Here is a 144,179-nt window from a genome sequence, read left to right as displayed (position 1 = left end):
AAAGAAAGTATAAATAAGAAAATGATCAACCATGATTTCTCCACCCAGTGATAATTAGTTCATACTAGAAAGCCTTTTTGAAAAGTCCAACATGGCTTCACAGTACTGAAGAGAACCAAGAGCCAAGGAGTTGGGGCTTTGAGGAAGTGTATACTCCTGGGGGTCAGTATCGTGGTGATACAAGCTATCAACGTGGAGAAACTTCGAGAGGAAAGTGAGACTGAAGAAAACTGCTGTGGTCATCTATTCAGACATTTCTTTCTACCTGGACACTTGTCTTTAGAAGCCTTCATCTTCTCAAACCTTCAAGAACTTATTTTATGATGGACATCATTTCTTTCCATTCCTCTACCTCAAAACTAGTATCCAGGTTCCAGAGTTGGGAAGCAAGGCCCTGATGACATAAATTGTCCCAAAGCAGATACAACCAAATAGATACTCTGTTTCTCTGTTAACCTAACAGTATAACAAAGAAATACTAAAACAGACTGAGCATAATTGGCTTGCTTAAGGGTAGAGTAGGGAAAAAAAGTTTACTGAGGGAGATTGTGAAAAGCAGGCATAATAAATAGTTCAACACATGGGAATTTTAGGTCAGAAAAAAAGAAGAGGAAATCAAGCAACAGGAAACAGAAAAGCTGAATTGTACTCAGGTCAAGGAGAGACCAGGTTAAGCCTTGAAGAAATAACTGGCTGGCTAGGGAAATCTTTACCCGAGCTGGCTAAGCTTGATTTGGGGGCTACAAGCTAGAACAAGTTAAGAGCAGACATTCTCCACAGTATTCATTTAACACATACTACTATTTGCTAGGTGAATTAGATATTATTTATGCCCTGGAGGCGAGCACATGTCTAGAAGAGGGGAAAGATGAATCAATGATGACTGTATAGAAGCAAGTGCTGTGGCAGGCTTAGAACCTCATGCTTTGAGAGTACAGAGGAGGGCAGCTCAGCAGACAACTGCTGTGAGGTCTTTGTTGAAAGGGCCTTTTCACCGTTGCCTGTCTAGCATCCCTGGAGGAGGTTTGTAGAGGAAAGAGACTACAGATTGCCTAACTTGTGCTCTCCAGGGTAATTGTAAGGTCCTATTTCCTCTACCTCTACCTCCAAATCTTAACCACCTTTAATTTCCATTAGAAAGCTGTAAATCCCAAAATAAAGATAAAGCAAATTTCAAACACATTCAAATTTAAAAAGGAATTTATTGTAGCTAAAGTATTCCACAAGGATTAATAATGTCAAATCTTTTCTATTTCTGACAGAAGGGAAGAGACTTGAGGGGAATGCGAGAGGACCATTGGGTCCCCTTTCAATACTTGGTGAATGGGTTGTCAACTGGACTTGAGGCGGGACAGCAACGGGGAATTCCCAACTCCTGCAGTTTTCTATATGAACACTAGGTGGCAGAAGCTCCTCAGTATGGAATGTGGGGGCGGGGCGGGAAGGAGAGAAAGAACCACACCTGAACTTTTTGGCCTTAAAGTATTAACCTACTTTATAATTGGGCAAAGCAAATCCAGTTTTCCTTCTGTTCTGTGTCACTGTACACATTCATAGCTTGAGGATAACATACAGTGGTGACATCATTGATGAGGTCGGTTATGCTCTCTGCCAACAACACCCCAGCGCAAATAATATTTGTAAATTGACTCCTGGGTTTTTTCATCTATTTCCTCGACCCTCATAGTTTCTGGACTCCTCTCCACTTTCTTGACCTCTTCTTTTGAAAAGAGTTAGGAATTCCTGTCCCTTAAGAGCTTACAGAAATGCCAGAAGACCTGATTTAGAATTGACATTTTTCACACAAGAAAAAGATCATGGAATTGCAGACTTTCAGGTGAATCACATATGATCACATTACCACTGGATTACCTCTATTATTATCAGTTCTCAACTATTAATTTTTCGCTGTCAAGGAGAGGCAAGAGTATGGCTGCTAAACACCTAGACCCTGAGGCCAATTGCCTGGGTTCAAACTTGGACTCTGGTTGTGTGGCTTTGGGCCTATTACTTGACTCCTCCGTTCCCCAGTTTCCTAACTGTAAGATGGAGATGATAACAGAATATATCTCATAGGTTGCGGTGAGGATGTAACAATTATGTACAGAACTGAGTGCCTGGAAGATAGTAAGCATCATGAAAGTGTTATCTACCATTATTTTTTATTCCTCTTTCAATATTGTATTAAGAAATGAAATTAGTAGGTAAATAGTGCTGCTGCAGAAAATGAACTAAATTCTGTGGCAATTAAGCTCACAGAACAAATTATAGTATTAACAGAGTAAAATAATATTAAATTCATGAAATAGTTTGAAATGCAAAAACAAAGGAAAAGTACAAATGTCAGAGGAAAAAGCAAAAGTGTTGGAGGAAATAGCTTAAATTTTCCTAGATACTCAATAATAATGAAATACCACATCTTGTTCCTGCTCAAAATCATTTATCCACCAGAAACTGTCCAAAATAGCTTATCTACCCTTTGGCTCTAGAACTTTTTGAGACATAGTCCTCTATTCATTGGGAACCACCTACTCTCTTAAATTCTAGGACCCCTGCTTATTCAAACTCTAATTGGCCTCCTTAGCACAGTAGGCAGCAGCATGTTAGTCCCAAACTATTTACTCTCCTCAGGGCAAACACAAGAATATCCTTTAAAAGACTTCCTTCCGGATCAGGATGACAGAAGTGCTTGGTCCATCCTTATTTAGACCCTACCTTACTCAGTAAGGGATTTAAAGATTTTCATATACATGAAAAATAAGCTTCCTTTCTTTCATTGTATTTTAATGTTATACATAATTTGAGCCAAAAAGAACATGAGGCCAAGTGTTACCTTCTAATAAGGCCCTGAGTAGGAAAATTAATAAAAACAGCCTATGAGATACTCTTGTCTATTGTTGATGGGAATGCAAAATGCAATATCTTGGGAGAATTGAGAAATGTTATGGACTGAATATTTTTGTCTCCCCAACATTCATATACTGAAACCCTACCACCGTCCTTATGATGGTATTATCAGGTGGGGCCTTTGGGAGGTAATTAGGATTAGATGAAATCATGAAGTCATGAAGATGGAGCCCTCATGAATGGGATTAGTGTCTTTATCAAGAGTCATGAGAGAGCTGGCTTCCCCTCTCTACTCTCTGCCATGTGAGGATACAAGGAGACTATAACCCTGAAGAGGGTCTCAGTAGAACCCAACCATGCTGGGACCTGGTCTTGGACTTCTCACCTCCAGAACTGTGAGAAATAAGGTTCTGTTATTTATAAGTCACCCAGTCTATGGCATTTTTGTTATAGCAGCCTGAACTAACAAAAGCAGGTGAGATCCCGCAAAATTACATATCATCTACACTTTGGCCCAGTGATTTCACTTCTAAAAGTCTATGTCCAAAACACAAATTGGCAAATGCACAAAGATGCACAAGGCTATTTTCATTGTGACATTATTTTTAAGTGCAAAGGTCTGGAAACAACCCAAGTGCCCTTCAGCAGGAGACTACTTAAAAGATCGGTGGTATAGCCACACAGTAAGGTACTATGCAACTGTAAAAAAGATTAGGAATTACCTCCATACATTGGTATGGAATAATCTCTAGAATATATTAAGCAAAAAGGAAAAAAATTTGAAACTATGCTATTTTTTTTTTTTAAGATTTATTTGAGAGAGAGAGCATGCGCACGAGTGGGAAGAGGGGCAGAGGGAGAGAACGAATCCTGAAGCATACTCCCCGCTGAGCCTGATTGATCTCAGGACCCTGAGATCCTGACCCGAGAAAAAACCAAGAGTTGGCCACTCAACTGACTGAGCCATCCAGGCCCCCCATGCTATCTTTTTTGTAAGGAAATGGGGAAGGACGTATACTTATATTTTCAATGAAACCAACATCTAATAAAAATGATTACCTATAGCGGAATACAAATGAACAGAGTGGAAGAGATGGAAATGCAGACAAAACTTCAGTGAATGCGTCATCTCCTATAGTTCAAATTCAGGGTCCAGTACATTTTTATGTAATTAGAAAATAAAATTATATCAAAAAAGATATCCCTAAATATTAAAACTTTAAAGTAACCTAACTATACATTAATCAATCATTCCTTAACCAAATAAAAATACTATTTCATTTGACTCTAAAAACACTGCTTTTTTTTTTTTTCCTTTTTTTAAGTAAGCTCCAGGTCCAAATGGGGCTTGAACTCGTGACTCTGAGTCATGCATGGCATGACTGACAGAGCCAGCCAGGCAACTTTAAAAGCAGTGCTTTTAATATTTATCCTTGTGAAATATATTCTAAGAACAAAAGAGAACCACAAGGACTCTTAATTGCATTCATTGGTCCTATTTACATCACTGTTGTTATTTTGAAGCTATTTTAAGTATGTTTAAGATAAATCAAATAGGTAATTACGCAAATGTTCATAGAAACCGATTTTCAGGCTAAGAAAAAAGCATTAAAATCCAAGAATTTAAGTAAAATCCCTTTTCTTTTAAAATGAAAAAAAGGAAGAATTTCCTGACTTATTGAATAGCCTATAAGAAATAACAACTGAGTGCACAAAGCACCACTAGCAAAAACCTGGGATCTCTCAATACCATTTCCCAGCAAAAAAGTGCCAGGGACCCTTAGAGGAATGGCTGATTCTAGATCTGAGGAAGAAAATGTAAAAGCCAAAATACAACGATGTTTGAATTTGATACCTCAATGGTGGTTACGTAAGAGAATGAATATCCTTATTCTTAGGCTATATGTGCTTAAGTATTACGGGATAAAAGGACATAATGTACAGAAACTACTTTTGAATGGTTAAAAAAAAGAGAAAAATGATGAAACAAATGTGGCAAAATGTTAAAAAAAAAGGTGAACTTTGGAAAATGTATTTAAGAGTTCTATTATTCTTACAACTTCTCTGTAAGTTTGACATTATTTTAAATCATGTCAAAATAATTTTATTTTTTTAAAATTTTAAAAAAGATTTTATTTATTTGAGAGAGTGAGAGAGACAGAGAGAGCACAAGCAGGGGGAGCATGAGAGGGAGAGGGAGAAGCAGACTCCCTGCTGAGCAGGGAGCCTGACGTGGGACTCCATCCCAGGACCAATTATGACCTAAGCCGAAGGCAGACGCTTAACTGACTGAGCCACCCAGGCACCCTTAAGATAATTTTAGTAAAATTTTTTAAAAGCAAGGAAATTTTCAATGAAACTTAATGGAGGTATCCACTGGACTAAGATGGGACTATTAATTGAAACACACATATTGAAACAAATACATAAAAAATCATGACTTCGATGAATCACAGACCTCTACCCCTGAAACAAATAATAATTATATGTTAATAAAAAAAATCATGACTTCATGATGCTTGATCACCTTTGGAGGTTTCTAGGGCATCAATTCATTACTCTACAGATTAAGAGAATGAATCAAACATCTTCCCCAGCTTTTCCTGTATAGACCTTATCTCAGGGTAACCAAATAAGTGATAAATGTTTTCCTTTATAGAATTCCAGCTAATGCAGAAAAAGAAAAATGGCAGTTAGAAAATCACTGCTTTGGGGCACCCGGGTGGCTCAGTTGGTTGAGCGTCTGACTCTTGGTTTCGGCTCAGGTCATGATCTCCGGGTCCTGGAATCCAGCCCTGCACTGGGCTCCACAATCAGTGTGGAGTCTGCTTGAGAATCTCTCTCTCTAAAGTAAATAAATAAAATCTTACAAAAAAAGAAAAAAGAAAGAAAGAAAATCACTGCTTTGCCACTCAATATAATAAATGGATCCAGCAGTGGTCATTAATAGCTAGTAAAACCATCAAATGAGAGTTTGATGGGGAATTTGATAATGGAGGGATCAGGTTGACAAGACCCAAATGCAAACCATGATTAATACTAGTTAGCATCATTAAAAGTGGGATAACCAGACATAATGTACCCCAGATGCAATGCAAAAGGAAGAATACACAGCATCCACTACACTTGCCAAAAAAAAAAAGAAAAGAAAAGAAAAAGAAAAAAAGACCTGAATTTAATCAAGACTCTATAGCCAACTATCAGAAAATTTGAAGGACAATAAGCTAAACAATACCACAAAAATCAAGTAGCCAAATCTAGAACGTGGGACAATCTACTAGACAAATGATCTCATTTGTTCATAAGTAAATGGCATGATAAAGGAGAGGGATGCAGTGACTGGTAGAGACTGAAAGGGACTCAGAGACGTAACAGTCAAGTGCAAGGTACAAACTTTATATAGATCCTGCCTCGACCAACAATAAAGACAAAAAGTTGGGACAATCAGGGAAATTTGAATATAGATTGTGTACTAAGTATTATAGAAGTATTTATTTTATTTTATTATTTTTTTAAGATTTTATTTATTTCTTTGACAGAGAGAGAGAGCATGAGCAGGGGGAGGGGCAGGCAGAGGGAGAGGGAGAAGCAGGCTCCCCGCTGAGCAGGGACTCTGATGCGGGGCTCGATCCCAGGACCTTGGGATCATGACCCGAGCTGAAGGCAGCCACTTAACCGACTGAGCCACGCAGGCGCCCCTAAATTTTTTTTTAAAGATTTTATTTATTTATTTGGCAGAGAGAGACACAGTGATGTGTCCCCCCCCCCATGTGGGGCTCGATCCCAGGACCCTGAGATCATGACCTGAGCCGAAGGCAGACGCCCAACAACTGAGCCACCCAGGTGCCACTAGAAGTATTAAATTTTTAAGTGAGATTATTATCAACGTGGTTTATAGAATGAAAAATTTAAGTGTCCTTATCATTTAGAGATATAGTCTCAATTATTTACCATATTATTTTGCTTGTCTGGGATTCTCTCTAAAAATATTGCAGGGGAAAAAAAGGGTGAATAGATGAAGGATTAGCAAAATTGCTAATAATTAATTTTTGAAGCTGGGTGATGGGTACATGGGTACATTATTAAAAAGGAAGGGGGAAAAAAAGCCTGGAAAACGTATCAAAACCTATTTGAGCTATTCTATCTAATCACAGAACTGAATTTTATGACTAGCCTTAAGAGTTTGGACTCTTCATCAGAATAGCTTTTTGCTTTCCATTCATTATGAGTCTATTGTACAATCCACTTACCACACTGTCTTCCAAATTAAAGTTGAAACTTTCACCCTCATTACTGCACTGGCCCCAGACAGAACCATCAACTAATTTAATGAAAGAACACAAGAGGCACAGCTAGAGCTCTGCCAGGGTAGCACTCTTTCTTCTATTCTCTCTCCCTGGGGGGGAAAATTAGGTGTATTTTTTATTCCTCAAGCAGATTGTAGAATATGGCTTGTTACCCTTCTGCACCTTGCATCACATCTTACACATACTAAGCTCTTAACAACTCTCTGCTGACAGATTTTACAATGACTTCTGGGTAACATGAGAGCTATCTGTGCATGTCTTAGAAATCACAAGCATAACTTCAAATGCATCCACTCAGTCAAAAAATCTTAATTTCAATATTTTAATAGGTACTCGTAAAATGGGTATTTGCATATTTTTTCCATCTATAATATACTTCGGCATGTATCTGTTAAGTTTCTACTTAAACTCTAGGAGTTGCCCTGTTAGGAATGCAGTTCCTAACTGGGATGGCTAGCTGTATTTTAACCAGGAAATCCATACTCAAGGCAGCTACAAACACTTGTTATCCATAATTTGATCAGCATCCAATGTTTTGCTCTTTAGTATATTAAACGTCAGGGACATTATTGGGCAATAGTGGCTCACAGACTAACATGAATCAAAAAGTTGGTCTTAGTGGTGAAATTAAGAGTTTCAAGATATACAGATTGTCTAAATATATTTCCAATCCTTGCATGGACAGGTTATCTGAATCCATGCAGGCCTATAGTTTACAACATCTTTAAAGATTGCACCTGGGGCTTAATCCCTGTTTACACTCTTTCCTTTAGGAGGACTGCTGGTTATCTGATACTGGGCTTAAACATAACAGAATACTCTGGAACGCTGCCTTGTCTGCCTCAAGTAAACCCCTCTTACAAGGCAAGTTAAATCATGGGACTGCACTGAACTTACCAATTAAACTCTTTTGCGCTGGCTTTGCTGAAGAATGTTTCTTTAATAACATGTGGCAGAATTTAGCCTAACACATGTTTCATTATAACCTGGTAATGAGGATGTAAAAGACTGGCTATCCCACACCCACCTCAACATTTGCGACCACTACCTATCTACCAAAAAGCATCTAAGAGTTGAAAATGATAAAGTTAGCTTGGGTCAGTTCACAACAATTGACACACACAAGGTCATGTTTCTCAAATTTATTTTACACATTTCACATTAAATGAAATTTAACCATAGTCATTACAGAGCATCACCACAATAGTACACACAAGGAACTCTTAAAATAAAATACAAAAGAATACAACCTTCAACAAGTTAAATGCCACTTTACCATGTAAACAAAAATAAAACCCTGATGCTAAAAAGATACATATTCAGAGGTAAAATACATTTACAAAACACTTAAACATTAACATAATCCACTAGATCACATTCTTTGCAAGAGAGTACAAATATTAGTACTCTACATCTACAAAATTTCAGAATCCTGTTAAAATCAAAACCATCTCTGGTTTATGATACAGCACAATTCATAAGGCAAAAATAGAGGCATTATCATCCAGTTCTTTAATTTCACTTGTATTTTAAGGCAAACTTGGAACTTTTTGCTTAGTATTTTAAAATAAACGGGACTTACACATGATAACTTGACAAAATTAACAATAAATTATCTCTAGTTAAATATGCATAATATAAAAGACATATGGATAACAATTTTTCTCTCTACAGAGATGTAAACTGGATTTTTATTGACTCCATATTCACACCAGTAAGAAAGCTTGTAAACCTATAGTGTTTAAAACTTACTGTATTTTGCACTCTTTTAAATGGGTATCAACACTGAATCAATATACTGTAAGTGAAAACCCAATATGTATCCAGCCACAGAATAAATGTATCTAATTAAATCATGTCTAATTAAAGTGCTGTTTTACAAAGGAAAAAAGAAAGGTTAAGAAGTAGAACTGGATGTTAACTTGACATGTGACATCTTATAATTTCTTAGCTTACAGACTACAGAGGTTATAGAGGTTATCACAAGTTTATTGAACTTTTAAGCAGTATATTTATTGTAGAATCTGATTTTCCTGAAAATGAGCACTTAGGTGACAATACCAGAAATCCAACACCAAAACTGAAAATAAACACAGCATTATATGTACATATATTTCCTTCAATGTTAGCCAGAGCCTTGATAATATAGTAATTAATTTTTTAAAATTTCTATACTTTTTTCTAATAGAAAATATATTATCCAATTCCAGGAAGTTTGGAGTCCTACAAATATTAAGTTTTCTGTAATTCTTTTTCATGTCAGTGAAACCTAACTGGACACTAAAAGACACAAATGTCTACATATAAATTAGGTTTCTAATCACTTCTGATGATATTGGCTATAAGGAATTAAATTCACACTTCACCAGAAGAGTTATTTTGGGTACAGGTCTCCCTCGCCATGCTTTACTCTTTGAAAAGACTTGTATCTTATTTGTAACATTTCTAGCCCTGACAGAATCTGGCACAGTATCAAGTACACATAGTAGACCCTCCATAATTTGTCAAGCTATCAAAATAATTTTTCAAAACCTAATGCCATTTTCCTATCATTAGATACCACTTACTATAGTTTAATATTCATTCATATTTGAAACAATATTAGCAATAACCTATGGAACTTACATAAACATCCTTTGGGCTACATTAAAGATCACTTAAGTTCTAGCACTATATTTAACAAACAGTAAATAGCTAAACATTCCTACCAGATTAAGTCTTCATAATTATGGGAGGCAAGTATCTTCCAAATGATAAGATTAATTTCTATTTCCACTGTCACCCTTTTTCCAAAATATTTCTGGACAATCTTAAATAGCTTTCTCCCCCTTGCCTGAGTATATAAAATTATTTCTAGTATCTTTAACTGTGGGAATTTATAATCAAACATTTTGATGCTTTTTAACATAAGAAACATGTGACTTTAAATACACAATTTGTCAGCAAAATATTCATGATGAAACTTCTCACAAATCTGTATGAGAAGGTCTATTGTAAAGTTATCAGTTGTCAGGTTACAATACCTCTGGTTGTTAGGAGTAGTACCGTAGGTTTAGTAAACCCAAAATTATTATTTTTAAAGTTTGGTGTTTCCTCTCTTCTTTTTACAAGCTTTTGTAATTTATTCTCTGGTATATGGTTCCTACTGTTGCCCAAGATGCTTCACATTTAGTCTTTAGCAGGATAAAGTTTAGATTTTTCCAAAACAATGATCAATACATGCCTTTGGTCTAACTTACCAAGTGATTATACATGTTTTATAACAATTTGATAGTGGGGATGATGATACATGAGTAAAATATTGTTAAAATGTATAGTATAGGTCTGTTTACAATTAAAATAGATTTTTATAGTTTTTCAAATTCCTTTATCTTTGGGGGATAGAAGATTAAAAATAGTTTATTAATAGAATGCATTTAACAATTTGATATAAACAAAAAAAACTGAGTTGAGGACTTAAAATTAAGCATGTAATGAAATCTATTTTAAATTGCTTTTCTTTAAATAAAGTCTAGGCCAATCACAATAGTGCACCTTGTTTCTATTCAGTAGGTTTATTCAAATCAATTAAAAAGTTATTGCTATATATCATTGTTATTCAAACAAGCAACATAGAAAATACTCAGCCTGTCAATTTTATTAGTAGCTCCTGTTGAGTTTTTAATTGGAAGAGACTAAAAATCACTTGCAAGGTTTTATAATCTGTGCAAATATTCATAAAGCATACTACTTACATGATTAAAGACAACTACAGAGTTTTGTACTATATATTTAAAACTATATTGGCAGTTTATGGAAGAACAAGAAAAACTGCAAACTGCCAGGCTATTAATAGTTTATAACACAGATGCTAATGAACAAACCTATGTTTTATTAATTACAAATGGCTTCTTAACAATAGTTTGGAACTATTGGCACTTAAGAATGCAGTATGAATTTTTTCTTAGGAAACAAATGTACACTGGTTTTGCAGAGACTATAAAGAGATAATAGACAGGTTAAAAAAAAATCAAGGAAAAGAAAAGAAAACAACTATAGTACCAAAAATACAAGTACCGACATCCTAATAAAATGCAAAGTAATATGTTCAAGACTAACAGATATTTTCTAAACATGCTAAAACAAAATGAGCTGACCACTTATTTTAAATAAGCTGTCACTGGCTATAGCAAACAGTCTTGCTTGTTTCTTTAGTCAAAGTAGAACCAAATTTAGAACCATTACTCAAGTAAACATCGAGTTCCAGTTTTCCTCAGTAACTTTAAAATATTCAATTACCTAAAAAGTGTACAAAGTAATGCATAACTGCCTAGTGCTTTATATTTAATGCATATATTTGTTTTTATAAAGGACATATATCTAGCACAAGAAGAAGATAAAAAATGCATCTTTTTTTAAATCACTACTCAGAAACCATGAAAAGCATAACATGGGCCATTACATGAGTTTTGGATGTTAACATTAGCATAATCGCTAACATTTTTAATAGCACAAATGAACCACACCAGTAAAAATGAAAAAATACTATTAAAACATGTCATGCATATCTCATACTGAACATCCAAAAGAACATTATTATAGCCTTTTTATAGATCCTACAGTTAGCACCATTTTTATATCTGAACACTGTGAAAAAGCAACCAAAGATCTTAAAAAACTAAAATTAATATAAGGATATGTGAAAAAAATCAGTATGTACTAAGGGTGGTACTAAACATTTGTCAAATATTTACATCAACACTGGGAAGCCTGCTGTACTATGAAAAAATAAAACTGAAACTGATATGCTTAACTTTCTATCCATGCTTAGCATAGCACAGGTGGATAACTAAATTCATCCAGCATTAACCTGCCCTATAAAAAAGGCATAAACAGTAAATATCTGACTTCTTAAAATAAGCCCCCAAAATCACGATAGTAAAAGCATTTGTTTGGCAAACTTACTACATCCCCAGCCCTAAAGCCATTTAGTAGGAAGAATATGACTCACTATGGTATATAATTTACAACCCTTAAGTACCCCCCTCAAAAAAGCAGCCCTTTGTTTAAAATATGAAGCATATGAATTTATACCCAACAGACAGTATCAGCACTCTGTCTAGTCATTCAATACACTCCCAACATCTAAGCATCTCTCATCCCAGTAAATCATGGTGCATATATTAAGGAAGAAGAAGAGCTGAAAAAAAATTTTTTTTAAAGCAGCAAGATTTTCTCTGCATGTACACTTATGAAAATAAAACTATCCCAGTATTAGGGGGAAAAAAGTGCACAATTAAATTGACAAGATCTTTCCTTTTTTTTTTTTTTGATTATTGATTCACTGTGTAATCAAGAGCAACCAAAGCTACTTGTCAAAGTACCCAACAGAACTTTGAGTCTTCATGCCATTTCAAGTTACAGAGAAAGTACTGTTAGCTTTTGGATTTCAGAAAGTGGGGCATCCGTTCATGTGGCCCAAGGTTCATCACCACACGACTCCCACCAGTCCACACTTGTCAAAGTGCTGTTAATCCGAAGTTGCAGCGACAGTATATCATGCCAGCTGAATCCAGCCACGTATCTGATATAGGGTCGTATTTCTGCACGGTATTCAGATAGGAAGACCCTGAGTGACCACCAACTACATAAAGGTAGTTATCAATTACTGCAGCACCAACCCCTAGGAAAAGTGGGTAAAAATAGGGAACAAATATGTTAACCATGATGACCTCCCACTAAAAATAAATTTGTATTTTAATGTTTTCTTAAAATACATTTCAATAATCTATTGTTAACTATACAAGCAACATTGCCATATGTACTTACTGGGGAAAAAAAATCCCTTAACATGAAAGCAAGAGTTTAAGTCTTCCTTAACCTCTCTTCCCTAATCCTACTCTCCCTCTACTCCACCACAGAAAAATACAAAGAATGTACTATACATCTTTCCATATGTTTTCTTTTGTTTGTATTTACATATTTTTCAACAAATCATTCATCTTTATCAGGTTTTTAAATATGCTGAAATATTTGAAACATATCTTGAACTACACAACCTATGCTTTAAAAATTCTACTGTATATAGTGTTATACACAGTTCTAAAGGGAACAAAACTACCCAATGTTTTTTCACATTCTTATTATTTTACGACTTTCCCTCTTACGCAAGAAATATCCCTAAAGCATTTCCATCAGCAACTTAAAACCTTCCCCTTAAAATAATGTGATTTGAGTTTGGGTTCAAAGGTAATTTCTTCTATTCCTCAAAGATGTTTTTGTTTTTCTCTGGGAACCCTGAAATCCAGCCTTTCCTAGATTTCTGAACACCCTGTGTACGTGAGAACATTTGAAGTTAACATATAGACTGCTGATGTACAATAAAAAAAACAGAACAATCCAAAGATTCTGTGTGTGTGTGTTTAACATATAAAAAGATGACATTTGTTATACGGACAGAAGAGCTTCTGTAAGATACATTCTATTCCCACCATTTCTAAAATGTGTTGTCCCAACTTTAAGAAATGATAATATGCATATTGGCATATTAAAAATCACAATATAGGGCGCCTGGGTGGCTCAGATGGTTAAGCGTCTGCCTTCGGCTCAGGTCATGATCCCAGGCTCCTGGGATCGAGTCCCGCATGGGGCTCCTGGCTCAGTGGGGAGCCTGCTTCTCCCTCTCCCTCTGCCTCTTCCCCTGCTCATGCTCTCTCTCTCTGTCTCAAATGAATAAATAAAATCTTTAAAAAAAATCACAGTATAGAAATCTATGTAGTTTTGTCAAATCAGTAGTCTCTCAAGTTCAGCACAATAAAGTTTTGTTTGTTTGTTTGTTTTTTACTGGACAAGTAATACTCTTACTATTATATTCCAAGGAACTACTATTCTAAGAATATCACAATAAGACATATCATCCTCTATGTTTAGATATTAGTTAGTTATTATTACCTGTTCTGGGTTCTTTCATTGGTCTACACACAGTCCACTGATTTTGATGAGGGTCATATCTTTCAATGCTTGACAAATGTGAGACACCATTATGTCCACCCACCACAAAAATAAAGCCTAGCATGACACCCACACCAAAGTGAATCCTTTTATCTGCCATAGATGCAACCATCTCCCAGGAGTCCTTACTTGGATCATAACGCTCCACACTGCAAATATTCACAAAAGAAAGAATTAATTTGCATATTCCTTGTACCACTCTTCCTACCAAAGCAAAATTAAAACCTACCATAGTTTTAGAAGTTCCAACAGACAGATATAAAACAAGAGTAGTTTGTCCTAGATGTTTACATTTTGCTGATAAAATTGCAAGGATAAAAGCTTACCTTGTGAACTGGGAGCAAGAATACCCGTTTGCTATTCCCTTATGTCATACAAGCAGCAGGGTATATAAAGGGCATAGCGCTTCTGGACTCAGGAAATCTCGGTTCAAGTATTAATGCTGTATACTTAGAGCTGAATGAACCCTATCCCTAACGGGTATGTGTAATCCTGGATAAGCCCTTTCCTCCACCTGAAAAAATGGGGATAACCTAACCTCAAAGGATTTATGTGAGAATAAAGCCAAATGAGTATGCATGTTCTGAAAGCGCTTTGAAAATCACAAATTAAATATAAGTGTTTTCTAAGGACACTAAGGATCTTCTATACAGCTAAGGAAAAGGGAAGATGAAAAAAAGGAAAGGAGAGGAATTTTTTGCCTTATAGAAGTCGTGGTGGTTTACTGCAAAGCAAACACTGCAGATTACATAACATAAACTGGCCAATCATAATAATCTCAGAGTAATTTAGGAGAATTCAGGGGCTTAAATCAAGTCTGCATTCCAGAGAACATTTGGCATTTCCAAGCTGCATTATGGATATCCAAAGCAAATCAGAATTTAAAAAGCTTTCCTAGAAAATCCCGGAAGGACTTTAAATCTCTTATTTTGACACAAGTGAGCACAAAGGCAGGCTTGTTGAGCTTGTTCTGGTCCTAACCTAACTTCTTAAAAAAGCCTGAAGCATTTGAGAGTTAGTAGCATAATTCTCGAGTTCAGAACAGAGACTAGACTGTAGACTAGACTAGAACGTAGACTAAACTATAAATATTTCTGAAAGGACATTGGGATAAAAGCCATTAGAGCTCAATTACTGGACAAGAAGAGTTGATAAACTATAGCAAGAACTTAAACTTAAAGAGCATTAGCTCCCAAAAGAAATACTCAACCATTTATCTTATAAATTTCTGCCAGCACATTTCAAAGAATAAAAATGCATGTCTATGCCCCAAATACTTTTCCTTCAATTACAGGAGCAATAAAAAGGAGGAATATTTTAGCTTACAAAGAAATAAAAATTTATAGATAAATGCTGTTGTGCTCTTGCTTTCTCGGTTAACAAACCACAATATACTCTTCCATTAAATGCTCACAATCCAACAAAACACACACCACTCTAGTTACTATCAGAGAAAATCTTTGGAACAGCAATTCTCAACAACAATTCAGAATTATGATTAATTTTCCATATAAGCAAGTCACTTTATGCTTTTATTTTTCTCATATATTTTTCTCCTTTATTCAGAGAATACTACAAAATACAGAAATCTCAAATTCAGACTCCAGCAGAACTCAGGTACACAATGATACATGCATGATTATAGAATAAGAATCCAAAAAGGAATATTTAAATAAGGCTTTACGTTTATAATGCATAATATATAAGCATATAGGAATTACATTTTTCACTTTTTATTCTGCTAAGCAATGTGGTAACAGATCATTTATACACACACACACACACCCATATTTATATACATTCACCACCCAAAATCTAAAGTTGTCTAACTTCATTTTATACTCAGATCTCTGAATTTTAAAATCTAGTCCAATTATATTAAATGAATGAATTTAAAATTTTGTAAGAGGGATTCATTTTTAGGTTTGTATTAAATCCTCATGTAAAACAATTACACTCATAGAGCAGATTAAATTTCCCAAATGCCTAACAATATTACTTTAAAAATTAAAAAGGGAAGTTCATTCACACATACGAGTTGTGTATGAATCATTAATGAGACTTTAAAAACCCACAAGTATATACAACTTCATTAAGTTAAATACCTGTTCATGTGGGCAGGACCATACCCACCAATGGCATATATCATTCCATCCAACACGGCTGCAGCAAAACAGCTTCTTGTTGTAGTCATTGGTGCCACAGGTTGCCATTTTCTTATTTTAGGAATATACTTCTCTACAGATTGTAAATAAGATTGTCCATCATAACCACCTAAAGCATAAAGTTCTCCTGCAAGTACTACTACTCCAAGGGTACTGCGGCTCTCATTCATTCTCTCAAGAGAAGTCCAGGTATTTGTATCAGGATTCCAGCATTCTACTGAATTTTCATGTTTTCTGATAGTGATGCCAGGACGCACGTTCGTTTCAATACCACCTATAACATACACTTTTTGGTCTAAAACACATATTCCAAATTCATAGCGAGGAATGTTTAGGGGTGCCAAACCAATCCAAGAGTCATTCTGAGGAAAGTACATCTCCACACTAAAGAATAAGCAGAAAAAATTAAATTTTAAATATCAAAACGGCCCCAAAACAAATAAAAATGTTTAATCTCTTCAGTGATCAGGGATATGCCAATTAAAACCACAACAAACCATAACACACTTTCCAGACTGGCAAAAATTTAAAGTCAGATAAAAACAACTGTTGGCGAGAATGTGAGCAAGAAATGCATACTCTGTAGGTGAGAGCGTAAACTGGTACAAACTACGCTGGAAAACAATTTTGCATTATCTGGTAAAACTGAAGGTACACAAATGTTCTGACTCAGCAATTTTGTTCATGTGTATCTATAGTATTGAATGCCTGTTATAGTCAGTTTTGCATCAGGACATACATACAGAAATGTTTACAGCAGCTCAGCACAATCACCCATCAAAAGAAGAATGGGTAAGTACGATGTGGTATATCCACCCTAGACTGAGCAATTCTACGTACCCAAAAGAAATGCACACATGTGTATGTTTGATGTTCACAGCAGCATTATTTGTAACAGTCAAAAACTGGAAACAGTTCAAATGTTCATCAACCATAAAACAGATAAATAAATTGTGGCATATCAGAGAATACAGCAATGAAAATAAATTACAGCTACATGTAACAGGAATTAATCTTTTTTAAAAGATTTTATTTATTTGACAGAGAGAGACACAGCGAGAGCGGGAACACAAGCAGGGGGAGTGAGAGAGGGAGAAGCAGGCTTCCCGCAGAGCAGGGAGCCTGATGTGGGGCCCGATCCCAGGACCCCAGGATCATGACCTGAGCCGAAGGCAGACGCTCAACAACTGAGCCACCGAGGCGCCCCAATCTTTTTTTTTTCTTTTAACAGAAGTGAATCTTATACATATAATGCCAAGGGAAAGAAGCCCAAATCAAAAGAATACATTCTGTATGGTATCATTTATACCAAGTTCAAAAACATTTCTAATCTCCGGATTAGAAATGAGGATAGTGGGTTACCTCTGGGGAGGGCAGGGAGGGAACTCCAGAGTGGTTTCTGGGTGTTGGTCACATACTATTTCTTGAACTGGTTTGTAACATGCACTTTGTGATAATTCACTGACCTGTACACTTGGGATTTGTGCATTCTTCTGTATGTGTGTAACACTTTAATTAATTCTTATTAATATGTTCATTGTAAAAAGAAAATATTGTTATACCCATATACTGTAATACCATACACCAATGAAACTAAGTGAACTATTGCTTCATGCAATTTCAGAGATGAATTTCATAAACTTATTGTTCAGTAAGAAAACACATCACTGAAGAATATATGTAGAATTACTCTACTTACATAAAAATGTATAAAACCTAATGCTATATTGAGGCACATGAATATGTGGCAAAATTACAATGAAAAGCAAAGAAATAATATGCAGAAAATTCAAAATAGTGGTTACTTCTAGAGGAGGAAAGGAGATGCATCAAGGAGGGACACAAGGGAATTAAAGGTATTGTTAATAGTCTATTTCTTAAACTGGTACTTAGATTTTTTTCTTTATACCTTGCATGCAAATTACATATGGTCTCTTGCAAGTATACATATTTCATTTCAATGTCTCCAAACTCTGTGCAATAGCATAAAAATACATATTCTCGATCCAGTATGATTAAAGAACATTCATTCATTCAACAGTTATTGAGTGCCTATATAGTTTTGTTATATTGCTTGTTTTAAAAATGTGAATTTGTTCCAGTGAAAATGATACACCAGGGAATTATTTGACCTTAATGAGAGCATTTTCAGTGATGTGGTGGGGACAAATCTGGGAGCTTAAACCAGAACATGTCTGCATGTTGATGGCAATGATGTAGTACAGTGGGGGAAGGTGATGTAAAAGAGATACGGGATAAATGCAAGAGCAGAGCCCTTGTGCAGAGAAGAGGGAATGGAAGCTAGTAAGTAGAGAAATGGAGGGATTGATCTTAGATAGAAATAACTTGGTGGATTTGGAGATCAGATGAGTCAGTATTCTTCTGATTGCTTCTATCTTCTTAGTAGAGTAAGAGAAAAAGTCATCATCAGGTGAGAGTTGGAATGGTGAGGGTTGGGGGGGTTTGGATGTTTTTATGGAGAGAAGAGGTACAAAACAGTCCTCCAAGGAAGTGGAAGAATAAATCACTTAGGGAAAGTAAAGGGGTTGCTGACATTGCTAAGTGTCTTAAGTGAGACCACTTAAGATAGGTATGTGTGCTTCTCTAGCCACATATTGCTGCTCAGGTGCAGCCATGGCATAAGTGGAGAACTGAGTCTAACTCTAGATAGAGTATGATGGAAGAAGGGCAAGGGAGCCATGAGCGTATTCAAAGGAATGACAACAGTGATGTTCCTGGAATCTAAGCTGAGGACATGTAGTGATCAGTGAGCAGTAAGTTTTCTGATTATAGGACCAAAGGATTAAAAGTCTTGAAGGGAACAAAGAATGACTGCAGTACAGTACTGAAATAAATAAGCTAGTAAGAAAGGAGGTGGTAGTCAGAGAACGGAATGCATGAAACCAAGATTTTGGAAGTTTGAAGTCACTGGTAATGACGAAGTTGAAATATAATCATGAGAACAGTGCCTAAGGTAAAGGCAGAAAAGACTGTTAGAAGTGAGATCAAGGAGAGAGACAAAGTTGTTGTATAACTGTGGATCATACTATGGGGATGTTGAAATCAGCAAGAATGACTGTTTGTATAGAATGATGAGAAAGTAAGCCAGCTATAAAAATCTTCAATAAATGAAGTTACTGAAGAGATAGCAGATGTTGGCACCAAGAAGGTGTATCAAATGATACAGCCTGATGGCAAATGCTTGGAATGAGTTGAGATTTTGGAGAGAGGGGAGATGAAAAATTTGGGAAGTGGATATTAGGAACAAAGAGAACACTTACCCAACCTTTAGGACCTGTGATACATGAGGTATGGGGAAACAAAACAAAACAAAACAAAACAGGTTTGAGAGGGCTTTGGCAAAAACAGTATCCTTAAGCATCAGTCATATTTCATTAGAACAAGAAGTTGAAAATAAAGGGGATTTTTCTTATGATTGAATATGAATTCTACTGGATATGACAGACAGATTTGAGGAATCAAAAAGAAAAGGGCTGGGGCGCCTGGGTGGCTTAGTTGGTTAGGAGACTGCCTTCAGCTCAGGTCATGATCCTGGAGTCCCAGGATTGAGTCCTGCATCGGGCTCCCTGCTCAGCAGAGAGTCTGCTTCTCCCTCTGACCCTCCCCCCTCTCGTGTGTACTCTCTCTCTCTCCCATTCTCTCTCTCAAATAAATAAATAAAATCTTTTAAAAAAATAAAATAAAAAAAGAAAAGGGCTGGGTGATTAAATTAGATGATATATAGGAACATACAATAATGGTGTAATAAAAAACAATATATTTGGGTTATAGCCCAGGTTTCTAAGACAGAGCTCCTAAACTTCTTGAAATTTTCTGAGTGATAGGAATGTCTTTTGTTATTTATAATGAGCCCTTTTCAATCACACCCGAGTTTATGCTACTGAGGTGACTACAAGTAGCCACCTAGATAGCTTCAGCATGGGGGCAGGGGGAGAAGCCAAAGGTACCCACCATGTGATTTAACAGTCTGGAGGTTGAGCTCAATCAGCAATGGCCAATGATTTAATCAATCTTACCCTCATAATGAAATCTCCATAAAACTCCCTAAACAATAGGGTTTGGAGAGCTTCTAGGCTGGTGACCACTGAGATGCTAGGGGTGGGTGGCATGCCGAGAGAGGGCATGGAAGCTCTGTCCCCCTCCTCCCCATACCCTGCTCGATGTATCTCTTCCATTTGTTGCTCAGTTGTATTCTTTGTAATAAACTGGTAAGTAAAGCACTTTCCTGAGTTCTAGGAGTCATTCTGGCAAACTTGTGTGTGTGTGTGGGGGGGGTATTGTGGGAACTCCTGAACTTTCAGTCATCCAGACAGAAATGCGGGTAGCGTGGGCACCCCACTTGTCGCTAGCATCTTAAGTGGGGACAGTCTTCTGGGACTAAGCCCTTAAGCAGTGGGGTCTGAGCTAACTCCGGATAGTGTCAGAATTATTGGACATGCATTTAGTGTTGGAGAACTGGAGAACTGACTGGTATGAGAAAAAAACCTCTCAATAAGAGTTCAGCTATGATGATGGATTTTCAGAAGTGATTTAGGTAAATCGAGATACAAGATATAAAGGTTTTAGTCCTTATGGTTTTTGAGGGCAAATGGATAATTAGTTGTAATGAGAGCTTCTTTCTTGGAATCTGACTTGTAACTTAGAGCACTGAGGTGAGTGGTGTCATGAGTGGTGTGGCTCAAAGTCCATTTAACCTATTTGCACAATTATTCAAAATCACTTCTAATGTACTGCCATCCTTATGACTCCCTATGTGTAAGCAGAAACAATACTCAGAGCTTCCTGAGATTTCTTAAGCCACCTACCCAATCCCCACTTCCCTCTTTTGCAGACCTCCTTCCTTTTCTAGTTAAAGAGAAAAACTGAGGCTATTGGACAGTACCTATCTTAAACTCCTTCTCCCACCTCTCCTCACTCCAGCAAACCTATCCTCATATCCTGGTTATGGGACATAGAGTCCCTCTTCCTCATATTTAAAACCTTCTACCTTTGAGGCACCTGGGTGGCTCAGTCGGTTAAGCATCTGCCTTCAGCTCAGGTCACGATCCCAGGGTCCTGGGATCGAGTCCTGCATTGGGCTCCTTGCTCAATGGAGAGCCTACTTCTCCCTCTGCTTGCTGCTCCCCCTGCCTGTGCGCTCTGACAAATAACTAACTAAAATCTTTAAAAATAAAAACAAAAACCTTCTACCTTTGCTTTTGATACCAACCCCTTTCAATTTCCTCTAAAATCTTGCTTTATCAATGACCATTCCTCTATCCTGTGTCTTTACCTTATCCCTCTTTACTGGCATCTGATAATAAACATACTCATGTCTCTCTCTCTTCAAGAACAAAATAAACAAAAACTTCCTCTGACCTATCATTTTGCCTTGCCTCTCTCCTCATCTCAGCCAAGATTCTTAAAAGTCTTCATAGTTTATTTCCTTATTTTTTATACACATCTCAATCTGCTATAATATATCCACACCCTTCCTACAATTCTGCTGAAATTACTCCACCAAAAGTCATTAATGATCTCCACATAGCCGAGTTCAAGAGCCACTTTTCTATCTTTATCTGTCTGGAACATTCCTTAGCATTTTAAACTGTTAATCACACTTCTTCCTTCTTGACACATTTAAATTCCTTGGCTTTCATGACATTATTCTCTCTTGATTCTCCTACCTCCAAGATTGTTCTTGTGGCCTTATTAAATAGGGCAGGTTCTGCATGGAGCACTGGGTGTTATATGCAAACAATGAATCATGGAAGCCTACATCAAAAACTAATGATGTAATGTATGGTGATTAACTAACATAAAATTGTTCTTGTGGCCTTCATCTAGAATATTAATGTTCTCCAGAGTCATTTATGAACCAATCTTTTTTTCCTTTCTATATGTTCTCAGTGGGTAGAAAGAAGGGACATTTAAACTAGTCAAGAAGTCCAGAAGACTTCATGGTTTTAATTTATACCTCCAAATGATATTACATGCCAAAACCTTCAAAATACCCAGCTTTGATCTCTTCGTTGAGCTTTGCAATCATTTCTGGCTAGTGGGACATCCTTCACTTGGATATTTAATAGGCACTTCAAACTCAGTATGTCCAAAACTGAACACATTACTTTCCCCTTAAAAATGGCTCCTCTTCCTATATTCTCTCTTGTGGTATATCAGATTCATCCAATATCTAACCAAGAAATCTAACTCATCTTTGATTCTTCCCTCTCACCATCCCCCCATATCCATTCACTAAATCCTGTCAATTTTCTCTCTTTAAACATTTCTTAAATTAATGCCCCCTTCTCTATCTTTGCTACTTTCACTTTGGACCTCATAATCTCTTGCCTGTACTTTTATAATAGTCTCTTTCCTAATGACTCGGATACTAATTCTGGCCCCTCAATCTTTCTCCGTAAGGCAGCCAAGGATGATCTAATATATGAATCTGATCATTTCACTACCCTCCTTAAAATTGTTTCTTGACCCACATAAGAAAAATCCTCTTCATCATGGCACAGGATACTTTCTTTGACTTGGCCCATACTGACAACTGCCTACCCCTTACTGTTTAGATCTTTGAACTTTATTTTTATTTTTAATTTGCATTTGTTTTTTTTTCCCCTAAGATTTTATTTTAAGTAATCTCTACACCCAACGTGGGGCTCGAATTTACAACCCTGAGATCAAGAGTCGCATGCTCCACCAACTGAGCCAGCCAGGGGCCCTTGATCTTTGAATTTTATGCTCTGGAATATCAAACAGTTTTTAATCTTCTGCACATCCTATACTCTATCATTCCACTGTGTCTTTGTGTACTCCCGGTGACTTTTTGCTTGGGTCTTGCTTAGCAACTTCAACACTCAGCTTGGATGTTAACTTCTCCACAATATCTTCCTTAAATCCCCCAAATGGGATAAATGCCTTTCCTTAATACTTCCATGGTATTATCTTTATCACTGCATTAACACTACATATTATAATTAACTACTTAAATATCTGTCTCCTTAAGTAAATTATAAACTTGTTAAAGATCCATTATCCAGCATAGTGTGTCTGATGCACAGACACATTTTATTAAATAAAATAATTTTTTTAGATTGATTCACATTTTTCCAAATAGTTATAAATAATACTGCAATAAATGGCTTTGTGCAAATGACATTGAATTTTTTTTTTTTTTTCTGGGGTGCCTGGGTGGTTCAGTCGGTTAAGCATCTGACTCTTGATCCCAGCTCAGGTCTTGATATCAGGGTCTTAAGTTCAAGCCCTGCGTTGGGCTCCACGCTAGGCGTGGAGCCTACATAAAAAAAAAATTTTATTTTTTTATAACAGATGTAATATGAAAGATTACTGGCTCTAAACATATGAACAGTTCTTATAGCTTTTAATAATTTATGTATGTTATTTTTAATACTTGAGAGACCAAGAGGCAACTGGTCAAGAATTTTTACCATGTAAATTCACATTTGGAATTTTTTGTCATGATATTTTACTAGTATAGTTTACTTTATGCCAATAATTAGTGCCTTTAAAAATAAGAGTAAATAATCAATTTTTGTAGTCACCATAACTAATATTCTACCTATAGACCAGTTTCAATGATACTAGGTTAGACTATGCAATTAATTTATTTCTTTTTAATTTTTTTTTAAAGATTTTATTTATTTATTTGACAGAGAGAGACACATCGAGAGAGGGAACACAAGCAGGGGGAGTGGGAGAGGGAGAAGCAGGCTTCCCGCCGAGCAGGGAGCCCAATACGGGACTCGATCCCAGGACCCTGCGATCATGATCTGAGCCGAAGCGAAGGCAGACACTTAACGACTGAGCCACCCAGGTGCCCCCCAATTAGTTTAATTTAGACAATTAAAATGCAACTGAGACTTTCTAAAAGATACAGATATATCAGTTGACACTGCTAAAACATCAATAGTTTCCTACCATTGGAGGGGGGAAAAAGCAATTTACTAAATTTTTGAAAATGGCCAGAAAGAAATCACAGTATTAAACTTATCAAACATGAAAGTTTTCAGGAAGCATTCCCATTTAAGGGTAAAGCAAAGGTAACATCCAGCTACATTTTCTTTTTAATTTTTTTTTCAAGATTTTTTATTTGACAGAGAGAGACACAGTGAGAGAAGGAACACAAGCAGGGGGAGTGGGAGAGGGATAAGCAGGCTTCCCGCCGAGCAGGGAAACTGATGCGGGGTTCCATCCCAGGACCCCGAGGATCATGACCTGAGCCGAAGGCAGACGCTTTATGACTGAGCCACCCAGGCGCCCCTGTATTTTCAATGTATAAAAGTTACTTGTGTAATGCTCCAAATCAGGGACTGGCAAACTATGCCTAAGGGCCAAATCCAGCCCACCAGGGACTTTTGCAAATAAAGTTTTGTTGGAACACAGTCATCTCATTTGTTTATATATTGTCTATCGCTGCTCTCACACTACAGTGGCAGAGCTGAGTAGTCATAAGAGATCATATGGCCACAAAGTCTAAAATATTTACTATCTGGCTCTATACAGAAAAAGTCTGACAACTCCTACTGTAGATTATTAGAAAAGCAAGCACTCTTTACTACTGTCATTAAAAAATATTTATACTGAAGAAAATAAATATGTATGTCCATGATTTGTACTCAGCATCCTACTTTTTCTTATTTCTTTGGTGATTCTTCTACTTGATGGTATTCATTCAAAACCACTCTTATCCCCAGTCTGCCCTCATCAAAGATTCCTAGCTCTCCTCTTTAGCATCTTCTGTTATAGTTAGCAATAATAAATCCCTACTGACCTGGTCAAATGATAATGTAAACAGTTTCATAAATTAAAAGAAAAAAAAGATATAAAATGGTAGAAAAGTAACCAAAATTCATAAAGTTTGGGCATGGGGAAGCTGGGGGGAGGTTGTTAATAACTGAGTGTTGAAAGGAATGGATGACAATGTGATTAAAACAACCAGATAAGTGTTTTAGGAAGAATAAAAGAAACAAACCAAAAAAACCAAATAAAGAAAGTGAATAGTAAAATTAAATTATTTAAAAAATAGAGGAAATTAGCACACTTAAAAAGTATAAAATCTTTTAGCATCTATCCTTTAAGAAAGCCTTCTATTTACCTATCCAAACAGGCAAATAGTCCAGATTTTCCTCCTACGGCACAAAGTACTTTGGGAGCACAGCGAGGTCGTGTCATCAGGACAGTCTGATGAGACAGTCTATGTTCAGGCATAAAGTGGTACTTTAGGGCTTCATTCAAAAGATGTTTACAAGTGCGATCATCACGAATAAGATGATTTGCTTCATATAGTCTAGTGAGAAACTTAACACTCAGCAATGGTAATCTCACACTATTAAGTAGCTGTGCTAAGTATTTCTGACGTTCTTGTACATCATACTTGATCCAAGACTCAAGGGCATAAAAAACAGTCTCTTCGGTAGCTACATTCAAACAGTCATTGGAAACAATTTCATCTAAATCAGCATGTGTAAGCTCAAAAAACTCTTCAGTCTGGCAAACAGCTTCAAAATTCTGGCATATGTATTTAGTAGCTGCCAAATAAAGGTCATGACAACCGTATGTCTCTGCAAAACGAGAAATTCCAATACAATTACCAGGATCAAGCTGGCTTTCAAGAAATGCACAACATTCCTTCAGGACAAGTTTTATCTGGAGTAGGTTTGCTGCTGGAAGGAGAGATTCAACTGTGTCCTGTGAAATAAAAACAGTTCCTGTATAGGCATACTCCACAATGGCCTGGAGAGCAGTTTCATCAATGCACTGAAACTCAACCTCACTGTTCTCTTTTTCAGAAAGGTTTCCAGTGAACATAGCTTTGAAATATGGGCTGATGCTGGCAAGTACCACTTTGTGAGCATGGATCTTAACATCACCGACTCGAAGAATGATGTCACAGAGTTCGTGATGTTGACGAAGAAGATTCAAGCCCTGCAGAAGTTGTTCCGAATGTAAGTGGGTTAAGTTAGCAAGCATGTAGGTTGGGGACGTGTGGTCCATCTGCACAAAAACAAAAAGCATGAACCGTTATTTCAAAATAATCTTGCCTGTATGATTCCCTTTTCAAATACTACAAAATAAATGAAATTTGTTGTTTATTGGCCTGTTTGTTGGTTTTTAAATACTTTATACTAAATACCAGACCAAGGCTTTTAGCAATCATATAATTAATCACATAATTCAATTCCTATTATAGGTACTAGGAAACAAAGGCCCAAAGGTTATGTGATATGCCCCAAACCACAAAGGTCTCTTGACAATGGACTTTTGGACTGGAACTCTGCCAACTCTTCTGTTTCCTTTCATTAAATTCAAGCCTGAGTTACCACTGAAACAAAATGCAAATGTGGGGGAAAAAAACCGCCTAAAGGAAAATGAGTTTTGAAACAATGTTAATAATTTTTTGGCTATTTTCTCAATAATAATATCAATGCCTGCCAATCTAATCAAAAGATGCTTTACTTGGAAAGTAATTTCATGTTAACTCACACACTTAACCCAAAGACTTAGTAATTACTTTAATAAAGGGTGCCGAATTTATTTTTTAAAGATTTTATTTATTTATTTGACAGAGAGAGACACATCGAGAGAGGGAACACAAGCAGGGGGAGTGGGAGAGGGAGAAGCAGGTTTCCTGCGGAGCAGGGAGCCCGATGCGAGCCTCAATCCTAGGACCCTGTGATCATGACCTGAGCCGAAGGCAGACACTTAACGACTGAGTCACCCAGGTGCCCCAAGGGTGCCGAATTTAACAAAAGTATTACTATCAACTAATTCAATAACAAAAAATTAATGTGAACACAATCTGATGCTCTATAATGAAGGCAATTAGGCTCACTTACTCATCTAGACCTTACCTACTCAACTCTTCAACACACCTTTGATCATATTCAATCAATCTTTCTGCCACTTTGTACTTCTGGAAGATGAAAAAGAATAAAAAATAGGAGAAAAGAAAAGGGATGAGAGAAAAAAGAAGAAAAAGAAGCAACAGTTCCTACTGTGGTAGGCTGAATAATGGCTCCCCAATAAAGACATCCACATCCTAACCCCTGGAACCTTTCAGTGTTACTGTATGGCAAAAAAGACACTACAGTTATAATTAAGGATTTTGAGATGGAGACATTATCTACTGGATTATCCAGGTGGGCCCTAAATGCAACCACATGTACCTTATAAGAAGACAGTAGGAGATTTGACACGGAAAAAAGAAAAGAAGGTAATGTGACCACAGAGGCAGAGATTAGAATGATGCAGCCACCAACCAAGTTAATACTGGCAGCCACCAGAGGCTGGAAGAGGCAAGGAACAGATTCTTCCCTGAACCTCCAGAAGGAGGATAGCCCTGCCAACACCTTAATTTCAGCCCAGTGATAACTAATTTCAGACCGTGAAAGAATAAATTTCTGTTGCGATTTGTTACAGCAACCATAAGAAATTAATACATCGATACTTCAGAATGGATCTTAGCAGCTGCTGAGAAATATGAATTGTTTCCTTCCTACCTCAAACATAAGTTATTGGGGTAATAAAAAAGTAGATTTGATTCCAATTTTTAAAGTATTACCAAATAAATCAAAACATTCCAAACACTATTAAGTAATATCAATACTGGTAGGACTGAGAGAGTGTAGTACTTTATTCCTGTGCATTTTTAAGTGGAAATATCCATATATTGAAACTTTTATCTTTATCGAGAACTTCATCATTTCACACCTGTTTCAAATGAATTTTAAATCTATTAACAAATCATGTTATCATGGCCACCTAGCAGCTGATATCACCAACCTCCACTTCTGATCTCTCCAAATAATTCCACACACATCTAACAGAATAATTCTCAATCATGGTATGTACAAGTCTCAAGAAATTTCTGAAAAAAAAAAAAAATTCTGGGTCTTCCAGTAGGTTCTTTATTCCAGAACAGACAACTGTCAAGAAGACAGCAACCATAGGCATAAGTTTAAATCTGGATCTGTACTTTTACTTACTATAGTATTGATGTTTTAATCTGCTTAACTCCCTTTAGTCTCAGTTTAACGGGAAAAATATCTTGACTAAAAAGTGAAAAATGAACAACAGGAATGGAAACTAGACATAGAAAATAAATGATAAGATTAAGAAAGCAGTCCCAGCTGCTTTACCTCTAGTTAACTTCTCTCATCTTTATTTTTCTTATCTGTAAAATGAGATCATTATACCTGAGCTATATACCTCACAAGGCTTTGAGAGTCCAAATTAGATACTGCACATGAAAAAACAATAAACTGTTAAGAGTTTTAAGTATAGGGTATTACGGTGAGGCAACAGAGGTGTAACAGTATCAGGAAAGCACAGGGACCTTGGAAATATAAGATAATGAGTTTTAGTCCTAACTGGGTCACATACTGTTGTTATATGGAATTGGTACATTTCTTAATCTAAGTATTTTTTTTATTCATAAAGTAAGAATACCTCCCTCTCAGAAGGTTACATGAAAATGGTTTTTTAAAATGTAAAGTTCCACACTACTTGATGTGCTATAAATACAGCACTTAAGTGCCATTTTATTAAGTTGCCTCTTCCCATATCTTCACTTTGACTAATTCCCATCTTTCCACAATGACCTTTTACTCCAATATAGCTCATGTAATTATTATAGCTCTATACAAGTATTTTCTTACCAAATGCCAGATGTTTTTCTTAACCTTTCTCCTCTAATCTTCTTCTCATCCAATTCAAATTCTCAAAAAAGGCTGGGTCAAAATTAACTCCATCTATAAATCTGTAAACATTTAAGTACCCAACTCCTTTACATGCAATTAATTATATGTGCTGTTTTGTATAACATAAACAACTCTCTCATTGTCTGAGACTCTCAACTCTCTCAACTCTCATTTGTCTGATTTAACAAGAATATTATTCAGACTGAAAAGTGCAGAATAAACAGGAAAGGTGAATGAATACAGAAAATAAGAGAAGGGACTGAAAACGGAGCTATAGCTAATGAAACAAGAAAAGGAAATAAAAGGTAAACTGATTGGAAAGGAAGAAATAGAACTGTCTTTGTTGGCAGGTGACATGACTGTCTATGTAGAAAATCTGAAACAATCAATAGAAACCCTTCTGGAACTAATAAGCAATTATATAGTAAGGGAGAAAATACACAGCTAATATACAAAAGTCACTTTTCTATGTATCAGCAATAAACAAGTAAAATTTGAAATTAAGAACATATTACCGTTGACATTAACACCTACAAAAAATGAAACACTTAGATACAAATCTAACAAAATGTACACAAGTTAGATGAGAAAAACTATAAAATTCTAATGAAAAGAAACCAAAGAACTAAATAAATGGATATTCCATGTTCATGGGTAGGAAGATTCAATATTATCAAGATGTCAGTTCTTCAGCTTTGTTCTTCTTTTTCAATATTGACTTGGCTATTCTGCACCTTTAGCTCCCCAAATCAGCTTTAGAATCAGTTTGCCAGAGCCACAAAATAACCTGCTGGAATTTTGATAGGGATTGCATTGAATCTATAGGTCCAGTCAGGAAGAACTGACATTACCTAATTTCAAGAATTATTATAAAACTATAGTAATCAAGACAGGGTAGCACTAGTGAAAGAACAAACAGACCAATGAAACAGAATAGAGAGCCCAGATATAGAACCACATAAATATAGTCAACTGATCTTTATCAAAGCAGCAAAGTCAATACAATGGAGAAAAGATATCTTTCCAACAAACAGCACTAGAACAACTGGATGTTAAAAAATGAATCTAGGGCGCCTGGGTGGCTCAGATGGTTAAGCATCTGCCTTCGGCTCAGGTCATGATCCCAGGGTCCTGGGATCGAGTCCCACATTGGGCTCCTGGCTCAGCGAGGAGCCTGCTTCTCCCTCTGCCTCTCTCCCTGCTCATGCTTTCTCTCTCTCTCTGTCTCAAATGAATAAATAAAATCTTAAAAAAAAAAAATGAATCTAGACATGGAGCTTACATCCTTCAAGAAAAATTAACACAAATGTATCATAGACCGATGTAAAATGCAAACCTATAAAACGCCTAGAAGATAACATAGGAGAAAAATCTAGATAACATGGGTATGGCAATGACTTTTTAGATATGACACCAAAGGCTCCATTCATTAAAGAAAGAATAGATAATCTGGATGTCATTAAAATAAAAAACTTCTGCTCTGAGAAAGACAATGTCAAGAGAACAAGAAGACAAAACATACCTTGGGAGAAAGTATTTTCAAGAGACATATCTGATAAAGATGTGGCGTATATATATACAATGGAATAGTACTCAGCCATCAAAAAGAATGAAATTCTGCCCTCTGCATTGCTGTGGATGGAACTAGAGGGTATTATGCTAAGCAAAATAAGTCAGTCAGAGAAAGACAAATACCATGATTTCATTCATATGTGGAATTTAAGAAACAAAACAGATGAATATGGGGAAGGGAAGGAAAAATAAAATAAGATGAAAATAGAGAGGGAGGCAAACCATAAGAGATGCTGAACTCTAGGAAACAAACTGAGGGTTGCTGGAGGGGAGCTGGTTGAGGGGAAGGGGTAACTGGGTGATGAGCATTAAGGAGGGCACTTGATGTAATGAGCACTGGGTGTTATATGCAACTGATGAATCACTAAATTCAGCCCCTGAAACTAATAATACAGTATATGTTAACTAAATTGAATTTAAATAAAGAATTTTAAAAAAAGAACTGTCATTCAGAAAAAAGAACCCTTAAAATTCAACAATATAAAAATGAACATGATTAAAAAATGAATAAAAAACCTTAACAGACATCTAACCAGGTAAGATATACATACAGATGGCAAGAAAGCATAAGAAAAGATGTTCAAGGTCATATGTTATTAGAGAACTGCATATTAAAACAAGAATGAGATACTACTTCACACCTATTAGAACGGTCAAAATCCGTAACACTGGGGATAACCAAGTCCTGGAGAGAATACGGGGCAATAGGAACTCTCATTATGGCTTGAGGGAATGCAAAATGGTACAGCTACTATAGAAGACACTTCGATGGTTTCTTATACTAAACATACTCTTATCATATAATCCAGCAACTGCCCTCTCGTGTTTATCGAAATGAACTGAAAACTTACATCCACACAAAAACTGCACATGGGTGCTTACGGCAGCTTTATTCATAAGTGCTAACACCTGGAAGCAACCAAGATGTCCTTCATTAGGTGAATGGGTAAACTGTGGTACATCAGAACAATGGGATATTATTCAGTGCCAAAAAGAAATGCTTCATATCAAGCCATGAAAAAACATGGAGAAAACTTAAATGCATATTGCCAAGTGAAAGAAGCCAATCTGAAAAGGCTATATACTATATGATTCCAATTATAGGACATTCTGGAAAAGGCAAAACTATGGAGACAATAAAAAGATCAGTGGTTGCTAGGGATTAGAAGGAAGGGAGGGATGAACAGGTGAAGCACACAGGATTTTTTAGGGCAGTGAAATTACTCTGTATGATACTATAATGGTAGATATGTGTCATTACACACTTGTCCAAATCCATGAATGTATAATACCAAGAGTGAATTTATGGACTTTGAGTGATAATGATCTGTCAATGTAGGTAGGTAACAAATGTACCACTCTGGTGGGGATGTTGATAATGGGGGATAGTATGCATGTGCTGGGGCAGGATATATATGGGAAATCTCTGTACCTTCCTCTCAATTTTGCTGTGAACCTAAAACTGCTCTAAAAAGATAGTCTTTAAAAAACAGGACACCTAGCTACTTTATAAGCTCACATCTTCCCAGACTAAATAATAATGTTCCAAGATACTTAAAAGAATCTTCAAATAAAATCCCTGAATCACTGCCAGGGCCACAAGACCGGAGACTGTTTTCAAAAATAAGACAGTAAATTCTACAAACATTTTGGGTGAGGTTAATGTTAATTTCAAATAACATTTTAAAATAAATGTTTGATTTCTGAATACCTAGTAGAGGACATAGTGACCTCTAGGACTAGGATGGATGAGCTAATAATAATAAGACATGTCAGACTAATCTTCTCTTTTTGATATATTTAGAAGACTTAGAGGTCAAGAAAATACACCCGATGTTTGTAAAGAATTTTACAATGACTTTCATGATTTTCTTGACAGTGAAACTAAAAAATATAAGCTAGTTCAGTTAGCTAAATTAGCAACACTAGCACATACTACTTAATGGAATGAGGTCTACCTGGAGGAAGGCTTCTAGAGTATGCTATAAGGCCAAAATGAAGATACTTGGGCATGCCCTTCAGCTCTACAGACATGAAGCTTCCAAAGACAGCAAAATCATTGGTTAACAAATCAAGGATCCAAAAGACCTGATATCTAATAAGAAATTTAAGAGGGATAAATATTAAGATTCCAAAGTGGATTCCAAAACAACTACATTAAGTATAACTTAAGAGAGAAAAGACTCGTCTGTAGGATGTGTTTAAAGGGCTCAGGGGTTTTAATTTTAGTATTATTTTAGTATACTAAGCTTATGTAGGTTTAAGTTGCAATAATGTAACTATAATATGCAGAACTAGAGGAGATATTCTCACTTTGCTCTGGGAATGTCACACCACATTCTGGAGTACAGATTTTAGGTACCATCTTTTAAAAGGGAGCTGAACAAAGTATAACACATGATGAAGAAAAGAAATTCATATCACGTCTTTTGGGTAATGGAACTGAGGATGTTGAGTCTAAAGAGAAGGAAATCTGAGAAGGTTATCATGTAAAAAACCTAAAAGTTATTCAATAATAATAATACAATAACATAGGGCTGTTTGGAGGATTAAATAAATTTATACATATAAAGTGCTTAGAATAGCATTTATCACTAAGTAAGCTCTTGATAAATATTATTTTATCAATAAGTTATTTTATTACTAGTGAATTTCTCAAGTTGTTTACTTAAGAGGTATTCTGCTTTCTGTGTTGCATCATCTCTCACTGCTAGGTAAGAAATCCACCCTGTACCACCGACATCCTGTGCCCCACAAACTATTGCAGAATCGTTCATTTGTAAATCAAGTTAATGAGTTATTGATTCGATTTGTTTTTATATAAATAGGAATCATATAGTGACAGATCCTTATATTAAACTAAGTTTTGTATATTCAAGACCAATAAATTACCATTAACATATGATATGAAAGCATGATACAATACTGATTTGTAAAAATACTCACACACATATGTACACACAAAACACACACACACGTGTGTGTGTGTGTGTGTGTGTAGATCTCAAATATCCATATATGCAGAACAGTATGATTTTAAGAGACTGGGCTCAGGAATCAGGGTCCTAGGGTTACAACATTGTCTTTAGTATTTCCTAGCTATGTGACCTTGGGAAAGTGATCTTAAAGTCTCAGTTTTCTCATATGTAAAACACAGATAAAACAGTACACATAACTCAATAACTGTTAGAGGCTATTTACTATTATCATTATCATCCTTAAAAAGGCTTATTTTTTGCTAGCTAACCCATGTGACTTCCTTTCATGGTTACTAAAATACAAACGAAGCTTACTTACTATCAAGTGAACTAACATAATCAAAGCCTGGCTAATCTGACCAGAAAAGATACGAAAAGCCACTTTTAAATTTTGACAGTTTATTAGTTACAGATAGTGAAAAGAAGAGTAAACCAAAGGCTAAGCTTCCTGAATCCTTGTCTCACACACCAAAAAGGACAACACCAAAACAAAAGGGGCTAGATGATGGCAACACAAGCTGTGAAGAACCCAAACTAGACTGCAGCTAGGCAGTTTTATATTCTGCAGCTCTATTCTTTGGGGTAGGGGGGACATGAAAGCCCCACACCTCATCATAATCAGGGAATTGAAAGGGAATTGAAAGGAAGCTGTCTCATGATGACAGACTCTTGGGGTTTGTAAAGAGTGAAGTGGGAGATGGCCTTCTCTCATTTCAGAAGAATCACAAGGTGTCCAATGCTCAGATAAGCTGTGGTCCCAGGATCCAAGCTTTTGCCTACCTGGCCATATACAAGGTTATGATGAAGGTCATAATGAAGCTGTTTTCCTACACTTATATCCTCTATAGTATTTTTCCTTTATCCTACTTTCTGTCTCAGGCACGTGACCCCCTTTCGAGTCTCCAAATCCTGCAGATTCCTGTGGCATGCTCCCGTGCCACTCTTCCCGGGGGAGGAAATGGGAGGAAATTATCCCCCAAATAATAAAAATGATCAAAGCTTTAAAACCACTCAAAGGAAGGGTACTAGTAAAGATTACTTTGTAAAAGAACACCCATACATACTTCTGTACATCACTGTACAGGATACAAATGACACAATCAATGTTCATTAAGAAATACTGAGAAAAGGGAAGGAGTCCAAGATGGCGGAGGAGTAAGAGACCTCAATTTCCTCTGGTCCCAGGAAGTCAGCTAGATAGCTATCAAATCATTCTGAACACATGTGAACTCAACCAGAGATGGAAGAAAAGAATAGCTGTAACTCTATGAATAGAGAAGCAACCACTTTCTGCAAGGTAGAAGGTGTGGAGAAGTGAATTGGAGGCTGTATATGGGGAGACAGACCACGGTGGGGAGGGAACCTCCATCAGCCAGCTACCGGCAAGATGATTTAGCAGCAGAGCACAAAAACAGAACTTTTAGAAGTCTGTTCTGGTGAGGGATGTAGCTCAGGCTGCTAAGCTGGGACAAAACCCTAGCTGGGACAGTGTGGTCTCAGGATCCTCGGGGTCACAGGAAGACTGGGGGTGCCTGAGTGTGGCAGAGCTCCCAGGCATCAGAGGGGGGGAAGTTGCCTGCAATCAGTGAACCCAGGAGTGGGCTCTCAGCTCAGGGTTGCCATAAACTGTGAACTATGGCACAGAGGGGACTGCTCTCTGAGCAGGGGCCCAACAAGCAGCAGAACTGGAGAGACCCCCATTTCCTCCCCCGGGAAGAGTGGCACGGGAGCATGCCACAGGAATCTGCAGGATTTGGAGACTCGAAAGGGGGTCACGTGCCTGAGACAGAAACGCTCAGTCACAGGCTGGGTGAGCATGGAGTGCTGCCAGAGACCAGGGAGACAAGAGTGACTGACTGCTTTTCCCTGAGGGCTCACTGAAGAGTGGGGCACTCGGGCCCCATAGATTGGGAGGCCAGAGATTGGGAGGCCGCAATTTTCATTCTCATCCTTTAAAGCTGTGCTGAAAGCTTTCAGGGAACAAAAGCCACATAGAGCAAACCAGAGCATATTTCTTAGCTTGGCCCCCTGGCAAGGGTGGTGCAATTCCGCCTGGGGCAAAGACACTTGAGAATCAAGGCGACAGGCCCCTCTCCCAGAAGATCAGCAAGAACATCCAGCCAAGACCAAGTTTACTGATCAATGAGAACTACAAAACTCCACATAGCACATAGAAATCATGACTTTTTTCCCATGATTCCTTACACTTTCAACTTTAATTTTTAAAATTTTCTTTATTTTTTAAAAAATGTTTCTTCCTTCCTTTTTTCAACCGATTTTTTATTTTATCAACTCCTTTTTAAATCTTTAATTTTCACTTTTACAGTTACATTTCATCCTTTCAATGTATTTAATTTTATTTTTGCATATACAAGTTGTTCTTTCTTTACAATTTTGAGATGTAGTTTCCTCTAAAACTGACCAAAATACACTCAGGAGATAGTGTATGGCTGTTCTGTTCACTTGTCTGTTTAGATCCCTTCCTTTGTTATTGTTGTTCTTGGTTTTTTGCTTTTGTTTTTTCTTGTCTTTTAATTTCCATTTTTGTTACATTCTACCCTTTCATTGTATTTAATTTTATTTTTGTACATATATAAGCTTTTCCTTCTTTACAATTTTGGGACCTAGTTTTCTGAAAAACAGACCAAAACACACACAAATATGTATTGCTCTATTCTGCACACCTGACTGTTTATATTCTTCTCCCCCCCCCCCCCCCAGCCAGGTTTCGGATCTCTTCTGATTTGTTTCGTGTATATTTCTCTGGGGTTGTTGTTGCCATTTTACTATTTTGTTCTCTCATTCCTCTATTTTTCCCTGGACAGAATGACAAGATGGAAAAACTCACCTCAAAAAAGAGAATAAGAGGCAGTACTGACTGCCAGGAACCTAATGAATATGGACATTAGTAAGATGTTAGAACTAGAGTTCAGAATAACGATTATAAAGATAGTAGCTGGGCCTGGGACGCCTGGGTGGCTCAGTTGGTTGAGTGTCTGCCTTCCACTCAGGTCATGATCCCAGGGTCCTGGGATCAAGTCCCACATTGGGCTCCTCGAGAAGCCTACTTCTCCCTCTGCCTGCAGCTCCCCCTGCTTTTGTGCTGTCTGACAAATAAATAAATAAAATTAAAAAAAAAAAGATACTGGCTGGGTCTGAAAAAAGTATAGAAGACACTAGAGAATCCCTTTCTGGAGAAATAAAAGAACTAAAATCTAACCAAGTAGAAATCAAAAAGGACTATTAATGAGATGCAATAAAAAATGGAGGCTCTAACTGCTACGATAAATGAGGCAAAAGAGAGAATTAGTGATATAGAAGACCAATGATGGAGAATAAAGAAGCTAAGAAAAAGAGAGATAAACAACAACTGGATCACAAGAGGAAAATTCGAGAGACAAGTGATACCATAAAGTGGAACAATATTAAAATAATTGGGATCCCAGAAGAAGAGGAAAGAGAGAGAGGGGCAGAAGGTATAGTGGAGCAGATTATAGCAGAGAATTTCCCTAATCTGGAGAAGGAAACAGGCATCAAAATCCAGGAGGCACAGAGAACTCCCCTCAAAATCAATAAAAATAGGTCAACACCCCGACATGGAATAGTGAAACTTACAAATCTCAGAGACAAAGAGAAAATCCTGAAAGCAGCTGGGGATAAGAGATTGGTAACCTACAAGGGTAAAAACATTAGATTGGCAGCAGACCTATCCACCCAGCCCTGGCAGGCCAGAAAGGACTGGCATGATATATTCAGAGCACTAAATGAGAAAAATATGCAAACAGACACATGAAAAAGTGCTCAACATCACTCGGCATCAGGGAAATACAAATCAAAAGCACAATGAGATACCATCTCACACCAGTCAGAATGGCTAAAATTAACAAGTCAGGAAATGACAGATGTTGGTGAGGATGCGGAGAAAGGGGAACCCTCCTACACTGTTGGTGGGAATGCAAGCTGGTGCAGCCACTCTGGAAAACAGTATGGAGGTTCCTCAAAAAGTTGAAAATAGAGCTACCCTATGTCCCAGCAATTGCACTACTGGGTATTTACCCCGAAGATACAAATGTAGTGATCTGAACGGGTACCTGCACCCCAATGTTTACAGCAGCATTGTCCACAATAGCCAAACTATGGAAGAGCCCAGATGTTCATCGGCAGATGAATGGATAAAGATGTGGTGTACACACACACACACACACACACACACACAATGGAATATTATGCAGCCATCATAAAATGAAATCTTGCCATTTGCAATGACATGGATGGAACTAGAGGGTACTACACAAGGTGAAACAAAGCAGAGAAAGAGAATTATCATATGTTCTTATTGATATGTGGAATGTAAGAAGCAAGGCAGAGGATCATAGGGGAAGACAGGAAAAAATGAAACAAGACGAAACCAGAGAGGGAGACAAACCATAAGAGCCTCTTAATCATAGGAGAGAAGCTGAGGGTTGCTGGAGGGGAGAGGAAGTGGAGAGATGGAGTAACTGGGTGATGGACATTGGGGAGGGTATGTATTATAATGAGCACTGGGTATTATATAAGACTGATGAATTACAGACCTGTACCCCTGAAACAAATAGATTATATGTTAATTAATTGAATTTAAATAAATATAAAAAAAGAAATATTGAGAATAAAGTTTAAGTAAAGAGATAATACTTTTAATGCTTAACCAAAACAACTCAAACTAAAAACTTTAAAAGGGCAGGGTAAAAATAGGGAACTTAAAATGAATTACACCAGGGCGCCTGGGTGGCTCAGTTGGTTAAGCGACTGCCTTCGGCTCAGGTCATGATCCCAGGGTCCTGGGATCGAGTCCCACATCGGGCTCCCTGCTCGGCAGGAAGCCTGCTTCTCCCTCTCCCACTCCCCCTGCTGGTGTTCCCTCTCTCGCTGTGTCTCTCTCTGTCAAATAAATAAATAAAATCTTTAAAAAAAAAAAAAAAAAAAATGAATTACACTGGAGGTCTGTCATAACATCATTCTTAAAATTTTTAATTTGACCCCTTTCCTCTCTGAAGAAATCTGACTTAAGAGAAATTCACAAAACTTTAACTTTTTTTAGAAGTTTAAAACAATGGTTCTCAAAATATGATCCTTGTACCACCAGCATCAACATCACCTGGGATCTGCTAGCAACGCAAATTCTTGAGCCCAGCCACACATCTAAGAAATCAGAAGCTACACAGACAGGAAGGGGCAGCAATATGTTTTTTAAGCCCTCCAGGCAACTGATATGCCATGCTAATGTTTGAGAACCAGTTAAAATATTGCCAGCACAAGTGTAACTGCTAAAAAATTATCCTACGTCATACCGTTAACGCCTTCAAAATTACGAATTACAACTGTGAGTATATTTGGTTCAGCTATTTACCTTTAAATAGCTAAAAATAACTCAAAGAAGCAATAACTGGTAATTTTTAAAACCTCACTTTTGAAAGTTTACATTGACAATTTCATCTCAGTAACAGCCTTGTGCAGAAGGAAAAGTAAGTATCATGGAAAACAGGAAAGAAAAGTGAGCAAAAGTATGAATTTTAGAACCAGAGAGATTTGAGTTCAAGTCTACATTTGACTAGTTAATAGCTATATACTTTGGACAAATCATTTATCCTTGACTTGAACTTTGTCATTTTTGGAAAATTTGTTGTTGTGGATTAAACAGAATGTTTGGTTTGGAGAAACAGACCAATGGAGAAGAATTAAAATACCGAAACAGATCATTTAGCATATGCAAATTTAGCTTATGATAAAGGCAGTATCTCAAAATCAGTGAGGAAAACAGGGCTTTTAAATAAATATGTTAGAATAACTAAATAGCCTTATAAAAAATAGATAAAATTAGACCCCTTTCACAAATCTACACCAGGAAATTCTTAATGCATCAGAGGTATAAATGTAAAAAAGTGAAATCATACAACGTATTTTATTAAAATAACAGGATGAATTCCTCTGTAACCAAGATTAGAAATAATTTCTTAACTATGATACAAAACCCAGAAGCATAAGTGAAAAGACAGATCAAGTTGATTATCTTACAAAGCTTTGACTAGCTACAATACTTTGACTAAAGAAATCATAAGCAAAGGAGAAATATGAGATTGAGAAAAATATCTGCAACATATGTAAAATACATATTAGAGTATGTATAACATTTCTAAAATACCCTAGCCCTATGGGAAATATAGGCTAAAAAAATGAACAGCTAGATAAAAAATGCAAATGGTTCTTAACTATATGAAAAATCACTCAACTTCACTTATGATCAAATAGATTAAAACAAGTTAATAGTTCTTTCTTGGCAATACACTCTGTTGGTACTACTGTGAGAAACAGGCACTCTCACACATTGCTGTGTAAATATTAAACGATATAAGGAAGACGTCTGGAGGTAAATCTGGAGAGTCTAGCAAAATAACATCTGCATTTACCCTTTGACCCAACAATCTGACTTCTAAGAATATACTCAAGATACGCAATGGCAAAAAATATATAATGACAACTGCAAAAAGCTAGTAATTGCAAGTCTATTTGTAAAAGCAAAATAATAATTCATTATGCTTATTTTTATGCTTGAGAGACTAAGATGTAACTGACCAAGAATTTTAAAACAACTCTAATGTCCACCAACAAAAGAAAGGAAAAAACTATGAAAAAACTATGTATGACATACCATAAAATGGAGTGGTATGCAGCTGTGGAAAAAGAATGAGGAATCTCTGTACATACAGCTCTAGAGGGATCTCCCTGATCCAAGCAAGGAAGAGAAGTATGCGTATAGTATGTCACCATGTATCCAAGGGGAAGTTACAAGTATACGGGTTCACTTATATTAAAAAACAAAGGAAATATTAAATATTTTTTAAAAGGGTATCTACAGAAGGAGGGAGGGCACGGAGTAGAGGGGATAGATAGAAGCTAGACATCACAAATATATCCCATTTTATAGATTTGTCTGGGGAATCAGGAAAGTATTTTACATAATTATAAAACAAAATTAAATCTTAAAAACACAATCCACAAGAAACTTGAAAATAAAAGGAAGCAAAGGAACCCAATGTTTATCTAATTAGTGGCCTAACCATACCATTCCAAATAACTTTAAACAGTAATTTGATGGTCTGTTACTAGTGGGATATGCCCTAAAACAAAACAAAAAAAACCTTATGCTATTTTCAGTAATCACATTATTGGTAAAAGTCTTATTTGTATTCTGAAACTGTTATGTGTGCACTGCAAACTGTTATGTGTGCATTGCATAATTATTACTTGGCATTTCTAATATCATCATCCCTAGGGTCACTGTGATCTGTAATTCTCAGTAGGGGAGAAAAGAGATAAAGATGTAAGACTAAGATATTAAATATAAACCTTGTACTCTGATTTTGAATAAAAAGTATAAGAGGGAATAAATCTATATACAGAAACATTAATTATATGTACTAGTATATACTTTATGTATATAACAGAAAATACATATGAGATATACAAATGTATAAAAATATATGCATTATTTTAAGGAAAAAGTTAATTACATTTACTGAAAAGGGCTAGGAACTACGACCAACCCAGTAGCAAGGAGCACTTCTACCATCCAGATGTGGTCCCTAAATATCATTCCCCCTCAAGGGACCAGAACTCCTTGTACAAATGGCTGATTCAAGGCTTGGGCACAAAATATCAAGATAAATTTGGAATTTTTACAGACTAGATAGCAAGAAAGCTATGAGTGACAACTAAGGTTATAAAAAACAGGAGCCAAGTTGAATAGGCTATCACTAGTTAAAGATGGGACAAAGTGAATATCAATAACTGCAACTGATTAAGACATATCAGATATGCTTAAATCCATGAGTCCAGGGACACCTGGGTGGCTCAGTCAGTTAAGTGTCTGCCTTTGGCTCAGGGCATGATCCCAGGGTCCTGGGATGGAGTCCTGCATCAAGTTCCTTGCACAGCAGGGAGCCTGCTTTTCCCTCTGCCTGCCTGCTGCTCCCCCTGCTTGTGCTTGTGCTCTCTTTCTCCAACAAATAAATAAATAAAATCTTAAAAACAAATAAATAAATAAATCCATGAGTCCATAATGATAATACAATTATCGCAATTTAAAGAAAGTCCTAATTCATCACCACTGGAGGATGCTAATAAACCAATTTATTATTTGATACCTAGTAAATAAAGGGAAAGAATCGATCATTTATCACGTCTTTCTGATACTAACTGTGCTACTGGGGTACCAAATACATGAGGAGAAGTTTCTTTTCATAAAAGTACTCCAGTTAATAAAGAAGGGATGATAAAGTGTCACCATTTTATAATCTTAATGAATAAATGTAGGTATTGATCAAAAGTACTGATTATGAAGGGCTACTAATATCACAAAAAGAGAGACAACCAGACATCAGGACCTTTTGATAGAAGACCATAACATCAACTATGGATATTCTTGAACTCCCCAGCCCCCCCAAACACCAAAATCAAACATGCAGTCAACAATCTAGATCCAACTATTAATTTACAAGAAATACAGAGAACAGAAGCAGCATGTTAAACTGTAACAGAAGGATGCAATCAGCAAAAATATCCTGACTGTGAGAAACATTATGGAATAACCTAGATGCTTGCACAAATAAACCGAAAGAAATTAAAAGAAAGAGAATGGACATACAGATCAAAATAAAGTTGAAAGACATATCAAACAAACATAACTTGTGACTGTGTAAGTGTGTGTGCATGTGTGCGGACATATGCACACACACCCAGACACATACATTTAGGAAACAACTGGAAATTTGTAAACTAACTAGATTATTCATTATATTAACTAATCACCATTGCTGAAAAAATGATACTGTAGTTATGCTTTTAGGAGTTTTTATCTTTTACATACTAAAATATTTGTAGGTAAAATAATATGATATCAGGGGTTTGCTTAAAATAATATGGGATGAGGGGCACTTGGGTGGCTCAGTCAGTTAAGTGTCCGACTCTTGATTTCGGCTCAGGACAGGATCTCAAAGTTGTGAGATTAAGCCCCGCGTGGGGCTCCACTCTCAGTGAGGAGTCTGCTTGAGATTCTCTCTCTCTCTCTCCCTTTCCCTGTACCACCCCCAACACGCATAAGCACATTCTCTCTAAATAAATAAATAAATAAATAAATAAATAAATAAATAAATAAAATATATATATATTTTTAAAGATTTTATTTATTTATTTGACAGAGAGAGACACAGCGAGAGAGGGAACACAAGCAGGGGGAGTGGGAGAGGGAGAAGCAGGCTACCCGCAGAGCAGGGAGCCCGACGCGGGACTCGATCCCAGGACCCCGGGATCATGACCTGAGCCGAAGGCAGTCGCTCAACCGACTGAGCCACCCAGGCACCCTAAATAAAATATTTTTAAAAATAATATGGGATGAGTAAGTGGAGATGTAGATGATGTCATGAGTTGCTAACTGTTGAAGCTGGGTGACAGGTATGTGAGGGTTTATGATATTATTGTTTTTGCATGTTTTTGAAATTTTGCACAGAAAAAAAAAGAATGTATATATAGGGCACTAAACTTGGCATAAGAATTAGAGATGAAGAATCTTAAGTTCAGAGAGTTTAAATGAATTAACAAAGATCATACAAGTAGTAAGAGATGTTACTGGGAATACAATGTTTTCTTAATCTTAGAAAAATGTTCTGTATACATTACATTAAAAAAATTTCAATGCTGAACAGTACAGACCTGTAAAAAATATTTACTGAACCAATTTATAATTGTTGCCACTCCTGAGAAAATTATTCTATAAAGAGTTACTTGGAAGACCTTTGACTGACAAAATAGGCCAGTTACTGTTCTAAGCTTTGTACATGTATTAACTCCTTTCATCCTCAGAATAACACCATGAGATAGGTACTGTTGTTGTTATTATCATTCTTATTTTATAAAGTAATCTGAGGCACAGAGAAATTAGGCCCAGACAAGATTTAAACCTTGGAATGCTGTCTCCAGAGTTTTTTTTTTTTAAAGATTTTATTTATTTTTTGACAGAGAGAGAGACAGCGAGAGAGGGAACACAAGCAGGGGGAGTGGGAGAGGGAGAAGCAGGCTTCCCGCCGAGCAAGGAGCCCGATGTGGGGCTCGATCCCAGGACCCCGGGACCATGACCTGAGCCGAAGGCAGACGCTTAACGACTGAGCCACCCAGGTGCCCCCAGAGTTCTTTATGTTATAAAGCTTCACTTATAAATTCGTAATTTCTTAACCTTATTAAAGTTTTAACTCAAACAAGAATCTAAAAAATTGCAGGACAGAAACTTAAAAATAGATCACATACAAGTACACACACATATAAAATATATACACATACTATGTAGATCAGATACAAAAGTATGTTAGGGCTTGAAAATGAAATACAGAGGGATCTATGGAACAATATTCCCTTCTGTTACTTATATAATGGCAGCATTCTTGTTACATAAATATGCACAGTATAAAGACAATATTAGATAAACTCAAACTTTCCATAGTCTACAGCAGCTTCATAATTTTAGGTGCTGAAACAAAGCTAATAAAGGTCAGGCTTTGAGTTTAGTAACTACTTAACTGACACCTAAGCTACAAAAGAGTGGTGCTGAAATCAATTGGGAGGCAATTATCTGCTACAATGAGAGCAAATAAATGGTGATGAGAAATAAGAATTGTTAAAAAAAAAATCCAAACACACTTATACTTTGTTGTAAAAAGTGTGATTTATAAAACTTAGAGTATTTTATCAGATCAGTTCTTTTCTTAAATTTCTTTCCCACAGTTCAACTCTCCTCACAGAAGAATTCAATTAACGATGGCATACTATTTTATCAGTGGGCCTAAGAACAAGTTGGCATATTTTCCTGTTCTCTGAGATTGTCTTTCATTATATCTGGAGAAACAAAAGTAAAATTAGAAGCCCGCTATAATATGAATATTATTATCATGAAGTCAGAAATAATACAAAAGAAAGTCCTCAAAGCCTTTTTTACATCCAGCAAAAGCTGTAAGTTACATAATTAATCCATCCACTGAAAAACTGGTTGCAATGAGGGCGCCTGGGTGGCTCAGTTGGTTAAGCGACTGCCTTCGGCTCAGGTCATGATCCTGGAGTCCCTGGATCGAGTCCCTGGATCGAGTCCCGCATCGGGCTCCCTGCTCGGCAGGGAGTCTGCTTCTCCCTCTGACCCTCCTCCCTCTCATGCTCTCTGTATCTCATTCTCTCTGTCTCAAATAAATAAATAAAATCTTTAAAAAAAAAAAAAAAAAAAAAACTGGTTGCAATGAAAGTGAAATCCTGTGAACTTACACAGATTAGTACCAGAAATGCAACAAAAATTGGATCTTTGTTTAAAATTATAGTTTTGACTCAGAAATGCACAGTGGCTTTGAAACATAAACCTAAGTAAATGAAAATGTATCTCTGATATACATCAAGAAAACCTGTTTAATTTCACATATATAAAAACAGACTCACAATTTCTTAACCTTATTGATATTCTGGCTCAAGTAAGAAACTAAAAAATTTCAGAACAGAAACCCAAAAAGGAAGATTAAAATATAAATCATTAAATAATACCTAATAAAATAATTAAATAAATATATAATAAAATAGATGAATGATTAGTAATGGAAAAATCAAATTTTATCCTATAGTTTCAAAGCTCTTCCCCACCAAAACTGTTCCAAAGCTCTAAGTAGCTACATTGACTAATTTGTTTTACTTTCTCTGTCCAATTATTTTCCATGGAAACATCCATAACATGTGCTACAGCACAAACATAGATGTAACTTCAAAAAATTGTTGTGAAAATTCAATGAGTCAATATTCATTAAGTATTTACCACCCTGTATGACACAGCAAACAATCAATAAATGGTAGTCTTATCAAGACCTGTTAATAGCACACTTCCTTTGCATAGCATTTCTTCACAGTAAATTCTTAAACTATACAAAAGTCGTAATAGTTTACAGAATTCACACTGATTTCCAATATTCCTGGATGTCTGTAAAATCTGGCTTAAAACACAGAAAAAACTATGGTGGTTCATCTAGCCAATTAATATCTTACCTCTGACTGTGGAAATAAAAGCTGTTGTCAGGGCAATTGTGTTTGTAAGTCCAGCTCAAACAATTAATGTATCAGAAATATTCCTATAATCCATTAATATAACTAAACTTTTTAAAAAGTATTGATATTTTAATTTGTTTTACCTGAATCTGTTATTTTCAATGTATTCTTAATTACAGCTTTTCAACTTTCAAAGGTGTACTATTTTTTTTTAAGATTTTATTTATTTATTTAATTGACAGAGAGAGAGGCACAGCGAGAGAGGGAACACAAGCAGGGGGAGTGGGAGAGGGAGAAGCAGGCTTCCGGCCGAGCAGGGAGCCCGATGCGGGGCTTGATCCCAGGATCCTGGGGTTAGGACCCGAGCGCAAGGCAGTCACTTAACCAACTGAGCCATCCAGGCACCCCTCAAAGGTGTACTATTAAACACATAGTGTATTCCACTATTCTGGAATTTGATTTAAAAATTTTTATCCTATCTCTACTTATGGCTAAATATAAAAGGGTTTTCTAGTCAATATACAATTCCTATAATTCCCTGCATTACTGGAATTCAAGAATAAGTTTTTTTAAATTTGCTTTGTAAAAGAAATAAATAGAATATACATTAAATGAATGAGATATGTCTTCCACAAAATAACCTTAAAAGATAATTAGTAGGATACATGATGTTGATAAGGTCCCATTTCCTAAATAACCACATGGAGGATAATGCATCTAACAAGTCTTTATCAAAGAAATTAAATGTAACAGATACAAAATAAATCGCAATCTTTAACATAGTGATCTACGGAGCCCTGAGAAAAGGGGTCAAAATGAAGACTCATTTTGCTTTGTTCTAAGAGAAAGGTTGGCTTAAGTATCCACAACCCTTGAAAAGTATTCTCTGTGGAGAAAAGGAGTAATTCTTACGCTTCTACTGTAACTTTGATGATGATATTTCATTCAAGACTTTCCAAGTTCCTTTTCTTTGATTTCATGATTACCACACAACCTCCACTTCCCAAGTTCTTCACTACAGCAAAGAGTGCACTGGATTTTTCAACCTGAAAATTCTGATCACTCTAAAGGGTTATCTTCTATTCCAACATAAACTGGCATTCTAATATGTACATTCTAATGTGTACCTCATTCTCTTACTTTTGTTCAGTTTGAGTTGGGTTCCTGAAGCCTGAGTATATATGAGTAAAAATATAAATATGAGTTTCTTACACTGGAAATATGAGAACCAGACAGACATTCCTTTTTACTAATGACTGCTACAATAACCTCTTGGTTTTCACCCCCCGCCCTTAACACTATCCCTATAATTTTTTAAAAATGAAAAAAAAAGGGGGGGGGGTCTACCGAAATAAAGTTAAACCAAATTAGGCAGATTCATTTAAACACCAAAATGACTAATTAAAATCAAAACAACAACCTAGAACTGAAACCAAAATATAAGGATGTTTACACAAGCCTCATCTACATTTACTCTATTTCCGAAAGACAAAAAAGAAACCTATGATACTCAAATTGTGCTTTAAGACAACGAACAGAAATTACGTTTGAACTTGCATCACCCAGCAACGTTATTTATAAAGTGGTTTGGCATATGTAACTCAATTATCCTAAGACTTCACTTGCATTTAAACTGCATGAATTGGAGATTTCAAATAATAACTCTGCCTTTTCTCAGTGGGTCATTCAAAGTAATTGTGTATTCCTTCAAAAAATACCTCTTCCACACTTCAAAAAATTCAGCCTCACACCAGACACTCCAGCTCTTCAATTGTGTCCGCTTAAGTTTCATTTACAAAAAGGAGAGGACGCTCACCAATTCACACTTCGCCTAAAACAAAGAAACGTCCATTATTAGCCCTAAATATACAGGGCAGAATTCTCTTAGGTCCATGATGCCAAGAACTTCAACCGCAAGTGAAATTGTCTTTGCAATCTCAGTTTCCAGGAGACTGAAAGGCTGCAGAGACGCGCAAGGATCCTGCAGGGAGGTTGGGGTGGCAAAGGGTGAGGGAGGAGGGACGGAGTAAGTCTGAGAGGAACTGCATTAGGAGACTTTGAGAACGTATAAGGGAGAGGTGGTGAGATACAGGGAAAAACAGATTAAGTACGTTTTCAAAGATAATTTAAAGTGATGAAAGTAAGGAAAGATGAAAGAAAATCACTGGAGGGTAAGCGAAGTAGGAAAAGGGAAGGGGGGGGAGGCGGAGAGTGTAAGGGCCCCAAAGACCAGAATTTGAAAAAAAGTACGCGAGCTATGAGCTTGGCCTTGGTCCGAATCTCCAGTCAGGGTGCACGGACCGCAGGAGGAAAGGATCGCACTTACTCAGGGCTGTAGAAAGCAACGCATTTACAACGGTAACAAACGCTGCATAAGAAGATGTCGCCTCTCTCCCTGCTAGCTCCCGTTCATTTCTTTACCTCTTACTGCAGCACCAGCGTCACTCCGGCAAAACTCTGCCAAAGCCTGCGCCGCAGGAGAACAGCAAAAGGAAAATACCTGAGTCCCAGGAATCACGCCGGCAACGACAGGAGGAGGAGTCGTGGACCACTGGAGTCAGGGCAGGATCCTCACTCGGCTCCAGTCAAACCCCAATCCTTTCGGGTGGGGCGGAGATCTTCCGCTCGGAGCGGAAACGTCACTTCCGCCTAGTGCCTTCACCCTTCTTTGACTTCTCTGCTCTAGATACGTTCTCTACTTTCGTAACGTTTTCACTTCCTTTTCAAGGAACCTGCGGCCTATTCGCCACTTGACGTGGACTACATGACCCAGCATTCACCACGACAGGTTGATTTCCGGGTCAAGAGGTCCACTCTGGGTAGATCACCATGGAAGCCATCGGTTTGGTCACGTGGTGCCCCTGGTTACGCCCGGTGGCTGCTGTGGGGTCTGCGGCCCTGGCAGGGGCCATTTTGCCGAAGGCAGCCTGCCGGGGGCGACTTGGCAGCTAACTGAAGCTGTTCCTTTTCTTCCTCTGCAGCTTGGGGCTTGGAGAGGAACTGGAAGGCTGGGCTCCATCGAGTCCTTCAGAGACGATGGTTTCCTCCAGCCTCTGCCACCTGACGACCCTCCATGGCGGCTGTGCCCTCTGCGCTGCGCCTCCTGCCGCAACTTCCAGCCCTCTGTGCTTGTCGCCTCCAGAGCTGCAATCGTCCTTCCGCCCCAGAGACTGATGATAATCGAGGTGGGGGCACCATGAGAGGCGAGGAAAACTATTGCCGTGGAGCTGCCGGAGACCACAGTTCCTGCCCACCGACACCTTCGCCTCTGGCCTCGACCCTCATGATGCCCGCGGAGGCAATCACAAGTAGTTGGTCTGGGTCTGGAGGTGGTTTGTCAGGGGGAGATGAAGAGGAGACTCGGCTTCTTCAACTCCTTCGGACTGCGCCAGATCCTTCCGAGGCCTTCCAGGCTTTGCAGGCTGCTTTGCCGCGGCGGGGCTGTCGACTCGGCTTCCCCCGACGGAAGGAGGCATTGTATCGGGCCCTGGGCCGTGTGCTTGTGGAAGGAGGTAGTGATGAGAAGCGACTCTGCTTGCAACTCCTCTCCGACGTTCTCCGCGGTCAGGGGGAGGCAGGCCAGCTGGAAGAGGCCTTTAGCTTAGCACTTCTGCCTCAACTAGTTGTCTCCTTACGAGAAGAGAATCCAGCCCTACGGAAAGATGCACTACAGATCCTACATATATGTCTGAAACGTAGTTCTGGACAGGTGCTGAGAACACTTATACAACAAGGACTGGAAAGTACAGATGCTCGGCTTCGAGCTGCCACAGCAGTGCTGTTCCCTATCTTGCTTACTCCTGAGGATTTGTTGTTCAGCCTAGATCTCACCGAGGTAATAATATCCCTAGCCAGAAAGCTTGGCGATCAGGAGGTAGAAGAAGAATCTGAGACTGCTTTCTCTGCACTTCAGCAAATTGGGGAACGACTTGGCCAAGAGAGATTTCAGTCCTATATCTCTCGCTTGCCATCTGCCCTGAGGAGACACTACAATCGCCGCCTGGAGTCCCGATTTGGAAGTCAGGTTCCTTATTATTTGGAACTGGAAGCCTCTGGATTTCCTGAAGATCCTCTCCCCTGTGCAGTGACTCTTTCTAACAGCAATCTTAAATTTGGGATTATTCCTCAAGAGCTGCATTCAAGATTGTTAGATCAGGAAGACTATAAGAACCGGACTCAGGCCGTTGAGGAATTAAAACAGGTGATGGGAAGATTTAATCCTAGTTCTACCCCTCATTCCAGTCTTGTCGGTTTCATTAGCTTGCTCTATAATCTGTTAGATGATTCTAACTTCAAAGTGGTTCATGGCACACTTCAGGTCCTGCATTTACTGGTTATTCGCCTTGGAGAGCAGGCACAACAGTTCTTGGGACCAGTTATAGCAGCTTCTGTCAAAGTGTTGGCAGACAACAAATTGGTAATCAAACAAGAATACATGAAAATCTTCCTCAAGCTAATGAAGGAAGTAGGTCCTCAACAGGTGCTTTGTTTACTCCTGGAACATCTCAAGCATAAGCATTCCAGAGTGAGAGAGGAGGTAGTGAACATTTGCATCTGCTCCCTCCTGACCTATCCCAGCGAGGATTTTGACTTACCCAAACTGTCTTTTAATCTTGCCCCAGCTCTTATAGATAGCAAACGCAGGGTACGCCAAGCAGCTCTTGAAGCCTTTGCTGTGTTGGCATCGTCCATGGGCTCAGGTAAAACCAGCATCCTTTTCAAAGCTGTGGATACTGTTGAACTGCAAGATAATGGAGACGGAGTGATGAATGCTGTGCAGGCCAGATTGGCTAGAAAAACCCTCCCAAGGTTAACAGAACAGGGATTTGTGGAATATGCAATACTTATGCCATCATCTGCCCAGGGTAGGTCAAGCCATCTGGCACATGGAGCAGATACAGACTGGCTCTTGGCTGGTAACAGAACTCAGAGTGCACACTGTCACTGTGGAGACCACACAAGGGACAGCATGCAAATTTATGGATCTTACAGTCCAACTATCTGTACCCGAAGGGTATTAAGTGCAGGAAAAGGAAAAAATAAATTGCCATGGGAAAATGAGCAGCCTGGAGTCTTGGGAGAAAACCAGACCTCCAGTTCCAAGGACATAGAACAGGTATGCATCTTTTCTAATTGCCTTGAATTGAAACTAGAAAGAATTTAAAATGAAAATGGCCTGTAATGACTTAAGGGTGAGGCTGCTTTAGGATTGTTATGCTTTGTTTTTAATTTGGTTTGATTGGTGATGTGGATATCTATTATAATGGTACAGATCACGTAGGAACATTTAATAGGCTTACTGCTTGATGGATTTCATTGAATTTGAGGTACAATATGATAGTGACAATACCTGGATTTCAGTTTTGGCCTGTCAATTTGGCATATCGGTTATCTCATACATACAACAAACTCTGAATATATAGTACATGTCAGATAAAGAGCTAAGTTCTAGTAGTGAAGATGAGGCTGGTTCCATGTTTAGGGAGGTCAGACCTGTAAACGGACAGTATCAAATTTGTTAAGGGTTGAATTAGAAATATAGTCTGTGGGAATATGAAAAAAGAAAAAATAATTTCACTAGAAAAGTTTAAAAAGCCTTCTAAGAAGTGTGACATCTGAACTGATTTCCCCCCAAAGTTTTTATTTTGAAAATTGCAAATCTATAGATGACTTAAAAGAATTGTACAATGAATATCCATCTACTACTACTATATTTACCAGATGTCATCTTGCCATATATGCTTCATATTTACTGAACCATTTGAAGGCAAGTGCAGATATCTTGATATTTCCTTCCTATTTCCACATTTATCTTCTAAGAACTGCATTTTCCTTTATCACATTATTACACACCTCAGAAAATCAATAATAATTCAGTAATATCTAATATATAGTCTGTATTTAAATTTCTCCAATTGTCCCTTAAAAAATATTTTATAGTATTTGTTTTACTTTTATCATCCAGGTTCCAATCAAGGTTCATGTAGTTAATATGTCTCTTATCTAGAACAATATGCCTACTTGTTTGTTTGTTTGTTTTTTTTCATGACATTGACTTATTTGAAGAATTTGGGGTAGTTGTTTTGTAGAATTTTCTATATTTCTTAATTTATCTGATTGTTTCTTTTTGATTACATTCAAGATAAACAGTTTTAGCAAAAATCTTACATAGGACATGTTGTGAACTTCACATGACGTCACATTAGGAGACATAATATCAGGTTGTCCCGCTACTGGTGAGCTAAATTTTACCACTTGGTTAAGGTAGTGATAACCAGATCACTCTATTGTAAGGTTTATCTTCCTCTTTATAATTAGCACATGATCTTCAGGCTGATACTTTGAGACCTCATGAATAATCCAACAACCTTTCAACCACTGTCATTAGCATCCAATAATGATCCTTACCTATTCCATTTATTACATCCAGGGCTGCAAAGAAAGGGTATCTATTATTTTTATTCTTACATTCTATATTTGTTATCTGGCATTCTTTTTTGTTATGTATTAAATACATCAGTATTCCTTTGGTGCTAAAATTGGCTCAGAGTTGACCAGTGGCCGATTCTTAATGTCCTTTGAGATGACTCTTTGAACACTTCCTTACATACAGGATCCCAGGCTTACCTTGTACCTTTTTTGTGCCAGATCTGAAATCAGCCGTTTTTTCAAGAGCACTAAAACTGCTTTTTTAGTTAAGAGTAGAATTTAAAAACCAAAGTCTAGGTATAAATGTACTCATTGCTATTGTTTACCATTGTGGATTGGTCCTTTCAGCGGACGGAACCAAGGGGTACCTTTTTTTTTTTTTTTAATCATATTGATACTTCCAATTCAAATCCAGCACTACAGGGCTTTTCCTCATCTTCCTTTGGTATATATCTATCTATCTATCTATCTATATATATATATATATATAGATAGATATATATATATCTCCCTTCTCCCACAGTAAAACCCTGGTTCCCAGTGTCTGTCATATTCATGTGCTGTATCCTATAATACACACAAAAATAATTACTACACCAATAGCATAGCAACTAACTACCTACTAAAGGTCAAGATTTCTTTGCAGTTCTTTTTCTGCTTAGAATCATCCCACAGTGTTTTATTTTCAAACTCTTCTTAAATTAATTGTTTTCTGGGTGATTATGATTTAAATGGTATGATAAAAGATGAATAGGAGTTTTGCTAAGTGTGGATGGATCCTGGTGAATTTCAGATGGCGGGAATATCTTTATTCACTAGGAGGGGCACCTGGGTGGCTCAGTTGGTTAAGCGTCTGCCTTTGGCTCAGGTCATGATCCTAGTGTTCTGGGACTGAGCCCCACATTGGGCTCCCTGCTCAGCAAGGAGGGGCTCTGTTTTTCCCTCTCCTTCTGCCCGCCCCCTCCACTCATGCTCTCTCTCTCTCAAATAAATAAATAAAATCTTAAAAAAATAGAGACTGCCTTATGAAAGGACTTAGCAAATTAATAAGAAATGGTGATTTTCTGCACAGCTGAGACTGGTAGGAGGTAGCAGAAGATGATACTAGATACATAATCTAGTTATATGGTTATTCTTGTGTATTGTAAACATTACCTGGCAGTGAATGGTTTTCTGTGAGCATTGATCTTAACACTGCTTGTTCTGTGTCAAATCTAAAGTGTTAGTGTATGATGATTCTGGTGCTAGCCAAAGTACCAAGAATCTGAAATTAAGTGCGTTTTTTAAATTCCAGTGTAGACATATGTTGCTTTTAAAAGATGGAACTTAATCCCAGAAATTAAGTTCTACTTTCTTGCTCATAAATGGTTTGTAGAAGAACTACACTGAAATTTATCTTGAGGACAGGGATTAAATATTTAAATGTTTGTAAGTATGCTGTTTTTGAAGTATATATATTTTTATTTTATTTTTTTGAAAGATTTTATTATTTGAGAGAGAGAGAGAGAGTGAGCATGAGGAGGGGGAGGGGCAGAGAGAGAGAGGGAGAAGCAGACTCCCCATTGAACAGGGAGCCCAGGACCCCAGGATCACAACCTAAACCAAAGGCAGATGCTTAACCGACTGAGCCACCCAGGCTCCCCAAAGTATATATATATTTTAATAAACATTTTTTAGAGCAGTTTTAGGTTCGAAGCAAAATTGAAGAGAGAGTACAGAGATTTTCCTTATCCCTTCTGCCCCCATACATGCACAGCCTCTTGGACTGGCACCACAGTGGTACATTTATTGCTGTTGATGTACATTGACATATCATTATCACCCAAAGTCCATAATCCATTCCCAGTATTCACCGTTGTAGTATCATACGGAATAGTTTCAATGCCCTGAAAATCTGTGCTCTGCCTCTTCATCCCTCCTTCCCTCCCTCTCAGCAACCACTGATCTACTGTCTCTATAGTTTTGCTTTCTCCAGAATGTCATGGCCCCTGGTCTGATTTGTGTTGGCTCTTCCCCAAGTTCTGCTTTAACATTTCCAGTCTACTGTTAATCTGTTATTTCTTTCTTGTCCACATAAAGCATTGGTTGGTAACATTAAACAGCAAAGCTTCCAGAAAAACTCATGAATGTTTTACATTACATACTCCTGGAGCTCATTTTGAAGATAGACTAGTTTGTTTAGAAAGATGATTTTTGTAGTGTTGTGTTAGGAAATAAATTTACAAGAGGGAAGCAGAGGCTACATTGGAGACCAAAGAATTTAGCTTGTAATTTTGAGTTATTTGAGACTACAGGGTTGTGGTTTTTTTGTTTGTTTGTTTTTTGTGAGTTTTTTTCCATTTTTTTTTTTAAGCCATGTTTTAGGAAAATTCATCACAACAGCAGCAATATATAGGTTGTGTTTTGTTTTGTTTCTTTTGTTTCTTTTTTTTAGAGAAGCCAGAGACGGGAGACTTAGAAGATTAATTAGATTTACACTTACTGGACTACTTGGCGTGAGGTGTTGAGATTTATGAGGATTAGCAGGGTTTCAGGATTAGACTAGAAAGAAAATAATGGATGTAAGAGATATTTCAAAATATTTAGTGACCAAGTGTTGGAGGAGAAGGAGAGAAAGAGGGATAACAGATTTAAATGAGGTGACCAATGCACAATAGATCCATGAATACACATAGGAAGGCCTCAAACAAGGAAATTAATTTGGGGGAAATGAATTTCAGGTGGAAGAAGATAGAATATGCCAGTTGAGTTTGAAGAATACTATTCAAGAGATAAGAAAGAACTAGAGATGTAGAACTTGGAGGTCATGTACTGAGAAGTAATTGCTGAGACTGAGAATAGATAGGCCCTCCAGTAAAGGGCATCTAATAGAGCAAGAAGAGCTTGCTAACACGGTCTTGGCATACAGTCCCATTTACGGAATAGCAATAGGAGATGGAACCAAACAAGGCAAAGAGACAGGTGCCTATGTGTTGGAAGAGCACCAAGAAAAAACAAAGTGTTAGAAGTGAAGCAGAAAGTTTCAGGAAGTACATCTATCTGTACCATTAAATGCAGGAGAGGTTAAGGAGAAGGAAGACTGAAACATGACTTGTTCTTATATAGTCAGGGTGCTACTTGTAAAATAATTTTTGAAGGTACTTTTCTCCTAATTTTATCTTTCTGAATTTCCTCTTAATAATTTTTCTGATTATAAAAAGTTATAATTATTCATTATAGAAAATTTGGAAAATATAAAAAAGAACAAAGAAGAAATTTAGATTTTTCAGTAATCTCACTACTGAGAGAGGTATGCTCTGAGTGTTTTGTTACCTGATTCTTTTTTCAATACATGGAGGTCCCTCCTTTCATTTATTCACTTACTTTACCATGAACATTTTTTTCTTTAACATCAAATAATCTGAGAAGGATCTTTAATGCCTATTTAATATTGTATCATATAATATCATGGTCTATTTAGCTGCTCTCTTACTTTTGAATATTTAGACTTTTTAATTCTGTTTTTGTTTCCACCATTTAAGTGATTATTTTTGTGCCCTGACAAATCAAATCACTGATAACCAAGTTCCTGTGATATTCTAACTTTTCATCTCCTTTTTTGTTTTTATGAGTGTTTTAATGAGTCTGTTGGGTCAAGTATCAGGTTTACTAGCTGGCTGCCATATTAGCTATGTTTTTCCTAACAGATTTTTCTATAATGTAGTGAGAGTCATAGTAGTCAGTAACCTAGACTGAAAAATAAGGAGCATACTTGCTTCATGTGTATGTAGTTACTAGGTCTGTAGCTTTTTCAGGATGGAGGATTTGGTTATTGGAAGGTCGTTGGGACATGGAAAGAAGTGGTTTTAGAAGAAGGTTATAGAGACCAAATTTAAAAGTTTATGAAGTGAGTTGATAAGGAAATACAGGCAGTAAGCATTTATTCAACATCTTTTTGATCATCCACTATGTGTAAGCCAAGTACGAGCTTATAACCTACTCTTTAAAGCACTGCCTAGCATTTTTTCCTCTTTTGTTATTTAGCACACTTGAGCTGTGCCCTCTTTCTCCTCAGTGGTGGTAAGCACTGGGATGATAGGGACTGTTTCTTTTGGTTTTGGTTTTTTGCAATAGTACTCATCATAGTGTTGTATCCACAATTAGTATCAGTAAATATCTGTTAAGTGAGAAAACATCTAAGGGTTTGACAGTGAAAGAAAAGACCAAGCAAGATATAGCAGGATGAGTTATTACTGTGTTTTATTTTCAAATAGGAAACACTTGATTTGAAAGAGGCAGAAAAAGGAGCCACCTATGAATTCAACATGCCTACTCTGTGTCTTGTACTGTGATAGATGTTAGATATGCAAAATACATAAGATTTGGTCCCTGTAAGCATATTTGAGAGAGAGAGAGGCAAGGAATTAATGTTCCTAAATCAGGACTGTGAATGAGTCAAGAACACAGGTGTATATAGGGAGCTTAGCTGTGGAACAGAGGAGGAAGTCTTTTCCTCTGGAACTGAAGGAAAAACAAAAGGAAGGTGACTTAGGATACAGAAAAATTCTGAGATAGCAGGGAGGGTGTGTTTTATTTTTAAGTCAAAAGAAAGGAAGATATGAGCTTTAGAACGGTGCTTATTAAACTTTAATGTGCATATGAATTGACTTGGGATCTTGTTAAAATACAGATTCTGATTCAATTTGTCTAGAACAGGATCTGAGACTACATGTCTAATAAGCTCCTAGGTGTTGCTGATGCTCTGATTTGTGAACCACATGTTGAGAGCAGGGCTCAAATAATATTAAGCTTCCATATTCTGGTAGACTAAGAGGCAAGCTGAAAATGGAAAATAAAGGGTGGGTTAGGGATCTGAAGAATGTGGGAAAGATTTAGAATACTTAATATGACAGGGGCATCTGGGTGGCTCAGTTAAGTGTCTGACTCTTGATTTCAACTCAGGTCATGATCTCAGAGTCGTGGATCAAGCCCTGAGTTGGGCTCCATGCTCAGCGAGGAGTCTCCTTGAGATTCTCCCCGTCCACCTTGCTATAAATAAATAAATAAATAAATAAATAAATAAATAAATAAATAAATAAATAAATAAATAATTTTTAAAAAAGACTTAATATGAACAATTTTTAAGGTCACAATTACTCAGCTGCACTAATGTATTTGGTGTGAATTAATCCTGAAACTTGAGATTTTTCTTGGACATTCAATTGTTTCTAATAAGTAGTCTTTGATTTTCTTTTCAAAATATGATTGGGGGCGCCTGGGTGGCTCAGATGGTTAAGCGTCTGCCTTCGGCTCAGGTCATGATCCCAGGGTCCTGGGATCAAGTCCCACATCGGGCTCCCGGCTCAGCGGGGAGCCTGCTTCTCCCTCTGACCCTCTCCCCTCTCATGCTGTTTCTCTCTCGCTCGCTCTCTGAAAAATAAATCAATAAAATCTTTAAAAAAAAAATATGACTGGAATACCTAAAAGAGAAAAACTCTTAGTTTAAGCATGTCAAAATCATGAACAGCCCTGAAAATCATATCTAATGTCATTACAGATACTAGATTGTTTTCAATAAATAGTCATTGCTTTTCTTTTTTCTTTTTTTCCTTTTTTAATTTTTTTTAAGTAATGTCAAGTGTCACACACTCTAGTGACTGAACCAGCCAGGCACCCCTGATTTTCTTTCTTAAATTTTACTGGGGTTTTTAAAGAATTTGAAAAACTTTTAGTTTTAATACTTATCAAAATCCTGAACAACCCAAAAGCATATCTGTTCTGTGTAGTTGATCTCTTTAAAACCTTAAAAATAATTTTAAAATAAAATTTTAAAAATAAACCTTAAAAATGTATTAAATAAGACTATGTATATTTATATATACTTTTCCATCTTAAAAAAAGCTGTAACAATGCCCTTGATAAATGGACAGCGTGTATCCATTACCTTGTATACCTATTTTTATTTCCCTGTAACTTTTTTACCTAGGACCATGTCAGCTGTATATATTAAATACAACCTTACTCAAAGAAACCAACTTTCTTTCCTCATAGATGGAAAGAACTAAAAGTCATGTAACCAAGAATTATCTTTCATTCTCTCTATGAGTACATATTCATATCCTTGTACGGTGATTTAAGTGGCAATAATAAATGTGTATTTAACACTATCCAAAGGTATTTACATATCCTTTAATCTGTTTAAATGATGGTTGCTCAATAATGTATAAGCGACAAGGATAAATTAAAAATATATTTGGTGATCACTGATTTGCATTTTTATCTTAATTATAAGTTCAGGATCTAAAGATTTTTCATTAATTCAATTTTATATTAGTCTAAAATCTTTTTTTTTTTTAAAGATTTTATTTATTTATTTGACAGAGAGAATGAGAGAGAGAGCACATGAGAGGGGGGAGGGTCAGCGGGAGAAGCAGACTCCCTGCTGAGCAGGGAGCCCGATGCGGGACTCGATCCCGGGACTCCAGGATCATGACCTGAGCCGAAGGCAGTCGCTTAACCAACTGAGCCACCCAGGCGCCCCATATTAGTCTAAAATCTTAAAGTTAACTAAGGGTTTGAAAATCATAACACAAGCTAATACATTAATCATTATAGGATTTGTGGCATTATAAGAATTGATCCCTTTTAATAAAGATATCTATTATAAAATTTAATTGAACTCATGATTTTACAATTTTTATTTTGAAAAGGAGTGATATTAACATATCCAACCTGTGAAGCCAGTGGAGGAAATTTAAGAAATTTGAGTTGGTTAGGCTTTTCCTGAGAAGATACTTTCAAGTTTACACAAACAATTATATCATACTAATATTACTGGGCTTTTCCTGAGAAAATAAGTTCAAGTTTGCACAAATAATTATATCATACTAACATTATTTTATATGGTGATATCAATTTTTAAATGAGTTTTATTTGTCCAAAGTGCTATGTTTAGAAGGATTTTATATGAACTTTTCCTATACAATTATATACCAGATATTAAAACTTTAAAGTTTAAGAACACTTTTTTTTTTTTTTTGGTTAACCAAGGTCATTAATTGAACTCACAGCTAGTCTGTGTTTTCCCTTGAATATACAGCTTGTGGCAAGACCATTGTTTTCCTTAAATAAACAAAACATTGAAATCATAAGAAGTAAAGAAATCTTAGAAGTCTTGGGTTTTATTTAGTTTAATGTGATATAAGCACTTACCCTCTTAAAAGATGTTCAGTGTTTCAATTGCTTTTATTCTGATTAATACAATCTATAGATAGACATGATATATCGATCTATTTGCTCAAAAATATTTTATATTCATAAAATGGAAAAATTTTACCTTCTGAATAACTTAAAGGATCTAATTATGATAAAGCAGCAAAATTTAAGATAGAAGCAGGTGCCAGTATATTGATGTTTACCAGCTAAAGAAATAAAAACACTTAATCACCATTAGATTCATCATAGTTGACTTATGTTGGTTGTAAATGATATATCTACCATAAATTCGTTGAGATTATTTCCTTGAAGAGTTGCAATCCAGTTCCTCTCTACTTGCATGTGTCTGGAGTTTTGTTTTTTTTTTTTTTTTAAGATTTTATTTATTTATTTGTCAGAGAGAGGGAGAGAGAGAGTGCAAGAGCACAAGCAGGGAGAGCTGCAAGCAGAGGAAGAAGCAGGCTCCCTCCCGAGCAAGGAGCCCCATGCTGGACTTGATCCCAGGCCCCTGGGATCATGACCTGAGCCGAAGGCAGATGCTTAACTGACTGAGCCACCCAGGCGCCCCTGCATGTGTCTGGACTTAATGATTCAATTCTAACAAATAAAGTAGAAATAATGGTGTGTGACTTTAGAAACTAGGTCATAAAAAGGCACTGCAGCTTCCATCTTGGTTGCTGTCTTTCTTGGATCACTTGCTCTGGAGGAAGCCAGCTGCCAGATCATGAGCAGCCCTCAGGAGAGACCCAGATGGCAAGGAACTGAGGCCTCCTGCCAGTAGCCACTGAGTGAAGTTCAGTGATCCTCCACTCTCAGTCAAGCCTTCCATTGACAGCGGCCTAGCCAGTATCTTGATTGCAGCCTCCAAGATATGTGAACCATCCAGTTAAGCCACTTGTACATTCGTGATCCACAGAAAAACAGATAATAAAAACTCGTTGTTTTAAGCTACTATACTTTGGGATAATGCATTATTTAGCAGTAGATAACTAATAGACTGAGAATTGTGATTCCCAAGGATTTGGAGAGACATTATTTTTTTCCCAATGTCCATATCTTGTACAGAAATGTATTGAATTTTCTTAGTTTTTAAAAAAGCTAAACTTGCTTAAGGTTTAGAAAACTAGGGGCGCCTGGGTGGCTCAGTCGTTAAGCGTCTGCCTTCGGCTCAGGTCATGATCCCAGGGTCCTGGGATCGAGCCCCGCATCGGGCTCCCTGCTCGGCGGGAAGCCTGCTTCTCCCTCTCCCACTCCCCCTGCTTGTGTTCCCTCTCTCGCTGTGTCTCTCTCTCTCTCAAATAAATAAATAAAATCTTTAAAAAAAAAAAAAAAGAAAACTATGAAATATTGTTTTGTTTGGCTTTTGGAAATGAGCATTTCTCTGAATATGTCAAATTTATAATTAAACTTCTTTACTGTCCTTTCTTTAGCTTCAGAGTTCTAAAGTAATATTAATTTACAATTACTCAGTTATGTAGAGAAATTGAAGAAAACTGACCATTGAATGTTATAGATTTTGTTTCCTTTCATCTTTGGTATAGGAATTTTATTTTTGTAGATATTGACAGGTAGATATTGCACCCATTCTAAGTAAACATGAAAAAAACCTTAAGTTTTGGATGGTGAAAAAGAGCTCTGGTTATTAGAGTAAAGGAGCTCATATCAGTACATTTAAAAATAAACATAAACAGAACATACCCAAACGAGATTGCAGATTCCCTATTAGCTGCCACCTACCCAAGATACTGTCATCCAGCAGAAATCACATAATAGTCAGATCATAAAATCAAAACCCATTTGTACCACTGCTGCCATCTGTGTGGAAACTATTGTCCATGTGTCCAATTAAAGTCAGAACCAGAAAGAGGCTTTACCAAGAATCAGATTCACTGTGCAAGAGCCATATTCCTCAATCAGTTATATGAGGAAAGGTTAACTGAGGACTCAAGGGCCCAAGTCTCAGAAAAGGTACGCTTTCAGGCCATGTGTTTGATTCTCATTTTGGATCCAGAAAGGCAGCATATTAGTGAAATTTCCAGAAATAAACATCAAACAAGGAGTCAGAAATATTTAGTTTGTGATTTTGCGATGCGATTTGTGTTCTTACATGTAAGAGAGTCAGCTAATTGGCTAAATATTTTTCTTTTTTTTTTTAAGATTTTATTTATTTTTTTGACAGAGACACAGCGAGAGAGGGAACACAAGCAGGGGGAGTGGGAGAGGGAGAGAGAGAAGCAGGCTTCCCGCTGAGTAAGAAGCCTGATGCGGGGCTCGATCCCAGGACACTGGGATCATGACCTGAGTCGAAGGCAGACGCTTAACGACTGAGCCACCCAGGCGCCCCACTAATCGGCTAAATAAAGGAAAAACCAGAAATAGTCTTGTTTGCATATTTTGTGGGTAAACTGGTTAGCTGACAGCTACAAAAAGTTCAGTTTGGGTATTCTGCCTTTGTGTAGGAAGCCTAAGGATATCAAAGAAATCATTTTAGTTGTTTTAAAAAGATAAATTAGCTGTGTAACATGTGATAACATTTCTAAGGTCTGCCAGGCCCCTCTGTCAGCACTGCTACCTTAAACCAGCTATGCACCATTTCCCTCATTCAAATTTCTTCCTTATCATTAAAAAAATTTTTTTGGAAGCACTGAAATGTTCCATAATAGAATGGCATGTCTAGTCAGTGGAATATTATGCAGCCTTAAAAAATGTACAAGGATATGTGCATAACAATGTTCACTACAAGATTATAATAGTGAACAGTTGTGACAAAGAAAATGTCCATCAGTAGGGAACTATGAGTTCAACAATAATGTGAAATACTGGGCAACCATTAGAAAGAATAAGCAGATATGTATGGATTAACATGGAAGGATGTCTACAATATGATGAGCACTTACTGTGTGCCAGAGTATCATGTGATCTATTTTTGTTTCTTTTTTTTTTTTTTTTTTAAGATTTTATTTATTTATTTGACAGAGAGAGACACAGCGGGAGAGGGAACACGAGCAGGGGGAGTGGGAGAGGGAGAAGCTGGCTTCCTGCGGAGCAGGGAGCCCGATGCGGGGCTCAATCCCAGGACCCTGGGATCATGACCTGAGCCGAAGGCAGACGCTTAACCGGCTGAGCCACCCAGGCGCCCTCTATTTTTGTTTCTTAAGAATAGGTTATTGAGGGGTGCTGGGTGGCTCCCTCGATTAAACCTTGAGTCTTGATTTTAGCTCAGGTCATGATCTCAGGGTTGTGAGATCAAGCCCCTTGTCTGACTCCACACTGAACAGAGAGTCTGCTGGAGATTCTCTCCCTCTTCCTCTGTGTGCCCCCCACCCCATGTACGTGCACTCTCTCTCTAAAATGTATGGATAAATCTTTTTAAAAAATAGCTTTTGGAAGAGACTTGTTAACAGAGTTTATCAACAGAATTCTAATGAAAGAGGTACCAAAGAAAAATTTTGTATCTTATTTACTTCTATATTTTTTGCATTTTTTTTTTTACAATAAGCAGTTTACTACTTTTGTAATTGAAGTTTATAACACTTATAAGAGGTTTTAACAACATGGGAAATACTTTTATGATAATGTTAAGTGCAAAAGTGGGATATAAAACTTCATATCTAGTAACACAACCATGTTTTCTTCAAGTATGTATAAAAAGTGATTTGAAAAACACAAAGATGTTTCAGAAGGAGACTTTAGGTAATCAGAATAAACTTTTTTTTTTTAAGAGAATGCATGACCAAGTGAGCAAGGGGGGCAGGGGGAGGGGCAGAGGGAGAGAGAGAATCTTAAGCGGCCTCCACAGCCAGCATGGAGCCCAACACAAGGCTCAATTTCACAACCCTGAGATCATGACCTGAGCCGAAATCATGAGTCGGGCACTTATCCAACAGAGCCACCCCAATGCCCCAAATATTTTCAGATTTTTCTATAGCAAAATTTATTAATCCCTGACTGACTCCTGCATCCTTGAAAATTCCCCACTCACACATATTTTCCATCACTACTTCCGCCCCCCGTATTCCCTTAAGCAGAAATCAATGACAGAGTAAATCTAATATAAAATGTATCCCAGGGATGCCTGGGTGGCTCAGTCAGTTAAGTGTCTGACTCTTGATCTCAGCTCATATCTTGATCTCAGAGTCATGAGTTCAGGTCCTCTGTTGGACTGTCCACGCTGGGCATATGGAGCCCACCTGAAGAAAAAAAAATGTAATCCCTACTGTAGGATTATTTCTAGATTACTCACTATTTTAACTGGGTTAGTATTTCTTCTTTTAATGTTTCTAATCAAAAGTTGACTGTAATTGGTTTCATTTTTATCCCACTTAATATAAACTGCTGTATAATCAGTCATAGAAATTGTAATATTATACTTTTAGAAAGTAAAGTCAGGTATTTTTCATTGGAGGCATTTATTTTTCTTTGGAATTTTCTGGGTTAATTTTTGAAGATGTTAAGTGGTTTTTCACAAAATTTGTTGAGGAATAACAAATTATTTGAGGATTTGGTAGTTCATAGTCTGATCTTGTAATAGTCCAGTAGCTAAGAAGTTTTCAAGTAGACATATTTTTGATTTTATTGTTTTTCATTGTTACTTGATACTTGGCAAAGTTTGCAAAGAAGCATACTGAGAAAGCTTACGATTCACCACATGTCTAGATTTGATTGTGTCTGTAAGCTCCAAATAAATATATAGCCAGTAAGTATAATTTCTGTTCACTCAACTTATTTTTTTTTAAGTTTTTAAGTTGACTTATTTATTTATTTATTTTTAAATAATTTCTATACCCAACATGGGGCTCGAACTCACAACCCTGAGATCACGAGTCGCATGCTCTTCTGACTCAGCCAGGCAGGCACCACTGTTCACTCAATTTTTAAATATGCTATGGCCATATTGAATGTGAGGTGATCCAGAACAATTGAGGTCATCATTGGTGAAGAATTCTGAGCACTTGAATCATGCTCTCATTTAGTTCTTTAACTATGATTGTTCTTTAACTTCAGAATTCTATCCTGGCACTTTTGTACCTTAAGGATCAAAAGGGGCATGTGAAAAAAAATTGGATACTATAAAGTACTAGACATATATAAAGTATCAGGCACTTGGTTTTAACTAAAAAATCTAAGAAAATCTCCTAAGGGAACTGTGATATAGGTTACCACGTATACATTTTTATTTGGGCTACAGAATATGGATAGTAAATTTGCCACAGTAAGACTAGTAGAGTGGGGTGCTTACTGGTTCAATGACCTTCAGTTGGCATTTACTATGTAATACTTAAGGATGACATAGTGTGAGAGTCTACACTGCTGAATCAGAAATGTTCTTTGCTCTATTCAAGTTGTCTTTTAACTCTTTCTGTCATTTACATTCTTTCCTTCCTAGCTGCCAGATGTGTACTTTAGGAAGGTAAGGTACAGAAAAGGTTTGGGGTAAAATAATAAGAAAGAGACAAAAATGTAGCATTTCTGTCATGGATTGAAAAATACTGTTAGTGTACCATACGATATGTGGATGTTTATTTGTATCATTGTATATTTGATAAATATAATATTTTTTAATCTGAATTTCATAATTGAGTCTAAATTATCCTGTCATATTTATTACCAAGTAGATGTAACACAAATTTGCTAATTTTTTATTCTCTTCTTATAGTTTTCAGCATATGATTTCATCCCATCTCCAAAATTAAAGTCCTCTCAAGGAATGCCAGTAAATGATGATTTATGTTTTAGCAGAAAAAGAGTGTCAAGAAACTTATTTCAGAATAGTCGAGATTATAACCCAGATTCTCTTCCTGTATGTGCTGCTGGTAAGTAAAAGGTGCAGGTAATGGACATGTTGAAACTTAAGTTAAAGGTTTCTCTAAATGTAATAATTCCTTTAAGAGCTCAAAGAATTTATAATCTAGTAGACAATTCAGGTTCAATAAATATTTGTTAAAGATGTGATAAGAATGGGGCACCTGGGTGGCTTAGTCCATTGAGAGTCCAACTCTTGATTTCGGCTCAGATCATGATTTCAGGGTCATGAGATCAAGCTCTATGTCCGTCTCTGCACTGGGTGAGGAGCCTGCTTGGGATTCTCTCTCTCCCTCTCCCCCTTGTCCCACACGCTTGTTTGTGCGTGCTCACACTCTCTCTCAAAAAAAAAAAAAAGAGATCTAGTAAGAATGGACACTTTGACATAATTGTCTCCTAAGACCTTGGAAGGGTTTCTCAGTGAAACCCTTTAAGTAGTAATGTAAGGCAGTATTTACTTTTTTTTTTTTTTAAAGATTTTATTTATTTATTTGAGAGAGAAAGAGAGTGAGAGAGAGAGCATGAGATGGGAGAGGGTCCGAGGGAGAAGCAGACTCCCTACTGAGCAGGGAGCCCGATGCGGGACTCGATCCTGGGACTCCAGGATCATGACCTGATGAGCCAAAGGCAATCGCTTAACCAACTGAACCACCCAGGCACCCAAGGCAGTATTTGCTTAGTCGACAATCCGTATTTATTTAGTGTCTCCTATGTGTCAGATACTTTACTAGGTACTGGGGATATAGCAGTCAACAAAAGAGGGAAACTTTCTCCCTAATAGATCTTGCATTCTAATTGGAGCAAAGCAGACATAAATAAATGCAAAGCATAGTAGGTTAGATGGTGATAAATGCTATGGAGAAAAATAAAGCAGAGAAGATGAATATGGAGGAAGGGCTGTTTTAAATAATGTGGTGAAAGAAGGCCACATTCAGAAAGCGAATATTTGAAGCAAACCACACAAATATCAAGAGAGAAGAACAGATAATTACAGGAAGAGGGAATAGTGCAGAGTGCAGGACATGTTTGAGAAAGATCAAAGAGGCTACTTAGTCTGGAATGAAATCGGTAAGGGGAAGAGCAGTAGAAAATGAAATTAAAGAGGTAATAAGCGTCCTTATTTATAAGGCCTAATGGACTATTGAATGAACTCTGGCTTTTACTCTGAGTGAGGAACATTTTGAGAAAAGAAGTAACATCAGTTGCCTTGTGTTTTTCAGGCTTGTTTTGGATGTTACATTTAAAATAGACCTAAGGAGGGGCACCTGGGTGTTTCAGTCATCAAGCATCCAACTCTTGATTTTGGCTCAGGTCATGATCTCACCATGGTGAGATCCAGCCCCAGGTCTGGCTCCACACTCAGCAGGGAGTCTGCTTGAGATTCTCTCCCTTTCCCCCTGCCCCTTGCGCTCCCCCCCCATCTCTTTCAAACAAATAAATAAATCTTTAAAAAATAAATAAAGTAGACTTAAGGAGGGCAAGGGTAAAAACAGGGTAGAGTTGATGGAGGTTTAACCAGGGTAGCAGTGAATGTAGTGAAAGTGATTAGATACTGACCATATGTTAAAGTTAGAGTTGATATGATTTGCTGGTGGATTGGGTGTGGAATGTGAGAGAGAGAGAAGTGAAGAATGCTCTAAGGTTTTTTGGCCAGAGCAACTGGTAAGATGTTTAAGTAAATGTTACAGAAAGTAAATATGGTAGTTTAGAGGACATGGTCATTGTCATGGGCCATATCAGTTAGAAAAGACACTAAAGAGGAGATAATAATTATACTGCATTTTCTGGGGATGTATATGATACAAGCAGTTAGAGGAGAGTTATGAGGAGAGCAAAGGTTTACATTAGGAGTTGGCTTGAGATATTCTAGGAGCTGTGTGAAGACAAGATTCATTTTAAATGGTCAAGAATAAATTTGGACATCTAAAACTAATGATGTAATGTATGGGGATTAACATAAGAATAAAAAATAAATAAATAAATAAATAAATAAATAAATAAATAAATAAATAAATAAATAAATAAAAAAGAATAAATTTGGATATGGGGAACCCTTGTGTGCTAGGCTCAAAAATTTGAACTCATGCTTGTAAGCTATGGGGAACTAATGGAGATTGTTTTCATTAAGTAAAAAAGAAGCTAGGGTGATAAGGTTGTTTACAAATCAAATAGAAAGGAATAATCAGGAAAATATGACAACTGGATATAGAAGATGAAGAAAGGGAATAGCGGAAGATTTCAAGATTTAGCACACAGGTAATTACAAAAAGGGTAATATGTTGACAAAACAAAGCCAGTTGGGAAGGAAAAATGGTTTATAAGGTAACGATTGACTTTGTTAAAATTTATTTAATATCCAAATGATATCAGTTATTGAAATGTGTTGGCTATGAGTTCAGGCACAAAATTTAGAGAACTTTGTTACCATAGGAGAATTTATAGATCTTTATGCAGTAAAATTCCATAATATTTTCATACAAAAATGACTGTTAGAAAGATTGTATAATGTTTAATAGAGAAAAAAAATGCAAGAATATAACCAGTTATGCTCATACCATTAGTTTGGATTTTTATAAGGCTCATGCTTTCTGTACTGGAGAGCTCTTACCTAGCTGTACAGATTTAAAATAACTGGAAAGTAAGACATCATATAACCTGATGCTAGATTGGATGATATGAATTATAAGTACTGTAGGGATTTTAAAAAGGAAAAGGTGATAGGTTTTGAAGTGGGTTGGGAAAACTCCAGGAAAAGTTGAACCTTAAAAAAGCTGGACCTTAAAAAAGGGAGAGGTTTGTGATTGCTTGGCAGTGAAGCAAGAGAGGGACTGTTATAGATAGGGAGAGTATAACCAAAGCACGGAGGTGAAAATTAATTTAGAAGATGTCCAGTACATGAAGGATAAAGGGGCTTAAAATCATAGGGAGAGAATTTTAAAAATCATAAAATTTCAGAACTATAAGGGACCCCCGGTAAGGAATAACCTTAACCAGACAAGGGAAAGGGAAAGAGATCTTGGAAATATGCCCAGATAAGCTTAGAAACCATGTGAATGCTGTGTTACATGTTAGGAAAAAAGGAGAAGAGTTCTGCAGTACGGCTCTTTTGTACAGTATGTACTGCAAATACCGGGAAGAAGGAAAACCAGCCCAGGAAACAACAGATCTTGGTGAGGATGAGGAGAAAGGGAAATCCTCTTACATTGTTGGTAGGAATGCAAACTGGTACAGCCACTCTGGAAAACAGTATGGCAATTACTCAAAAAGTTAAAAATAAAAAATAAATAAATAAATAAAAAGTTAAAAATAGAACTATCCTATGATCCAGTTATTGCACTGGTGTTTACCAGTGCACTTAGGTGTTTACCCAAAGGTACAAAAATACTGATTCAAAGGGACACATGCACCCCGATGTTTATAGCAGCATTATCAACAATTGCCAAATTATGGAAAGAGCCCAAATGTCCATTGACTGATGCATGGATAAAGAAGATGTAATATAGGTGTCTGGAGGGCTCAGGTGATTGAGCATCTGCCTCTGGCTCAGGTCATGATTCCAGGGTCCTGGGATCGAGCACCGAGTTGGGCTCCCTGCTGATTAGGGAGTCTGCTTCTCCCTCTCCCTCTCCCTCTGCCCCTTCCCCCTGCTCGTGCTCTCTCTCAAATAAATGAAATGCTAAAAAAAAAAAGATGTGATTTTATTTATACACACACACACACGCACACACACACAGTGAATATTACTCAGCCATAAAAAAGAATGAAATCTTGCCATTTGCAATGACGTGGATGGAGCTAGAGAGTATTATGCTAAGCGAAGTAAGAGAAAGACAAATACCATGATTTCACTCGTATGTGGAATTTAAGGTGAACAGGTGAGCATAGGGGGAGAAAAAAGAGAAGCAAACCATAAAACAGACTCTTAACTATGGAGAACAAACTGAGGGTTGCTGGAGGGAGGTTGGGGGGGGCTGGGTTAAATGGGTGATGGGTATTAAGGAGGGTACTTGTTGGGATGAGCACTGGGTATTGTATGTAAGTGATGAATCACTAAATTCTACTTCTGAAACTAATATTACACTCTATGTTAACTAACTGGAATTGAAATAAAAACTTAGGGGGTGGGGAGAAGGAAAGCCAGGTCTGGAGAAATGTTCCATGGTGAGGGAGCATGTAGAAAGAAACTGTTTTTGTGTATATTTTTCAATATACCTTTGTTTGTACTTTTCCAGTCTCTCTTCTGTTCTTTAACCCCTGATACTACTCAGATATACCAATAGCAAAAACTGTCCCTTTCTTGCCTGCCTAGTTCACTGTACAGTTACTCTTGTAGTTATTCCTATGCAAGTGAAATCAATATTTCTGAAATTAGATATATTCATGAAATAAAGTTAACATTTACTTTTATGTTTTTCTCTTCCTTCTCTCCAAAGGCAGTACTGGGACTCATCAGACAAATGTTTCTGGGAAATGTGGACAACTTGGATTTTCACAGATACGTGGGAAAAGTGGGAGTGTGGATTCTGACTTACAATACCTAGGGACAACTAACAATCATCAAGATAAAGGTTTAAATTCCAACTTTATTTGGATACAAATGATTTATAAATATGTGGAATTTCCAAATGTAGCTTATATGTTATTTTGTGTAATTTTATTCATTGCAAAAAAAGAAATCAATCTTATATTTTTAATAACATTTTTTATAACTTACCCTAAAATGTTAGATTTAATAATCTTAATGTAAATATGACTGGTGGAAATTAGTGGAAATCTCCACTCATGGTGGAGATGAGCATTTTAATACCAAGTAATTAAAAACATTATTCATTAAAAAGTACTATGTTAGCAGAAGACAATTATTTTCCACAGCAGTTTTAACTTTTGTTTTTTCCTTTTTGAGAGAGACTGCCTGTGCAAGTTGTGGAGAGAGGGAGAGGAGGAGATAGAATCTTAAGTAGGCTCCATGCCCAGCATGGAGCCAACACAGGGCTCAATCTCACGACCCTGAGTTCATGACCTGAGCTGAAATCAAGAGTTGGACACTTGGGCGCCTGGGTGGCTCAGTCGTTAAGCGGCTGCCTTCGGCTCGGGTCATGATCCCAGAGTCCTGGGATCGAGTCCCACGTCGGGCTCCCTGCTCAGCAGGAGCCTGCTTCCCCCTCTCCCACTCCCCCTGCTTGTGTTCCTGCTCTCGCTGTCTCTGTCTCTGTCAAATAAATAAAGAAAATCTTTAAAAAAAAAAAAAAAGAGTTGGACCCTTAACTGACTGAGCCACCTGGTGTCCCAGCAGTTTTAACTTTTAAAGTTGTTGTTTGGAATTTATTAAGTCTCCTGTTAGGAACCATAACTTCCTGACTAGCTATCATTTCAGATATCTTTTATGTCTCTAAGATATAGAACAAAAGGAAGGGCTTGAGGCTGGCTGTCAGTTATATGAATTTTTTATTTGAAGGGGTTTCTTAAATGTCTGTATTAATTAATAGCTTTATCGATTATTATTTAGAGGTAAGATCATATGAAATATTTCTAGAGGTATTTTAATTTTTGTTACATATCCTTTACTAAAGCTTTTTGAATGATAGGGATGTACCTCTTTTTTTTTTTGTCAATGAAAAGTAATGCTCATTTGAAATCAGTAAGGAAGATTTAGTTAATATAGTACTTAAATTTTAGCAACCCTTTCCTCCACACACTACAAAGGGCCATATGACTCTATGAAGTTTTTCTTTATGGTGTTTTCCCAATAAAACAGTTAATCTTTCTTAATGATAGAGATATTTCCTAAATTTTGACTAGATACCCTTGGGACTTGTGAATTGTGGAAGCAGCGAAGATTCTCTCTGTTGCTTAGTCTCTTCCTGTTTAGGATATCCCCAAATGATTACATTACCTTTGATAACTACCTCCACTCTCAGTGTTTAATCAGATCTTCATTGAGGCTTTGGTTTTCTATAACCTCTCACAATACCTGTAAGAGTAGCTACTAAAGGGATATCAAGTTCTTCCAAAGTCAGCATTTAACTTAATAGTAGGTTGTACGTTAAAAAGTCTATTAGGACCACCACCATGTCAACTAATATTCTCGGTGGGATTTCTGAAGACCTGGGTGTAGATGCCAGAAACCATCTAGAAGCTTCCTTCCCAATTTTAAATGTTGCAGTGATCCACACCAAACATTGGAAATGTTGGTATTTTTTTTTTTTGGCATTCTATTGGTTCTCTTTATGTGCATTAAAAAATTTGATGTTTGAGTTCTTTGTAAGAAATATCTTGAAATCTCTTAATAAAAGGAATATGTAATAACACACTGACATGGAAGCATCAGAATCTATTAATAGAGCATTGCAATTCAAATCAGGAAGTTGAAAGTTTTCATTTACATGTAAATTGGTGACCACTTAAATCTCCTGTAGTCCCCTTTTCCACCCAAATAAGATTTAGGTAGAAGTAAAGGTCCAAACTATGTCATTTATGAATTAAAAATAAATGATACATAATTACATCTAGTTAAGTCTTCAGAAGAAAGTTTTGTTAGTATACATAAGCTAGGTCTTTTGTTGTTGAAAATCTTCCAAAAAAATATTATAGGAAAATTTAAGGGAACCCTAAATGGTTACAAGTAGATTTTTATATTAGATGAGGAATAAAAAGAAAAGATCAATAAAAAGCAAGAAAAAATAATAAAACACACGATAAATAGAAAGCACAAAATAAGATGGTAGAGTTAAAACCAAATATATCAGTAGTTACCGTAAATATCAGTGGACAGAACTTAGCATTTAAATAACATGGATGATCAGATTTTATTTATTAAAATTGAAATGCTATTTTTTTCTGATTTATATTTTTTCCACTTTTTTTAAAGTTTTTAGTTAAATTCCAGTTAGTTAACATACAGTGTAATATTAAGGACAGGTGTACAATATAGTGATTCAGCACTTCCATACATCACCCAGTGCTCATCACAAGTGTACTTCTTAATCTCCATCACCTGTTTAATCCATCCCTCCCACCTGCCTCCCTTCTGTTTCTTGGTTTCCCTCTCTCTTTTTTTTCCCCCTTTGCTCATTTGTTTTGTTTCTTAAATTCCACATATGAGTGAAATCATATGGTATTTGTGTTTCTCTGATTGACTTATTTCGCTTAGCCTAATATTTTCTAGCTCCATCCATGTCATTGCAAATGGCAAGATTTCAGTCTTTTTATGGTTAAGTAATATTCCATTGTGTGTGTGTGTGTGTGTGTCTGCCACATCTTCTTTATCCATCAATCGATGGACACCTGGGTTGTTTCTATAATTTGGCTGTTGTGGATAATGCTGCTATAAACATCACGGTGCATGTATCCCTGTGAATTAATATTTTTGTATTTGGGTAAATACCTAGTAGTGCAATTGCTGGGCTGTAGGTAGTTCTATTTTTAACTTTTCGAGGAACCTCCATACTGTTTTCCAGAATGGCCACACCAGTTTGCATTCCCACCAACAGTACAAGAGGATTCCCCTTTCTCCACATCCTCACCAATACCTGTTGTTTCCTGTGTTATTGATTATAGCTGACAGGTGTGAGGTATTAGCTCATTGTAGTTTTGATTTGCATTTCCCTAATGATCAGTGATGTTGAGCATTTTTTCATGTGTCTGTTGGCCATCTGGATGTTGTCTTTGGAAAATGTCTATTCATGTCTTCTGTGCATTTTTTAATTGGATTATGAAATGCTATTTTTAAGAGCCATACCTAAAACACGTCAAAATAGAATGGGAGAAAGTAAAGCATGGAAAAGATATACTAGGCAAATAATCAAAGATAGCAAGTATAAAAATATTGATATTAGAGAAAATATGCACACTAAAGGTAAAAATATTTTTAGGGCTAAAGATGATCATTATTATGGAAAAAGAACAATTCAGGAAGAGATTAGACTTTTCTAAAATGTTTGGACGTGGGTGTGTTGGGGGGGGAGTGTGTTGACAGAATTACAAAGGAGAAAATTAACAAATCTACAAATGTTAGTAGAAAATTTAAATAGAGAGGCACCTGGATGGCTCAGTTGGTTAAGCATCTGCCTTGGGCTCAGGTCATGATCTAGGGTTCTGGGATCAAGCCCCACATTGGGCTCCTTGCTCAGCAGGAGTCTGCTTCTCCCTCTGCTCCTTCTCCTGCTTGTGTTCTCTCTCAAATAAATAAATAAAATCTTTAAAAAAAGAAAATTTAAATAGAATAAAGTTTTATATTAGATGATACAGAGTAATGAACAACACAATTAATAAGCTTGTGAAAGTTGTCTCAGTTAGAAATAGAAAACCTCATTAGACCTGTAATCATTAAAGGAATTTTATTTTAAAATTTTACCCCTACACACACAAAAAAGACAGTCACAGGCTCAGATGATTTTCCTAGTATTCTGTCAAACCTTCAAAAAGAGATAAATCCTATCTTATACAAACTGAAAGAAGAAAGAAAGAAGTTTCCCTGCTTTATTTTATGAGATGAGTATAGCATTAATACCATACCATAAAGTTAATGAATAAAAGCAAAAAATGGTGGCCCAGGCTCACTTTCATGAAAGACGAAGTCCTAAATAATGTATTGGCAAGTGAAATCTAGCAATGTGGTTTTAAAATGTGTAATATATTATGTGTAATTTTCCAGAAAATCCTATATTTTTAACCTTATCACAGAAAGGAGGAAAACTATATAAATGTGTCAATAGATGCGGTTAAAATTCAACATCAGTGCATGATTACAAACTCATAACAAACTACAAATAACTTTCTTAACCTGATTAATATCTGTTAATACCTATAGCAACTATATTTAGTGTTAAAATATTAAAATTCACTTTAAAGTCAAGAATAAGACAAAAATGCTCACTGTTACCTTTGCTTTTGAACATTTAACTAATCCCTCTAGTATTTATTGGGAAGCAGGCATTTTCTAGAATCTAAAAATCAAAATCTAGTAGAGGAGAAAATAAAAAAAAGAAACTAGAATAGAAATGACTGCTGTGAAGAAAAATAAGCCAGGGTAGGAGACAGAATGTGATAAGGAGAATTTCTGTGGAGTGCAAATGTTTAAGCAGAAAGCCAAATGAGGCCATTTTGGCGGCTGCTCTTGGTTGGGGCCGTCCCGCATCTAAGGCAGGAAGATGGTGGCTGCAAAAAAGACGAAAAAGTCACTGGAGTTGATAACTCTAGGCTCCAGCTTGTTTTGAAAAGTGGAAAGTATGAGCTGGGGTACAAGCAGACTCTGAAAATGATCAGACATGGCAAAGCGAAACTGGTCATCCTTGCCAGCAACTGTCCAACCTTGAGGAAATCTGAAATAGAATACTACGCCATGTTGGCCAAAACTGGTGTCCATCACTACAGTGGCAATAATTGGGCACAGCATGTGGGAAATACTACGGAGTATGCACACTAGCTATCATTGATTCGGGTGATTCTGATATTATTAGAAGCATGCCGGAACAGACTCGTAGAAAGTAAATCACTCAAAATTTTTCTTTAATAAAACTGGCCACAGCTTGTTTAAAAAAAAAAAAGCCAAATGAAGTGGGGGAGTGAGTTACATTGATATCTGGAGAAATCCAGGAAGAGAGCATTCCAGGCAGAGAGTAATAATAAAATTATTACTATAATAATAAATAATAAAATAATAAAATTATCTATGTTTCCAAACTTTATGGCCACCCTGTATATCAAAATCCAACTACTTCTCATCACTTCCACTCCTTCCTAATACAAGCCGTATCATCTCTCACCTTTACAATTGCCATATCCTCACTAGTTTGCTTTGTACCTGGCCCCCATTGTTACTAAACCCATTCTCTACATAGCAGCTCTTATCCTTTTAAAATAGTCAAATCAGGCTATTTTTGTTTCCTCTCAACAACTTCCTGTGACTTCCCATCCCACTCAGAATAAAATCCCAAATCCTTACTATATTCTGCAAGGCCCCAAGTTATCTCTGAAAATTACTCTCCCCCCCACTCATTCCACTGACCTTGCTATTTCTCCAATAAGAGAAATATGGTCCTACTTCAGAGCATTTGTACTTTGATTGTTCTCTCTGCCTGGAATGCTCTCTTCTTGGATTTCTCCAGATATCAATGTAACTCACTCCCCCACTTCATTTGGCTTTTTTTTTTTTTTTAAACAAGCTGTGGCCAGTTTTATTAAAGAAAAATTTTGAATGATTTACTTTCTACCAGTCTGTTCTGGCATGCTTCTAATAATATCAGAATCACCTGGATCAATGATAGTGTGCATACTCTATAGTATTTTCCCACATGCTGTGCCAATTATGCTCATATACTATGAATAAGCCATTTATTCTGCATTCACCTAAGTTTTCACACTCAGTGATCACCCTGTGTTGCTAATGTAGAGACAGAAGATTTACTAATGGATTAGATGTGAAGTTTGTGAGAACAATCAAAGATGAGTCCAGTGTTGTTGGCCTGAGCAACTTGAGGAATAGAGCTGCCATTTACCAAGAGGAAGATTAGGAGAAGACTAGATTTGACTGGGAAATCAAGCGTTTTGTTTTGACATTGTTACATTTGGGTCATCTGTCTTTTTAAAGAAGATGTTGAGTGGCATTTTGATATTAAGTCTGGATACAAAAAAAAATCCGTGCTAAAATTTGGGGGAGTCATTTTACTCCCTATTTAGGGAGAGCCTAGCTCAGAATTAAAAGTATAAAGTTTGTAGAGGAAGAAACAAAAATTGTCAGTACTCTCAGATAAAATGTGATAATTAAGAGCACTTGGAAGCCACAGTGCCTGGGTCTGTATCCCAGCTTTATGATTTCCTAGTGTGTGATTTTTGGCAATTTACTTAACCCTCTTACATTTTTTTCTTTTAATCTATAAGGTAAGAATAGTACCTACCCCCATGGGGTTGCTGTGAGGATTAAATTACTTAATACCCATGAAGTGTTTAGAACACTACTTGACACAAAGTAAAGTGCTCACTAAGCAGTATCTCCCATCATTATCATTATCATAATTGCCATCATTATCATTATTAAAATTACTAGATCACTTACAAAAAATCTAAAAGCATATACAGAAAACTGTTAAAATACTAAGCAATTTAGCAAGGTTACCAGATACAAAGCCAGAATATAAAGTTCCTAGACACCAGCAACTTTCAGAAAATATAATTTTTAAGAAAGAAATTACGGTATCAACAAAATATATAAGTATATGGAAACCTAACAAAAGATTTGCATACCTTTTATTATGAAAGCTAAAATGTATTTCTGAGAGACATAAAAGAAGACTTTAAATTAAAGGAGATCCCACATTTTTAAACAGGGAGGCTGAATATCAGGAAAATGGCAGTTATTCCTAGGTTGATCTGTAAATTCAATGTCATTCCAATCAAAAACCCAACGAGGATCTTGTATAGGACTTGACAGGCTGCTCCTGAAATACAAGAATGGCCAAGATAATTCTGAAGAAGCTAAAAAATGGAAGGACATGCATCCTATTGGATAGCATTATGATAAATAAAACATTGTAGTACTAGTGCAGGGATAGACAAAATAGACTAATTGAACCAATAAGAAGCACCTCAGTGTGTGTGTATACATACATACATATGTGTGTATATTTGAGCTTTATAGATGAATGGAAAAGAAAGGACAGTTTAAAACATGGCACTGGGACAATTGCACTATCTATATTGAAAAAAGTTAAATTAGATCTTTACTTCACACTGTACAAAAAGAAATAAACACCAGATGGGATAAAAATCTGAAAGTGAAAAGCAAACCAATTTTAAACTCTTAGATGTATATGCATAAGTAACATACTCTCTTTTGTTTTATTACAGTGTATGCTAGCCTGAATTTTGCTCCTAAGACACAGCAGACATTTGGTAGCCAAACAGAACGTACTTCATCATACTCTGGTCTAAATCCAAGTCCAGGAGGCTTCATCCTTCCATCCTATCCTCTCTCATCACCTCGGACTAGTCCAAAGCACGCATCTCTTACCATATCTCCAAAGAAGTCTCAGGATATTTCGATTAACTTCTCCAATTCCTGGCCTCTTAAAAGCTTCGAAGGGCTACCAAAGCCGAGTCCACAGAAAAAGCTTGTCAGACAAAAATCGTCTGACCCTCCAGGTAGAAATGATGGTAAAAATTAATACTTTGTTCAAATTTATTTGTGTTTTTGAAATATTACTTTGGAGTTAGGGCTGTTTGATCTTTAAGAGCTGGTAAACTGCATTTTATTTCTCTGAATTAGTAAGCATCTAGGAAAATAATAGTATGTTAAATAAATCAAACATGTTATATAAAATAAAATTCAAATGAAATTGTCATTTCTTTTCTTAATTTTGCACTTTAAAATCATTTTTCAGAACTAGGCAGCTAATAATGCTTTATAATGAACATGAACAGCCCGAGAGCCTAGTAACGAATTTTAGCTTTAGAAATATAAAATATCATAATTACTATAATTAATGCTTAGTATCCATTTATTCTACATTTTTTAATTGCTTTGTATATGTTAAATTTATTTAAAAGGGTTTTCTATTATTTGTTAACTAAAATATTCTTTTCTTAACAATAGCCCTTCCAGGACGCCTGGGTGGCTCAGTCCGTTAAGCGACTGCCTTCAGCTCAGGTCATGGTTCCAGGGTCCTGGGATTGAGTCCCGCATTGGGCTCCTTGTTCAGTGGGGAACTGTCTTCTTCCTCTGTCGCTCCCCCTGCTTGTGCTCTCTCTGTCTCTCTCTCTCTGACAAATAAATAAAATCTTTAAAAAAAACAATAGCCCTTTCCAAAATAATGAAATTAGCATATAAATTTATTTAAGACAGATCCAATCTCAAAATAAAAAGTCTATTAAGGGCAGCCACTATATCCCACATACTTTCTTATCCCCAGCCTCTGAGCTAAGGTGTACACCTTTAAACTACCCTACCTCAGTGATGTTCTGGTTTATAACATGATCATAAGGTCAATTTGTTGCATGGTTAGTCAGTTTTATCACTTTTTCTTAGCACTACACCTTCATTTCCTCCATTAATTTCTTTCTATGTTTGTCTTTCCTACAAGATCAAATATTGTATTGAAAGCTGAAGAGTTTATTCAGTTTGTTCTCTCGTGTGCCCAACATTACTGCTTTGCATATAGTAGTCACTCACATGTTGCTTGCATAATTAAATGAAGCCAGGCAAGTAGTCTTTCTGGCTTACTTGTGGACTTTATCATACAAATATTAGTTATGATAATGTGTATAAAGATAGAAATTTAACTTGGTATATAGTATTTTTATTTAATATGAAAGAAATTCTGGTAACTCATTTTTGTTGTATTTGTTAGGGGACACTGATACTCCGATCTGATTTTAAATAGTAATCTTCTAATAAAAGACAATGTGTTTTTTAATTTAAAAATGTTGTATTCCAAACACTTGTGATTATAACTCCCAGTTCTCTGAAATTAAAAAAATATAAGTAAAATATGTTTTTTTCATGCAGGAGAAAATTCTCAAGAAAAACTTTCTCCGCTTCAACTTACACCTGCCTTGGTGAGATCACCGTCTTCCCGACGAGGCCTAAATGGGACCAAACCCGTCCCTCCCATACCAAGGGGAATCAGCCTTTTGCCTGATAAAGCTGACTTAAGCACAGTGGGACCCAAAAAGAAAGAGCCTGATGATATTTGGAAGAGTGAAAAAGATAGTCTTACAATTGATCTTTCAGAATTAGATATCAGAGATAAAGATTTGGATCAAGAAGAGGTTAGAGCCAAATATCATGTTTAATTTTTAAATGCTTGTAATTTTCTATAATACAATAGCTGTTATTTAAGGAAAAATCAAGTATTTTTTAATTCCATAACATGTTTTCTTTTTTATAAAAATATTTCATGATCCTTATAGAAAATGTAGAAACTATAGTGAAGTATTGGAAGAAAATTCATCACACCAAATCCCACTACCCAGAATAATTTGCCATTAACACTCTAATGTGTTTTCTTTCAGTATTTCTTCTATGCATATATTATTTCTTTTTAGGTTAAAAGTATGAGTAATATAGCAATATACCCATACACTAATCCCTCCCAAGTGAACAATTTGCATATTTGTTTCCTATTTTTAAATAAATGAAACATAACATAGTTCCCTACCCAATCCAGTTCCTTTCCTTCCTTCACCAGAAGCAACCACTATCACCATTAATTTGTGTTTTATGTATTTTTGTACTTTTAATATATTAATATTTTGATATTTATGATATTATCATAATTGATTTTGGCTTATTCCTTGTCTTTTGCTATTGAAAACAGTGGTGCATTGAACATTCTTGGGTGTCTATTGTGCATATGTACAAGTTTATTTATCTTTATGAAACTGAGGTCATATTATATACTCTTTGAATTCTCAGTCACTCCATTTATACTATAAAAATCCATTGCCAATATGACAACTCTGTACATGCTAATTATGTCAGAGAAGGAATGTGGTTGCTATATTACTTTGGATTCGGAGCACTATTTCCATAGATGCTTTCTTTTCATCATATTAGTCTGCCTGATGTCAGGTTTAAAAAGTGTTTTACATAAAATGTGTAAACTGAAAAACTCAATTATATTTTGTGGTCTTATTTTTGCCTGTTTTTAAGATGTAAGCATCATATACTGATTTTACTCAATAAAATAAAGTTAATATTAATGCATATTCATTTTAAGGGCATTTTTTTTAGCATTAAGCATGTGTACCAAAATTGGTTCTTAATGAATTAATTAGTCATTCCAACTTCTGACTGCTTGTAAAATCTTTCCTCCCCCCACCCCAGTTGTATTTCACTGGCACTAGGAAGAGAATTCATTTAAAGGGAAGAAAGTTCTAGAAGAGGCATTTTCCTACGTAACTCATAAATTTTATCTGATGCTACATATTTTTGCATTATTTGTATGATACCTTAAAAATAGCCCTTTTTCTTTTAATGAATAATTGAAAGAGTAATTTCAATTTTATAAAATTTTTAATTTTATAAAGTTTATAAAATTTATAGAATTTTGTAAAAATTTCAATTTTATAAAATTATTGATAAATACAGGAGGATAGTACTATTTTTAAATATTCAGCCTTCTAAGGATTTATTAGGGAAGTGGCCATACTGTTGAATCAACCATTATAATTGTTATAATCAAAATGTAAGTGAAACACAATTTATGTATGTTTCTGGGTTCCTTAATTCATTCAGGGTTCTATTCCCAACTTTAATATATTTGTTTGTAATAGCATCTTCTCCTCTACATTTCTAGAAACACTTGGCTTCAGAAGTCACATACAGTCATCTGTTATTCTCTGACCCCTAACACTGGCAAACTTGATGTAAACTTCAAATTTTAGAAATCTGATTACTTTTCACAGAATTTCTAAATGGCCACATCCACACACCAATGACCAAAGATTGGCTAGACCTCTCTGACTTCAACTCAGATGTCTACCATCTGATTCAATGATTTATTTACTAATTAAATTTTATTATATTAGTCATTGTTTTTAGTGCTGGAAATACCATGGTGAATAATAGCTTGAGATCCTCCCTCTTAAGGGGCTTACAAAGTTGTTTATATTGGTTGTTTTTAAAATATGTATTTTTACTATGTACAAATATGTTAATATCCATCTTGTTAGTACCAGAATGGAGAGTGGCTTGCTAGGTATGGTAAATGGAATTTAAAATCTTAGGATAACTTTTACTCAGATAAATGTCTTGCAAAGTTAATTGTTTTGTTTTTTTTTTTCCTTAGATGCAGAGCTCTCTTAGGTCCCTTCGTAATAGTGCAGCTAAGAAAAGAGCAAAACTGAGTGGCAGTACTTCTGATCTTGAAAGCCCTGATTCTGCAATTAAGCTCGACTTGACTATGGACTCACCATCTCGATCTTCCTCTCCAAACATCAGCTCTTATAGTGAAAGTGGAGTTTATAGCCAAGAATCATTGACTTCTTCTCTGTCTACAACTCCCCAGGGGAAGAGAATAATGTATTTTATTTCTTGACATGTTAAATGAATGCTAATCTTTAATTTGTAGTCTCATCCCTAATATCGTATTTGAAAAAAACTTTTAAACTATTTTCTAGTTCTTAAAATGTTGAAGTACATTTAAAAGACAGTGGAAAAGTTTACAGGTATTATCTAGCTTGGCTTTGGTTTGGGATGGGTGGAGAGAGAGAGAACACATCAGCTGTAACTTAGAGCACCTACAGTAATATAAACCCTTACTCCCCAAGCCCTACTTGTTGTTTTGCCTAATATTTATCCTAATATTCTTTGTTCTTTAGCTCTCTTCTAGATCATTGAGTCTTTTGCAGTGGACCTATCGCTGATATTACTGCTTTTATTGAAAACTCAGCACCAATTTCCTCTAATTTGTAGATAAACTTCACTCAGCTGTTAACCTCGCCATTTCTTATATTTTGTTGTTCCATTTTCATGTAGAAGTTTAGGCCTCCATGCCATAGCTTTTGCAGCCTTCTCAGGAGTCTCCCTTATAGCAGTTCTGGAATTAGAGTCCTGGCCACCCTAGAGCATTTTTTTCTAGTATAGCAATTCAACAAACTTTTCCAGGTTACCTCAGTGACCTCTAAGTCTTAAACAGTGATCCTACCTTGATTTCTGAGAATTTCTGTGACTCTATTCTAGGATTTTGGGGAATCTCTTCCCTCTTTATTTTAGACAAAAACCTGAGTAGAATTGCTGGGTCATAGGATAGATATACATTTAGCTTTTTAAATAACTGCTGAACAGTTTCCCAAGATATTTGTACAATTTTCTACTCCACTAGCAAAGCATGAGAGTTCCAGTTGTTTCACATCCGTGTTTATATTTGTTGTTGTCAGTCTTTTTAACTTTATTTTCCTTTGATTTTATCCTGAACCATGGTTATCCACAGCTACTAGCTGTAAATATTTAAAATTAAATTTAAATTATTTTCACTTAAGTGAACTGGAATCTTTAACAATGTAGGTAGAGAATGCATAATAAAAGGACAGATGGTGTTTCATTTCAGCAGGGTGTTTCATTTCAGCAGTTCATAGAATTAAACCAAATTTTTGTGTCCTGCTATGAGACGTTTGTCTTATCCCGTGATTCCATTCTCTACATTTTTAACTTAAATAGCAGCTTAATATGCAGTTGGAAATTTTTTCTTACTGGAAATTCCTTTGTTGTAATTACCCAGGGAGAATAATGCAATATATTTACAAAATGAATTTGGAATGGCTACATGGGCTGGTGAAGTAACTGTTTATATTTAGTTACCAGACATTTAAAATACATATTTATCTTTTAGACCTAAAGTCCTTCCCTTATCTTCTATGAATGTGAAATTTTATGTTAAATACTCCTGCAGTTGCAAGGTCTTATAAATAATTGAGAACCTAGTTGGGAAGAAAAGTTCATTTTATACTATAACATTTAGAATTCACTATTCTCTATATTGTTTCATGGAATTATTCTCTTCAGATTTTGAACTCTGTGAGAAGGAGTTCAATATACCCTCATTTCTGGACTAAATTGCCTTTAATGAATTTCATATTTCCACATTAAGTTTAATAGCTTTAAAACAGTTATTCTTTTTTTTTTTTTTAAAGATTTTATTTATTTATTTGAGAGAGAGAATGAGATAGAGAGAGAGCACGAGAGGGGGGAGGGTCAGAGAGAGAGGCAGACTCCCTGATGAGCAGGGAGCCCGACGCGGGACTCGATCCCGGGACTCCAGGATCATGACCTGAGCCGAAGGCAGTCGCTTAACCAACTGAGCCACCCAGGCACCCTAAAACAGTTATTCTTAACCAGCTTGCGTCTTGCCTTAAGAATCATGGCAAAGAGAGCCACTATTACGTCATGTGGGGCTTTCATCTTTAAGTGGGTTGGGGAGGAAAAACTCTTGAAACCACTCTTGTAGAGACTAAAGTATTTTCTTCCATTCAAGTCAGGTACATGGTATAAATGTAAATTGACTAAAAAACCTATCATCTATTCTAGAGAAATTACTCTTTAAAAATGTTTAACATTGGGGTGCCTCGGTGGCTCAGTCATTGGGCGTCTGTCTTCCGCTTGGGTTGTGATCCCAGGGTCCTGGGATCTAGCCTCACATTGGGCTCCTTGCTCAGCAGGGAGCCTGCTTCTCCCTCTCTCACCCCCTCTGCTTGTGTTCCCTCTCTCACTGTGTCTCTCTCTGTCAAATAAATAAATAAAACCTTAAAAAAAATAATGTTTAACATTGACTTCTCACTAGGCCAATTAACAAATATACTTACCCAACTACTAAGAACTATGCTCCTTTCTAAAATCTCTTTATAATATTCATCACTGGCTTACTGATATTACAAAACTTAAATGATTTAAAACAGTTCCTTTACATTCAGATTCAACGATCTTCAGTCACTTTCTTTGTGAAACAAAGCCTGTAGGTCTTTATAATGTCAGAAAAGTATAACAAAATATAATCCAGGAAGAAAATGACATTTGCTAATAAATCGACCTGTTGCTTATCTCTAATTTGTAATGTAGTTAAGTCTCTTTTTTTGTGTTATTATCTGTGAGGACAGATAGTATATTAGATTATTAGGAGTCATTTGCTTTAGTTTTGGAATGAACCAACTTTCTTTGGATCAGTTTTGTTTTTTTGGGTTTTTTTGACCCAACAAAAGGTTATATAGTACGAGTTAGAGAATCTTCACTGCCTTTTGTAATCCTCTCATGAAAAATTTAAGAATTACCTATATGTTAAATGGTTGGAAGTTCTAAAAGTGAACTAGGAATACCAATAAAAAAATATTCTTAGCTATAGTTTTCATACTTGCTCCTGCCTTACTATCTAAGAATGTTGAACAGCTTTAGATCTTAAATGTTTATTGGAATTACTTTGTTTCATTGTAGGTCAGACATATTTCCGACATTTGGATCAAAATCTTGTCCAACGAGACTTTCTTCTGCAAAGAATAAAATCTCTGAGATAGCTGACCAAAGCCCCAGTGCAGGTATTTTATAACTGTTTTATAAATATGATTTATAGAAAGTATGATTTTTAAATGATACCAAAAATGGTAAAAAAATGCATTTCAGATACAGAATTTTTGTAGTTACCAATTAAGACTAATCATCTTTTTAGCTCCTTAAAAGGCCTTTTTTTGGCAAGAATAAATATTGTATTATTCTTGGAAGAAAAATTATTTACCTAAATAATTGATCCCCCTTTAAGCCTATAGGTGTACCTATGCCTGGCTCTTCCATCTGGACATTTTGGTTTAATTGATATGAAATGTGACCTGGCCACCAGAGGTTTGAAAGCCCTCAGGTTGATTCTAATATGCAGCACAGTTTGGAAGCCACTGAAGTATCACAAAAGACAATTTGGTTTAAAAACAACACTTAGCTAGTATTTAAGTTCATTTGTATCTTGTTAAGAATTTTGTGAACTAACCTGGAAGTCTCTAACGTATAGCATCACTTTTCAGAAAATAGATTTAGTTATTAGTAATCTTTTGGAGAAGTATTTGGATTCTGATCTATTTGAGGATGGAAACTGCATGTGATTCTTCTTTATGATTGGTAACAGTATATTAGATTATGAGTGAATTATAACAAATTGGCATTTATTTTCACATGATCTCAGTATAAAAGTCCTAACAACTTTAAGGGTACTCTACCTTACATTATAATTTCCTCTCTAAAAACTATGTATGTATGTATTTGTCTACTAAGACTTTTAAATTTCTTATTCCTAAATATGTCTTAATTTCATCTCCTCTTTTTAGTCTCCACTATCACTTTTACTCATTTCTTATCCACTTAGCCTCCTAAGATTTCTCTCCAGCTTCAGTCTCATTCTTGTTCCCCACAATGCAAGTCTGACTGTATTGCCCAGCCTAAATTTATTTAGGGCATTCTTCTATGATCTGTCCCTGTCTACCTCTCCCGCCTCATATTTCACTTCCTTCTTTGTAATTTTGTGTTCCAGTTAAATCAGACCACTTTCAATACCACTTCTTCTCTTTTTGCAGTTGCATGTACCATTTTTTCTGGGTGAAATCTGGAATCTACACCACACCCCATTCAGCTGTAAAAACAGTGCAGTTGCTTTTTCTGAAAACCTTCCCCATTCACAAACAAAATTGATTATTACCTTCATGATATCATATTTTGCGCTGGTACCTTTATAGTGGTATTACCATTATTTTACTTCTCTGGACTCTCAGATTCTCAGATCCTGATTATCTACCTAGTGCCTTCGTTATCACAAATGCCTAATTCAACCATGCATGCCTGGTACATTGGCTTCCACAAAGCTAGTGTTCCACAAAGAGTTAGTTAATCTATTAGGCACAGGAAGACAATGTATATGTGCTTTGGAGTCTGAAAGACCCCAGCTAGAATCCCGGTTTGACCATATTCATGAGCTGGGCAAGTGATTTAACTGCTTTGAAACTCAGTTCCCTCATCTGGTAATGTAAACCTTGAGAAGGGGTAATGAACAGTTAAGTATAAGCACCTAATGCACAGGGGACACTTGGCTTTTGTTTCTTTAAAGGCGAAGACACAAAGAAACATAACACATAAACTTATTCTTTAATCTCTTTTTAAGGCTGATTATTATAGTAAATTATTCATAACTTTATTTATAGAAGTTATTGGTAGCCTGTGTCTTATTTACAAAAGTGGAGCCCTCTTCTGGAAGAATATGTTTGGAGTTAGAAAAGAATAGATTTAGAAAACCTAGATTTGAGTTTCCCCCTGACCTCATAAGTCACTTAAGTTTTAGTAAAGTGAAAAAGTTCTTAAAACAGTACATACTTCATTATACAGTATTCAGTGTTTGCCAAACTTGTCTAATATTTAGTATTTCTTAAATTTGCCTAGTCCTAGGGATCACCAGGGATGCTTGTAACACAGATTCTGGGACCTCACCTCACAAATAATGAATTGATCGTCAGAGTTAAAAATCTGTATTTTTAACAAATACACATTTCTTTTTTTTTTTTTTTTTTTTAAAGATTTTTATTTATTTATTTGAGAGAGAGAGAATGAGAGACAGAGAGCACGGGAGGGAGAGGGGAGAGGGGGAAGCAGACCCCCCGCTGAGCAGGGAGCCCGATGTGGGACTCGATCCCGGGACTCCAGGATCATGACCTGAGCCGAAGGCAGTCGCTTAACCAACTGAGCCACCCAGGCGCCCCACAAATACACATTTCTAAGATCAAGTTTTGGAAACTCTACTGTTGAATTCATTGTGAGATATTCTTGGTTAAATTTAATATGCCCTCAAACTGTAAGGTTGCTAATGGTTTAGGATCTTACAAACTTGGGTTTACATTTTTTGTTTTTGTGGGATAAGGTTTTGTTTTTAGTAAGCAAATGATTCCTACAAGTTTATAATTTAACTGATAAAGTGTAAAAATGAGTAATGCTCCGAGTAAAGATTATCTGAAAACAAAACCAAAAATAATTATGTAGAAACTATAAATCCAACTTGTCTTTGTGTTCTAATGTCCAATAAATATTTCCACATGTAATCCACCACTACCTATTATAGCACATAGGTAAATGTGCTATAGATAATTTACATAGGTAAATTTCCTGAATTATGTTATAGCAAACTTTTTTCCTGTAGCATCAGATTAGTAATACTTGTTATTAACAGAAAGCATTTACACCCAAAGCCAGTATCTTTATGAGGATACCTTTATGAATTATCTATCAAAACTAAGAAGAGTGTAGACAGATATCCATGTTACTCCCAGAAGTTCTCTATTAACACCAGATATTTTTTGACTCTCTATGAACTGACTTAGTGCCTTTTATTCTACAGTCCTCTGTTGACAAGTTGCCACCAGCCACCCCTTCTCCTCACAATCCTGTTTTTATTAAAAAACCCACAGTCATATTAAGAACAAATTGTATTTTGTTAATACTATTTAATGGTATTTGTAAGGAGCTATATATATGAAAGTGGATGGTGACTTAAATATATATTGTGTAGGATTTTCCATCTAGTAGATATTTTGTGGTTTTAATAGCTTCAAAGTATTGGTATAGGGTGGTCAGTTGAAACATTCAAATGTAGATTAAAATTTTTGATATTTGTTAAAAGGAGGTCCACATTAGGGTTTTGATTTTTTTTTAAGATTTATTTATTTATTGGTGGGGGGCAGGTGGGGAGGGAAAGAAAGAATCTCAAACACTCCACTGAATGCGGAACCTGACCCAAGGCGCGATCTCACAACCCTGAGATCAAGACCTGAGACAAAATTAAGAGTTGGATGCTTAACTGACTAAGCCACCCAGGTTCCCTGATTTCTTTTATTTTTAGTTAGGAATATAACATTTGGGTACTTACAGTATGTTAGGCACTATGCTAGGCCCTTTACATGTATTTTCTTAATCCTCACAATCATTCTGGAAGGGGTAATTCTATTATCCTCCATTTTACAAATAAGATTGTCTTGCCCAGGTTCTGTCAGGGGCTTAAGTGGCAATGCTATGATTTATAGCCAGGAAGCATGATTCCAGATTCTGAGCTTAGTCACTGTGGGGTGTACTGCTTCACCAGCCAGACCAGTATAGATCCATTACACAAGAGTGGGAGAGAAGAGAGAAATGGAAAATATCTCTCAGGATACAGTTTAAAAATTCTAGATTTAAAAATTTTTCTTTCTGCTATAAAGGTTTATATGTCATTTAAACATTAAATGCCTGTCATATTTTAAATATGTATATATATATATACTTGGTTATCTCTTCCAAACATTGAATTTTGTATTTCATTGTAATTTTAAAGCCTGTTTTATAAAATGTTTCAGATACAGTTTATAATAAATGTTCTTAACTGCTAGTAAAGAGTATAGCAAAATTTAAAATATGATAAAACTTTGAATTACTATAATGTTATAATTTCTAATATTATATCACTGACCTTTTTAAAAGTCTAGAAAGCAAGATAGATTTAGAGGGGGAGATATGTACCTATCTATAATATTACCTGAATCATTCAAATAAATATTTTTATGTATTTTATTTTACAGGGATTACAACATCCAATGTAAGCATAATTGGTCAACGTATGAACTGTGGGTTTGGATGTGGTGATTTTGAAGATGATAGGTTCCATGACATTTCACCTAGTGTTTTCAAAATACAAAATAAGGAAAACCCAAGACATTATAAACATACAAAAGGTTAGTAAATTTCACAAGTTAATTTTTAAGATTGAATGTCTCTAAATCTTAAATTAAGTGTCTCAGAATTCTCCCTAAGCATTCCAATAACCTGAGATTTCTCAGTTTTGCGATTTTTCTTACCCCTCTGCTGATGTCTTAATTGCTTCAGTAATTCTGCCAAATAAGAGAACATGCAGGTTCATGTATTGGTTAATGGGCTTACCTGAGAAGCCAAAGCAGGGAAGCAACTACCCAAGAGGTTAAAACTAAGGAATCTTGGGGCCCCTGGGTGGCTCAGTTGGTTAAGCAATTGCCTTTGGCTCAGGTCATGATCCTGGAGTCCCGGGATCGAGTCCCGCATCGGGCTCCCTGCTCAGCAGGGAGTCTGCTTCTCCCTCTGACCCTCCCCCCTCTCATGCTCTCTCTCTCTGTCTCATTCTCTCTCTCAAATAAATAAATAAAATCTTTAAAAAAAAAAACGAAAAAAAAACTAAGGAATCTCTGGTGATGTCTCCCTCCGCCAAGATTACACACACACACACACACACACACGTGTTACAAGACATTTTACCACTAAAATGGGGTAGAGAAATCATGTGAATAAATAAATCCCAGATGCCTACTTAGGTTGTAACCATGGAATAAAACTGTGGAAACAGGAATATAGGTTTCCTGTGGTAGAACCTGGGAAGGCTTCTTTGTTATCACTAACCATTATTAATAATTTACATCCTTTTTTTTTTCTTTAAATTTAGTGTAGCAAGTAGCTCCTCTGTGACTGCTCTGTTCATTTTTTCAGAGAACCTATTATAGCTACATTTTTAAAAATTTCCTTTAGGGTAAAGAGGAAGTTATTTTAAAGTATATAAATATTTAAATATAATAATTAGAAGTAACTGTATTTAAATATTTAATCTACTAGTAACTGTAAGGAGCTGTCATTTTTTATTTGTAGCAACCATGATTGTAATAGGTCAACTTTTGTTATTTCTGATCATCTGAAGTCGTGTGTGTGTGTAGGCAGTCAGGCATTTTAGGACATGTGTATTTTTTTGTGGAAATAAAGGGAAGTTGCTTGGAATGTTTTTTCTTTTTTTTTTGTAAATTTTTAAAAAATTTCATCCATGATGTAATTCAATATCTGTTCTTTGTGGAAGGTTTTTTTTTTTTTTTTAAAAGATTTTATTTATTTATTTGACAGAGAGAGACACAGTGAGAGAGGGAACACAAGCAGGGGGAGTGGGAGAGGGAGAAGCAGGCTTCCCGCCGAGCAGGGAGCCCGATGCGGGGTTTGATTCCAGGACCCTGGGATCATGACCTGAGCCGAGGGAAGACGCTTAATGACTGAGTCACCCAGGTGCCCCGTGGAAGGTTTCTTCTCTCTCATTGTTTTTACAAAAGAGAATGACAGGGTTTTTTCCTATATACTTACATATTTTATTTCTCATAAAGATAATACAAAAATACTTTTCTTCCTAAAAGTAACTCATACCCTAACATATAATTTTTTAATTTTCTTTTTTTTAAATTGCTTTGAAATAATTGCTGAATATATTCATTCACTACTAGTGGCACCCTTTTTGCACAGCAGAATCATAGAACTATTTATATCTTTTGAGTAGCAGTTATTTCTACTCCAGAAAATTACTTCTCACACACACTTCCAACTCTAAACCAAACACCTACTGCATCTGTCTGGTCAACAAGAATAAACATGTTCAAAAACCAAACTTACCCTCCTTTCCAGACCTGTTCTTCTTACTTTGTTTTCATTTTTATTAGTAGCATTACCATTTTTCCAGTTATGGGGACTTAAAACTTTAGAGTCATCTTTGTCTACTTCTCTTTACCCTCCAAGTTCAGGCAGTGACCATCTTACCAGTTCTGTTTAATCTAGGCCTTCATTACCTCTTCCCTGGATAATTACAGTAGCCTTCTGAATAAGACATCTTGCTTCTTATTTTATTCATTTTTACTCCAGGCTGCTTACCCTTCCAGAATTATCTTTTTGAAGTATAGTTACCATCTCTTCCATACTCAAAACCTTGAGTGGTTCCCTATTTCCCACAGAATAAATTTTGTGCTCTGCAGCAAAATTTTTAAGACCCTTAATAATCTTCCTCAGCTGAACTTATTGCATTATCTCTTACTTCTCTTTTCATTCCCCCATGCTCTGGCATTCTTAGTACTAGAAGTTTTCTTAGTTGGCATGTACAGTTGTCCTAGATGTCTGTTTCTGATCCTAATGTGTTCACATCATGTCTGCTTTTTGAATACTGGCTTAAAATCCATTTCTTTAGAAAGTTTTCCCCACTTAACTGGCCTGGAGTAGTATAAATTATTTAAAAATAAAAATATTGTCATCTTTATATTCCTGTTAGGCTTTGCATGTAATGGTGTCCGATGCCACATGTTAAATGAATGGAGTGGTGATGAGCCAACCCAGGCTAACAGTGTAGCCTTGGATACAGTCAATCAAACATTGCATCCTCAAATAATCAGATTAAAATGAATTTTGAGTACAGTGCTGAAGAGAATAAAACAACTTCCAAAAGAAATATTGGCAATAGGTGGCATATGTGAATGGATTCATTTTGCAAGAAACTTCAGATGGTTTTAGGATTAGCTTTCAGAACCACTTCTTCCCATTCCACTCCTCTGCTGATTGTTCCTTTGAACCTACCCATTTTCTAGCATACTGATGTAGAGCCCCAATTAATGACTTGAGAAAGTGATTAGTGATGGATGCTTAGAGTTTTAGCAAACTAGCTTTTATGAGTTAGTATTTTCTTTCGCTATTTGGATGAATGAGACAGAAGTAACAAAAAGGTTATATAAGAGTAGCTTATGTGTTAAGAGTCTTTTAAGCTTATTTTTTCTTTATATTTTACAATTGAGACTCAATGAGCAATATTTCTTTCAGTATTTTGTTTACAAGAAAATATAGTGTAAAAAGTAAAAGTAACATTAAAAATGATCAGCTTCTCTGATAAATGAAGTTAAACTACTTAAAGATAACATGTTCTTTATGTATTTCCTCAGATTTGTCTAATTATTCAGTTATCTCTTGACAGACTATGTATACACTTTATGTTTATGGACGGATGTTGAACAAATTGTTCCATTTACTGAGATTTGCTTTCCTTTGTCACTTAACATCTTTTGAGTTTACTTGAGGTTTCTGTTCGTTGACCCCAAATTAATTATATTTTGCTTTCCATTTTTTTTTTGCCTTGTAACATTCGTCTAACATATATTTATTGAATACCTACTATCTGCCCTACTAAGAGGCTCTGGAAAAGAATGATAATCAAAACCAGACATGGGTCCTATCTCCATAGAGTTTATAGTCTAGGAGTAAGAGAATAATTAAATAATCACAAACTGAGGTGAAAGTTAACTTAGAAAGTTTCAGATTGCTGTGAGATTGACTTGGTCTGTTTTCAGGAGTCAGAGGCTTTCCTTCATGGTTACCCTTTTGTTGCTCAATTATCATGCTGTGCTTATTTTCTTGTATATCTTTCCCACTCTTAACTCTGACATGTATAAACTCCTTAGGTGAAGGACGGTTTCTTTTCTCTCTACTTCCTAGTCCAGATGAGGTATTCTAATTTCAAAATTTATTGAATTAATAAATAAGTGTGAATAAATAAATTATAAAATCAATGTATGAAGTAAAATTTCTGTTTTAAAGGACCATGTTACAATATCCTAAAATACTATATAAAAACAATATTAAAATGTGAGGTGTTTTTGTTTGTTTGTTTCTTTAGCATTTATAGGGTCATCATCAAATTTACAGCAAATTCCCAGTTTTGACTTCACATCCACGAATACCTTACCAAAAGACTCAGTGGTTGTTGTTGGAAAAGGTATTTCCAAGTTATTTAGCTTGTTAATTGTATGTGTTCTCCACATGTAAGCAAAGGATATCATTAAAGAACAGAGAAGAGTGTGATTCAAGTGTTGATTAGAACTTTTTTTATTAGAACTTTCTTTTTAAAAAATTATTAAATTGAAAGAATTAGACGTGAGTACTTAATTTTACATTTCTGTCTTCTAACAAAACTAAGTAAATTCATGTCAGTAATTTTCAGAGAGATGTATTATGTAACAGCTGCAGCTTAGATACTTCTAAGACAGTTTTAGGATAGCTAAGACAGTTTTATCATAGTTCAAATAATAGTCCTTATTTATAATTTATCAGCTTAGTATTTAATATAATTTCATTATTTTCCATACAGACTCTAGACAAATCAGAATTAACACCTGTTATATATATTTTGGGGGACTAGAGGACCTTTGAACAATATATTTGCAAATGTTCTTTAAAACTCTTTTTTCTTTTCAACTTTATTGAGGTGTAATTGACAAATAAAATTGTAAGGTATTAAAGTGATTATTTGATATCCATATACATTGTGAAAGGATTCTCCCATCAAGTTAATTAACCCATCTCAATTAGTTTCTTTTTTAATCGAAAAAGTAGAATGTGATGATAGACATTGTAGGTGCACATCTTCTTTTTGGTAAATATAGTGAAATAGGATGAAATGCTTGGAAAGCTTTCCTAATTGTTTGCTTGGTAGAGTCCAATTAAGTTAATCTGAGGCCCTTCTCAGATTGGCTCCAGCCTACCCTTGCAAACTTAGTTTCTGTTATTCCTCTGTTTGCCTTGTGCCCAACCAAACTGAGTTATTCATTTCACATACACACTTTATACTTCTTCAGCTCTGCTTCTAAGCATTACCATCTTATAGGATGCCCTCCCCTCCTTCTTCACTTATCTGTCCAAATTCATTGTGTCTTCCAATCTCAGCTCAAATCCTTGCTTCTTGAAATCATCTTAAACACCCAGCTCATACCAACCTTTCCTTCATTTAAACTCATTATTACAATATGCAGTTCTCATTTAATATTGTGAAACGTCTGGTGATACCTCCTATATGATTGTCCTGTTAGGGTATTTATTTTTATATTTATTATTATTTAACATGTTTTTCTTACGAACTATACTGTTTATTTCTTAAAGTCAAGAGCTTGTCTTTAACTTTGTTATTAGAGTGACATCATGTAAATACTTAACTGCAATTTGATGGTGGGTTAATTTCAGGTGTATTTGGAAGTCCAAATTCAGCACCAGCAGCCTGCAGCCAATCAGTGATATCTTCTGTGGAAAATGGAGATACATTTTCAATTAAACAAAGCATTGAACCACCATCAGGAATTTATGGAAGAGCGGTCCAGCAAAATATTCCATCATATGTTGATGTTGAGAATGAAAAGGATGTAAGATTATTTGCTGATTATTAGGATAAACTCAAGCCTATATTACATCATTGTGTTGTGTTCATCGGATTTGGGGTGGTGAAGGTGTTTTGATTAAAGTTTTTAAAATCTCAGGATAATTGAAATTTCTGCTCCTTAATCATTTAAATAATGGGTTATTCTTCTTTCTAGCAAATATATTCTCATTCTGGTATAAAGTATCTAGTGTACTTTATACTATACATGTACTTTATATATATATATGTGTGTGTGTGTGTGTGTGTTTACATATTCAGCAATTTTCTAGGACACTCAAGGAGTAAGAGACTGGTATCCTTAGGCACAAATTTAGTTATGATATTAGCACCATGTAATTCTAGTCAATTTTAGAATTCCTGAAATAAGAACTAAAAAATGTAGTTTATTTTTTTATATGTAGACACTTAATGTCTATATACAGTTGTCTGAAATGAAGATAGTTATTTTAAATATCGAACTCCCTGAATACTTTCAGATATTTTCCACTTTTTCATTCAGATTAAAGTTTCTATTTCAAAATCTACTTATGACAAGATGAGACAAAAGAGAAAAGAGGAAAAAGAACTTTTTGACATTAAAGATTGTGAAAAGAAGGAACAGAATTCCTGGGAGCGAATGAAACATACAGGAACTGAGAAGATGACATCTGAAAGTAAGTGGAATTTAACTTTTGGTGTGTTATTTAACTGATGCTATTCTAAAGCTAGTGTACCTGTGGTTTAACTGAGGGCTAATAATGGAATATGTTGAACCATAACATTGAAATTTGCAAGACCCAGTAGCTTTTTTATAATAAATATTAATTATTTCTCATAAAGAAGGAAGTTGATTGATTGTTTTTTCTCCCTTCTAGACTTAAATATTTTTGGAGATGAGGTGGGAATATCAAAAAATGAGAGTTCCCCTTTAGAAAATATTGCCTTCAGCCCTCAATTGAAAGGAGGGACCTGTTTAAAAAGGTCACCACCATCTTTAGTGTTTTCAGATTCAGGTAAGTAACTTGTTTAAATGTAAAGAATAATGTCACAAATGCTGGTTAAGCTCAAGAGACCACATATGGTTCAGTGCATTTGTGATGAAAAGAGCACTAAGCTAGTAGGAGTCAGTAGACAGACCTGGCTTCATAATTATCAGGCCTGCCTTTTAATTAACTTTCTGACCTGCAAATAGGCCTCAGTTTTCTGCCCCTATAAATATCCAAATTATCTCAAAGGTCTCCTCCATGCTCCCTGCAAATATTCCTGTTTCACTAAGGAGTGGGGTTAAATGAGACTGTGAAGTTGGTTTATATTAGATCATGATTTTAAAAAATCATTGTATTTATCACTTATTCAGCCTGCCATTCAGTACTTACTAGGTTCTATACCTGGCCAAGAGTGGCTTCCAGTTTCCTGTGCTGTTTTTAAAAATATTAAATAGGACTCAGGCCCCTTAGTGGGAGGTGGAACCCTCGCTTGGACAGTGTGGTCTCAGGATCCTTGGGGTCACAGGAAGACCAGGGCTGCCTGAGTGTGGCAGAGCTCCCATGTATCGGCGCAGGTAAGCCAACTGTAATCAGTGAGCCCAGGAGTGGGCTTTCAGCTCGGGGTTTCCATAAACTGTGATTTGAGGCACAGTCGGGCCACTGCTCTTTGAGCAGGGGCCCAACAAGCAGCAGAACCAGGGAGAGCCCTCTTTTTTCCCCGGGAGGAGTGGCGTGAGAGTGTGCCCCAAGAGTCTGCTGGGTTTGGAGACTCCAAATGCGGCCGTGTGCCTTACATAGAAACATTTGGTCACAGGTTAGGTGAGCACGGAGTGCGGCTGGAGAGCTGGGAGACGAGTGATTGACTGCTTTTCTCTGAGGGCTCACAGAGGGGTGGGGCCCCGAGCTTTTGGCTCCAGGGCTGGAGATTGGGAGGCCACCATTTTCATTCTCATCCGCAAAAGCTGTACAGAAAGCCTTCAGGGAACAAAAGCCACATAGAGCAAACCAGAGCAGATTACATAGCCTGGCCCCAAGCAAGGATGGAGCAATTCTGCATGGAGAAGACCTTTGAGAATCAATGCAACAGGCCCCTCCCCCAGAAGATGCACAAGTCTGTGGAGTTTGGTGTGTGCAGAGAGGGAGACAGATTGACCTGGAGGATCTGTTGAGTGGGGTGGACTGTGACATTACTGCTCTAGGCCAGAGATTCCTGCAAAGCCATGTTTGCCCTGTCACTCTAAAGAGAAGTGGAAAGATGCCAAGGAACAAAAGTGGCTTAGCCAGCCAGCTCACATTAAGCCCATCTCCCTGACAAGGGGTGAGGCAACTCCACCCAGGCAAAGAGGCCTGAGAAGCCGAGCAGCAGGGCAACAGGCCCCTCTCCCAGAAGACAGACTGGAAAAACAGGGGAATAAGTTTAAGCTTATTTCCCATAGGACTCTAAAACTCCAGCGCCAGGGGAAAATAATTTGGGAGCTCAAGGTGTTCCACCACGACTCGCTGATACTTAAGGCTAAAATCTTAAATTTCTTTGTTAGTTTCTTTTCTTATTTTTTTTTTAACCCTGCTCCCATTTCAAATAGATTTGTATTTCCCAGCCTATGTTTTTAAGTCATTTCTTTAACTTTTATTTTCTTTTTCACATATATGTTTTATAGATTTATACCCCATTATAGCCTGTTTTTCACTCTCTTCAATTTTATCTTGCTATATATATGTAAGTTCTGATTTCTTTGCAATTTTGGGATATAGTTTCTTCTAACACAGAGACCAAAAATCAAGCAGGGACAAGCAGAACACCCTCTGTGTCCACTCTGAGAGATTACAATCTCTCTCCCTGCCCTCCCCCCTCCTTTTTTTTTTTCCTTTTTTCTTTCTTTTTAATGTTTTGGATCATCTTGACTTTGATGGAGTATCTGTAGTAGCTTTCAACCACTTTGGATTTTTTCGTAGATACATTCTGCTTGGGTTGTGGTTGATATTTTGGACTCGGTACATTCCCTCACCCATTCCTCAACAGAATGACTAGGAGGAGGAACTCCCAACAAAGGAAAGAACCAGAGACAATATCCTCTGCCACAGATCTAATGGATATGGATATAAGCAAGATGTCAGAGAAAGACTTCAGGGTAGCACTTTTGAAATCAATAGCTAGGCTTGAGAAAAGCATTAGCAACAATATAGAATCTCTAAGGGCAGAAATGAGATCTAATCAGGCTGAACTTAAAAATGCTTTGAATGCAATGCAGTCTAAACTGGAAACTCTAACAGCCAGGGTATATGAGGCAGAAGAACGAATTAATGATCTAGAAGATAAGCTGATAGAAAGGAAGGAAGCTGAGGAGGATAGAGATAGGCATCTAGAAGCCCATGAGAACAGACTTAGATCAATGACACCATGAAACGTTCCAATGTCAGAATTATTGGGATTCCTGAGGGGGTGGAGAGAGAGGGAGGACTAGAAGGTATATTTGAGCATATCACAGCTGAGAACTTCCCTAATCTGGGGAAGGAAACCAGCATTCGTGTCCAAGAGGCAGAGAGGACCCCTCCCAAGATCAATTAAAAATAGACCAACACTCTGGCATATGCTAGTGAAACTTACAAATCTTAGAGCCAAAGAAGCTATCCTGAGAGCAGCTAGGGGGAAGAGATTTCTTACGTACAGAGGCAGGGACATCAGAATAACATCAGACCTATCCACAGAGACCTGGCAAGCCAGAAAGGTCTGGCAAGACATTTTCAGGGTACTAAATGAGAAGAACATTCAGCCAAGAATACTTTATCCAGCAAGGCTGTCATTCAGAACAGATGGAAAGATAAAGAGCTTCCAGGACTGGCAGAAAGGGAAAGAATATGTGACCACCAAGCCAGCCCTGCAAGAAATAATTAAGGGGAATTCTATAAAAGAAGAAAGACCCCAAGAGTAATATAGACCAGAAACTTACAGAGACAATCTATACAAACAGAGACTTTATGGGTAATATGATGGCATTAAATTCATATCTTTCAATAGTTACTCTCAATGTGAATGACCTCAGTGCTCCCATGAAAAGGCATAGGGTTTCAAATTGGATAAAAAGACAGGACCCATCCACATGCTGTCTACAAGAGACTCATTTTGGACCTAAAGACACCTCCAGATTGAAAGTGAGGGGATGGAGAACCATTTATCATGCCAATGGACCTCAAAAGAAAGCTGGGGTAACAATTCTCATATCAGACAAACGAGATTTTAAACCAAAGACTGTAATAAGAGATGTAGAGGGACACTGTATCATACTTAAAGGGTCTATCCAACAAGAAAATCTAACAATTGTAAATATCTATATCCCTAACATGGGATCAGCCAACTACATAAACCAACTATTAACCAAAATAAAGAATCATATTGATAATAATACATTAATAGTAGGAGACCTTAACACTCCACTCTCAGCAATGGACAGATCATCTAAGCAGAAGATAAACAAAGAAATGAGCTTTGAATGACACATTGGACCAGATGGACTTCGTAGATATATATAGAACATTCCACCCTAAAACAACAGAATACTCATTCTTCTCAAGTGCACATGGAACATTTTCCAGAATAGACCACATACTGCATCACAGATCAGGTCTCAACCCATATCAAAAGACTGAGATTATTCCCTGCATGTTATCAGACCACAGTGCTTTGAAACTGGAACTCAATCACAAGAAAAAAATTGGAAGGAATTCAAACACTTGGAAGTTAAAGAGCATACTGCTAAATAATGATTGGGTCAACTAGGAAATTAAAGAAGAATTTTAAAACTTCATGGACACAAGTGAAAATGAAAACACATCGGTCCAAAACCTATGGAATACTGCAAAGTCTGTCCTAAGGGGGAAATACATAGCCATCCAAGCCTCTCTCAAACAAGTAGAAAAATCCCAAATGCACAAGCCAACCTTACACCTAAAGGAGTTGGAGAAAGAACAGCAAATAAAACCTAAACCAAGCAGAAGAGAAGTAATAAAGGTTAGAGCAGAAGTCAATGAAATAGAAACCAAAAGAACAGTAGAACAGATCAATGAAACTAGAAGCTGGTTGTTTGAAAGAATTAATAAGATCGATAAACCTCTGGCCAGACTTATCCAAAAGAAAAGGGTAAGGACCCAGATCAATAAAATCATGAATGGAAGGGAAGAGATCATGACTAACACTGAGGAAATAGAACAGTTACTAGAAATTATTACCAGCAACTATATGCCAACAAATTAAGGAACCTGGAAGAAATGGATGCCTTCCTGGAAACTTATAAACTACCAAGACTGAAACAGGAAGAAAGAGACAATCTGAATAGACCAATAACCAGTAACGAAATTGAAGCAGTAATCAAAAACCTCCCCAAGAAACAAGAGTCTGGGGCCGGATGGCTTCCCAGAGGAATTCTACCAAACATATAAAGAAGAAATCATACCTATTCTACTGAAGCAGTTCCAAAAAAATAGAAATGGAAGGAAAAGTTCCAAACTCGTTCTGAGTCCAGCGTTACCCTGATCCCAAAACCAAAGACCCCACCAAAAAGAAGAATTACAGACCAAAAGCCCTGATGAGCATGGATGCCAAAATACTCAACAAGATCCTAGCCAATAGGATCCAACAGTACGTTAAGAGGATTATCCACATGACCAGGTGGGGTTTATTCCTGGGATACAAGGGTGGTTCAACATTGGCAAATCAATGTGATACACTACATAAATAAAAGAAAGGACAAGAACCATATAATCCTCAATAGTCCCAGAAAAATCACTTGACAAAATACAGCATCCTTTCCTGATTAAAACTCTTCAGAATAGGGCGCCTGGGTGGCTCAGTTGGTTAAGCGACTGCCTTCGGCTCAGGTCATGATCCTGGAGTCCCTGGATCGAGTCCCGCATCGGGCTCCCTGCTCGGCAGGGAGTCTGCTTCTCCCTCTGACCCTCCCCCCTCTCATGTGCTCTCTCTCATTCTCTCTCTCTCAAATAAATAAATAAAATCTTTAAAAAAAAAAACACTTCAGAATATAGGGTTAGAGGGAACATACCTCAATATCATAAAAGCCATCTATGAAAATCCCACAGCAAACATCATTCTCAATGGGGAAAAACTGAAAGCTTTTACCTTAAGGTCAGGAACATGACAGGAATGCCCACTCTCACCACTTGTGTTCAACATAGTACTAGAAGTCCTTGTCTCAGTAACAGACAACAAAAAGAAATAAAAGGCATTCAAACTGGCAAAGAAGAAGTCAAATTCTCTCTCTTTACAGATGACATGATAATCTATGTGGAAAACCCAAAAGACTCCACCCCAAAATTGCTAGAACTCATACAGCAATTCAGCAATGTGGCAGGATACAAAATCAATGCACAGAAATCAGTTGCATTTCTATACACTAACAATGTAACTGAAGAAAGAGAAATTAAGGAATTGATTCCATCTACAACAGCACCAAAAACCATAAAATACCTAGGAATAAACCTAACCAAAGAGGTAAAGGATCTATACTCTAGAAACTACAGAACACTTATGAAAGAAATGGAGGAAAACACAAAGAGATGGAAAAACATTCCATGCTCATGGATTGGAAGAATAAACATTGTGAAAATGTCTATGCTGCCCAGACCAATCTACACTTTCAGTGCAATCCCTATCAAAATACCATCGACATTTTTCACAGAGCTGGAACAAAGAATCCTAAAATTTGTATGGAACCAGAAAAGCCCCCAGATTGCCAGGGGATCGTTGAAAAAGAAAACCAAAGCTGGGGGCACCACAGTGCCTGACTTCAAGCTCTATTACAAAGCTGTGATCATCAAGACAGCATGGTATTGGAACAGAAACAGATACATAGATCAGTGGAACAGAATAGAGATCCCAGAAATGGACCCTCAACTCTATTGTCAACTAATCTTCAACAAATCAGGAAAGAATATCCAATGGAAAAAAGACAGTCTCTTCAATAAATGGTGCTGGAAAAATTGGACAGCCACATGCAGAAGAATGAAATTGGACCATTCTCTTACACCATACACAAAGATAAACTCAAAATGGATGAAAGACCTCATGTGAGACAGGAATCCATCAAAATCCTAGAGGAGAACATAGGCAGGAACCTGTTCTGACATTGGCCACAGCGACCTCTTTCAAGATATGTCTCTAAAGGCAAGGGAAACAAAAGCAAAAATGAACTTTTGGGACTTAATCAAGATAAAAACCTTTTGCACAGCAAAGGAAACAGTCAACAAAACTAAGAGATAGCCCACAGAATGGGAGAAGATATTTGCAAATGACATTACAGATAAAGGACTGGTATCCAAGATCTATAAACAACTCACACTCAACACAAAAAACCAAATAATCCAGTCAATAAATGGGCAGAAGACGTGAACAGATATTTTTCCAAAGAAGACATACAAATGGCTAACAGACACATGAAAAAATGTTCAACATCACTCAGCATCAGGGAAATACAAATCAAAACCACAATGAGATACCATCTTACACCAGTTAGAATGGCAAAAATTAGTAAGACAGGAAACAACAAGTGTTGATGAGGATGTGGAGAAAGGGGAACCGTCTTACACTGTTGGTAGGAACGTAAGCTGGTACAGCCACTCTGGAAAACAGTATGGAGGTTCATCAAGACATTAAAAATAGAGCTACCCTATGACCCAGCAATTGCACTACTGGGTATTTACCCCAAAGATACAGACCTGGGGAAAAGAAGGGGCACATGCACCCCAATGTTCAGAGCAGCAATGTCCACGACAGCCAAACTGGAAGGAGCCAAGATGCCTTCAACAGATGAATGGATAAAGAAGATGTGGTTCATATATACAATCGAATATTTCTCAGCCATCAGAAAGGATGAATAGCCACTATTTGCATCGACATGGATGGAACTTGAGGGGCATCATGCTAAGTGAAATAAGGAGAAAGACAATTATCATATGGTTTCACTCATATGTGGAACATAAGGAATAGCATGGAGGACCACAGGGCAAGGGAGGGAAAACTGAATGGTAAGAAATTAGAGAGGGAGACAAAGCATGAGAGACTCTAGACACTGGAACCAAACTGAGGGTTATAGAAGGGAGGAGGGTGGGGGATGGAGTAACCAAGTGGGGATTAAGGAGGGCACGTGTGGTGATGAGCACTAGGTGTTATATGCAACTGATGAATTGTTGATCACTACATCAAAAACTAATGATGTACTCTATGCTGGCTAATAGAACATAATAAAAATAATAATAATTAAAAAATAATAAAATTAAAAATAAAATATAAAAACAAACTGCTTGATATTTGAAAAAAAATTTTACACATCTTGGGAACGTTTAATATTCCACATAAAGTTTACCAAATGTGGGGAAAAAAATAAAAAGAAAATATTTTAAAAAGTTAAAAAAAATAAATGAACGAATGAAAAAAAAATAAAAGTTCACCAGTGTCATACTCGCTTATTTAAAAAAGTTAAAAATAAGTAAAAAATAAATAAAAGTATTAAATAGGTCTTAGGTATAGTAGCAACTTGGAAAAATCAGAGATTGAAGTAGAAAAATCTCATGAACTGTAATAAACATTAAGAATTATTGCTTATTATTTTTGTTTATTCTTTAATGTTACTAAAAAATAAACAACTATCATAAACATTTTAAAATATATGTTGGGTCTGAAGTCTAGGGTATCAACAAAAAAACCAGAAGTACAGAAAAAATAAATATATAAATGTGATCTTGGACACCATACTTAACATCTCTCAAAGATAAAAGTAAAAGAGATTTGAAGTAGATGACTGTTAGATTGTTCCTAGTTTGCATTTCTTTTATAATGCAAGAAGCTTAGAAAACTTTTTAAAATGCTGTATTCTCAAAACTAATAATTGCTGAGTATGACTGATGACAGATGTTGACCTGTAAAATTACTGGTTGAACATGTCCCTAAGAACCAGTTAAATATAGGCATTTGTGAAGTTTAACCCTATTTGCTAACATTCTCAAATAATTTCACTATTAATGTCATAAAATCTAGGGGGAGAAAAACCCACAAAACTTCTTACCTAAGCTGTAAGAATACTGGCTGCTACTGGTAAAAGTAGGGAAAGAAGTATAGATAGTAGCAAATAGTACAAATTGATAAGTACGTTTATGATAGTCATTTTGTAGTGTTTAATATTACCTTTTTAAAAATATCTCTTGGGTGCCTGGGTGGCTCAGTCAGTTAAGTGTCTGCCTTCAGCTCAGGTCATGATCTCAGGGTCCTGGGATCAAGCCTTATGTCAGGCTCTCTGCTCAGTGGGGAGTCTGCTTCTTCCTTTCACTCTCCCTCTGTGCTCTCTCTCTTTCCTCAAATAATAAATAAATAATCTTTAAAAAAATATCTCTTAACATGGAAAAATAATAAATCTTTATTCATTTACAAAAGCCAATGCAGGGGCACCTGGTTGGCTTAGTCGGTTAAGTGTCCTACTCTTGATTTCGGCTCAGGTCATGATCTCAGGGTCGTGGGGTCAAGCCCTGCATGGGGCTCTGTGCTGAACTTGACATTCTTTCCCTCTCCCTTTCCCCCTGCCACGCCCCCCCACTTGCACACATGCCCACTCTCTCTCTCAAATAAATACATACATAAATAAAATCTTTTTAAAAAATGCCAACACACATTTTATTTGATCTTTTTGATCTTTTCCTTTCTAATACCTCCACTATAGTTATCTTGCATTGTTCAGTGCCCCTAGGGCATTACCCTGAGCACTAAATGATAATGATTTCTTTCTCTAATGTCCAGGGCAATGCCTTACATCTGGAAAATGGTTGGTAAATTTTTGATTATGGAAAAAATATTGCTTTTATTACCACACATGGTCTTAGGATTTGCAATAGACCATTAATTCTATGCAGGTAGCAAAAAATTGGTATTTTTGGAATTCGGCTAGAATTCTTTATACAGGGACTCCTGGGTGGCTCAATCGGTTAAGAATCTGACTCTTGGTTTCAGCTCAGGTCATGATCTCTGGTTCCTGAGATCCAGCCCCCCCAGCACGCTCCACACTGAACGTGGGGTTTGCTTGTCTCTCCCGCTGCTCCTCCTCCTGCGTGTGTGCTCATGCGCTCTCTCTCTCTAGAAGAAATAAAATCTTAAAAAAGAAAAGAAGAATTCTTTACACAGATGCTATGAAGCTTCATTTTCAGTTGTCATTTGTATAGTAAAACGGGTATATATCCACATGTTTTTATAAAATGGGATCATAATATTTCTTACTGATTTTTAGCTCTTAAAACTAGACTTTATTATAGGACTCATGACTGGAAAAACCACCTATATATTTATATTTGATATAATTAAATAATTTTGTATATAAGAAGTAAAGTTTTAAATAGCTTTGTTGTTCGAATATTATAATTTTATTAAAGACTAAACTGATAATACTTGTTTCCATAAGAAATATTCATAGAATCTGTATTCAGAATATCATTTTTATCAGAATTCTCTGATGCTTTATTTAATCTGGTTTTTTTGTTTTAGGTGAAGCATCTCCTGGAGGCATTCCACAATATAAAGAAAGGATGTCTTCTGTCACTCACAGTCCTGAAATAATGGATACATCAGAACTACGGCCATTTTCCAAACCAGAAATAGCACTGACAGAAGCCCTTAGGCTTTTAGCTGACAAGGATTGGTAAGTTCATCAACCTTAACTTAAAACTAAGCTGAGTTCCAGAAGTTTTCTGAATATTTTTTATTAAAAACTTTGAAACATTCCCTATTAAAATAGTCATAGAAATGATTATTATAGTTCTTAGTCTGAGTTTTTTCCAACTTATTAATGTAACTGAACTCTGGTCCTAATAGCACTGTATTACAACCAGTTATAATTTATATACCATAATGACAGAGTTTAGCTTTATTAGGGGTTACATAAACCTTTTGGTACTAGAATACAAATCTCACCATTCCTCCAAGTGTTTCTCTGTGAAATACATCCTATAACAATCCTGGAAATACTTATCTGTTACTAGCATAGCTCAACAGCCTCCCAGCCCCGCCCTCCTGGAGCATATACTGTCCCATTACCTGCCTTGCTCCTCAGTATCTCTCTCCATCCCCATCCTCCATATCCTCAGTTTTACTTCTTTTACACCATATTCATCAACATTAAAATGTGCTATAATATCCCCTATTTTTAAAAAAAAAACCTCCCTAAACTGCACATCTTCACATTTCTTTTATTCCCCTTTTTTAGCCAAGTCCTCACAAAGGCTGACTCATTGTCTATTTTTTCACCTCATATTCTCTTTTCAACCTTTAATTGGCTCTCAGCCCTCCCCACCGTGACAACCACATCACTGAAACTATGAAAGTGATCATCTTGCTATATCTGCATTGGTTATTTATTAGTGGTCATCTTAGCCTTTTAGCAGTATTTGACACAATCGACACTCCCTTCTAGTTTCTTGGTTCTTTTCTTGTTTTAGTATGTTCTTATTCCTTTTCTTTATTTGGCTTCAAAATTGAGGCATGCTCCAGAATACAATCCACTGGCATTCTCTATCTACATTTATTCCATAGATCCAGGCTGGCAATCGTTTTCTGTAAAGAGCCAGATACTAAATATTTTAGGCTTTGCAGGCCAGATGTCTTTATCATAACTCCTCTACTTTGCTGTTGTAGTGTAAAAGCAGCCTTAGGGGGCGCCTGGGTGGCTCAGTCATTAAGCGTCTGCCTTCGGCTCGGGTCATGATCCGAGGTCCTGGGATTGAGCCCCGCATCGGGCTTCCTGCTCCCCGGGAAGCCTGTTCTCCCTCTCCCACTCCCTCTGCTTGTGTTTCCTCTCTCGCTGTGTCTCTCTCTGTCAAAAAATAAATAAAATCTTTAAAAAATAAATAAAATAAAAGCAGGCTTAGATAGTAAGAAAAGAAATAGGTATAGCTATGTTCCAATAAACTTTACTTATAAAAATTTCTGATGGGGGGCGCCTGGGTGGCTCAGTCGTTAAGCGTCTGCCTTCGGCTCAGGTCATGATCCCAGGGTCCTGGGATCGAGTCCCACATCGGGCTCCCTGCTCCACGGGAAGCCTGCTTCTCCCTCTCCCACTCCCCCTGCTTGTGTTCCTACTCTCGCTATGTCTCTCTCTGTCAAATAAATAAATAAAAAATCTTTAAAAAAAAAAAAAATTTCTGATGGGGTCAGATTTGGTCTGTGAGTCATAGTTTGCCAACCCCTTTCCTAAAAGATTATATTCAACTGAATATATGTCTCAATTCTAGGTATCTTCTTGAGCTCTAAACTTATAATCCATCTGCCTGCTTGACATTTTCACTTTGATGCTTATAGACATTTTAAATTTAACATATCCAAAATAGAACTCTTGATTTCCCACTTCCTGCCAAGGTGGGTTAACAGGCATAAGATTTGCCTACACATCTGAAAGAACTAAAGAAACCATACAAAATATATGAAACAGTGGTTTTCAAAATATTCCTCAGTAGGCAATGAAAATTAGTGATCCTTGAGAGACAGGAAACAAACAAGGTGAACTCTATAATTGCCCTCGCTTAACCTTCTGCAGAGTTTCCAGGTTACAGCTCAAAGAAGGGAAAACTATGTAAATACCAGCAGAGATGGAAATGGAGCTGGGAGTTTGGGGATGCCAAGGTAACTAGAGTTTGCAAGGCAGAATGCCAGAGAGGATGGAGCTTCACAAAGAACTCTGGAGACCTTCAGAGGATTCTTCTCAAATATTTAGCTGAATACTAGTCAGGGCATAAATATAAATAAATTACCTGAAGCCAGAGCTAGAATGAAGTTACAGGGAACAGTCCCTGAATACTTATTATTCCCATCAGCACAGTGGAAAACCTCATAATTCACAGGGTGTCAAGTAGAAAACTCAAAAGAGTTTTGCTTCTTAGTGTGGAAAAATAAACCTTAGGCTAAAGACTGGTTTGGCCCTGCCCAACAAAATATAAAGCAAGGCCTAAGAGGATCAAACTTATCAAATAACCTAACTCCATCCCAGAGCAAAGGTCAAAAATAATTTAGGAATACAGAAATATCTCAGGTAAAATGCATAATGACTGACATCCAATAAAAAATTACCAGGCATGCAAAGCAGCAGGGAAATACAACCCATAATGAGAAGAAAAAAAAAGACAACTATTGAAACCAATCCAAAAATGATACACATGATAGAATTAGTAGACAAGGACATTATAGCTATAGTTATAATTCTATTCCATGTGTTGAAGAAACTAGAGGAAAGACATAAACAGAGAATCAGTGAGCTGTAGGACAACTTGCAAAACCCCTTTTGCCATATAATGTAACATGATTGAGGGAAATAATATCCCCTTATAGTCACACTCAAGGGGAGGGTATTATGAGGTGGTATATGCCAGGGGGCAGGAATCATGGGTGCCATCTTAGAATTCTGTATTTCACATTAGGAGTAAAAAGGGTCATTTTATAATGATAATGATAAAAAGGTCAATTCATCAAGTGATCCTGATTTTATTTATCCTATACAGAGCTTCAGAATACATTAAGCAGAAACTGGTAGAACTGCAAGAAGAAATAAATAAATCCACAATTACAGTTGGAACTTCAACAACCATCTCTCATTAATTGATAGAACTAGAAGAAAGAAAATCATTGAGGATATAGAAGACTTGAATGACATGATTGACGAACTTGACCTAATTGGCATTTATAGAATACTCCACCTAAAATAGCAGAATTTACATTCTTTTTGAGTCCGTAAGGAACATTTACCAAGAAAAATATTTTGGAACATAAAATAAGTAATTTAAAAGGATTCAGATTATACAAATTTTGTTCTCTGACTATGGTGGAATTAAATTAGAAGTTAGGAACAGATACCTGGAAAATCTCCAAATGTCTTGAAACTAGCACACTTAGAAGCAACTCATGGATCTAAGAAAGTAATCAAAAGGGAAATTAGAAAGTATTTTTTAACCTTTTTTTTTTTTTAAGTAGGCTCCATGCCCAGCATGGAGCCCAATGTGGGGCTTGAACTCATGACCCTGAGATCAAGACCTGAGCCAAGATCATGTGTCTGAGCCACCCAGGCACCCCCAAAGTATTTTGAATTTAATGAAATTAAGAATGAAACATGAAAATTATGAGATGCAGCTAAATTAGAGGGAAATTTATAGCACCATAACACCTATATTACAGAAGAAGAAACATTTTATATCAGTGACCTCAGCTTTCACCTTAAACTACAAACAGAAGAGCAAATGAAGCCCAAAATAATTAAAGAAAAGAAATAATAAAGATTGCACTAGAAATCAAGAAAATAGAAAAAAAACAGTACAGGAAATCAGTGAAAGCAAAAGCAGGTTCTTAGAGAAGATCAATTGATAAACCTGTGATCAGACTGATCAAGCAAAATAAGAGAAAAAAACAATTACCATATCAGGAATGAGGGAATAAACATCATTACTAATCATATAGCTGTTAAACAAACAATAAAGGGATATGATAAACAGCTTTATGCCCACTAATTTAACAACTTAGTGAAATGGATAAATTCTCTGAAAGACACAAACTACCAAAACTCACTAAAAACAAAACAAAAAATTAGCTAACCTCTATAATCCAATACGTATTAAGGACATTGACATTGTATTTAAAACTTCCACAAAGAAAACTCCAGGCTCAGATGGTTTTGCTAGTGAATTATACCAAACATTTAAGGAAGAAATCAATTCTACACAAACTTAGAACACTGAAGAGGCTGGAGTACTTCCATCTTATTCTTTGAGGCCAGTATCACCCTGATACCAAAACCATACAAAGAACTACAGACTGAGATAAAAAATATCTCATGAACATAGATGTAAAAATCTTTAAAACAAGTTTTTATTTCCCCCCCTCCTAATCCCAAATCTGCTTCTACCTCGGTGTTCATCATCTTAGTTAATAACTCTGCCATGGATATTTAGTTGTTCATACCAAGTCAGTGTTGACTTTTTATCATTTCTTTATATCCCATCAGTTCCTTTATTTTCAGAATTTATCTCGGCTGCTGATCCTGTCGTCCAAGCCACACCTGGCTGTAGTAGTGTCATCACTGGTTTGCATGCTTCCATGATTGCTCACCTCATACAACAGCCAGAGTGATACTGTTAAATCTCAAATCAGAACGTGGGATTCCTCCCCACAAAACCCTCCGGTGGCCCCCTAGAACACTAGAAAAAAATTGTTAAACTTTTTTATAGCTTACAAAGTCCTTCATTTTCTGTCCCTTGCCTCTTTCTGTAGCCTCATCCCCTACAGGGGGATGGATGCTCTGCCTTACTTACCCACTCTAGCCATTGGGCTATTTCCTGAACACCCCAAGCTCATTTATGCCTCAAGATCTTTGTACTTAATTCTTTAAACATTCTTCCAGTGTCTCCTCTTTCTCTTCATGCAGGTATCTGTCAAATGTCACCTCCTCAGAGAAGCCTTCTCTCATGACTTTAACTAAAATAGTGTTCTTTTCCCCATCTTCTTATACTGCTTTATTTTTAATATTGCTACCTGACCTTATATTTTATTTTAACACCTCTCTTAGCAATTTGATTATGATGTTCCATGTTGTGCTTTTTTTTTTATCTGTTTGGGGTTGTTCTTAGATCTGAGAGTTTATAGTTTGAATCAAATTTGGAAAAATTTTAGCCACTTTTTCTTAATTTCTTTTCCTGCCTCCCTCTCTCTTGACTGTACTGTTATTTGTGTGTATAGAATTGGGTTGTTTCTGCATTTAAATTAATTGTTTTTTTATGCTTATCCAAAAAAATGAGGATTTTGAACCAGACAGCTATTTAAATAGGTTTACTCTTGCTACCTTGGATTCTTAGGTCTTTTCTTTTCTCTGAGTTTTCCATAATTCATTCAGGGAATGTAAATGTTTAAAAAAATGACTGCCATCTATATTACCTAAGGAAATATTACAATATTACTAAGGAAACTAATTTTGGCTCTCATTTTTCAAACCTATAAGATGAAAATCATCACGTTGGAAATGTTATACCTAAATCCCACTTGAATCCCACTCTCTTGTTAGTATCCACCTACCCTTCTCTGGCTCATTAGGTCAGATAATGAAAGAAAAATACAAATTACAGAACCATCTGTTGGTGGTTTTCTGCTGTTGGATTATATATTTGCCAATAAGGTAGTTACTTTTCTCCTTCCATTTTTGTTGTATTGCTTCCCTCACCTTTTGTTTGCCATTCCTTTCCCTTCTGTTCTCTAGAAAGAATATGACATTCTTATTACTAGGGAGGAAATATTTCTTTTTATTTACGAAGCATGAACTTAGTGTGATGTCAATGGTGATTTTAGCTCTTAAAAGATCTTTTGAATCATGAAAGAGAACTATTGGAGCAAATAAAACTTTACATATTTTTTATTTGAAATTCCTAAATGATATGGAAAAATAAGCAACATCTCCTCAGTGGCAGTATTTCATACGACAAAAGAAGACATCTGAGATCCTGTTCCAGTTGAGCCCCATTTAATAAGTGATTTTGTCATTTGTTTCTTTTTCCCATAGGGAGAAGAAAATTGAAGGACTGAATTTTATTAGGTGCTTAGCTGCTTTTCATTCTGAAATATTGAACACAAAGTTGCATGAAACAAATTTTGCAGTGGTTCAAGAGGTAAACTTATTTTTCAGCTGAGTTAAGGATTGTTTGGATAAGAAAGAATAAATATGCCATGTTAATTTGACCTTTAAAAAATATCTCTGGGGGTGCCTGAGTGGCTCAGCCGTTAAGCGTCTGCCTTCAGCTCAGGTCATGATCCTGGGGTCCTGGGATCGAGCCCCGCATCGGACTCCCTGCTCTGCAGGAAGCCTGCTTCTCCCTCTCCCACTCCCCTTGCTTGTGTTTCCTCTCTCGCTGTTTCTCTCTCTGTCAAATAAATAAATAAAATCTTTAAAAAAAAAAAAAAAAAAAATCTCTGTACTAGGGGCGTCTGGGTGGCTCAGTCGGTTGAGCATCCAACTCCTGATTTTGGCTCAGGTCATGATCTCAGGGTTGTGACATTGAGCCCCACATGGGGCTCCACACTGAGGGTTGAGCTTATTTAAGTTTCTCTTTCTTTCTTTCTGCCCCTACCCTCCTCTTGTGCTCTCTCTCTCAAAAAAAAAAGAATACCTCTGTACTAAATGATATAAGTAGGCTTATAGGGGCGCCTGGGTGGCTCAGTTGGTTAAGCGACTGCCTTCGGCTCAGGTCATGATCCTGGAGTCCCGGGATCGAGTCCCGCATCGGGCTCCCTGCTCAGCGGGGAGTCTGCTTCTCCCTCTAACCCTCTTCCCTCTCATGCTCTCTGTCTCTCATTCTCTCTCTCTCGCAAATAAATAAAATCTTAAAAAAAAAAAAAAAAAAAAAAAAAAATTGTTTAAAAAATAAGTAGGCTTATATGTAGTTACAAGTAGTTCCTATATGGGGCTCCTGGCTGGCTCAGTCAGGAGAGCATGCAACTCTTGATCTTAGGGTCATGAGTTCGAGCCCCACATCAAGGATAGATTTTATTTAAAAAAAAAAAAGTAGCTCATACCTTACTTTGCAACTTTTAAAAATTTTTATTAAATGTTAATTTTTAGGACATAGATAATATGTATTAAAACATGTTACTTTAATAGTAAATTTGGTTTCAAGGTCATTATTACTGATTTTCTTTCAGAATATCAGCAAAATGTACATTTTGGAAATTTTTTTTAGGTGAAAAATTTACGCTCTGGAGTTTCTCGTGCTGCTGTGGTCTGTTTAAGTGATCTTTTCACTTACCTGAAAAAAAACATGGATCAAGAACTAGATACTACAGTAAAAGTTTTGTTGCACAAGGCTGGAGAATCAAATACATTTATAAGAGAAGATGTTGACAAAGCACTGAGAGCTATGGTCAGTAATGTAACTCCTGCACGTGCAATTGTTTCTCTTATCAATGGAGGACAAAGGTAATATTTGAAATAATCTTGATATGTCCTTAAACTAAAAATACAATTGTTTGCAGTCTGGGATGTAGGAAAAACACAAGCAAACTTCAGTATTATTTTAGTCGAAAAACAAATAATTCTTATGTGATAAACATCATATTAGGTACAGAGCATACAAGGAAAATAATGCTGTTATTCTCATAATTTTACTTATATTCATAGATCTGGAACTAAATAAACGTCAGTGATTATGAGTTTTGTTTTGTTTTTAACTTCTTGGGGATGGGTAACTAATGTAATTTGTCATTTTAGTTTCCAAGGATGATTGTTGAGGGTTAGGAATAGTTTAATCATTTAACTTTAAAGGTATGTCTTTGGTAAATAGTTCATACATCAACTTTGTTTCAATTGATCATGTTTCCTTGTAGCCATTTACACATTGCAGTAAGGAGATGTACAGCCCAGCACTTATCAGATGTTGTGGGATTTATGGAACCAGAACGTATTTTATCTGGAACAAAGGATATGGCTGACCGGATATTACCAGCTGCTGCCAAGTTTGCTCAGGACAGTTCACAAGAAACCAGGTGAATAGCTGCCAATAATATTTGCCGTATCTGTTAGGATAAGGGTTAAAAGTAGGCAGCAAAGGTTAAAAAAGAGTAAACATTTTTTCTAAATGGACAAGTGGGATCCCCAGGGATTGGTGCTGGGACAGATGGACTTATTTAACCAATTTGTAAATGATCTTGAGGGAGTGCACAGTGAATTCTCCAAATTTACAGATGACACTACATACTTCTGGGTAGTGAGATGCTATGTCACAGGGATGAACTGCATGAAAACGGCACAAGACTATATGAGTGGGCAGAAAAGTGGCAGAAGAACTTCATTGTGGGCAAATGTAAGGTAATGCACTTAGGGGAAATGATATATTTTCCAAGCAAACAGGTGAAATCAAGGAAATAGGTGCACATGAAAAATACAGGAAGCGAAATGGATAACATATTGTCTCCTGAAACATGAGATAGCTGCACTTAGAAAATCCCATAAATTTCTGATTGCTGTACTTGAAGAACAATTCTATGAAGGTTAAGAGAAAAATGACAAAAGAATTAAGATGTGGATGGTACATTACTGTATTGGTAACTTTTTTTTTTTTAAGTAAACTCTGTGCCCAACCCCAACATGGGGCTCGAACTCACAACCCCAAGAGCAAGAGTCACGTGCTCCATCAGCTGACCCAGCCAGCTGCCCCTTGCTGTATTGGTCACAGAAATTTTGGATATAGTCAAGAGCCTAGGTTCAATTCCTAGCCCCAATCACTTTTTGCCCTTAAGCAAATTACCTAACGTCTGTTAGCCTAAGTTTTCTCGTATGTAAAATTAGGAAGGTGGGACTAGGTGATTGATAATGTCCCATATAAAACCTAAAAATTTATGGCAGTTACATATGAAGATAGATTAAAAGTGGGAGGGAGGGTCCTGAGTTCATAGAGACTAAAGTAAAGAAGGATATAAAATTGGGGCACCTGAGGGGCGCCTGGCTGGCTCAGTTGTTAAGCGTCTGCCTTCAGCTCAGGTGATGATCCCAGGATCCTGGGATCGAGACCCAGGATCGAGCCCCACATCGGGCTCCCTGCTCCGCGGGAAGCCTGCTTCTCCCTCTCCCAGTCCCCCTGCTTGTGTTCCCTCTCTTGCTGTGTCTCTCTCTGTCAAATAAATAAATAAAATTAAAAAAAAAAAATTGGGGCACCTGGGTGGCTCAGTCGTTAAGCACCTGCCTTCGGCTCAGGTCATGATACCAGGGTCCTGGGATCAAGCCCCGCATCAGGCTCCCTGCTCGGCGGGAAGCCTGCTTCTCCCTCTCCCACTCCCCCTGCTTGTGTTCCCTCTCTCACTGTGTCTCTCTCTGTCAAATAAATAAATAAAATCTTTAAAAAAAAAAAAGGCTATAAAATTAACATTTTAAGACAAATGTATCCATGACTTTAGGTAACTAGAGTTAATCTTATGGAAATCATTATACCAGAAGCTAATATAGAAAGTCAATGTATTCATTTTCTATTGCTTGTGTAACAAATTACCACAAACATAGTGGTTTAAGGCAACACAGACTTTTTTAGCTTACTGTTCTTTAAGTTAGAAGTCTTGCATGGCTCAACTGCTTTCTCTGCTTGGGGTCTTCCAGGATTATAATCAAGGTAATGATAATGCTGAGCTCTTATCTAGATGTTCTATAGAAGAATTTGCTTCCAAACTCATTTTGGTTGTTGGCCAAATTCAGTTGCTTGTAGTTATAGGACTTAGGTCTCTATTTCTTTGCTGGTTTTCAACCAGGGTCCTCTCTCAGCTCCTTAAGGTCACCCGAATTCCTTCTTGTGCAGCCCCCTCCATGTTCAACCCAGCAAAAGTATGGTGAATCCCCCTTGTGCTTAGAAGCTCTCTGATTTCCTCTTCTGCTACCAGCTATAGAAAGCTCTCTGCTTTTAAGGACCTGTATGATTAGATTAGGTCCACCCAGAAAATCTCTGTATCTTAGAGTCAACTCTACCATATAACATAACATAACATAATCCTGGAAGTTATATCTCATATTTACAAATTGTAGGTATTAGAGCAGTCCTGCTCTTTGGGGAGCCATTTTGGAAGTTATGTATACCACAGTAAAGTTCAAAACAATTTAGGCTTTGGATCATAATAAACTAGTTAGGGACAAAAAAAGATTCATAATGGTTGTTGTATATACATCTTAACCTTTCCTTAATGACATGGTAATTCTTCTAATCCATTTTGTCATTTCTTATTTGAAGTTTTAAAATTATAAAATGGTTACAACTTTATAGTTTTACTATTTCTCACATTTAGTGTCCCTATTGCTTGTTTACTTGTTTGTTTTAGCCATTCTCATATCATTAAGGCCTGTGATGGACCTACAGTCCTTAATGTTCTGGGCTAAAAGTTATAATCATCTTTGAAACTATAACTGATTATGAACTACTTATCAAGGGGTAACCTTATTCTGATTCTGAGGAGAGAACAGTAATTTTTATTTTCTGATACTACCTACCTCCCTTTCTATAATTCCATTACAGTTGAAGGAGCCTGATTGATACACATACTCCTGAGATCATTCTGTACCTTCTCCCTACCTTGCAAGACTTGCCTTTTCTGGTTCATCCTAGTCCCATATATTCCAAGTTGTAAGAAAAAGCATAACTAATTAATTTTAGGGCCAAGCCTCTTTGAAGAATAGTAATATGGTATAATTATAAGGTACTATAAGATCCCTCTATCCAAAAATATCTCCAATACCCATGATATCTGTGGTTCTATCACAATGATATCTTGGCTTAAGGTTTTATCCTAAAAAGAATTATTTTTTAAAAAAAGAATTATTTTTAAATTTATATACTACCATTAAAAAAAAAACTTAGTTTGGAGAGCATTACACATTCATTATATATCATCCATGATTTACCAACTAACTTTGGGTATGTTTTAGGTAGCAGAGAATAGGTTTTTGAAGATTTGGAACCCAGATAGGTTTTGGCAGGGGGGAAAAATAGTGAGGGTAAGAAATACAGGAAATACAGAACCTAGGGAAGGTTGACTTAGGTCAGAACACCTTTCACCAGCAACCTTTTGCCCAGTGAGCAAGGAGCCCAGGATAAAGACAGACTTCTTCTAACTCACAGTTCTGCCAAATACCAGCCTTGATATGGACCCAAGGGTGCCTGAAAAATAGAATTCAAACATTTGGCTCTCCAAGAAGAGATTTGAAGATCTGAAGCTATAGTGTTTTTTAAAGGTTAGGGACAACAATAGCCCAAGTGTGGTAAGAGCCGTGATGCCCTTCAAACAGACGAATAGATAAAGATGTGGTCCATATATACAATAGAATATTAATCAGCCATCAGAAAGGATAAATACCCAACTTTTGCATCAACATGGATGGGACTGGAGGAGATTATGCTAAGTGAAATAAGTCAAGTAGAGAAAGTCAATTATCATATGGTTTCACTTATTTGTGGAACATAAGGAATAGCATGGAGGACATTAGGAGAAGGAAGGGAAAAAATGAAGGGGGGGAAATCAGAGGGGGAGACGAACCATGAGAGACTGTGGACCCTGAGAAACAAACGGAGGGTTTTAGAGGGGAGGGGGGTGGGGGGATGGGTTAGCCCGGTGATGGGTATTAAGGAGGGAACGTATTGATGGAGCACTGGGTGTTCTACACAAGCAATGAATCATGGATCACTACATCAAAAACTAATGAGGTACTGTATGGTGACTAACATAACATAATAAAAAACAAAAAACAAGAAAGAACAGGTGAATAATCCAGAAAAAAAAAATAAAGTGGGTTTTTTATAAACCAAAAAAAAAAAAAAAATAAAGGTGAGGGACAGGAGAATGTTATACTCCAGTTCAGTTAGTATAACTACATTTCAGTGGCTTGTTTAAAATAGGGATGACAGGGGCGCCTGGGTGGCTCAGTTGTTAAGCATCTGCCTTCGGCTCAGGTCATGATCCCAGGGTCCTGGGATTGAGCCCCGCATCGGGCTCCCTGCTCGGCGGGAAGCCTGCTTCTCCCTCTCCCACAACCCCGCTTGTGTTCCTGCTCTCACTGTGTCTCTCTCTGTCAAATAAATAAATAAAATCTTTAAATAAAATAAAATAAAATAGGGATGACAATCTTGATATTGACAGGTTTTTTCTATTAAAAAAAATTGCATCTAAGGATAGAAACTGAGTTTATTAAGGTATATAAAATTATTTGCATATCTCTCAAATGTCCATAGGTACTATGGTCGAAAAATGCTTTTCCTTATGATGTGTCATCCAAACTTCGATAAAATGCTTGAAAAATATGTCCCATCCAAAGATTTGCCATATATTAAGGAATCTGTTAAAAGCTTACGGCAAAAGGTATGTGGAAAAAGTTTAATTTGTAAACATCTTTAAAAGCAAAGTACAAGGAAGGTAAAGGTGGAAGTAATTGCTTCTATGATTATTTCTCTGTTAATCATTCCGAATATAGCTACAGTAGCATTTCAACAACAGCAGTTGAAAAACTTGGAGTAGACATTGGTAGTGTCAGTAAGTGCTTATTGAACAGAAGCTTGATATTTGGTAGAATATAGTGTGGTTTATTGGAGTTATAAGACTTGGATTTGATTCAAGACTTGGGTTTGAGAATTAAACAACTATATAATATTAGGTACATCACTTCATTTCTTTAACGTGAATTTTTTATTTTTATAGGATAAGGATAGTGATGTTCATCATGCTTGGTTCCTGCTTTATTTACCTTGCATATTCCACTATTAGAGTTCCTATCACACTGCAGAACATTGATTGGGAGCTCCTTGAGGGGAAGCCCCATTTATTTAATCCCGGTAGATAATGGGAGATTCAGACATGTCTGTAATGAGTAACTGAGGGAATATCAAGTAAAATAAAATGTGAAAAGTAACTTATAAAAAGTAATCCATTTTTTTTTTGCAAAAATATGTTTAATAATGTAGAATTTTTTTATGGTAATTTATGTTACTCCTCACTGCTAATCTTGGATAAAGGATTCATTTATGAAAGGACAGTATTTCAAAGATGTATGGCAATATACATTTTAGAGCATTTTCTTCTGCTTATTGATCTTAAAGGCTTTAGCTTAATTCATATAGAAATAATTAAAATAACCATGTAAATAATTATCTTACTGAACTGAGGTGGTTTGTATTTGTCAGTTCAAGTACAAGTATTTTTAAATAGTTCTTATCGACGTGTTTATTCTCATCCTAGTGTTGCATAGGAATTCATTATTTATGTAATGTGTTCATATTTTCTCTGTAGATTTTAAGGTTTAAGAGTAGTTATAAAATATAGCATATTAATTTTTAAAATTTTATTCAACAGTTTTACCCAGCCAATATAATTTCCTATTAGTTGATCACATATTTGGTTAATTTATTACTAATTAGAAGGTATTTTATGTATTGATACCCTTTAAAGCATAAGCATAGCTGATTATTAAGATGTGTTCACTTATAAAAAGATCAATAATGACTTCTATGAAAATTACATTGTATAAATTATTTCACTTAACTGGTTTTAAGACTTTTATTACACTGCCTTTCTTTATATTACTTAAAGGGCTTAGGAGAGATACCACTAGATACTCCTTCAGCAAAAGGAAGACGATCTCATACTGGCACTGTTGGAAATACAAGGTCATCATCTGTTTCTAGAGATGCTTTCAATTCAGCTGAAAGGTAGGATCATTTGGTAGTCCACATCATTAGATAAATTACTCCCTAGTGATAGTAGTCTCTTTTGGATGTTTTTATGAACTATCCCAGGGGTATTTGTCAAAACTTAATGGAGTTTTAAAAGTTGGTAAGAACTTAGAAAGTGTGAGGTAATTATACTTAATAAGACAGTTATATATTCACAGCAACTCGCTTTTACATGCACTTAACATTATTAAAGCTTTAGTGCTATTGAACTTGTCAATATTAGGTCTGTGTTGGACAACTCTGATTAATTTTGTTTTAATTTTTAGCCTTTACTTTTCCCCCTTGATTATAAAAGTAATATATAATTATGGTTAGGGGAAAAAAAAAACAACTTTAGAAAATCCAAACATTAAAAGAAGAATTAACCAATCACCCCATAGTACCACCAACCACAAAAAGACTACTCTTAAAATTTTTATAAATATAATTATGTATATAATTTTGTAACCTGTTTATACTGTTTAACATGTAATAGATTGATTATATAATTTTTTTTAAATATATTTTTTTAGGGGTGCCTGGGTGGCTCACTTGGTTAAGCATCTACCTTCTGCTCAGGTCATGATCCCAGGGTCCTGAGATCAAACCCCATGTTGGGTTCTCTGCCCAGCAGGGAGCCTGCTTCTCCCTTTCTCTCTGCCTTCTGCACCCCCTGCTTGTACGCTCTCTCTCTCTTTCTGCAAATAAATAAATAAAAATCTTTAAAAAAGAAGAAAACGAAAGAAAGTTGTCCAATTTCATTCTTTTGCATGTTGCTGCCCCGTTTTTCCAACACCAATTATTGAAGACACCATCTTTTTCCCATGGAATATTCTTTCCTGCTTTGTCGAAGATTAGTTGACCCTTTGGTTGTGGGTTCATTTCTGGGTTTTCTATTCTGTTCCATTGATCTATGTGTCAGTTTTTGTGCCAGTACCATACTGTTTTGATCACTACAGCTTTGTAATATAACTTGGAAGTCCAGAGTCATGATGCCTCCAGCTTTGCTTTTCTTTTTCAAGGTTGCTTTGGCTTTTCAGGGTCTTCTGTGGTTCCATACAAATTGTAGGGTTGTTTGTTCTAGCTCTGTGAGAAATGCTGTTGGTATTTTCATAGGATTTGCATTAAATGTGTAAATTGCTTTGGGTAGTATAGACATTTTAACAGTCTTAGTTCTTCTAACCCATGAGAATGGAATGTTTTTCCATTTCTTTCTTTCTTTTTTTCTTTTTTTCCATTTCTTTGTGTCATCTTTAATTTCTTTCTTGGGTGTTTTATAGATTTTAGAGTATAGATCTTTTACCTGTTTGGTTAGGTTTATTCCTAGGTATCTTATGGTTTTTGGTACTATTGTAAATGGGATTGTTTTCTTAATTTCTTTTTCTGCTGTTCATTATTGGTGTATAGAAATGCAACAGATTTCTGTACATTGATTTTGTATCCTGCAGCTTTACTGAATTCATCTATCAATTGGCAACTTCTTGTGGATTTTTTTGGGTTTTCTATATAAAGTATCATGTCATCTGCAACTAGTGGAAGTTTGACTTCTTCCTTGCTAATTCGGATGCCTTTTATTTCTTTTTGTTGTCTGCTTGCTGAGGCTAAGACATCCAGTTCTAATCTAAATAACAGTGGTGAGAGTGGACATCCCTGTCTTGTTCCTGATCATAGAGGAAAAGCTCTCAGTTTTTTCCCATTGAGGATGATTTTAGCTGTGGGTTTTTCATATATGGCCTTTATTATGTTGAGGTATGTTCCCTCTAAACCTACTTTCTTGAGGGTTTTTATCATGAATGGATGCTGTACTTTGTCAAATGCCTTTTCTGCATCTATTGAAAGGATCATATGGTTTTTATCCTTTGTTTTATTAATGTGGTGTATCACATTGATTGATTTGTGAATACTGAACCATCCTTGCAGCCCAGGAATAAATCCCACTTGATCATGGTGAATGATTCTTTTAATGTACTGTTGGTTTCAATTTGCTAGTATTTTGTTGAGAATTTTTACATCCATTTCATGAGAAATATTGACCTATTGTTCTCTTTTTTAGTGGAGACTTTGTCTGGTTTTGGAATCAGGATAATGCTGGTCTCATAGAATAAATTTGGAAGTTTTCCTTTCTTTTCTATTTTTTGGAATGGTTTGAGAATAGGTATTCACTCTTCTTTAAATGTTTGGTAGAATTCCCTTGTGAAGCCACCTGGCCCTGAACTTTTATATCTTGGGAGATTTTTGATTACTGATTCAATTTCCTTGCTGGTTATGGGTCTGTTCAAATTTTCCATTTCTTCCTGTTTCAGTTTTGGTAGTTTAAATGTTTCTAGGAATGCATCCATTTCTTCCAGATTGCCTGACTTGTTGGCATATAATATTCTCTTATTATTGTTTGTATTTCTGGGGTGCCTGGGTGGCCGGGGCTCTGCTCAGCGGGGAGTCTGCTTCTCCCTCTCCCTCTGCCCTTCCCCCCTGCTCATGCTCACTCTCTTTTTCTCTCTCTCTCTCTCAAATAAATAAAATATTTAAAAAAAAATAACAGTTTGTATTTTTTTGGTGTTGGTTGTGATCTCTCCTCTTTCATTCATGATTTTATTTATTTGGGTCCTTTTTTTTTTGATAAGTCTGGATAGGGATTTATCAATTTTATTAATTTTTTCTGAAAACCACTGCTGCTTTCATTGATGTGTTCTATTGGTTTTTTAGTTTCTGTATCATTTATCTCTGCTCTAATCTTTATTATTTGCCTTCTGCTAACTTTAGGCTTTGTTCTTTTTGTAGCTCCTTTAGGTGTAACGTTAGGTTGTTTATTTGAGATTTTTCTTGCTTCTTGAGGTAGGCCTGTATTGCTATATACTTCCCTCTTATGACCGCTTTTGCTGCATCCCAAAGGTTTGGGACCATTGTATTTTCATTTTCATTTGTTTCCATGTATTTTTCTTATTTCTTCTTTGATTTCCTGGTGACCCACTCATTGTTTAGTAGCATGTTGTTTAACCTCCATCTATTTGTGGTCTTTCCAAATTTATTCTTGTGGTTGACTTCAAGTTTCATAGTATTGTGGTAGGAGAATATGCACGGTATGATCTCAATCTACTTATACTTGTTTGGGCCTGATTTATGACCTAGTATGTGATCTATTCTGGAGAATGTCCCATGTACACTTAAATGTATATTCTGCTTTAGGATGAAATGTTCTGAATGGGGGCGCCTGGGTGGCTCAGTCGTTAGGCGTCTGCCTTCGGCTCAGGTCATGATCTCAGGGTCCTGGGATCGAGCCCCGCGTCGGGCTCCCTGCTCCGCGGGAAGCCTGCTTCTCCCTCTCACACTCCCCCTGCTTGTGTACCCTCTCTCGCTGCCTCGCTCTGTCAAATAAATAAATAAAATCTTTAAAAAAAAAAAAAAGAAATGTTCTGAATGTATCTGTTAAGTCCTTCTGGTCCAGTGTGTCATTCAAAGCCATTGTTTCTTGTTTATTTTCCGTTTAGATAATCTGTTCATTGTTGTAAGTGGCATGTTAAAGTCTCCTACAATTATTGTATTATTATCAATGAGTTCCTTTATATTTGTTATTAATTGTTTTATATGTTTGGGTGCCCCCTAGTTGGGGGCATAAATAGTTACAATTGTTAGATCTTCTTTTTGGATAGCCCCTTTATTATGATATAGTGCCCTTCTTCATCTCTTGTTACAGTCTTCAGTTTAAAATCTAGTTTGTCTGACATAAGTATTGCTACTCCGTCTTTCTTTTGATATCCATTTGCATGATAAATGTTTCTCCGTCCCCTCACTTTCAATTTGCAGGTGTCTTTATGTCTAAAATGAGTCTCTTGTCCTGCCTTCTTTTGAATTGATTGATTGAGGTATGTGTGTGTATATGTGTGTGTGTGTGTGTGTGCGCGCGCATGTCTGGTTTTTGTCGTATACCCTAAGGTATATTCACTGTTATTTTACTATCAAATCCATTTTGTTTTAAATAACAAAAAAGCCATCTTTAAACACAAGTTTCGGTAATTATTATTTTTTTTTAAGATTTTATTTACTTATTTGACAGAGAGAGACATAGTGAGAGAGGGAACACAAGCAGGGCAAGTGGGAGAGGGAGAAGCAGGCTTCCCACCTAGCAGAGAGCCCGATGTGGGGCCCGATCCCAGGACCCTGTGATCATGACCTGAGCCGAAGGCAGACGCTTAACGACTGAGCCACCCAGGAGCCCCATAAGTTTCAGTAATTAGATGGCTTCTTGAAGTGTTCTTTTTTACTCTTTTCATTTATTCACCTTTTATGTATCATATACTTCTCAGTTTAAATATAAATTTAATCTTCTATTTTTCTCATTGTATAGAATTAATCATTTCACAAATTAACCTCAGATCGATTTATTTAAGCAAATTAAAAATAATGAATACGGCGCCTGGGTGTCTCAGTTGGTTAGGCGACTGCCTTCGGCTCAGGTCATGATCCTGGAGTCCCGGGATCGAGTCCCGCATCAGGCTCCCTGCTCGGCAGGGAGCCTGCTTCTCCCTCTGACCCTCCCCCCTCTCATGTGCTCTCTGTCTCTCTCATTCTGTCTGTCTCAAATAAATAAATAAAAAATCTTAAAAAAAAAAATGAATAGATACATCTAACTAAGATCTACGTTGTAGATCACCATCTTGTGTCTACTTTTAGGATGATCCTGAGTCATTCATTAATCAGTGCTCTTAAGACAACTTCAGCACCATTTTTAATACTGGTAGTCAGAGAAATGGTAACTGGCAACTCTTACCATTGTCTTTAAGACCTGTCAGTTTGAGGGCACCTGGTTGGCTCATTTGGTTAAGTGTCTGCCTTTGGCTCAGGTTATGATCTCAGGGTCTTAGGATTGAGTCCTGCATTGGGCTCCCTGCTCAGCAGGGAGCCTGCTTCTCCCTCTCTCTCTGCCTCTCCCTCTCCCCTCTGCTTGTGCTCTCTCTCTCTCTCACAAAAATAAATGAAAATCTTAAAAAAAAAAAAAAGACCTGTCAATTTGCATGACACTTTAGTTTCAAAGGGATCATTCATCTGCTATATTGAGTCACCCCTTTATAACAATAAAAAACAAGATGCTAGTAATAGTAAGTCATTGAAATAGTAAGTCCTGCTAGAGTCAAGATTTTAGTTCTCTCATGCAAATTCACATGGATAATTTGAGTTAACATAGCAGGCCTGAGACTATTTTTGGAAAATCTTACTTACAAGGTGAGCCCCGGTTGGCATCTGGGAACTAGGATTTAAGGAGGATTGCCACTGTTCCTTAACTGATAAGAATAGTTTACTGTACCACAATTATTTGGGCAAACAATGTGGTTTATGCTGAAGACCTGCTTTCCTTCTGGGAGCCTAGAATTTCAGTATATCCTAGGCAGAGGACCAATCATGACCAACTCCCAGTAAAAACCTTGAGCATTGAGGGGTGCCTGGGTGGTTCAATTGGTTAAGCATCTGATTCTTGCTTTTGTCTCAGGTCATCATGATTATGGATTGAACCCCAAGTCAGGCTCTGCACTCAGTGCGGAATCTGCTTCAGATTCTCCCTCTCCCTACTGCACATTCTCTCTCTCTCTCTCAAATGAATAAATAAAATCTTAAAAAAAAAACAAAAAAAAAGCCTGAGCATTGAGTCTCTAATAAGGTTCATTGGTAGACAACATTTCAGATGTGTTGTTACGAGTTGATACTGGAGTAATAATAAATTTGTCTTGTGTGATTCCACTGGGACTCTTGGAAGCTTATATCTAGTTTCAACCAGACTTTGACCCCTGCACTTTTTCCCTTTGCTGATTTTGCTTTGTATCCTTCTGTAATAAATCTTAGCTGTGAGGAGAACTACATGCTGAATCCTGTGAGTCCTCGTAGCAAATCACCAAACTCAGGGGAGATTTTAGGGACCCCCAACACAGGTATTGTGGCTCTGGGTTAGATCACTTTGTGAATTTTTGAAAAATAAATATGTAATAAGAACTATTTGTTATGTTTATGTTTCTTATAGGAAATTAATAATGAAATTAAATTTACCTTTCTTTGACTTTAGAGAAGTAACTGAAATTCATGACATCACCAGAAAATCAGTTCCCCGCAATTCCTTAGAAAGTGCTGAATACATTAAAGTCATAACCAGTTTATTAAATGCAAAAGATTTCCGTGATCGCATTAATGGGATTAAGCAGCTTTTATCGGATACTGAAAACAATCAAGAACTGGTTGTTGTAAACATTGTGAAGGTAATGAACTGTCAAAATTAATTTTCATTTTCAATATGTAGCTAACAGCTCATTAGTATAAGAAATTGCCCTAAATCGGGCGCCTGGGTGGCTCAGTTGGTTAAGCGACTGCCTTCGGCTCAGGTCATGATCCTGGAGTCCCGGGATCGAGTCCCGCATCGGGCTCCCTGCTCAGCAGGGAGTCTGCTTCTCCCTCTGACCCTCCCCCCTCTCATGTGCTCTCTCTCTCTCTCATTCTCTCTCTCAAGTAAATAAATAAAATCTTTAAAAATAAATAAATAAAAAGAAATTGCCCTAAATCTTAGTACCTTACATGTATTATTTTAAAATGTTAAAATTAGAAGAATAGATTGCTTAGGTTTTGCTGTGTTAAAAGCATTGTAGAACAATTCAAAGTAATTGGGAAAAAATTAAAAAAATAGCTGCTTACTTGTCTGAATTCTCCCACTAGGTGGTAACTTCTTGAAAGCTCTGTATTCTCAGAGCTCTTGGAACCTGACATTCAGTAAATTAATGTTGCGTGAATCAGTAAATATTTTAAGAACCAGGACATTTGGGGCGCCTGGGTGGCTCAGTCGTTAAGCGTCTGCCTTCGGCTCAGGTCATGATCCCGGGGTCCTGGGATCGAGCCCCGCATTAGGCTCCCTGCTCAGCGGGAAGCCTGCTTCTCCCTCTTCCAGTCCGCCTGCTTGTATTCCCTCTCTCGCTGTGTCTCTCTCTGTCAAATAAATAAATAAAATCTTTAAAAAAAAAAAAAAAAAAAGAACCAGGACATTTAAGAGCTCGATATTACTTAAGAATAGATACTAAAATTTTTATATGTAGATTAGAAATCTTGTACATACTAATTTATATACCAACCCCTAGGAAGATAATAAGCAATAGAAAAGGAGATAGTAATAAATGAACATAGATGATTTATGCTTCTTCAGTGTTAGTTCAGTTAATTCCATTGGTAATTTATTAACTAAATTCCATTTAAAATTTGTATTTCTATACATTAAACTTGGCCAACATACCATAACTACTCTTAATTCCAATAGTGCTGTCTCTTAATTTTGAGTAAAAATAAATCTCTTGGGAAGGCTATTCTTACCATGAAAAATTTTATGTATATATATATTAACTTTCATAGTTTTTATATTAGATATATATATATATATATATTAGCCTCACATATATATATATATATATATATATCTTAGCCTCACAGAATAGCTCTTCACTCACCTGTTGTGACTAAAGATTTGCTTATCATTCCCTTAATATATCTTAAGCTTATGAAAGTTAAGAATTCTAAAGAGTAAGGAATAATTGTTAAAGTAATCAGGTTAAGAGGTAATAATAAAAATTTAACTCTGAACTTTCATATAAAATTCTCATAAGACACTTAAACTGAAACTAAATCAGATCTCTACAGTAAAACTTACATGTCTAATTGTTATGAATAGTGATAAAAATAGAAACTTTTCTTGAGTTCTTAGAGTTAGCTAAGCTAAATTGTACCTTCCAAAACATAGCATTTTTATCCCATTTACAGTAAGCCAGTCATCTTCCTACCAAGCTAAATTTTTCAGCCTTAATTTATTAGTATGTCTTTTTGGGTGATCTTTGAAGACTTGTCTTTTTGCTATAAGAAGATTTGAGACTTAGATTTAACATCCAAATTTATATAAAATTCCTATTATCTAAGTTCAGGTTAAATAAGATGTTGTGTGTATGTTTTTAAACAGTATATTAATAGGATAAATACTATAGAATGCCAAAAAGAATTTAAATAGCTATAAACATTATTTCACTTTAAATAATTTACCAATTTACTTTCAGATCTTTGATGCTTTTAAATCTCGACTTCATGATTCCAATAGTAAAGTAAATCTGGTGGCTCTAGAAACAATGCACAAAATGATTCCTTTGCTTAGAGACAACTTATCTCCTATAATCAACATGCTAATTCCAGCAATAGTAGATAACAATCTGAATTCAAAGAATCCAGGCATCTATGCTGCCGCCACAAATGTTGTTCAGGCACTGAGTCAGCATGTAGGTAAGAAATCTTTACTTTGGCACTCAAATTACTTTGACTTTACTTTTGTACTTTCTGATTCTACACGTTTTTTTTTATAATGTTGAAATCATAGTCAATATTTGTCATTTAATGTTGTGATATTCTCAGTAATATTTTAAATTATTTCTAGAGATTAAATATGTCCCATTAAATTGACTTTATCTTCCTTTATTTTTGACTTTTCAGTTCCTTTTTTCCACCTCAGTCTCACATCTGATGCAAAATTGACTTAAAATGGATCTTAGGTTTAAATGTAAAACTTCACTGTAAACTTTTAAGGATAACATAGGTAGAAATCCTTAGGACCTGAGGGCTTGGTGAAGAGTTGTTAGCGTGACACTAAAAGCATGATCCATAAAAGCTGATAAATTAGACTTCATCAAAATTAAAAACATTTGCTCTGCAAAAGACCCTATTAAATACATAAAGAGAAATACTACAGATTGGGAGAGAGTATTTGCAAACCACATATATGAGGAAGAATTTAGAGTTTATAAAGAACTCTCAAAACTGAATATTAAAATAAACAATCAATTAAAAAATGGGCAAAGGACATGAAGAAACATTTCACTGAAGAGAATATATGGACGGCAGATAAACACATGAAAAGCTGTTCAACATCCCTAGTCATTAGGGAAATGTAAAATTCAAGTTAAGACCATGATCACTACACAAATATGTTAGTCTGTTAGGGCTGCTACAACAAACTACTACAGACTTGATGGCGTGAAAACAAACTTTTATTTCTCACAGTTCTGGAGGCTGGAAAGTTCAAGGTCGAGGTGCCAGCAGATTTGGTGTCTGGTGAGGGTCCACTTTCTGGTTCCTAGATGGCCCTATCTTCTGTTTGTGTCATCACATGATAGGAACTTTCTAGGGCATCTTTTATAAAAGAGTACTAATCCCATTCATTTATAAGGGCTCCATCTTCATGACCTAATCATCTCCCAAAGGCCTCACCTCCAAATGCCATAACAATGGGGATTGGGTTTCAACATATGAATTTTGGAGGACACAGACATTCAGGTTATATATAGCAAGTATTAGGACAGCTAAGATTAGAAAGAGTGACAACACCAAACGCTAACAAGATTTCAGAGAAACTGAATCTGTGCTACATTGCTGGTGAGAATGTAAATAAAACGGTGTAGGCACTGTAGAAAATAGTTTGGCAATTTCTTAGAAAAACTAACCTGCACTTGTCATATAACCCATCGGTTGCATCCATAGGCATTTATTCCAGAGAAATGAAAACTCACTTCCATCCAAAAACCTGTACACTATTGTTCATAGCTGCTTTATTTGCAATAGCCAAAAACTGCAGACAACCTAAATGTAATTCAGTGGGTTAATAGTGAAAAAATTTGTGATACCTCCATACCGTAGAATACTACTTAGTAATAAAGTAGTATTATGGGGGCGCCTGGGTGGCTCAGGTTGTTAAGCGTCTGCCTTTGGCTCAGGTCATGATCCCAGGGTCCTGGGACTGAGCCCTGTGTCAGGCTCCCTGCTCAGCAGGAAGCCTGCTTCTCCCTCTCCCACTCCCCCTGCTTGTGTTCCCTCTCTCGCTGTCTCTCCCTCTGTAAAATAAATAAATAAAATTTTTTTTTTTTAAAAATGTAGTATTATGGATACACACAACAATTTGGATGAATCTAAAGGGTATTATGCTGAGTGAAAAAAGACAGTCCCAAAAGGTCCCATGCTGTAGGATTCTGTTTGTATAACCCTCTCAAAATGATAAAATTTATGGATGGAGATGGAAAACAGGTTAGTGGTTATCAGCGTTTAGGGGCAGCTAGGGAGGAGGGGTTGGATGTGACTAGGGAGATCTTTGTGGTGATAGAATAGTTCTGTATGTTAATTGCAGTGATCGTTACACAAATCTACACATGTGATAAAATGACATAGAACTATACACAGGTAGGGGCACCTTCTGGCTTAGTCGGTAGAGCACGTGACTTTTGATCTCCGAATCATGAGTTCAAGCCCCACATTGGGTGTAGAGCTTATAAAAAAAAACTCCAAAAATTAACAAATATGTGAATGATGCAGATGAGAACTATGCACATGGACTGTATAAATGTCAAATTCCTTATTTTGATGTGTACTATAATTATGTAAGATACAACCTTTGGTGAAACGTACACAGGACCTTTGCAACATCCCATGAATCTATAATTATTACAAAATTAAAACTTTGAAAAAATCAGTAAGGACAAAAACTACCCGCAAAACAATTTTTTTTTCTATTTTTGTTTGTTTTTGATAAACCTATATTCTATTTTTTGGAATAAGATGCCAGGGGATGGGCAATTCTTTTGCTTTTTTATACCATATGATAGCTCTTTTAATACTCAGAGGTATTTTTATATCTTATTTGCTATAAGAATATTATTCTATTAAGGTTTTATAAATAATGTTAAGTAGTGATTGCATAGATTTAAAAATTTTTAACATTTGCATTCATTTGCATGAATATATTTTCCTTTCAATTCTATGTAATGGAAAAATAAGATCTCATAATTCTTTATATGTCTGTATTATTCTTTTTGTTTAGACAATTACTTACTTCTACAGCCATTTTGCACAAAAGCTCAGTTTTTAAATGGAAAAGCAAAACAGGATATGACTGAAAAGCTTGCTGGTAAGTATTTTTTAATTGCTATTTCTAAAGAAATATTTTATTAACTTAAGGATAAACTGATAGGCATTTCAATTTAATTTTGGGATAACTACCAAATTCAATATCATTACCCACAATGTAGAAATAAATTGCATAATCATCCATATGAGAACCTTTTAAGACTTTTACCCCCCAAAGTTTTTTTTAAGAATTTTATCCTTTTTTTTCCCAGTAAGTATTTTAGTCTTCCTGTCAGTAGAAATAATATAGAAAAAATAAAAAGACATTAAAGTCAATTTGGTGCACTTGGAAAACCATTTCAAATGATGTGTTTGATAAAAGGTCAGTGAGTTAAAAATGTATGTTTTTATTTAACTACATTTGGAAAACATCTAGATGAATTTTGGGTTTAATTCCTGTGTTTACTACTTTTGCCTGAACTAAGTTGTCATATATAGAATTCTAATACTTAAAGATACCTTCTTTGGGAGGAAAGTTTCTGACCCTACTTTTCTTTAAAATGCCTGACATTTTATGACAAATGGCATCAGGAAGAAGCTTAGTATATTTTGTATGCTTTTTAATTAGCCAAACGTGAATTTATTTTTTTGGAAACTTCACTATTTACTATATTTTTATGTTTCAGATATTGTTATGGAACTTTATCAAAGGAAGCCCCATGCCACAGAACAGAAAGTGTTGGTTGTTTTATGGCATCTCTTAGGGAACATGACAAATAGTGGCTCTTTGCCTGGAGCTGGAGGAAATATACGAACAGCCACAGCTAAATTATCAAAAGCACTTTTTGCACAAATGGGTCAGAATCTGTTAAATCAGGCTGCATCCCAACCACCACATATCAAAAAGAGTTTAGAAGAATTGCTCGATATGACAATATGAAATGAATTATGAATCTTTGATGAAATATAGTATGATGAAGAAAATTGTTTACATGATGACAAATGGAACTTTTTTAAAGTTACATTTTCAGTGCCTGCACTTCTCATCTGGTAAATTAAGTCAATGGCTATTTGTATTTGCAGCCAATGAATACACATCTGCCCTATATCAACCCTACCACTTGTACCCATCACACAAAAACCTAAAATAATTAATATAACCTAATATTCATGAAATCTGAGGTACAAGGAATTAATCCAATTATATTATTTTTGAGGAACGTCCTGCTCATTTGCACTATTCTATAAGAAACCACAATTCATTGCCCTGTATGTACAATTAGATTTGTAATTAAAAATATACTTTTTATTATGTAATCATGTTCTGCTATGTCTCATTTCTCAGCCTTATTTTATGAAATGAAAGAAAAGTCATTGAACTATGTTATCACAAACTAACTGTTGTGTGCTATTTGTGAAAAACATGTATTTCTGAAATCAGTCTGCTAATATGATTGTGCAGTATTAGCTTGCTTTTGCTATTGTGTTAATGTGATATATATGCTTACCATTTGGGTTAAATCATCTACATCATTGTGAAATTTAACAAGTTATAATGAAGCATGATGACCAAAGTTTAATGCTTAAACATTTTAAATGCACGTTAAAGAAAACGTGTTGAATGTAACTTACCTATTTTTGTTTGCAAACACTAAATTTTATTTCTATATGTCCCAACATTTATAAAGGTGTTATTTTGCTGCCCAGTTGTGTAATTCTCAAAAATAGTGCCAGGTCTTCTATAGCTTTTCTCAGAATTCTTGGGCTATAAGTACTGTATGCATCATAAAAAGAAAAGGAATGTTATAAAAATAAAAGGATTTATTTCTGTAGATGTGTGAGAGGTGTCCTATTTTTCCACCTTCCAAATATGTTAAAATAAAAAATATATATATTATAATATTGACCTTCACTTGGTATACTTGATATAATAATGACCTATCTCTATTGACCTAACAATAGACCTGGGTTATAGTTCTAGCTTTAGAGGAAATTAGCCATATGACCTTGGGCAAGTCACTTGCCAGGTCTGGTTCTTAGTGTTCCAATCTCTAAAATGTGAGGACTAGACTAGGTGATTTTTAAGGTTCTATCTTGTTCTAAAAATCTATGGTTCTGTGTCATAGTTTACTCAATGATCACTTTATTACAGTTGTGAACTATCCTCATTCTTTTTCATTTCTTGTGTCACTGAGTGGTTTTCTGATGTATTTGGCTTCATTTTAAATTGTGATTCTTTGTATTACTCCAGGACAGCTGTGCAATAAAAGGGGTTTTACAGCAATTTGAAGCTAAGCTTAATGGAAAGTAAAGACTTGGTTACTTTTTCTGTTTGTAGGTACTGTAACATATATTCATAGTTACATACATGCTTTTTTTAAATGCTTTATCTTTTCTTCTAAGTGTATTTTATTATGTTTCTATAGTTTAGGTCTGAAGTAAAGGACCAAAAAGTAAATATTTTTGGCTTTGTTAAGCTACAGATTGTGGCATATTCTTTGTTTTTTGTTTTTTGTGTGTGTGTGTGTGTTTTCATAACCCTTTAAAAATGTATAATACATTCTTAGCTCAGGTCAAACAAAAACAGACCTCTTGCGTAGTTTGTCAGCACCTGGTTTAGACTCTTTTGACCTCAGTTGTAAATCTGAAATCATCATTAAATTTTGCTTTAACCCTTAATGATATGCACCATTGAAACAATAGTTACAGATTCCAAGTTTTATTAATTTTGACCATTGTTCTTGTGTCATTGCAAATGTGCCTACTAAATTTGCATTGATTGTTGAATATATGGAACGTAAATTTTAAATTTCAAAGGCAGAAGACCATTACTTTATGTATAAGCTTAATTATCCTTTTTTTTTATAATGTATATACTATGAATTTTGCATTCAAAAAGTACAGTAAAGGAGCACCTGGGTGGCTCAGTTGGTTAAGTGTCTGCCTTTGCCTCAGATCATGAACTCAGGGTCCTGGGATTGAGCCTTGTATAGGCTCCCTGCTCAGTGGGGAGTCTGCTTCTCCCTCTCCCTCTGCCCCTCCCCCTGCTCTTGGGTTTTCTTGCTCTCGAATAAATAAATAAAATCTTAAAAAAAAAAAAGTACAGTAAATATAATCACTACTATTAATGTGAGGACTTTACATAATCTCTGTGCTTTTATTATAAAAAAATACTCATTATGTAACAGAGTCCCAAGCCTTAAAGATTTCCTGTATTTTAGTAACTTACTGATATTGAGCACTCAGAAGTCTAGCACTCTGTTATCAAGAATTGTTATCAACCCAGAAGTCAGCAAAGAATTGGAGACTGATCACTGATTGAAAGAACTAAGGAGGGATGCCCAGGTGGCTCAGTCTGTTAAGCTCTGCCTTCCCAGCTTGAGTCCTGATCCTGGGGTCCTGGGATTGAGCCCCTGAGCAGGGAGTCTGCTTCTCCCTCTCTCTCTGCCTGCAGCTCCCCCTGCTTGTGCACTCTCTCTCTCTCTCTCTCAAATAAATGAATAAAATCGTAAAAAAAAAGAAAAAAAATGCATTTAATACACCTAACCTACCAAACATCATAGCTTAGCCGAATCTAACTTAAACATGCTCAGAACACTTATATCAGCCTATAGTTGGGCAAATCATCTAACACAAAGCCTATTTTATAATAAAGTGTTAAATATCTTATGAAATTTATTTAATACTGTATTGAAAGTGAAAAACAGAATGGTTGTATGGGTACAGAATGGTTTTAACTGTATTGGTTGTTTACCCTTGTGATTGAGTGGCTGTGTGCTTAATCACTCTTGCACCACTTTGAAGTTGAAAAATTGTTAAGTTGAAACATTATAAGTTGGAGATTGTAGTACTTTCCAAAGATGCTGACTGTCCCTTCACCTGTGTATTTCTTAAATCTTGGCAAAGGGAGTGTACCTGGCACTCTTAGGATACATAGTTAAGGTGAGTGGAAAATTGTTCATGAATAGTTCATGCCAACACTCCTACAGAACAAACTGTTCGAACCATTCTTGACTGTTTAAGCTAGCATATTGAATTTATACATATTTATATGTATATGTTAATATGTAATATTACAAATATATATATTATGTATATTACATATATATACTTTAAAATCATTTTCTTCTCAGTCTAGCACTCAATGAATTTTCTCATGTATTCTCCATATTTTTGTCAACATAAATTTGTAACGTTTCAACTGTCTTGCTATGTAAGTCTTGCTATACAGGTTTGAGGTTATAATTGGCGTCCAGAATATGCTGAAATCCGATTCTGTTATAAGTTTAGAAAAAATGATAAGTGTTGGGAATGGGGAGTAAGAAAAATTGGCCTTTTCATGCAAGGTGAAGCCTCCACAGATTAGGAGAGATCTATATAGATTTCCATTAAGGCAGAAACAGTCTTTTCAGTTCAGTGAGTAGGGGCTGCTTTTGTTTGATGAATGGAGCTCAGGGAAAGGTAATGAGTTAAGGGTATTCAAGTTATTTGAATTCTACCACATGCCCGTTTCACTTCTTTGGTTCTGCTCTTTCCTGAACAATGCCTTAATCTTCATAGAAGATTTCTGACAAGACTATGGAATCAACTGACATTGTAATTTAGCAACATGGGCCCCAACTTTGAGTGTGTTTGGCTCTTTTAGCCCCATGGCTGCAAAGAATAAATTCTTCTGTTACTATCAGAGGAGGTCCTTAATTTTTGGTTCCTACTTTAGGAATTTAGAAATCTGATCTTATGTCATTCTCTTTTAAGCTGTCCAGTGTTATTATAAATAAAATTCCACCCACACTTCTGCCTAAACCTTTGCCTTCCATGGTCAAATCATTCTAGATGACTACAGTTAATCATTTTTTACCATATGTGTACTGTATGCACTGTGTTCCATAAACCCCAGAAGGACTTCTGTTGGTACCAGCTGGGTTTTTACTGTTTTCTCAGCCCTGCTTAGGACTAATCCAACTTGTTTCTATTTCCCTGACCGTCTGTTATCTGCAACTGTTCTTGGAACTTGTTTCACAATTCTTATTTACCAGCAAATACAACTAACTAACTAACTATATATGACTAATTTAAACAGAAGAAAGGTTTATAAAAAAGATCTGGTGTCCCAGTTTTATGAGACTGGGAAGCTAACTAGCTAATAAGAATGTCCACCTTGCGTTGCAGAGCTAGTCCACTAGCCTGCTAGTATTACAGAAGAGAGCCACCACATCACCCCACTGATACCACACATTGCCACACTGGATGTTGGCCCTACGAGCCCTGTGTTCATATCGCTAAGAGTGTGTGTGTGTGTGTGTGTGTGTGTGTGTGTGTGTGTGTGTGTGGTGGTGGAGGGGGACTAAGAAAATATCAGGTAGTTTCAGCTTCTACAATGAGATATAGGCTCTCTACTTCAGAAAGTGGGGATGTCCCAGAGGGAGGGGTTTCATATGCTAAAAAAAATTAAAAATGTCCACTGCATAAGTCACTGATATATGGAAGGTGATGGAATCAATTAGGACAAAAAACATTGCATTAAATTTCACATTTATGTTGGTTAGTTTTTATGTTAGTCTGGGTCCTCCAAAAAGTAGATGCCATAATGGCAAGAGATTTATGGAGGAAAACTAGTGGAGATTTTCAAGCAGGAGAGTGGGAGCAAGAGCACTCTCTGGAAAGGTAAGATGTAGAAAACTAAAGGGAAACAATGAATCTACAGTGAATAAAGATGAAGAAGTAGATAGATTTTTATAAAACGGCTATAGGAGGGGGATGGGATCTCAGAGCTAATCTTACTTACTGATGAAGAATTTGAAATAAGTTTAGGAAAGATTGGAAGAACCAGAAAAGGAGTGAAGGCAGCATGGCAATTAGAGCCAGTTCCTAATAGATTACTCCCTTAACTTTCCTTCCCATAGTAAACATCTAAAAGTTGCTGATTAAACCAGTAAAAAGCATAGCTGCCCTGAGAATCCAAAAGTTAGCTTCAATAGTAGAAGCAATGGAAAGGGAAAGCTGCAACTACATGCAGTTTGATGAAAGTGAAATGCAGTCAGTAAGAAGACTGATTTTTTTAAGGGTTTATTTATCATTTAAGTAATCTCTACATCCAAATTGGGGCTCAAACTCACTACCCTGAGTTAAAGAGTAGCAGGCTCCTCTGACTGAGCTAGCCAAGCGCCCCTGATTTTGATATTTGAAAGCAAAGGTGCTATTGAGAGGATTTATGATTAACAGCATTGTAGATAGGAAACATCATCTTGCAGAGAAATATTTTTGGAATCAGGGGTGCCTGGGTGGCTCAGTCCTTAAGAGTCTGCCTTCAGCTCAGGTCATGATCCCAGGGTCCTGTGATTGAGCCCCGCATTGGGCTCCCTGCTCTGCTGGAAACCTTCTCCCTCTCCCACTCTCCCTACTTGTGTTCCCTCTCTCACTATGTCTCTCCCTGTCAAATAAATAAAATCTTAAAAAAATATATATATATTTTTGGAATCAGATTCCAAAGGAGGAACTCGCAACCCAATTGTGATACTACTGAACCTTCAACAGAGATTGCATGGCAAGTGGTGGGTGAACTCAGGAACCTTGTCGCGGAAAGAGAAGAGAGGCCAGATTCGAAAAAAAAAAAAAAAATTTTTTTAAAGTGAGGATGTGAATGTAACTGAAAAGGACTGCTAATACTGTCAATGTAAGCAGCCTTCATTTGTCCAGAGGATAATTTCATATAACCCTTTAATGATCAATTCCCCAAGCCCCTAACTTGTTTCCTCTATTGTTTCCTTTTTTTTTTTTTTTAATGTTTCCTCTTGAGGAAACCTGAGAGGACCCAGAGTCTATATCATCCTGAAGTAGAGATTTAAGGCTGAATTTCTGTTCATGTTTAGTAGGTAAAGGGGTAAAAGCTGGGCAATTGTTGGGAAAACCTTAGATTTGCCCCGAAAGACAATATTTTCCTTTGGAGGGGTGGAGCGCTGTCTGTGTTTAGGATCAAGGATGTAAAAGACCCTAAACACTGTCTTTTGGCTTAGAAAGTCCCCACAGCGGGGAGAAAACAGCAGGAGCAGCTGCCGGGTCTTCGGCGGCGGCCGCGGGGCAGAGACCGGGCGGAGACCGGGCGGAGAAGGGGCGGGGCCAACTGCCCCTCCCCCCCGCCCCAGGATCCCGCGGAGGGCGAGGCCTGCGCGCAGCGTTACCACGTGATTCCTTCGCCTCCGGGGCACCGACGCATGCGCGCCGTGCTCTCGACGAGGCGGCCCTGGTGCTGGTGGCGGCTGCTGCGGAGTCTGTGGGACGGAGACGGTGGAAGTGCCATCTTCGGCTCGGTTGGCCCAGACTGCGGCTCATGGCATTGAGTGGCATCCGTCGTCAGGTCAGCCGGGGCGGGCGTCTTGGAATTGGCCGGGCGGGGTGCGGGGGGGTGATTGGCGGGGCAGGATGAGGCCTGCCTTGTTTCAGGCCGCACTGGGGTTGCGGCCTCCCTCAGCCGCCCTGTTTGAGGCCTGGCCTGGCCTCGGCTCCCAGCTGTCCATTCCTTTCTCCTTCCCACCTGTTGGGTGGAGCAGGGCGAGGTTACTTTTCTTAGTTAGACCAAACGTTTCTCTGACGAGTGCGCCTTATGAAGAAGGGCGGGGAAATGCGGGCCTCCACGTTGACTTAGGAAGCGTTTTGGGGGTTAAGTCTGAAGCCCTAGGTTTCCCAGGAGCTGGAAACCAGTGTGCTGGGACGACTGGAAGTGGAAGGGGCTCAATAGTAGCCGTCAGAGGATTGAGAGAATTCAAATTCTGTTAAAAGCTTGTAGGCGCCATGTAGTGGCACGTTCCGCGTTCCGACTACACAAGCCACACTGTTGGGACACTGAGTCACAGCACCCCAAAGATCAGCCAGAGCTTTTGGCAGCATAGCATAATCAGAAAAATCAGACATTAAAGATCCTAGTAGGATCTTTTAAAGACACCTATTTAAAAACAGTATTTACCTTTTGTAATCAGAAACCAGCACTGGTGTTTTTCTCGCTCTGAAATCACATCTTTAATTAAGTCGTACTGCTCTTAATGTGTTATTGATGATATTACAATACTGTATTATTTTATGCCGATTAAATTGTTTTTAGTTTGATGTTCATGTTGCCTTCTCTTTAAGGACTTGAGGTTATTTGGCAACTGATCCAGTCTGTTCAGAAATACTTTAAACTTTTTTTTACAGCTGGAAAGGTTGAAGCTTAAGAAAACACATTTTATACAGGGAAGTATGAAGCTCATGTTGGAACTTAAGTGTTTTGGTCTCTCTGGGATCTTAAGTGGATTGAAAAAAACAACTGTCAGGTACCCCCCTCACCCCTTTATCCCATTTATAACCTCATTCTAGAGTTGCACAAGTTGGAACTTTCCACTGTTCAGCTTCTGGTAGGGATAAAGTGAATGAAAGGAGTTGTGCTAAAGAACTCTAGTTCCTAGATTGTGAACTTTGGAATAATTAGGGGTTGACCAAAGATGCCTAATTAGTAGGTGGTATGAGATACTTGAAGTGAGAATTGAAAAACAGGGTTTTTGTAGTGTCAGAGTATTTGGTAATATTTTTGCTTGCTTACCTGTAGTTGAGTAAGAAAAAGAATTTTATAAATCAAATTATAAAAGGTGTGTGTACACGTATGTCATAAAGAGAAAGAATGGGCACCTGGCCACCTCAGTCAATAGAGCACGTGACTTTTGATCTCGGGGTTATGAGTTCAAGCCCCACATCTGGTGTAGAGATTATTTAAAAATCTTAAAAAATAAATAAGGAAAAGAACAGAACCTTTTGTGGTATGTTAATAACTAATCTGCATGAAACATAGGATTTTGTGTATGTGTGTGAAAAATAGTCAAAAGGAGAAAGAAAGTAGTAGTTCCAGTCGAATGGTGATTTTTTTTCCCCCCCAAAGACTTGGAGGTGATGCAGTCATTTATGTAAATATATGTATATAAAGTTAAGTTTCTGGAACATATTAAGTGTTTAATATGTGGAAATTAAAAAGGTCAATCTGTGAACATTCTTCTTAGCCTCTAAAACAGTTGCCAAAACCAGTGGTTATGATAGTCTCTTCTTAAACAACTTGTGTCTTCAGATTGGCTTATCTGTGGATGAGGAACAGAGTAACTTGTAGATTGCAAAGCTAGTTCATTTGCAATACTCAGATTACTGACTTTTTAGTCCTTAGTGATGACTTTAGATATTTTTGTGTTGCTCTGTTTATGAAAAGAATAATACATGGTGTGATTTTGAGTGCCTACAGGGAGTTAAGAGAGAGGTATTAAATTAGACTTCACATTTTTAATTAAGTATGGGTTAAGTGATCCTCCAAAAGACCTTTTAAATTTTAAGATGGCATGCTAAATTGTTAGTGAAATGTTTAATGTATGCTATAACTGAACTAAAAGTTGAATGTATGATATAGAACTGTATTTTTTAATGTACTACATAGTCACATTATAATTTACCATGTTTCCTTTCATGCTTGTGGACTTTGGGCCTCTAATAAGATTTTATAAGAAAGTGAAATGTAGTAAAAAGGCATTGTTTGAGAAAAGGAGGAAAGTTTTGTTAGTCTAAGAGAATAGAGTAAGCCAAGGTTTGGACATGAAAACTACATTGGGCTCTGTAAATAGCAATGAGGAGGAATACTGTAGGATTAGTATGTTTGAAAAGTTAAGTTGGGGCCAGATTTGTCACTCACTTTTTCAACAGAGATTTAGTGTGCTATTATATACGAGACATTGTTTTAGGTTCTAGGAACACAGTAGTGAATAAAACCATGGCCTCTGTTCTGTATTTAATATTATAGTAATATTAATTTATTAATAATTAATAATTTATGTATTTATCTGTAGCAGTAGCATAGCAGTATTTTTCAAATTTTTTGACTGCGACCCATAATAAGTTGTACATGTAATATTGCATCCCAATAAACACCAGTTGCATTCTGTATGTATTTCAACAATATGCCCTCAATGTGTGCGTGAACTCTGATATATTGTTTTTAATTCTGTATTTTTCCATTAAAAAAATGAGGAGCTGATTTGAAGCAGTCTGAAAATTGAAAAACATTACTCAAGAGGGGATATAAAATAGGGACTCCTGGCTGGCTGGCTCAGTCAGTAAAGCCTGCAGCTCTTGGTCTCTGGGTTGTGAGTTAGAGCCCCATGTTGAGTGTGGAGATTGCTTAAATAAACTTAAAAAAAAAAAAAGAGGGGAGATGATAATTACTTAAACTGTAGTAATAGCAGTGTGAGTGAAGAGGATAGTTAATCTTTATGGCAAGGTATTTGTGATTATTTTGTGAATGAGGCTTAGAGAGGTTAAGTATCTTGCTCAGTGTTCCCTAATGAGTAACTGGGCCAGATCTTTAATTCAGTTCTGTCCGACTCTAAAGCCCAAGTACTTTATTTATTTTTTTTTAATGATTTTATTTATTTATTTGACAGAGAGAGTGAGAGAGCACAAGCAGGGAGAACAGTAGAGGGAGAGGGAGAAGCAGGCTCCCTGCCGAGCAGGGAGCCTGATGCAGGACTCCATCCCAGGACCCTGGGATCATACCTGAGGCCAAAGGCAGACACTTAACTATCTAAGCCACCCAGGTGCCCCTAAAGCCCAAGTACGTTATTATACAACTTCTCATGTGGCTCTGAAAATAATATATTAGTTTTTAGTCTGGGGGGACTAAGGACTCTGATGCTATTTATTTATTATTCAATGAATTGAGTGTGTAGTACTAGTCCTCCCGGTGACTCTATCCCTGTGTATTGGTAGATCTGGTCCTTACTCACAAGAAACTTGTTATCTAGTAGGAAAGATGATATCAAACAAGTACCACAAATGTGATTTGTGCTATGGAGAAAAAGACAGAATGCTGTGGAAGCATCATTGAGGGAAGCTAACTAATTTGGAGTGTATGGGAAAACTTTTTAGGAAGTGATGTTTAAACTTCACAGAGGAATGAGGCTTCAGCTAGATTGAGGGTTCTAAGTGGGGATGGGGTATAGGGGTAGGAGAGTATTCCAGATGGAAGAAAGTGGGTACACTAAGGCCTTGAAGTGGAAAGGAGCTGAACTGGAAAACAAAACAAAACCAAACTTCAACAAAAATAGAATTTCTTGGCTGCAGAAGTTTTTAGAGAATGGGGAGAGTTTTGGTGTTAGCATGGGTTAGAATCCTGTCTCTCTTCCTTACTAACCATATAACCTTTGACAAATTATTTAATCTTAGTTTTGTTTTTCCCATTCTTAAAAATGGGTAAGTGCCATTCAGCAGAATACTTGTTCAATAAATGGTGTCTCAGGATTATCACAAATAGCTGGTAACTGAAATCATAGCAGTATATGATGACATGCTTTCATTCATTCATTCTTTCACAAATAAGTGTCTTCAGTGTGTCATGCAACTCAGTATGCAATAATTGAATTTTGTGTGTGTGTATAATCACAGCAAATGTCACAAAAGAATATACCTTTACTATGTGCGAAGCACTCTGATAAAATTTTTTTCCATTTTAGTTTTCATTTGCAAAAAGAGAAAAAGCTGGTCTGGAGCAGTCTGCAGTTTGAAAAATACTGGTCTAGTGGGGAGATAATGATTAAACTATAGCAGTAGTACTGTGAATAAAAAGAAGGGGATGGTTAATTTTTATGTTGGGTATACTAAATGAGTAAATTATTTGCTATGTTATAGTATAATATTATGGCTAAAAGAAAAAAATAGAGGACGGTAAAGGGGATCAAATATGGTAAAAGGGATCATGTATGCCAGGGATGGGAGCAAGTTACAATTTTAAATAGGATTGCCCAGGTAGGTCTTACTGAGAAGGTGACCAGTATTTCTTCCTCTCTCCCTCCCCCTCTCCCTCCTTCCCTCCCTCCCTCCCTCCCTTCCTTCCTTTTGAGATTTATTTATTTGAGAGAAAGAGAGAGGGAGTGGGTTTGGGAGCGGGTGTTGGGAGGGAGAGGGAGAGAATCTCCAGGAGAGTCTTTCCTGAGCACAGAGCCCCACACCAGGCTCAATCTGAGGACTTGGAGGTCATGACCTGAGCCGAAATCAAGAGTCAGACACCCCAAGAAGGTGACATATCAACAAAGGAGAAGGTAAGGAAGGCATCTGGGAGAAGATCACTTTGGGTAGAGGGAACAGCCATTCAAAGGCTCTAAGGCTGGAGAATATGGTCTGTTTTAGAGAAAACAAGATGTCAGTGTGGCTGGGGGTGAGTGAGGGCAAGAGTCGAGAAGATGAGGTCAAAAGATAAATGGTAGGAGGGGGACAGTAGGCCATTTCAAGGACATTGACTTTTACTCTGTGAGATAGAGCAGTGGAGTGGCATGGTCTTATTTATGTTTTAGAAAGAATACTATCTGCTATGCTGAGAATGGACTGGGGACAGGGAGGTAGGGGTGGGGTGCAGCAAAAGGGAAGAAGACGGTTATCTATAGAAGGTTATAGAAGACTGTAATAGTATTCTAGATGAGAGATGAGTGGTTTGAATGAGAATTGTAAGAAGTGGGATGCTGAATATATATGAAAGGTTCCATAACAAAGTGGTTGGGTGTGAGAGAAAGAATAATTCAGGATGACTCCCAAGATTTTTGGCCTGAGCAACTGAAAGGAGGATTTTCTGTCAGCAGATAATGGGGAAGGCAATGGATAGAGCAAGTTTTGGGGGAGAGATCAGAAGTTCACTTAGGGACATTTTGTAATTTGAAATGGTTGTGTATGTGTAGATGATAAAAATAGCAGTTAGATATATGGATGTGGAGTCTGGAAAAAAGGGCTGGAGATAGAATTTGGGAGTTGGCATATAATTAGTATTTGTATTTAAAACCGTGTGAGATTGGGAGTTAATGGAGATAGAGAGGGGTAGGACCTTGAAAGAAAGATCAAGTGCCTGAGGAGACTAGTGCTCAGGAGGAAGAGTGATTGTGAGATAGAAAGAGGTGATGGTGTGACTTGGAAGCCAAGTGAAGGAAATATATCAAATGGAAGAACATTATCAGCCCAAGGAGAGTGTTGGTTGAGAAAAGGAGAGAGTTGAGGACAAAATCTTGGGTGCTACCAATTCTTAAAGGACTGTTGTGAAGAAAAAAAAATTCTTAAGAATGGTAGGAGGAAAGCTAGGTGAATGTGATATGTCAGAAAAGGCAAGAAAGGAGAACCTTTCAAGTAGAAAGTCATCATTACTGTTGGATGCTGTAAGGAGTAGATCAGGAAGATGAATTAGGAAATGTTTAATTGGACTTAATGAACAAGAAGATTGTGACCTTGGCAAATTTTAGAGAGTGATGAAACCAAATTGAAGAGGAAATAGAGGTTACAGAAATAGAGATAAGAAGCTTGTACAACTTCATTGGCTTTGTCCTTAAAACAAAATCCAGATCCTTTTTTTTTAATTTAAAAAAAATTTTTTTTGTAAAGATTTTATTTATTTGACAGAGAGAGACACAGCAAGAGAGGGAGCACAAGCAGGGGGAGTGGGAGAGGGAGAAGCAGGCTTCCTGCTGAGCAGGGAGCCTGATGGGGGGCTGGATCCCAGGAACCCGGGATCATGACTTGAGCCGAAGGCAGACGTTTAACGACTGAGCCATCCAGGCGCCCCCAAAATCCAGATCCTTAACATAGGTTATGATTGATTACCCTTTATTTGTTTTTAAGCTGAATTGTCGTATATATGTTACAAATTATATAGAAGAAGAAGAAAAACATCTACATGTTTGAATGCTATTGGAAGTGATTTAAGACACTGAGAGAAACTGCTAAGTGGAGAGTAAAGATAATTTAAGATCCACCATTCTTGAGAAGATGGGTGGGAGAAATGATCAGTTCATGAGTTCAGGGTGTGACCTTTGCTAGGAGCAGAGATATTTTATCCATTATGACCAAGGGAAGGAGGAGGACCAATGATGATTATGTATTTCAGCCATTGTAGGAGTGCTATAGTAGAGATACAAAACAAATACTTTTTGAGAGTGGAAAAGAGGCAAGATTATAAATGAGGCAAGGGGATTCGGAGGTTGGTATCATAATAGATTTGCTTCTTGGAGATGTAAAGAATTTTAAGAAAGAAATGGAGGCTTAATAGAAATATAAGGATAAAGACTTACCATTGGTTGTGGCAACTAGCTCATTATGAGAAATTAGTATTTTTATTTGGAGTGGTATGGACTGGACTGCATGGTGAACCAACAGATGATTATTTTCCTGGGAAAAATGCTGCAGTGAACACCCTTGTTCATGATTAATTCTTTAAAATGGACTTTAAAAAGAATTATTTCTAACTATAGAAATGTCACTTTTTATGTATTTCTCTTTTATCTAGCAACTTTGTTAGTCTAATCCTTCTAATAGTTGCCTGTGGATTCCTCATTATTTCTTTAAGAGAAAATTCTACAAGTGTTATTGGTAGGTCAAAATATACTTAATTTTAAGGTTTATGCTACATGTTAGCATATTGAAATTTGAGAATATAACCCAAAAAAATAGCTTTTCAAAAACGGGCATTTACATGAGATGTACTGTGATGTACTTAGTAAAGCCAAATATTAGGAAGGACTCAAACCAAATTGAGGGATATTTAAGCAAATCCAGCGTATTGCCCTTCTTGCTTATCTATGTTTCTGTGAATGCGCTAAACAAGGACTTGTCTCAGAACTGCTCTTTCTGCTGCCTGGAATTTTCTTGCTCTACATATCTGTATAATTGACTTACTACATCATCCTCTCTTTTTTTTTTTTTTTCCCTTAGCACTTAGTATTTTTTACATTTTTTTAAACTTTTTTTTTTTTTTTTTTTTTTTAATAAATGTCCGTATTCTTTGGGACACCTGGGTGGCTCAGTCGGTTAAGTGGCTGCCTTTGGCCCGGGTCATGATCCCAGGGTCCTGGGATCAAGTCCCACATCAGGCTTCTTGTTCAGTGGGGAGCCTGCTTCTCCCTCTCTCTCTCTATCTGCTTGTGCTCTCTCTGTCAGATAAATAAAATCTTAAAAAAAAAAAAAAAAAAGAAATGACTGTATTCTTCAACTAAAATGTCAGCTCCTTGAGAGTAAGGACTTTGTTTTGTTCACAGTTAAATTTCCAGTGCTTAAGACAGTATCTGACACACAGAAGTTGCTCACTAAATATCTATTGAATGAATATTATTACACAAGGAAATGATATTGGTTAGAGATTTTTTTTTTTTAAGATTTTATTTATTTATTTGACAGAGATAGAGAGCTCAAGTAGGCAGAGTGGCAGGCAGAGGGAGAAGCAGGCTTCCTGCTGAGCGGGAAGCCCAATGTGGGGCTCGATCCCAGGCCCCTGGGATCATGATCTGAGCCGAAGGCAGACGCTTAACCGACTGAGCCACCCAGGCGCCCCTAGAGATTTAAAAAAAAAAAAAAACTAAATGAACAGGGTTTAGCATAATTTGTAAACCTGATTTCAGTAAAATAAAAAATAAGATAACATAAAAATGAAATAA

General features: G+C 36.6%; 3 protein-coding genes and 1 pseudogene across 5 annotated transcripts in view; 3 read left to right on the top strand and 1 right to left on the bottom strand.

Moving 5' to 3' along the window:
- Window positions 1-12,652: 12,652 nt before the first annotated feature.
- On the bottom strand, window positions 12,653-26,332 carry KLHL28 (kelch like family member 28). The gene is made up of 4 exons (XM_021701474.1): window positions 25,434-26,332; window positions 16,250-16,693; window positions 14,085-14,293; window positions 12,653-12,816 (listed from the first exon to the last, which is right to left on the bottom strand). Exons 1-4 carry the CDS (start codon window positions 26,330-26,332, stop codon window positions 12,653-12,655), a joined length of 1,716 nt encoding a protein of 571 aa, XP_021557149.1.
- Window positions 26,333-48,752: 22,420 nt separating this feature from the next.
- Window positions 48,753-130,547, top strand: TOGARAM1 (TOG array regulator of axonemal microtubules 1). Of its 2 annotated transcripts, XM_044918427.1 has the most exons (20): window positions 48,753-50,805; window positions 64,969-65,125; window positions 69,548-69,682; window positions 76,959-77,264; window positions 78,616-78,878; window positions 80,900-81,132; window positions 84,034-84,134; window positions 92,093-92,182; window positions 93,424-93,599; window positions 94,116-94,269; window positions 104,117-104,270; window positions 110,157-110,262; window positions 111,331-111,566; window positions 111,974-112,132; window positions 116,350-116,476; window positions 117,701-117,819; window positions 123,872-124,061; window positions 125,889-126,108; window positions 128,690-128,776; window positions 129,402-130,547. In XM_044918427.1, exons 1-20 carry the CDS (start codon window positions 48,763-48,765, stop codon window positions 129,653-129,655), a joined length of 5,310 nt encoding a protein of 1,769 aa, XP_044774362.1. In that variant the 5' UTR covers window positions 48,753-48,762; the 3' UTR covers window positions 129,656-130,547. The 2 variants fall into 2 exon arrangements, with proteins under 2 accessions (XP_044774362.1, XP_044774363.1); XM_044918428.1 differs by lacking the exon at window positions 111,974-112,132.
- Window positions 74,264-74,603, top strand: LOC110590505 (annotated as a pseudogene).
- A 5,412-nt stretch (window positions 130,548-135,959) lies between the features above and the next one.
- The window catches only part of PRPF39 (pre-mRNA processing factor 39), a 36,294-nt gene continuing 28,074 nt past the window's right edge, over window positions 135,960-144,179 (top strand). The window contains exon 1 of one of the 2 annotated variants that reach the window (XM_021701446.2): window positions 135,960-136,069. The gene's annotated coding sequence lies outside the window, so the exon portion shown is untranslated. Of the gene's footprint in view, window positions 136,070-140,762; window positions 140,814-144,179 lie in introns of those variants that run through there. The other variant, XM_021701447.2, reaches the window with a different exon arrangement.

This window comes from Neomonachus schauinslandi, chromosome 9 (genome assembly GCF_002201575.2).
Source record: "Neomonachus schauinslandi chromosome 9, ASM220157v2, whole genome shotgun sequence".
NCBI lineage: Eukaryota > Metazoa > Chordata > Mammalia > Carnivora > Phocidae > Neomonachus > Neomonachus schauinslandi.
The sequence above is the reverse complement of the archived record's forward strand: the minus strand, read 5'-3'. Positions and strand labels throughout refer to the sequence as shown.

Bases quoted from the DNA above. Each gene is read 5' to 3' on its own strand.
- KLHL28 (XM_021701474.1), bottom strand. From the start codon at position 26,332: ATGGACCACACGTCCCCAACCTACATGCTTGCTAACTTAACCCACTTA. The intron at 16,694-25,433 runs GTAAATAGAAGG...CTTATTCTTTAG, and splicing joins CTATTTGCCTGTTTGGATAG to TGTGGAGATGTACTTTCCTC. The intron at 14,294-16,249 runs GTATTTAACTTA...GAATATTTGCAG, and splicing joins GGTCCTGCCCACATGAACAG to TGTGGAGCGTTATGATCCAA.
- TOGARAM1 (XM_044918427.1), top strand. From the start codon at position 48,763: ATGGCGGCTGTGCCCTCTGCGCTGCGCCTCCTGCCGCAACTTCCAGCC. The intron at 84,135-92,092 runs GTATTTTATAAC...TAGCATTTATAG, and splicing joins TGACCAAAGCCCCAGTGCAG to GGTCATCATCAAATTTACAG. The intron at 112,133-116,349 runs GTGAATAGCTGC...AAATGTCCATAG, and splicing joins GACAGTTCACAAGAAACCAG to GTACTATGGTCGAAAAATGC.